At 35.9% G+C, this 144179-nt stretch overlaps 2 protein-coding genes across 2 annotated transcripts; both read right to left on the reverse strand.

Annotated features, from left to right (window-relative positions):
* Nucleotides 1-25938: 25938 nt before the first annotated feature.
* On the reverse strand, nucleotides 25939-89933 carry LOC140142888 (uncharacterized). The gene is made up of 17 exons (XM_072164908.1): nucleotides 89874-89933; nucleotides 78633-78720; nucleotides 75523-75650; nucleotides 70142-70240; nucleotides 68247-68339; nucleotides 67191-67283; nucleotides 60079-60174; nucleotides 56802-56897; nucleotides 53772-53867; nucleotides 53363-53458; nucleotides 52480-52575; nucleotides 51338-51433; nucleotides 47623-47718; nucleotides 45872-45967; nucleotides 32771-33154; nucleotides 31361-31456; nucleotides 25939-27197 (listed from the first exon to the last, which is right to left on the reverse strand). The coding sequence occupies exons 2-17, from the start codon at nucleotides 78712-78714 to the stop codon at nucleotides 27057-27059; spliced, it is 1884 nt and encodes a 627-aa protein (XP_072021009.1). The 5' UTR covers nucleotides 78715-78720; nucleotides 89874-89933; the 3' UTR covers nucleotides 25939-27056.
* A 303-nt stretch (nucleotides 89934-90236) lies between these two features.
* On the reverse strand, nucleotides 90237-91856 carry LOC140142216 (uncharacterized; the record flags this gene model as incomplete). The annotated part of the gene is made up of 1 exon (XM_072164183.1): nucleotides 90237-91856. A coding segment is annotated over one exon (1491 nt), but the record flags the coding sequence as incomplete, so codon positions are not given.
* Between the last annotated feature and the right edge of the window lie 52323 nt (nucleotides 91857-144179).

Consider the following 144179-nt stretch of genomic DNA (forward strand, 5'->3'; position numbering starts at 1 on the left):
GATGGCCGGCCTGTACTAATGTCACAAATACGCTCATGATGTGATGCATACTTGTATTTCTCAGAGGTCCGGCGGCTCATTTTTCAACCATCCATAATCGTCTGGCCAAACTTAATTGCTGTTCTTGACTTCTGTGGAACATTGCTAGCCTGGTTAAAGAACTACTTCACCGACCGATCATTTAAGGTTGTCATGAATGCCATAGAATCAAGTCTATTGAAGCAGAACAATACATGGGTACTCCAAGGCTCTATATTAGGCACCATACTGTTCATCATATTCATCGATGACATCTCAGAATCCCTTGTCAACTAGTCTATCATCTATAGGCCCTATGCGCTAATAATGCTAGAATTAGAAGTGAACTGATTTGTCTTCGTGGGTTAAGTAAAGACGTGATTGTAAGAGTTTGAAAGAACAAATGAGTTGGTCCCGGGGAGTTGGTGGAATCATAGATTAATATGAGTGAAGGTTCTTAGTCATCCAGTAGTTTCAAACAGAGTTTTGGAATTGAATCTAATACTGGAACTTACTTTTTTGAAACTTTTGCTACGTTGCGTCTGGAACCGCCAGTCTTCACAGGCAACTGACCCGCTGGGCTGGTCACGTGATAGACGGCTAGAAGCCATTTGGGAACGCATTGAGCAACCATCACTGAACAAGAAAGGGGGACTCCGCTTTAACTTATCTCATACATGGGACAGGGCCATCGGGACAATACCTAGCCGTCTATCACGTGACCAGCCCAGCGGGTCAATTGCCTGATGAAGTCTTGTGGTTCCAGACGCAACGTAGCAAAAGTTGCAAAAAAGTAAGTTCCAACATTAGATTCAATAATCCAAAACTCAATCATATATTATTATAATCTATGGTGGCATTTAGAGATGGTTGCACCCGGAACCTCGATTGCATTTGTATGTATTTGTATTGGCGGTCTATTGTAGAAATGGTGCATGGGGAAAAGGATAGATTACTTCATGAAATGAAATATGTGATATTTGTACACTAAAGCAATAATGTGTGATTTTCATAAAGAATAGATTCCTATTTAAATGTTTGTTTTCACTGATCACACTATCCCCTTTTAATTTCGAGCCAAACAAATGAGGTATAACGAAGAAAATTGCGAATTCATTCCAGCGCCTACAATGCATATACTACGCTCGCCGATCGTAACATGTAATACTGCACGGAGCATCGCGCTCGACGTATGTACACACAAGCTGACATCCACGGGAGATGTTAGCAAGCAGTTGATCGACGAACTCTGAATAAAACCGGGTCGACCCGGTTTTAATATAAAAAGTTATATTTTACTGTTATTAAAGCACTTCAGGCTTAGTATTTTACGTGGTATTTTAGTACACCACTGGGCATTATAATTATGCAAAAATTAGAAATCCGAGTAAAATTGAGGGCGTCGCTGTGAAGCAAATCACACATTATGGCTTTAATTAGCATTGGGTTAGATCTTACATGCTTCCCTTATTGTTTTCACGATGTGGTTATTGATTATCATTCGTGGCAAAAATATTTTGATCGACAGGGCTGGGCACGATTTAGTGGTGTGATATCTGAATGATGTTTAAGGCCTCGTATCCATAGCCTGTTCCCTTGTGGTGTGTGCCCTTGTTCCGTGTTTACTTTTTTCCCATGTGACCTGCCACACAGACAACGAACCTTTGTTTTGCTTAGTGGCCGCTACGGTTCGTTGTCTGTGTGGCAGGTCACATGGCACGGAACAAGGGCACACGCCACAAGGGAACAGCCTATGGATACGAGGCCTAAATCTTCTCTTGTGCCGCTGATATAGTTTGAGACGAGTCTCAATTGAGGGCGGTCTCCCTAGTCTGTGTTTCAAAGATCACTACCACCCATTATCAACTGGTTTATCAACGGCATGTTATTTCTGTGTAATGTTTGCGCCAAGAGTGCTTCTTCTTCAGCCTGTTCTTAGCGTAGCCATGGCATGTCATTTGTCAATCGCATATTATTAGGTTTCCAACTAAACTTTTCCAAACTAAGATGACTTAAAAAGTGCTCATACGAAAGTGTATAAAACTAGCTATAATCAATGTTGCTTTTTTCTTATCTTTAATTATTAAACTAGAAGTGCATTTAACACAAGTTTGGCTACCGCTACTGTGCGCAAATGTCATCAAACTTCGAGCTCAGGGCACGTGCCAAATTTAAAAGATAAGTTGTAGAGCAATGTCAATATTTTATTAGATAAGAACGAGATCGGGTGATTTTTGATCTTTGTGTCCTCAACTATTTAAAGCAGGATGTAGGATGATTAGATTCCAAATGCACATGCAAACCTGCGATGTAAAACCAAAATGGGATGAACCCATTTTAAAATTGTTTTAAGTAATTTTAATCAATTTCATAGGGTTTTCAGTGTCATATGAAAAGGGATACCACATGAAAAGCGATATTAAGGTGCGTATGCAGGAATTTTTGCGAGGGTGCGAAATTTACCAAAGGACCTATGCCTAAATAAATTTGCTTACATAAAATGTGTACTTTTACCCCCTAATTTTTGACTTTTTCTGGTTAAGTAAATTTGAAGGGTTTAACATGCAAAAGTATATTTTGTTAATTTTCTTTAAAATTAACCTTCGTGGGTACATTATTTACATAGTTTCTATGAAAAATGCACATTATTGTTATTTTCTAATTATCGGGGGTCGCATCCCACTCACTTGGCCATGCACCTTCAGATATCGATAAAGAAGAACTGTCTTTAAAAAGACAATGCCGCGGATGAAGATCGTGTTTCATAATTGTGCATTGATTATTGCCTGGAATGCTGATAATTTTGTGTGTGGGTGTGTGTGTGGGGGGGTTGGAATAATAAACCGAATGGCTAATCCTAAGATAAAATTACCTAAACCTTTTTCAAATGAGTGAATGTTCTTAGTCATCCAGTAGGCACATTCTCCGATAAAGTGTTCAAAAAGCCAAATCTGCGTCGCCAATAGTTTCAAGTCGTATTCAGACTTGTTTCGTCAGAAAGAAATGACTTTTATTAATATAACTAATCCGGGTAACTAATACATAGGAGTTGCTTTCTAAAGTGTGTGGGGCTAGAGGTTGTAACATGCCAAGAAAGTATAATACAATACAGCTGATTATGCATATCCATTGTTTTCCTCCATGTCGCCAGCCAAGGTGCGTTCCGTATAATGTGTCCCTGTTCGCTATACATGCGCGCATAATAATGGATTATAGGTACTTTTCATTAGCTGGTATCATGCCCTAATTATAAAGTATAAAACATCACAACGCAGGTTATTAAATTTTTCCAACAGGTCTTTGAGACTATGTCGCCAATATTGTTCACAGATACGTTACCATATTTCTAATGGATAGCAATCTGTCAAAATAACTAGCTATATGAATGTTCTCATATGTGATGGATCAAGCAGGCTCCATAATCATATTATATATGTGGAGGCCTACATAACATAACAATATCAGGGCTATTAATGGCAAAAAATCCTGACGTTACGTTCATGTCGTCACAGATACGTTATCTAAATTCTACTCCCCTCGGAAAAAACGCTGTGATAAATGAAGCCAAAACCATATCAGACTTTAGTAGGCCTACATTGGGTGATGACTGATCAAGTATGAGTATTAAGTCGGTAAGTTTTTACACTTGCACGATTAAGACAAAAGTGTGAAAGGGCTTCACAGATACGTTACCACTGATACGTTACCACCAATGCGTACAAATAATATTGCTCAAAAATAAAGTATTGTTGAAAAATCACCCATGCATTGTTTTGTGCTCTGAAAATATTAAAGTTTACGATTCTGAATGATTTTCATGAATTCTTCGTGGTTGGAATTTTGGACGCTTTATCGGAAAATGAGCCAGTAGTTTCAAACAGAGGTTTGGAATTAAACAAATACTGGAACTTACTTTTGCAACTATTGCGACATTGTGTCTGGAACCCCCGGCCCCCCAACTCAACACAAAAGTTGGCAACCATGAGAGTTACCAAAAAGCGCGGAAAAGGGTTAATAGTTTTACCAGAAGCAAGGACCGCGAAATAGGCAAAATAGGGGTATTTAGTTGGACTGTCCGCGAGATTTGACTGTGAAATCAGCAAAATAGGGGGTATTTAATTTGCACTGTCCGCGAAATTTGGATAAAAGGGGTACTTGAGAAAATCTAGTAATTTATTGGCAATATTTAGTGCCATTGAAAAAGGGGTGTTTGAAATTCCAATCATTTAAAATGGGTGTTGGAAATTCTAGTCATTGAAAACCACAAAAAAGACTCGTTTTTGGCCCAGTTTTGTCCTCGATTTTGTATGAAAAAGGGGGTAAATTTGATGAAAAATCATTGCAAAAGGGGGTGTTTGAAAGATTTGGTAACTCTCATGGTTGCCAACTTTTGTGTTGAGTTGGGGGGGGGGGGGCGGGCTGGAACCACCGGACTTCAACAGGCAACTGACCCGGTGGACTGGTCTGGTGGTTCCAGACACAACGTCGCAATAGTTGCGAAAAGTAAGTTTCATTATTTGATTTAATTCCAAAACTCTGTTAAGTCTTTTTGGACGAATGCTATAATGGGTTGTTACTTTTGCACTCTTACCTTGTCTGGACAAGAGGCGAACAATACTTTGTAAAGTATAGTCCAGTTTGAAACTCCTATGCATGATATACAGCCTGTCTCAAAAAAAATTGTGCAAGTGAAAAGCGCCCTCTTTGGCAATTAGAAAATACGGTTATGACATGATGCTTACATCAACATCAAGGGCACATTCTTACCTCTCAAATACCGTTTGTTCTGTTCATTTTGCTTTTTTTAATCTCGAGATATGTTTATTTAACAACGAAAGGATAAAATCACAATTGTGCCACTTTTACTAGGGAATAGGGCTGTACATGTAAATCAATGATAGCTGATGTTGATGCGTCTATGCACTCCCACTTCGGGGCTCGTGCATTAGACGCTTCAACATCAGCGCGCGTGCATTATTTTGTCTAATTTCATTAATTTTTCAAATTTCATGAACTTGTCTAAGTTGATTAACCTATAAGTGTGCAATATTTGTTTGTCTTTTAACATGTCGTGAGTGACAAAGAAAACAGTATTTACCATGATAAAATCATGCACATGTATTTAATTTTACAGCAGAATGTGAAATATTTATTTATCTTTTAACTTGTCGTAAGTGGAAAAGAGAATTATTATATCTGTATCATGATAAAACAGTAAAAACAGTAAAAACAATTTTATATTGTTGTGTAATTGATGCATTCTTTTGATTTCACGAAGGAACCCTTGATAAACTTGATGCTATCATTGATTTACATGTACAACCCCCTTTCCTGGTAAAAGTGGCACAATTGTGATTTTACCCTTTCGTTGTTAAGTAAGCATATCTCGAGATTAAAACAAGCAAATTGAACAGAACAAACGGCATTGGAGACCTAAGACTACTCCCTTGACGTGGATGTACGCATTATGTCACAACGGTATTTTCTAGTTGCCAAAGAGGGCGCCATTCACTTGCACAACTTTTTTTGAGACAGGCTGTAAATACACAAGGAATATCATACACACAATATCAGGAAGGAGGGGAGCAAATTTTGGCATGTTAAGAGGTTAAAAGTTATTCGGGCATGTCGACAGGAGAGTGCAATTTTTTTCAGGCCGGGGGACATATCATTATTGTACAGCCTGTAATTTATATTTTTGCATTTTTTTTTAGAAAATGTTTTTATAATTTTTTTTTTTTAGAATTTTTTTTTTTTTTGGCGTCGATGGGACACCGTAGTATAGTTTCCTACAACTTCAACCCTCCTAGCTCCTTTCCAACCAATCGCTGTTGTTAGATGTGATCATTTATTAATTTTTCAAGCAAAACATGGCATACAGTATAGACCACTTGACATCACTGTTTATCAACAAAGCCGAGGGACTCGTCTGTCGATATGCTTGAACGAGCCGCTACACTATATGATATGTGGCGGGCGATTTAAAATGCACGTGCCCTTAGCAAACTACGATAGGTACGCACACTGCAGGGCAAAGAACAATGGAAATTGCCATAATTCGCGCTCATACTGCCGGGCAATGACGTCACATGCCAACTTAGTCTTAGGACACGCGACACGTGACGTAGGCTCCGAGGCTAACGAAACTACAAGGCTGGCAGCCCGTTCAAAATATACGGTTAGCAGTTACAAGTTTGTCATGGTGCACCTCAACGGTTTTAGAATAACGTAATTTTGCTTTGACACCACATTGTTTGTGAAGAATTCATGGCGACGTCAAAAATAACCCTGAAAATAACAATATCGCATCCGCCGCCACCTGTGTACTAGCTCTAAGTTTGTAAACGCCTCCATTGATAGGATAGTCTTCTTGTACAGAATTATAGAGGGCGCAAGCTACTCCTAAATCTTACACGGGGAGGGGGATGCGATATCGCTATATTTGAGGTTGTCATTTAATTAGAACGCGTAATCATGAAGGCTTCACAAAAGCAATTCTAAATTTGTTAATATGTGATGTCAAGCAAAATTATGTTATTCTTAAGGGGGTACTACACCCCTGTGGTGAATTTGTGACTATTTTTGCATTTTTCTCAAAAAATAATAACACACTGGTAACAAAAGTTATGTATATTATTGGGGCAAGGAATCTTACTATACTGAAATTTTAGTGACTCAAGGCAAGCGGTTCAGTATATATATGATTGGAAATGAGGTACATCCTAGCGGTACCTCTTTTCTTATCATAAATAACGAACCGCTTGTCACGGGTCACGGAAATTCCAGTGTAGTAATTGGATTCCTTGCCCCTATAATATAGATAACTTTTGTTACCACTGTGTTATTAGTTTTTGAGAAAAATGCAAAAATAGACAAAAATTTATGGAGGGGTGTAGTACCCCCTTAATATGTGATGTCAAGCAAAATTATGTTATTATTAAAGTGCCCTTCTGTAATTATGTTGTTTTCCAATTTGTAACTGCTAACATTTTATTTTGAACGGGCATTTCAGTAGTCATTTTATTGACCTTTCCAATGTTTGCGGTCCCCCATTTCATCCCTGAGTGGGGGTATTAAGGGTAACAGTATTTAAAAAACTTTAAAAGGGTGTAATAATTGTTCTTATGGAACAGGTAATCTTTAAGATTGACTTCGGATTTCGGGAGAGGTAGGTACGAGACTACGAGGCAAAGGCAGCGGAACCGGGGGGGGGGGGGCAGGGGGGCAGTGGCCCCTCCACCTTTTTTGACCGGGGGCCTGCCCATCCCCACTTTTAACCCATAATGTGCTCAGTGTGCTGTGTGTAACATGTCTGGGTGAACATAAATAATCAAATCTCTATTCTAGACCCATATGCGAAAGTGTAAAAATGATGCACGAAATGGCTTCAATTGGACCTTTATTTTGCAACATTTTCCAACTCCCCTGTGTACACAGTGTGTAGACCTATAAACAAATTCTCCTTTTCGCTTCTGCTTTGGACACCCAACACTAAAAGCAATAATATATACAATAATAGTGAAAACTTATCCACGAAGGGCTTCAATTTGGGCCCTCATTTGACCCATTTTCGGATTTTTCAAACTAAAATTGTACACAATAATAGTGCCAGAATTGTCCACCAAATGGCTTCAAATTGGGCTTTCAGTTTGCAAAAATTTCTCACTTCTGAGGGGGCACATCCCCCTCAGACACCCCCTGCGTCGCTTAAGCGCGACGCCATGGCGCTTCTCGGCCATCATTTCGATTTTTAAAATCACCCTGACTGCCCCCCCCCTTTCAAAATCGTTCCGCCGCCCTGGTACGAGAGTTATTCAAAAAGTTCTACCCCCTCCGCCCTCCTATCTCAGCTTTTGCAAATATATATATCCGTTTCATATTTTCCATGATTATAACCCACCATTTTACGGTATTTCGCTTGAAGAAATTTAGTTTCAATATCTTTTTTTATCTGCTGTATATAGGCGAAGCAAAAATGAAATCAGGGTTAGGTGCTGTATGGTGAAAATCTGTACATTATTGGCCTACATCTACCAGGAAGACATTAAAATGTGAAGTGATCATAAAATAATACCATTTGGTCACTTCATATGGTTCCACGCCACCAAATAGAGTTCCTATTCATTTATGTGTTAAAAGGTATGGCGGAATTGGTCTTTTTCTCATTGTTAAACCTCCCTGGTTCATTCAAAACACCATTTTACCTAATGTTTATGATATCTTCTATATACCATCCCAGCAAACACAAAACGTTTTCGACATCATTCGCAAAAGGTTATAAAGGTGGTCAGAAAACGTTTAAATGTCGGGTTATATATTAAGGGTATATTAAGAGTATAAAACGTTTGTATAACCATAAAAAAACATTTTTGATAATCTACTGCTCAGCAAACAAAAATGTTTTACAGAAAACGTTTAAATGTCGGGTTATATAAAGGGTATAAAAACGTTTTAATAACATTCCAAAAACATTCTTGAAAACTTGATACAAAACATTCTAAACAGAATGTTATTTTGGAGTTAAAAAATATTTTGCCAAAAATGTTCGCACAAAATATTTTCAATAACGTTTTAAAAACGTTTTCATGACCTTTATATAACCCGACATTTAAATGTTATTAAAAGGTTTTGAAAAAAACATTTTAAGAACATTTCTGTGTTTGCTGGGTTCAAATATTTTAACATAATGTTATTTAGTATTGACACAATATTTGTCATAAATGTTTGCAAAAATAGTTTACAATAACATTTTTTGAAAACATTTAAAAATATTGTTTTAGTGTGTTTTCATTGAGTTTGCATTGTGATCATTTTGATCCTGGTTCGGCACACAATTAGCGTAAACCATTGACAAAGTGACCTGCTAAAAAAAGCCCATTTTATAGTACTTCATGGGATACATCTAGGTTTACAGATGCCTGTGATTCATTATTATGCTGAAATCACAAATAATGCTCCATATTTCATATTATTGCTTAATGAATATTAACTTGAACACACAGACACAATTATTGAAACTAGAAACACTTCCTATTTCAGTTTTACATATTTTATTGATTCTAAAATACATCAGGACTGCCATGAATTATATACAAAACAAAAAATGTGAGTCAAAATGTACAGGGTGTGTCAAAATAAGAAAACATGGCTAGCCTGCTGCTGATGGGACATAAAAACTGATGATAAAATCATAATAAAAAAATGACCTGAAATTAAATATGTTTGATTTTGCTCAAACATAAAACGTAGTAAGTACATAATGTTAGCATCTATACATTGCGGTTGAATAATTTAATACCAAGCAGGATATGCAAGCTATCTATAGGGATGCTAGCAGTTTGGTCTTGGCAAGAACAGAGGTTATCCCTTTACACAAAGTAAAAAAAAGCCAACAACAGCAACAACAACTCTACCTAACTTGAAAAATCAAATGACAAAATATCTTATAATCATGCCAAAACCTAAAAGTTTCTTTTCTCCTCTTTTCTTGCAAAAATATGACTCTTTCAAATAACATTTCTGGTAAAAGATTGACTTTAAAATAAAATTCCCTTAAAAGGGAAGGCCATGTATCAATAGCACAAAGCGACTTTTATGCAAGCAAGAAATTGAAACTTGAACCTACCCACCTCAAGCCTCGACATATTATCGACATCAATTTGATGCCGATGATTGAGGTCATATTTTTGTTGACCTCAATCATCCGCATCAATAATATGCTAATATGCTAAGGCTGGAGGTGCATAAAATAGAGTTCAAGCTTCAAATTGACACTTGCATTAAAAAACATCTCCTCTTTTAGGTCTTAAGTCTTAAAGTTTATCTTTCCTTAAACTCTCCTCCCCTGCTTAAGACCAAATTAATTGCTAAAACCAAACTGAGGCATCTGGGATTGATCAGCATAATGCATTTACTGTTATTTGAATTCAAATAAAACATTGCACCGCATTATTTATTATTCTGCTACTTTTCTCTTTTGAAACTTTGTGCCTGCTCTGATGACAAAAAAGTAACTTTTATTTAAAGCAATATCATATATTATGAATACATTGCATGTTATTTTGATACATAATGTCAAAGTGCCCTTAATGAGATGAAAATTTGATAATGCATTGCCTTTGTAAGTAGATTAAAATTTTTATTTATTTTTAACATCATGTTGTTCCTTAAGGGCTGGGGTATGAACGTTTGGACAGTATTTATTTTAGGACATTAGAGCACATCAGACATATCGAATTGCGTTCTGAACACGGAGAATGTCTTTCTGATATCAAATAATTTAGATTTTTGAAATTCGCAATTTAATACACATTTTATGGCAAATCATTAAAAATTGATATTTTTGATATTTAACAGTACTCGAAGTAAACTTTATAAATCTGATGATTTATACTTAAAAAGTATGTAGGTGGGATGAAAAGCCGACGATCAATTGAAAATTTTGACCTTTCGTATTGAAGATATGGATTTTTTTCCAAAACACCAAAAAAAATTAGGTCTTTTGGGAAAAAAATCCATATCTTCAATATGAAATGTCAAAATTTTCAATTGACCGTCGGCTTTTCCTCCCAGCTACATACACTTTAAACGCTCATTCTAGATCCCTTAATGTTGCCATAAAATTAATGCGACCTAATTTGATATTAAAAGATGTACAATTGAAGGCTATTTACAATTTTTATTTAAAAGCGCCTATGATAACTCTTTTACTAGGCCTATATGGTCCCATTTCTCGAAGCTTGGCTAGTGGTCATGCTTCATAAGCGATCAGGCCTAAACCCAATTAGTCCCATACCAGTGCTTACAATTTCACATCATACATCACCAGAAACCAATAAAATGGATCCACATTGACAGGGTTAGCCTACTGGCTTAGGAAGCTTGCCCACTATAGCCAAGCTTCGAGAAATCGGACCTTTGAAAATACTGAATACGCAACAAAGGACACAAATTAGTGCTTTGTCATGCGTCAGAAGCATCCCACAATGCACCACACTGACCAATCCCATGTTGCATTGCAATATAGCAGTCAAAAATAGGTTTTAAAAATAGATATTGTGCAATATATCAATAAAGAGGAAAGTTCAAAGAAAGAATAATTTGTTCTCCTCTTATGCTAGGAACATAGAGCTGCAACTTTGGGGTTGTTTTTGGAGAACACAAAAGGAAACAAGTTTGTTGATGCATAACAATTCTATAAGCATATACATGTTCCAAAATGGTGAATTTGTATCCAGAAAAAACCAAACTTTGTTCATTAAAATTAGTCATATAGCTGTTTCTCTTATTTTCACATACTGATTTATACCAGTGTATGGTTCCTCTTTCATGTAAGTCTACATGAAATTAAACTATTATCAAGACTTGATTGACGGATTAAATAATGATAAATAAATAAATGCTGGCATTTATACAGCGCCTACCACATGTATCAAAGTGCTTTATATTTATTCTGCTGTTGCAAGAATATGTCAGCTACCTGCCATACAATGCCAAAGGCATCCTCAATTGCTCATACCTTTGGGTGGTACTCAATGGACAATAGCTTCCAATTTTACCCCTGGGTAGAGAGAGGCATGCGAGGTAAAGTGCCTTGCCCAAGTGCAAAACATGATGGTGCTGCCAGGCTTAAACCCACAATCTTCCAACTGTGAGGCAGAGCATGTACTGCTGTGCCACCGTGGTCTTAACAGCTTTATTCCATCAATATACAGCTTTATTACATCATCAGACAGCTTTATTCCATCAACAGACAGCTTTATTCCATCATCAGACAGCTTTATTCCATCATCAGACAGCTTTATTCCATCATCAGACAGCTTTATTTCATCATCAGACAGCTTTATTCCATCATCAGACAGCTTTATTCCATCATCAGACAGCTTTATTCCATCATCAGACAGCTTTATTCCATCATCAGACAGCTTTATTCCATCATCCCTGTCTTGATACTAGGTTAACTCTGAGTATGCTTACATGAAGATATTACCCAGATTATTTATAAACTCTCCCTATATAAACCTGTGGACTGTCTCACATGATAAACTGAGCATGGGCATAGCAACTATGGTAAAAACAGCTTCACACTGTCGCCCTCTACAGTTAGCATTTATAATAAGGACAGCTTATAGATATATGAGATTCATCAGTATGAGAAAATCCACAATGATACAATATTATCTAGGCTTAAAATGATAAAGTGATTCATCTCTGATAAATTTGTGCTATGCACAAATTCTCTTGAATAATTAAGAGGACGGGATCAGCCAGAAGAGAACCAGAGGGTGTTATTCAATGTAATAAGTGAGCTATAGAGGGCGGCATACAGGCACCGTCTAATACCCTGTCCTCAAGAGAATTTTTGATAGCACACATTTAACAAAGAGGCAAATCACCATTTGGCATTCTACCAAACTCAGAATGATATATTTTGGTACCAACATAAAGTCATTATACATGTCAATTTAGCAACAAATATATTGACATTAAAAGGGAAAAAATGTTATAAGAGATATTTTTGATTAATATTCAAATAAATATAAACGTTGGTATTACCTATTGCACTTGAAATTTCTTAGCATATACCAAATTATGCGTATATTAATAATAATCACTAACAGTGAACATGATAACCAAGACTATATAGTAGTATATCGCAAGTCTTTTGTACAAGGGTATCTAAAATAGTTTGATATAAGTATGTATGCCATTAAGCATGATTTTTTTGTCTTTATATATTGCAATAATTTTTTTATATTTTGTTTTTTTATGCAAATTTAGGAGGTAGGCCTATTAGAGGTGATTTTGTGACCCTGTTTTAAAAGTGAAGCAATATCATGCAAAATGAGTCTTTGAGAGTTAATATGTGCTCAGCAAAAAGAAAATTGCAAAACCTATCTGCTACAGTTTGGGTTATTCCATTTAAATATTCACATTACCCCTTGTAGAAGATTTTTGAAATATTGTCAACAGCGAAGTACAAATTTCAAATGGAATTAACAAATTTGCCAACTCCATTTGAAACTCACCCTCCCTCTCAGTGTGTGTATGAAATTCAAATGGAGCTCCCTAATGAAATTTGAAATTCATGCTCCCCCTGTGGAAGATATTTCCAAATTATTCCACAGTGGGATTAATTTTAAATGGAAAAGTCCATTTACAAATACTTTATTTTAAGAAAACAAATACTTGTATCTCAAAAGGCTGCCTTTTGTGATTTTTATTTTATTATTGTTTTCTAATTGTGATAAGATACACTGTAAAATAAACTTTATAATGAGGTATTATCACAATATTACAATCTCATGTCCATTCAAAAAGAAACAAGCGTGCTGAAATATAAAACAATATGTAATGCAACAATGATAACAAAAATCACACAAGGCAGCCTTTTGAGATGTGACAGTATGTGATGCAAGCGACAAAATACTTCATTTTGACTTGAGAGGACATTCTGTATAGCGAGATATTTTTATGAAGTTTTTATTTTCACAGTTTGCCATCAATTTCTGAATAAAAAAACACACACAATATTTTTACCTATATAGGCTTTGTGTACCAGTTTGAAACTGCAAAATTTGATACAAAAAAATGTTCAGCTGTTAAAGTGCGAAAAATTAAAACTTCTAAAATATCCTACTATACAGTAATCAAAGACTCATTTTGCTAAATGCGGCAGTGATTGCTTACAAATTGAAAGCAAATTGCGCATATAATTCTTTAGATATGGCAATTGATATTTTCAAACCAAAATTCAATTTCACAAGATATTTATTTAGAGTTTAGATTTCAGTTTTACACATTATCAACAGAATAAAGTTTAAAATATTATTTAAGTATCATAAAATATGTTTAGCTGTTATTAAATTCCGAATTTTGATTTTGATAAAAATTATTTTTAAACATCTTAATTCTGGGCTGGTTCTATAATATGTCATTGCACTTGAAATACATACACCCACTGTGGAAGACATGACTTGAATCAACCTCACAGGGAGTGTGAATTTTAAATGGGGTTACCTGAATGGGTGACTCCATTTGAAATCTACACCCCCTGTGTGGGAGATTTAGGTTGTGTCTTCCATATTAAGGGGCATATGGAATTCAACTGGCATAGCCAAATTTTCCGAATATAATATGGAACAATTGACACACATGGTACGAGTAGTATTAAGTACTTCAAATATTAAGTAGTTTAAGCATATTGGTCAAAGTGTCTCGATTTCTGATTCTACAATGTGTTTGGGAAAAGATATGATAATAATATTTTGGAAGTCCATATAATCCAACTTTGTATATATTAAGAGACATTGATATAATATTCATTCAAGTTGAAATTGTTGATCATTTTACAAGAAATAAATCAACAACAAAATTGTCTGATGCTTGGTAGTCGGGTTGTAAATATCATTTAACGATTGCTAGGCCTATTAACTAAAGGGGATTTATTTCTTGCATAACTTTTTAAAGCTAAAATACATAAAAGAGCAAAATGGCGCAGCTCAATGCAAAAAAAAGTAATATTGCTAGGTAAGAAAACCAGTTTTGTGCAACTCCAAAACTTCTTATGTAGTAAATTTCAAAATAGCAGTAAAATATATGCTATTTAGATTTGCCTTCTGCTGAATGTGTCAACAACTTAATGCTACTACTCATTTAATGTTTTGCAAATGCACATAAAATGTTTCTTGTCCCAGTTTCCTCAAGTTATATGAGTCATGCCTTCTTTATAAGACTTGACTAGGTCCAACCTAAAAGAAAACACAATAATGATAGTTGAAAATATAAACTAGACTTATTACAAGTCTTAAGACTGAGCAATAATAGCTTCAGCATTAACTCCTATTGTTTCTATTAATGTTTTTAATGGTTTTGAGTAACATATTTCATTATGCCACTATGTTGATAATTTTAAGCATTATCATTATAAATACTATAATATTTTCATTATTCTAATCAGATAGAAGTGAAAAGAATACTTCAAATGTTGACAAAAGATTAAAACAATGGAAAACAGAGAAGAAAGTAATTATTTGATAGGTTAGCAAACATTACATTAAATTATTAAAAGAGATGTCTTGGTGCAACTTTGTGAAAATTGACTTAAATATTATGTTGTGGCTGTTCACACTTTGCATTTAATTCTACATTAATCCAAACCAAATCTAGATCAGTCCAGCCCTCAAAGTGAATTATGTGTTTATCACATATTTTTTGGACATTACCAATCTGAATTTGATCAGGTCTGCAATTAAATTGCCCATAACTTGCTATAATATGGCTAATGGCATTATTTGTAACTGCTCCAGATTTAATATGGAATAAATTAATCCACATTGATCATAATTCAAGTGCATCAAGTATGAAGCTCATATCATTATATCAGTACAAGAAAGTCATACCAAGTAGGCATATCTGCAATATGGTCTATACAAAATTAATATCTTCCTGTAGCAACTTTTCACCTTCACATGGAGCACTAGTCTAATAGTCTTGGAGGTTCACACAAGGAGCATTGTGGGTGTTTTTTTGCTGTCTGACCCATATTTCCTCATTGAAAAGTGATTATTCAATGAACCATGATTGTATTTAATTCATAAAGTCAATGTGTGCCTGCATTTCATCGTTTTAACAAGATATTATTCAAATGTCGACATGATGACGACGTTCAACTGTGTGACCACTGTGTCGTTCACTTAATACAATTGTGTCATAATCGTGAAATAAGGACACACTGACGAAAAAGACCCTGTTCTTCCTCACTCCATGGCCACATGCAATGGGCTATTTCCGTAGAGATCCACACACCCTACAGAACACATAACCTTAATCTACCACACAGGTGGATGTAGACTTCAAATGGAGTCCCCCATTCAGGTAAACCCATTTGAAATTCACCATATTCCCTGCATGGAAGATTAAGGTCATGTCTTCCATAGAGGACGTATGCATTTCATCTGGATTGGCCCAATAGCTCAAGTTAATACGGTTATATTTAGCTTGTCTAAATAGAACCAATTTACCTCAGCAGAGAATGATTTGAGCCCATTGTTATGGTATTGATTTCATTGCCAATCTGCCTCTTCGTTCATCCAATGGGCGCTCTCCTTTTTGTTTGTGCACTGTGGCGTTGCTTGCCGGGTTTAATTGAATCCTCACTTTTTTTGTCTGCAATTGCTCAGAGCGGATCGAGATGATTTTCGTGGATGATTTTAAGATGAATTTTTACCGTTTTGCATTGTATTAGCGGTAGTTATCGCCAGTAAATCAATCGCTCGTGAATGATTGCAACGACAGGATCAGTTTCATGTTTTCCAACAAGGAATTTATCCGCGGTGAGTCGTTTTAAAATAATACATAATAATTACGTTCATTTACGTAGGTCTATACATGGTCTACATTATACTGGGCCTATATTATAGTAGTGAGAAACATCCTACCGTCGCATCCTTTATCATAATATATGGGTGTCTATCGCGCTAAGAGTAGTATTCCGTTAAAAAGATGTCAGTGTGGTAACAGTCATCAGTGTCTGTGCTGACGAAACTAAGTTGGACGATATATAGGCCTAACTAATATTATAATAGCATATGATATAGGCCTACATGTATGTATAAACATGCTTATAAAGGAATCGTTGCAAGTGCCAAGCCGTGGAAATCGATCAAGTGGGGACCATAAGCATGATAAGTGGGGTTTGTGATGTTTTGATGATAGGGCATTGTTCGGTAATCAATAAATAGAACATGCTCAACTGTTAAATTGCAAGTCCACAGAAATGAGCGTTGTTATTGGTTTCAATGTCCACGGAGTAATTTAATTGAATTGGCACGTTGCGTATATTAAAACAAAAAAGAAATGAAGAAAACCTGAAGTAAATGTATAAATAGAAGGAAGGTGAAATTAAAGCCAATTTCTCACGTACAATTCAAATTATTATTGCTTAATCGGACACTTTATGAAAGAATAGTATGTATTTAAAATATTTAACGATATTTACTGAGCTTAAGAAAGTGAAATGAATGAAAATTAATTTTAAAAAATAAATAAATAAATTAATTAATTTAAAAAAAAAAAAAATAAATAAAAAAAAAAAAAAAAAAATAAATAAAAAAAAAATAAATAAAAAATAAAAAAAAATAAAATAAAATAATACTAATAAACAAGTAATCAATAGTGACAAATAAAGTAGGTCCATATTAAACAAAGTAAATAAATAGGGCACCATTCAATCGAAAATATAACAGGCTGCGATCCCAAGCGTTAAATTTCACCAAGGGATTCAGTAAATTAAGAACTTTAAGGGTAGACAAGGTATTGTTGGTCGAAGCAACCTAAAAATCGATTTTCTAGATCATTATATTAATGAAAGATAACACCTTGATGTTTTGCAAAAGTTCATTCTACAAATCGTATACTCTGCAAACTTGCTTAAATTATTGTTGTTAAATGAGTTATGTACGTTTTACAAAAGTGTTGTTGTTTCAGCCCTTTTTACAACGTAACTCAAGAACTGCATCACCTATAAAAGTATATCTGTGATATTTTAATTCTTCTACACTACACGCTCGCTATAAATTGAGCAATGCAGTTTTTGCCAAAGCTCACTACCATTCTTAAGATGCTGTGAACTACCAAATCACAACAGTTTAAAATATTAAGCTAATATTAAGCTGATACCAGAACATCAGTTTTGATGATGAAAAATGGAAGGAAGCTGTCGATCAGGCCGACAAACAGAATTTAGGAGAATAAATGGAAGAAATAGTAAATAAGGGTTAATTAACATATAATTAACAGGAATAGCACCGCACAAGTAGTATCTACACGATTGTATAGCTGTAATTTAAATTATGGATTGGAATCTGCATACAGCGAGCATAGCGGGGTGAAATATATATGTGCAATCTTGTTCCCTTTTTCTGTTTTTTGTTTCTGGTTTATTGCAGGTATCACGGAATGATGGGAAATGAATTAATATGATCTTCAGGGCAGTGTATTACAAAATGACACGATCAATGCCTGTATCAACTGAAGTTTGTCGCATATCACAGTGATTAGTACTTTCTTCACCTACGACCAAATAGACACATTTATATTAAATGCTGACAGCAATCCGTTACTGAGGAGTACATTTATAGAAGTAATAAATAATGCTCGAGATACAGGATGTAGAATTTATGAATCTACAACTCATCAGTTTTGGTATTACAATTGGATAATTTGACACGGTCCAACTTTAATTTGCGACAAATATCCAGAGATGGAAATCGTTGAAATCGAGGTGTAATTGGACGTCCACAAACAATATCTGGAAGAGGCATGAATTTGGGAGCGGACCAGGTGTTCATGGGCAATTTGCTCAGCAACAGCGAATCTTGAAAACCAGCAGCATTAAAATTCAAGCGCGGCGGCGAGTAAATGATTCCACGGTTCCCTCCCAACAGCCACAACAACAACACCCTGACCCAAACTTACCGTTTCACAACAGGGTCGGCAACAAGAAATACAGCCAATTCAACCTGAAAATGTGCAAAACCAAACACCAAGGCAACTACATGCATCAGGTTTTCAACAACAACCATCATCACAGCGGTGGACCCCCAACAATTAGGGATGGACTTTCAGCGGATAAGGGAAGGACAGGTACAAAATCCAGTAAATACGAAAGTGAACAACCAAGTAGAAACACATTTGTAAATAGTGTTAATAACACTAACAGTAATGATAAAGATAATCATGATAATGGTGCAATTCAAAATATTCCTGAAAAAGATGCCGAAGTGGCGGCACCGATCCTAAAACTTGACAATTTTATGTAATTGATGTGCTCATCTCGCCTACATAATAACTTCAGTAGGTAGGATTGGTAGTAAGCCAATGAAGAAAAGCGAGCTGAAGGGTTTATCAACTTAAATTCGACACAAATCACAGCTAATTGTCAACAGATGGACAATGATAATTATACACGTTGTGCACATCTCTGGCCTAAATAACAAGTAATCTGTTACCATGGTTACTAAGCGATGAAGGAAAAGCGAGCTAAAAGCTGTTAAAGGTGTATGCGTTATGGTTATCATCTTACAATTTGTCGCATCACAGCTGATAACTGCGAACAAAATGATAATGTTATTATATACTTACAAAGGTCTGTATTTGGACGTGCTCATCTCGCCTAAATAGGCCTATGTAGACTGAAGAAGAAATGAACTCAACTGCGCATGAGGAATGTGAGCTAATCAGGGAGCTAATAATATTCGAACATTTTCTTGTAAGGACAATTACTGTGTATTTCTGGATTTTATATTGAGAACAGTGAACTACCAAATTTGAGTTAATGCATTTTTGAATATCAGGTGAATCAATAATAGCGCAGCAGTCACCTCAAATATTGATAACTCAACAATTACGGTATTTGATACTTACTATTAAGTATTATTAAGCTTAATATGTTCAATTTAATGTGTCTTATGTATGAAAATAACAAGATCGGAAGATTTCATGAATTCAAATATATAAGTGTAGTTTAAAACCTGTAAAATAGTAACAATACATTGAGTGTTCAAAGTATACTAATTTTGAAATACCTACTCTTATGCTACCAATGGTTATAACTTCTGTTATATACAAAGTGCGTCTTCAGAACTGCGTGCAAAATAGAGAATGTTTAATGGGTCAACAAAAACAAAAAATAAGTTATCTCTGTTTTCATTGTTAGCATAAGTCTGAGTCTCTAAATCTTGAAATATGTTTGTTTGTCTGTAAAATAATGGTGGAATACTTAATTTAGTATAAGCATGCCAAAATGCGCTGCACTAGTGTTGAGATGCATGCTCTTGTAACATATAACGTAGTGAATTGGTAATATTTTATTATAAATGGCGTATATTCATGTTATTATAGCTATATCTATTACACAGTGTGTTTCTAGAATTTCGTGAAGTATAGTGAATGTGAATAGTCATTTCAACAAACATATCAAAAATAACGAGGCATGATCTTCATGGTGAAGATTATTGAAAAGTGTTTTAATACTTTTATATTGTGAGGCTTTTTAAAAATAACTGTTGTATGCTTTATTTCATTAAGCATACCAAATGTGCTGCACTTGTTGAGATGCGTGCTCTTTTCCCATCAACATGATTACAATGTTTTTGTTTGGTAAGATTTATTGTTTATTATGTATATTCCTGTTATGACTACAAAACTGTATCCATTTATACAACAATGTGTTTCCAGGATTTCTTGAAGTATAGCGTATAATTCTACAAGCAAATAATGAGGCATGATATTCATGGTTAAGACTATTGTATAGTTTTTAAATACTTTTATCCTTTGAGGCTCATCAATTGTACATGTAAAAGCCTTTATTTCATTAAGCGTGCTAAAGTGAGCATTCATGATAACAATGTAGTTTAATTGTTAATATTTTAATTCTGAGTTGCTTGTATTAAATGCATATATGGCTTTGTCAAGTTTATTATAGTTGATATTTCCACAATAGGGCAACATTAATGTGGCATAGTCTTCATTAGTAACATTATTTAGATTCGAATACCGACATTTAAGCTTTTAATGGTTATTTAAATAATGGTACCAAAATGTGCTGCATCTGTTGAGATGCAGGCACCTTTACCATCAGCAGGATTAAAATGAAGTGAATCCCGAGGTTTATAAATATTATTAATAGTTCGTTGTAACAACTACTTGTAGGAAAGAATACGGGTTAGTCCGTCGAGAAACTTTATTACAGAGATGTCAATTATCTGATCATGCTGAATACACTCAAAACACATATGTTGATATGTTACTGAAGTTAGTTCGTTAATACTTTATTATCTTTTAAAAATCAAAAATCAGTTGTTAGGCCTAACACCAAACTGGTGAGGCTACTAACATTAACATGCTATATACCGCCTCCCCCCTCTAGCTCTCACGGGTGGGAATAGCAAGTTTCTTTTGCAAAGAAACTTGTTTGGCGGTTTATTTCTTTATACTATTTCTTAATCATGTTAATTATATCAATTCTGATCATATGACCACATATTTATTATTAGATTAACTTGATAAATGTTATGTTATGTTATGTTCTTATTTAATGTTATTTTATTATGTACAGTTAATTAGCTTTCAGTGGTAGGTTTACCAGGAAGTAGTGGCTATGGGTATGGTTTGCTCTCCGATTTTACTCAGGTCATAATAATTATATACAATTAATTAGCTTTCAGTGGTATGTTTACCAGGAAGTAGTGATTAAGGGTACGTTTATTCTGGTCCTAATATTAGCCTTCATCCGGGCCTTCATCGGTAGGTTGGCCTTTTTACCGGAAGGATGTGTCTATGGGTACGGTTACTCAGGTCTCAATATATTATCTTATAATCTTGGGTTAAATTAGCCTCCATTGGTAGGTTGGCCTTTTTACCAGGAGGTTGTGTCTATGGGTACGGTTACTCAGGTTTCAATATATATTTGGTGTGTTTCGTGGCTATGTCCTTATATATGTATCAAGTTATATGATGTAAATGATCGATCAGTACTTCAATTAGTGCATTTATGTGGAATTATTATTGGTGAATAAATGATCCTCTTTGAGGGCAGACAAATATCGCACATTTTAGTCCAAGTTTGGTGATTCTCTGTCTAGGGGTAATACGGTTATATTTAGCTTGTCTAAATAGAACCAATTTACCTCAGCAGAGAATGATTTGAGCCCATTGTTATGGTATTGATTTCATTGCCAATCTGCCTCTTCGTTCATCCAATGGGCGCTCTCCTTTTTGTTTGTGCACTGTGACGTTGCTTGCGGGTTCATTTGAATCCTCACTTTTTGTCTGCAATTGCTCAGAGCGGATCGAGATGATTTTCCCCACCCACCCAGCCCATAGCTTGAAAAATTCTTCATTTAAAGGCGGTTTATTTCTTTATACTATTTCTTAATCATGTTAATTATATCAATTCTGATCATATGACCACATATTTATTATTAGATTAACTTGATAAATGTTATGTTATGTTATGTTCTTATTTAATGTTATTTTATTATGTACAGTTAATTAGCTTTCAGTGGTAGGTTTACCAGGAAGTAGTGGCTATGGGTATGGTTTGCTCTCCGATTTTACTCAGGTCATAATAATTATATACAATTAATTAGCTTTCAGTGGTATGTTTACCAGGAAGTAGTGATTAAGGTACGTTTATTCTGGTCCTAATATTAGCCTTCATCCGGGCCTTCATCGGTAGGTTGGCCTTTTACGGAAGGATGTGTCTATGGATACGGTTACTCAGGTCTCAATATATTATCTTATAATCTTGGGTTACATTAGCCTCCATTGGTAGGTTGGCCTTTTTACCAGGAGGTTGTGTCTATGGGTACGGTTACTCAGGTTTCAATATATATTTGGTGTGTTTCGTGGCTATGTCCTTATATATGTATCAAGTTATATGATGTAAATGATCGATCAGTACTTCAATTAGTGCATTTATGTGGAATTATTATTGGTGAATAAATGATCCTCTTTGAGGGCAGACAAATATCGCACATTTTAGTCCAAGTTTGGTGATTCTCTGTCTAGGGGTAACTACAAGTTGCGGAGTATGAGATATGTAATTTCAAAGTCAATAAGCTTTCTTATACTAAGATAATGATACATATAATTTTCTTGTGTAATGAATTTGCATGCTATCTACAAATATAATGATATGAATGCATGTTGAATATATGGTTAACATGCATGTACATGTACATCAAGTTTTCGGTCAAAGTACATCAATTACATAAATCTACTTCCAATTTGTTATATAGAAAGAGAGTACTGCTTTTTATTATTTTCAATAGATTTTTTTTCATTTCTTATACCGGTTAAGGGTTAAGAATGGGGAATCAAATAGGCCATTTCCAAAGTGTATAACTATCACACAGATGTGCATATTGTTACAACACACACACAAAAACAAAACCTAAACTTTTCACATTAAAGATTCTTTTTGGAAGTTCATAATGGCACCTTTTGTGCTAATACCAAACCCAAGGTGATCATGCAGAGCCCACAAATTGTTCTATTCTAGATATATAGAGAGAGAGTCTGGACTTAAAATATTAATTCCTGTGCACATATATACTATGGTAACCACCCATATTGAATTGTCACAGTGTGGACCAAAAAGAGTGTACTTCAGGCAAACGCCAGAAAATGAACAATAGTGGAGCCTTCAAGGTTGAGGGTTTGTGCATGTATCACTACAACGCATTAATTACATAGCACACACTTGCCATTAAAGTCTGCCTGATTTTGCAGGTACGTATATACGATCCTCCCTAATTAAAGTACAACCATGGCCGAGTCCGGACTCTCTGACCTCTGCATATGCTGCAACTGTACTATATCTAGCCACATACTTAGCATATTAAGCATACACATATATCTTTTATCATTTTTTTTTCCAAAATAGAAGACACAATGTGGACACTGACTTGATACTGCAGCATGCATGAACATCAACATTCAAATATCATTCACCATAACTCTACGGGCTATTCCATTTGAGATCTACATTACCTCTGTGGAAGATGCTTGAAAAGATGCTTGAAATATCTTCCACAGGTGGAGTATGAATTTCAATGGAATGAACACACTAGGCGGCTCCATTTGAACTTCATACACCCATCTGATATAGATTTAATCTGAATCTTCCACAGAGGGAGGGTAGGTTTCAAATAGAGTTGGTTAATGTTAAATTCCATTTGAAATTCATCCTCCCCCTGTGGCGGATATTTCAAACAGGGGGAGTATGGTCTATAAATGGATAAGCTCGATGTGACTTGATCAAATCTACCCATTTGCATAAACTTCAACAAAAATCGCCCTTTAAAAAGTTACCCAAATTTTTTCGTTAAAAAAACATAAAAGTACACACTCTGGATGATTAAATTGAACTTTTAAAGCACTATTTATCAAGTCCACAATGTTTATTTCATATTTAAGCAAAAATTAATTTGAATCTAGGACCTTTGGCTTACGGGTCCGTTGCTCTACCAACCACTCTTCTATTGATTTAGCCACACCTTGAATCTGACTGAGTAGATCAATCATATCGTTATTTAAACTACTAAATTATATTCAGGCTTTTAAAAAAATCATGCACATGATTTTACAGTTATACACAGTTCAGAAAAGCACCTATTAATAACCATACAATGTACAAGATAGGTCAAAAAGTTTTTAAAATACATATTTGGAATGAAATGATAGAGATAATAATTAGTTCAATTTGCATATTTAATGATTGTGATCTTTAGTAGCAAGCAGTCTTTTGTGTGCTACATAAACATGATCTAATGGCACTGGGACATACATATTCATGATATTAATTACCATAATTGTATAATATTATAATAATTAATGTAACCACACAAAGATAAAACAGCGAAATAACTATTATAATTTGATATAATAATGTCTACTATATCTATGGTTTTATCACTGAATAGATTCAACAAGTTTGTACTAGAAATGTAACTGGAAGTGTCTCCTTTAAAATATACCGTAAAGTCCGGTGTATAAGCTGCAAAGCGTCTAGGGCCTAAGCGGCAACTCTGAAACAACAGAGAAGTAAGTTTCAGAGGTCAACATGTTAGCCACACCACGGTAAACTTATTAACTTCATATTGACAGCAACCACTATAGTTCCACTTTTGCAGAGGAAAAAAAGCGCATCTTCAAGTTCACATAAATGAAACGGTTCTTCACTGACACGTAGGAACCACTCAATTGCTTAATATTTCTTCCTTTTCCATGTTAGATGCATGTGTGGTGCAGATTACAGCATACTCACTACATCACCTGATGGCATAACACATTAATGTTATAGGTGAGCAGGAAAATAATGACTGAACAGAGATGAGGGGCACTACATTTTAGTTTTCTTCCAATCTAAAGCATGCCCTCTATTGTGACCTTTCCTAGAACCATAAAAAGATCATCCAATTGAAGATACCAAATGGTGGGAAAAGGAAAAAAGTCAACTGTACTATGCCAAACTTTGGATTTTGCTTTTTGAGTTTGCAGGAAACTACCTTCCAATTACATCTCTAAAAAACATGGCAAAACTTCACGCTTAAATAACCATGTTACGTTTCACAATTCATTGATGCAACTTGCTGCAATTACCTTGCTAGTTCTCTTCTTAAGGCAAATGTTAAGTGATGTTCACTCACTGGGCTAATCCATTTATAGCCCACACTCCCCCTGTCCAACATTTTGGAAATATGTTTCACTAGAGGGAGCATAACTTTCAAATGGAATTATCACATTATTAACTAACTCTATTTAAAACTCCTTCACACTCCTTCTGTGGAAAATTTAAGTTGAATCTTTCGCAGAGGGCGTATGAAATTCAAATGGAACTGTTTAATGTGTTAAATCCATTTGATATCTATACTCCCCCCTGTGGAAGATATTGCTAACATCTTCCACAGGGGTAGGGTATTTTAAATGGAATAGCCCACGTTAGGCATTAGACACTAACATCTTTTTTTCTGCTCCACATTTGATTCTGTATCCCTGTGTCTGCAGATAATGCTACAGTGTGTCCCAAACAAAAAATGCTCTTCTGTAATCAAAAAATCCTGGTGGGTTCAGTTTGTATTTAAAGGTAGGACGTATGACCGTTCCAGGATTTGAAAATGACCCCTATTTCACTGGGAATCGAGGACATTTGCAGCAATTTTACCCCCCTATTTTATGCGATAATCAAGGAAAATTTGCCCCAAATACCTCCCCTATTTTTATCATTTTGAGGACGCATTTTCATTTCACCCCCTTATCACAAGGAATCAAGGACATTTTTTGAAATAAATACCCTATTTTTACCATTTAAGGCGCTTTTGAATTTTTACCCCTATTTCACGGGAAATGAGGACAATAACGAAAACTGTGGCGGTAAAACACGGACAAAAGTCCTAGAAATATACCCTATTTTTCATTTCAAGGACAATTTTGCTCCAAAACCCCCCTAATTTGGACAATCGCGAACAATTTTGTCCTCGAAAATTCCGCGGACATTTCTTGAAAGTACCCCTAATTGGAACCATCATGCGTACACATTGTCAGTGAAGACTGAACCCACCGGGCAAAAAATACTTTTCCAACCATATATTCATTTATAAACTGATTTATTGTATCCCCAATCAACTTTAGCTGACAATCTGAACTGTTGTATACAAAAATGATCTTGGTGAATACATTATTTCCGATAACAAATTTTGGCAATTTTTGTTTGAGACACTTTTTAGCTTATAGTCTTTGTTATTAGCATACACAGCTAGATTCCTTAGATACACATTGAGCTACTTGTAGTACCTCAGGTACCCTGTAAATTTTGTTTACTTCTGAGTCTTGACAGACCCTTTTCCAAACATATCCTTCTAAAGGAGAAGACTTGGTTTGATGCACCATGGGTACTTCAGCAGCCCATGACCTGGTCACTAGGAATCCTGCTGTGTAATTTTACTTTCAAAACATCACTTTCATCACAATTCATTATTAATCATTCTGGCTATTCTTCATTTCAATTATTCAGATTTATACAAAACAACATCCACACAAAAAATTAGGAACAAGTTGTTTAAATATTCATATACAACATCTAGTTAAGAAGAACCATAATTCGACAGCTGCTGAGCGTCAGAAAGTCACAAACACCATAGCTGCCTTCAAGTAATTTCTTTTTATCCTTTATCAAGTTGGCAATCTTTTAGGTCAGTGACTCTTGAGTTAGTTGATATGGGTTACCCAATCACCAACATACCTATCTCAAGAACCACTCGCCTATTAAATTAACATAAAATATGTTTTTAACGACTTTGTCATAAATTATCAAAAATAAAGTAACGTAGAGCAGCTACTGATGTTTTGACTTTTTCACACTTGCAAGACGAGTTGTTCTCTTTTGTTATTATAATGTAATGTACATTGGAGTGATACCAACAATAGGAGACTTGGCTAGTCTGCAAGATTATTGGAACTCTCCTGGCGTAGCCTCAAGATGGTGTCTCCCCTGCTTCGATGCTCTCTTCTTCTTGGGTTCCTTCTTCTTCTGCTTCTTCTTCTGGAGTTTGCAGTTGACCCGCATCTGTTCGTGGTGACGCTTCCTCGCGGAATGTTAGTTTATCATCTTGAATCTTTGACAAAAAAGTGATAAGAGAGATTGTTTTAGAAGGTAGTACTATAAGCAGGTGTATTACCTATAGGGTAAAGTTACTTAAGCTAGGCTAGATTAGACTAATTCAGACTGGAACAGGGCATTAGTTCAAAGGGTCATTAGTCCATAGTTAGGATTTAGTGCATCTGAGGTTAGGATTAGGGTTAGGGACAAGGTTCAGTTAGGTTCAGTTCAGTATTATTTCTTTACAGTCCAACTATACAAATAATTACAATCTAAAAACCTTTAAAGGGGGATCCAGTTGACCAGGCAAACTTTCAAGGACAACCCAATTATACCACCAAACTTTGTACAGTTCCCAACTTAATGTGTTTTCCAGATATTTATAGCGGCCTTTAAACACCGGATAATATGGTGAAAACGATGAGGATGCCACTGAAACGCAGGGCTTGTTGTGGCACACTTTATAAATGTCAGGGTAGGGTTTGGGTTAGGCTAGGGTTATAGGATCAGAGTTTAGATTAGAGTCATTGGTAGTATGTTTAGGGTCATGGTTAGGATTAGAGCTTAGGTTAGGGTGAAGTTTAGTGTTAGGATTTCGGACTAATGACACTTCAGACTATATCTGCCTGCAGGCCCGTACGCAGGGGGGTGCGGAGGGTGCGGGGTACCCCCCCCCCCAAATCTGGAAAAGTGTTCAAAAGGTCCCAAAATTTGAGAATTTGCGAGCGTAGCAAGCAAAAAAATGGGGGGTTTTACGCTTTTTTGGACAAAAAAGGTCCAAATTTGGTCCACTTTTCACAAAATTGCCTCCCCCCCTTGGAAAAAGGTCCACTTTTTCAAAATCAGCACCCCAAATGAAATCCTGCGTACGGGCCTGTCTGCCTGTAGCATATTTGAAAACACACATGCAAAGATAAGTGTGCCATTCTTTTTCAGATGTGCAAAGTAAATAATGCAAATGCAAAATTAAATTTTTTTGCGTTAATCATCATTAAGCTAAAAGGTCCCAATTTTTTTAAAAGTTTACCTCATCAGATACCCTGTAAATATCTAATGCCAAATCTTCAATGTCTGGATTCATTCTATGATCATTGGAAGTGAAGTTCTTTTTGTTCTGGGGAAGGGCAAAGCCAGGGGTTTTACTTTGATTGTTTTTTGACAGGGATATGAGGCTTGAGCGGCCAAGCCCTCCATTTCCAAGGGTAGTTTTAACAAAAATAGGGACCCACTCTAAGGATTTTCTGAAAATAGGGACCCATATCCAAGGATTTTCAAAAAATAGGGACTCATATCTGAGGATTTAAGTTGAAAAAAGTAAAGTAACATGCTTTTTGCACATCAACATGGACAATTTTCAATAAAAATGACACCCATGTCTAAGGATTTTGTATTCAGAACTTATGACTCATGTCAAGGGATATTTTGTGAAAACCTACCTGTTGATGCGGCACATCCCTGTATGCCTTTACTTTGTGAGTACCCCCCCCTCTTTGAATGGGTTATTCCAGCTGACATCCATACATGCCATATCCCTCACAAAGGGGGTGTACATTTCAAAATGAGTCAGCCATTCAGTTTGAAATTTACACCCCTTGTGTGGGAGATTAAGGTCATGTCTTCCATGGGGGTGTATGGATATCAACCAGAATAGCCCATGTGAAAGGGATGTGCAGCCAGTGATTTAAAACTGGGGGTCTTTTGTTGAAGGATTGACTTAAAAAATCTCTTTAAAAAGGATGTGCTGACACAAGGATGAATTAATCCTTAAATAAGAGGGTCATTCATGTGAGACTTGAAAAGTTTTGGGGTCATAGCAAAAACGAATTTCTGTTCAACTTAGAGAGGAATTAGGTCTATCAATGAGATATATGATCAAAATTATTTTTTAAATGTGGTCTTTATGTAAAAGTAAAACAAAAACAAAATCTGGGCGGTTTAAAAATGAAGTTCAAATGTGACTGCACATCCCAGTCTTCCATTTTCAATGTACACGATGTAGTAAAAACAAAATGTTAGTTATATACACACTATGATTAAACCTATGTATTGCAGCTTTAATCTACATGTATCACAGCAAACACTTTATAAAATTATGTGGTTACAGTGGTTAGGTGCATAATACCGTAGTACTCCCCATTCCAGAAAAATACAGCACTAATTTTTTTGGATTAAAAAAATATTATCCTGTTTTGCCAAATGTAACATAGCTTAATCCTAATCCTTTAGTTAGTCCTAACTGGCAATGAAAGTAAAGTTTTAACATTTGGTCAATTTTTTGGAAATAAGGGCCAAAAACATGCATTTTTAGGGTGTTTTCGACCTTGTTCGTATTCTGTGACAATCAAGCCCAAAGACTTGAACAAAGACTAATTTCAAGTTATGGATTCTAATTTTTGGAAAACACATTTTCCAATCTTTTTCATAACCAATTAGCAAAAATAACATGTTATATTAAATTTATGAGCTAACTCTTATCCAAGTCTTACAATTTTGTGACTACAATTGTAAGAAAACATGCAAAATCGCATGTTTTTGGACCATTTTCCCTCAAATTGCAAAAATATAAAAATTTATTGCCAGTGAGGACTAACTAAAGGGATAGGATTTAGCTATGTTTTATTTGGCAAAACAGGATAATATCTGTTTAATAAAAAAAAATTAGTGCTGTATTTCTCTGGAATGGGGAGTAACTGCATATATGGTTTAAATGTTAACCACATTTGCGGTTAAAACAGTTGTTTTTTTTGCCAACCACCTTGTTGGGTGGTGTGAATATTAACAAAGTTATTTTTAAAACAATGTGTAGCTGAAAAACAAATGTTTTGTGGAGAAAATTTTAATCAGGTCTGCAGTAGTCAACTACATTGTATGCACCTAACCACATATGTTTAAGACTTTGTTTTCTTATATATAGAATAATTATGATATGTAATCAACTACTACAGCTTAACAAATAACATTCAAATGCTATTCTAATTTGGCCATTCATAGCTTAATTAAATAAATTAATAGCTAATGTAATTTTAGTTCTAAACACAAATCAGACAAATTCAACAGCAACAAAGCAGTGGTGTAGCCAGCACTTTTTCAGAGGGTGGGCAAAGAGGGGACAAGGCAACATTCAAGGGAGGTAAACTTTGATGAAAATGGTTTAAAATATGCTAAAAAGTACAAAAAAGGCCAAATGCATCAAATGGAAGGGGGTGTTAGAGGGGCACCAGACACTTACAGGGGGAAGCTGCCCCCTTTGCCACCTCTTGGCTATGCCACTGCAACAAAGACACACTCAAAACTCACTCAAACACTGTAAAACACCAAAAACACAGCACTGCACTGCACCTTTAGAACACTATATAGGCCTACTCATAATTTTTGAGAAACATGAAGATGTTCTGTGTAGGTCTGGTATTGTAATCAGACAACAGAATTTCATCAAAAACCTAATGATATGATTTAAGCAGAACAACTTACAATTGCACAAGAAAAAAAATATAATTGTGCAGACAAAATAGCTATAAAAGTTTGTATAAAATTGCACAGAAAAATATAGCAAGTTGCAAAAATTATGTTGAAAAAAGGGTAACAAATTTGTTCAGCGATTGTGCAAAATTGTATATTAAAAACCAATAAAATCAGAAGGCATATTGAAATTCTTACAGATACCAACAGAACAGCAGTATAAAAAATCGAATTGTGCAGCAAAAAAAGAGACTGCCATGAGAGAATAAAATTTTACAGAGGACACTTTTTGGGTGGTAGAAGAGGATATTGTGGAATTTTGTATCATGCATATCCTCCTTTGGCCATGCTTATTTATGAATTCAGTTTTGTCATTATCTTAAACTTAAAACTTTTATGTGAAATCAGTATTTGATATACCCGAAATCCAAGACTTGTTTAAGAAAATTATCATGAAAAAAAGTTATTTTCTTCACTCCTTTTTATATTCAGTCCTTAAAAATAGTAAATGTGTAATTAGTGTTAAAATTTATACATTTGAGATTTAAAATTATGGTTAAAATGATAAGTTCTCATCTAACAAAGATGATTTACCACAAACTACAAATAATGGTTATATAAATTTTAGTTAGAGGTGCGGGGTCACTGAATGTAATGAAGCGTGTCTGACCAATCAATCAGATAATCAACTGACTAATCAATCAATCAATCATGACCTACCTGTACATTACCACCACCGGGTTTATGGTCGATATTATCTAGAGTCCCGCACTTGCTTGCAGCGGTCTCACGGAAGTGAGGCTTCTCGTCCAATATCTACGCGTTTGTAAGAGGGCGTGCATGTTTATATAGAACGGGTCATTAGGTAACAGGGTGGCAAAAAGGAACAATAAAAATACAAAAATAAAACTTTATTTAGTTGATTTACTTTAATTGGAAAATATGAATTTGAATTATTATGAAATAGCTTTTATTTATTCAAAAGATAATACATCTTTCATATAGTTATGATACACCATACTGACGAATAGCATTTGCATCCATCCCTTAGTATTATTCCAACTACAGAGGGTGTTGTTACATTTTTTACAGTGCCGTGGTGGTGCTAGGCTAAACTCTTCATGCTGGCCATAGGCGTCAACATAAAAAGTACAAGTTTTTGGATATTTTCTCAAAATTTCCAAGTGTTATCCCAAGAACCACTGAACCAATACTAGGCTTGTTTGTACTCATTTTAATGCATTTTTCATGCTGATTCCAAATATGGTCATGAAAATATACAATTTTGAAATTTTTTGAATTTTAAAAAAAAATTTGGAACTTGTCGTCTGCAACTTTGACACCAGTGTGGAGAGGGCACTTTAGTGGGGGAAAGTTGGGGGAAATATTTTTTTTTTAATTACCGTAATTTACCAAAAAACATGGACATTTTGGGCAAATTTACAACAACAACAAAACATGGAATTTCCGTATAAATACGGAAAAATGGCATCTCTGCTTTATGGATTAGATAGGGATGATTTGTAATAACCTATTATTTGGCACTATGCAGAAAGAAAAAAACAATATAATAACCATATAAGATTACTATTCACTTATAGAAGAGAGCTGTGTTTAACTATTTGACATAGGATAGCACAAATTCAGATTAGAAAATATAAAGAGACTTTGAAGAAACTTTTCATTCATAGATTAGTCCTAAATTCATTTATAGAAGTATTTTCCATGTATGTTTAATTTCACATTCATTTGTTACTATACTAAAAAGAAATTCAGTAACAGTTGTTATACACATAAGAGTGGAGGGTGAAGAAGAAACATACAAACAAACAAATAACTGCTTTAACATACGTTTTCCTCTCCATTCTTGTTCGATACTGTTACGGTACTGCTTTTGGAATTATACACATTTCCCACATTGTATAAAAAATAGTTAATCTTTGCATTATCCTTGGGCATTTTCTCCAAAGATTTAACTTCCGCCCCAAAAGAGGGCTAAAGGGATTAAGCTAAAACTGTCAACAGATCTGAAAGCTCTATTGTGATTGGTTACTCAGATAATTATATGCATGTAATTAACCAATCAGGGCACTGTAAGACAGGCAAAGCAACTCAGGAAATACCACCCACCTCAACATCACCTCCACCGGCTTTGTGATCAATATTATCCTTAGAACCGACTTTAGGTTGAGCCTTCTCCTTAAAATCCAGCTTCTCATCTAGTATTTCCACCTGCCCTCCTCCTGCCTTGTGCTTGATGTTATCCCGGGACCCAACTTTAGAGGATGCTTTAGCCTTAAAATCCACCTTGGCCTCTGTGATCTTCACATTCCCACCGCCTGGTTTATGGTTAATTTTATCCTTTGAACCGACTTTGGAGGCCGCCTTGTCCTTGAAGTCGATTTTCTCGCTGCGGATTTTGACGTTACCGCCTCCTGGTTTGTAGTCCATCTTATCTTTTGATCCGATTTTCGGAGCAGCTTTGTCTTTGAAGTCTAATTTACGATTTTCAATCTGTATAAATGAAATTTGTGGCATACAAACATTTATTTGGTTTGCTTTATTTACTCAAAAATGTAAATTCATGTGTAGTCATGAAATCATGTTCAAGTTTCATCACATGTAATACCATTTTTGTGAATCTAAATCCAAAAAAGAACATGTTTATAACTTTTCCAAACTTTGGGTATCATTTTGATAAACAAAATTGCATTAATAACATATTATTTGGTTAAAAATGGGTGATTCAGCTCCACATGATTCTGAAAATGTCAAAGATATGATAAATTGCTATAGATTATGAATACTTTAAGCTGATCTCCTCATATTAGCAGTTACCATGGTTACTGATTATGTTCCTTCTCTGAAGTCTGAGTGCTCTAAAGCCCAAAGTAAGAGCACCCTCACACTATGGAAGAAAGACACAAAATCATGTATGCTTCAATTGCGGAGGGCATACATCCGTATCCCCGGCATACATCAGACAGGAGTGCAAAATTAATACATGAAAATATATTAGTGTTTCTGATATGGTGGAAAAACACAGTAGAATTTTTCTCTGTTCTTCTCCTGTCTAAGTAAATTCTCTGTTTTCAATTCAAAATTTCAATTTCAATGACGTTTTGGTTTATATGATTTGTTCTTCTTCTGTTAATAAAAGTTCTCTGTTTTCACTGCTCAAATAAAACTTTAAAACAAAATGTTGTTCAGTGATTGAAACAGGCCTGTTTGAATGAATTTGAAAGTGGTGTGGTTGAAAGTGGAGGTGGCGTGAAACCCCTAGCGGGCTTTGAATGGGCAGAGCCCCTCATGGGTGTTTAAGGGGTGAAGCCCCCTTAAAGCCCGAGCACTTTTGAAAATGAATGTACAATTTTAACAGTAAGTTAAATTAATAGAAGTAAACAAAGATTTTTGTTCAGTGATTGAAATGAAGCTTCCAAAAAGCTACACTAAAAAAAATAATCAAAATATCTCTAAAATTCCCACTTAGAAGAGAATAAATCTATGGTTCAGACCAGGCTATAATATGTTTGGTTCCTGAGAAAAGTAATACAAAAACATAAGTGACCATCAAGTTTTGTCATCTTCTGCAAAAAAAGTTTCAACTGGAAAATTTGTTTACCTATATAGTAGTTTACTTATAGTTTCAAAGTGGCCAAATTTTCAAAACAATCTTTTAGCATGGAACCAATCATATTTTTGTCCTGGTCTGACATATTATAGTCTGTTCACTGTTTGAACATTTTTGATTAATGACCTTATATTGACCTATAACCTTATGACTCAGTGTCCAAAAGGATACAGAATGTGCTAAAGAAAACCTAAGAGTCTTCTTCACTTTTGCTTTCTTATTCCCTTGTTTGAAGGGATTAAATATACTTCTGCATAATTTAAGCTCAATACAAAAGTGTTTGTATTCTTGTGTATAGTAAAAATATTTTACCTGATTATGAAGATAAGGGTCATTTGGGTGTGAAAAAACAAACTCTTTGCTTGCTTTTTTTTGGTTTTTTTTTGGTTTTTTTGGAGGGGCTGTGTGCTTTAAGAAATAATATAGAAAAATAACTCTTGACATCCTTGTTTCTGAATATCTTGGTCATCTTCCATCTCACAGTAAACAAACTATAAAAATCATCAATATTTACCAACAAGGTCATGCTGAACCTGTTGGTAAACATACTCTAGATTTGCCACTGATACCTTAACTCTGCCACCACCAGGAGTGTGTTTAGCATTTTCCAATGAACCTATCTTACTCGACACCTTGGCATTGAAGTCCACTTTGTCGTTCAGAATCTTCACAATAATGGGGTAAATTACAGAAAAGTGGAGGCCGGTGAAAAGAAAAGAAGAAAAAAGAAAAGAAAAGGACAAGCACAATAATTAGTGAATATGTACAGAAGAAAGGTGTAGCAACATAACAATCAACTTTGGGTGACATGCTTTGCACTTGAAGGTGACAGGTTCTAAATAGCAGCCTCAGTTCCATTTTATTCTGAACTTGAAAGCGAGGCTAGTTATCCAGCGTTTTTGAATACATGATACATACTACCCTTGAACTCCTTAATATTGCAGCAGTAATTAAAAAAATAATAAACTACCATCATGAACAAAAATTAAAAAAAAAGCTTTCCCCTGTATCTCAAATTGTTCAAACTTTAGTCTATCTCAAATTATCTCAAATTCTGGAGATACATGTATTTCAACTTGTATGTCATCTGAGCTGCGTACACCAGTTTTCAAAAGGAACCAAAGCAAGTATTTTTCTTTTGTGTACAATCACATCCTCAACAAGTAATAAATGCTTGTTTTTATACTCTAAACAATTGCAATTTAAGCAATTGCAATATCCTATTAAAAGACATACCTCATACTTTTGCAAATATAGACCACATTTTTGCTTTTTTTGAGATACACGAATATCTTCCTGACCATGCAAAATTGCCCCCCACTTGTTTTTTTTGTTGTTGTTTTTTTGTACGATGAGGATATATATATAGTCGGGCTAAAGGCATGACTCCAGAAAGTAAAATCGGCTGTCATAACCCACACTCTTGTATATGTGACCAGATCTGGTCCAATCAGGATAATGTCAGCAATAATGAAACTGAGATATAGGCAAAAAGTGAGTAGAAAAAACATTAAAAAACATAAGAAACCGGACACATAAAAGGTTCCACTAAGTATTCAAGAGACCTGGGAATTCAGCATCAGTAATTGTATGTACTGAGCAAGTTAGTACTGAAAGTAACTCAATTTTCAAAATGTCCGACTTTGGCCTGAGTGGATCAGATTGGGTCACATAATGGTAACCAAAGAGAGGAATTAGGATGTGTAGAATATGTAGGTTGAGTCCATTCAAAATAAAAATCAGGAAGGAAATAAGCTATAACACAAGATCAACTAGTGGCAAATGGTGGTCATAGACCACAAACCTAGCTGGGGCGTGTTGGTGTTGTGGAGGTATCTGACCCCTGCAAAATGTTCCAAAAATGTTCCCCTGGTCATGAGGTTTGTTGTCACCGAGTTTGAGTCCCGTATTCCTTACAGATATCCAGAAAATACATTTATAATATTTGACCTCTGCATGACCTTTGACCTGACCCCTGCAAAATGTTCCCTGATCATGAGATATGTTGTCACAAAGTTTGGACCCTTACAGATATCCAGAAAATGAAATTATAAAATTTGACCCCAGATAACCTTTGACCTGACTCCTGCAAAGTGTTCCAAAATGTCCCCCTGATCATTAAGTTGTCACCAAGTCTGAGCCCGTACCCCTTACAGATGTCCAGGAAATTCATTTCTAAAATTTGACCTCTGCATGACCTTTGACCTGACCTGCAAATTGTTCCCCTGGTCATGAGATTTGTTGTCACCGAGTTTGAGCCCCATACCCCTTACAGATGTCCAGATAATGCAATTGTAAGATTTTGCCCCTTTAATGACCTTTGACCCCAATTCTGTATGCAAGTTCTAGGCGTGGGGTATAGCCGATGCATATATGCAAATGACATCATTGTACTATATAATATGTGGCAGAAGAAGCATTTTGGAGGTATTTGGTTAAATACAGGAAATTCCCCCTTAATGACCCCAATTCTGTTTAGACCCTATGGGCGCTGGATATAGCCAATACATATGTGCAAGTTACGTAATTGTAGGGTGTAACATGTAGGAGGAGAAGCATTTTGAAATTTATTGCCAGAAAGAAGAAGAAGGAAAGAAGAAAGATCGGATAGCAAAACAGTACCTAGCTCGGGGTTGAAAACCCCCCAGCTAAGAAAAAAGAAAAAAAGAAGAAACGACAGATGGATTAATACAAGTGAGCTGCATGATTAATAGATGCTGCTTCATTAAACTTGGCAATTTGTGCAAATCATGTTATACAGTCCCAGTGCAATATATGGCAGGCCTGCAGCCATTAGAGATGTCCAAAGCTGATTTTATGATCCATCTCACCCACATCACACTGACCACTTACAGTATTTTGTCCTTATTTATTACACAATTAATCTACTTAAAGGTAGGTAACTCAATTGACAGCCTCATCCCCCACTTTACCCGATCAAAATGAAGATTTTGATATCAAATGAAAACAATTCTCGCTATTCGCAATAAGGGCGCCGCCAGCGGTTTGCGATGTAATCGTGATGTATCATGGAAAAAGGTCGACATCAAGTCCGCTAATCTGAATATTACCATGCTATTACATAGGAACATGTGACAATATTTTTTAGTTTGTCAAAATAAAGGTGTTACACGCGAATCGATACTCAATAATACTTAATAATGTGATTTGAAATGTGCACAATTAATTTTTTCTCTATCGATTTGCGTGTAATACCGTTATATTGACAAACTAAAAAATATTGTCACGTGTTCCTATGTAATAGCATGGTAATATTCAGTATTGCGGACTTGATGTCGACCTTTTCCCATGATACATCACGATTACATCGCAAACCTGGCTGGCGCGCTCTTTATTGCTAATAGCGAGAATTCCAATTAAATCGGTGTATTTCAAAGATATCATAAAAACTACTGAATTAGTCTCAAGTGTTGTATACGACAGTTGAGACTAATTCAACAGTTTTTTGATGATATTTTCGGCAATATACCAATTTGGAATGCCTAATTTCAATATGACAAAAATATCATCTGACATCATACATTACATGATTATCACTAATAAGAACACTGCAGACTATCAGTATTTTGCTGTATATATTGTCAGTAATTCTATAAGGAATTAGTAACATTTACATGTTTTGCATGAATGCTTGAAATTGAATGAGACAAAATTTTATGGTATACATAACTTTTAAAGAATTCCATTTTCCATATAATTATATCAGGCCACCTTCCTTTAAAAACAGTATATGTTCTGGAGTGATATTTCAAGCTGCAACCACAGATATTGGACCTGTGGTCACACACAATACAAACAAAACAAAACAATAATAACAACAACAAATCTATTAAAAAATAAACTCCGCAAATTAACAATTTACTGTCTGTCTTTTTTTTATGAATATTTTTACATATAAATATTTTAACATATAAATTTACATATTTATAAACCAAGAAAACAGTAATATTATTTCAGATAATAGCACATATTTAATAGGTAATTAAGAAACAGATAAGTATTTTTTTCCACTTGAGGGAAATACAAGATCTTGTATCTGAAATAGAATAGAATAATATGGTTAGCATAATAAACAAATATTATTGAAAACAACTTGTGAAATTTTTTTTTTTAAAGAAGAAAAAAAACCCGATAGAATTTCAAACATATTAAAGAAATCACATAATACTTATTTGAAACACAAGACAAGAATACAATACTTCTAAAAGCTTTTATCCGTAATTGGTTCAACACTGCAATTTATCAGCAACTTGCGATTTCGTTCCGATCAATTTCAATCTCCATAATGATAATCTGTAAAGCTCTGTAGAGAGAAACTATCCTATTTACACATAAAACCAAATATCAGCTGAAAATAATAAGCAATTAGTACAGCATCACTCCCTGGGTAGCGTTTAGGACTATTACAAAAAAAAAAAAAAAAAAAATTTTGATAGATGTATGACCATAAATGGAAAGAGGCAATAAGAAAAGTAAATAGGAACTGTAAGTCTTAATTAAAGTTGTATTTCTCTTAGCAATTATTCTCACAAATGCATGCAGTGCTGTATTACCTTCAATTGTAGTAATTACTGTCCTCCCATGTAAGTAGGCTGTATCTACTTTAAATAGCGCTTTGTATGCTGACCATAGGAGCACATAGACTTCAAAATAAAAAGTTTTGAACTATTTTTATCAAAATATCAATATCTCAAGAACCACTGAACCAATACTAGGCTACTCATGTGAATGCATTTTTCACGCTGATTCCAAATATGGTCATGAAAATGTAAAATTTTTGGTAAGCTGCTTAATAATGCTTTTGTTTGCTGATCATACTATGGTCTCAAATGCTTCATCATAAAAAAATTTGAAATATTTTCTTCAAATATCAATATTTCAAGAACCACTGAATCAACACTAGGCTTGTTTGTACTCATTTGAATGTATTTTGCATGCTGGTTCCATCCAAATATGCTCATGAAAATGTTCAATTCTGAAATTTTTTCACTTTTTAGAAAAAATTTGCAACTTAGTTTTTTTGCAGACGACATCGTGTGGAAAGGGTTAATTGCTAGCATATACGGTACTTTGTTTTACTTTGGATACAGACTGTTTAAACAAATTCACAAAAATAGCTGGCTCCCACGTAAAAAAGCAGTATTTGATATATAGTTTCCTTGCACTTACTTTGCTTTTCCTGTTTTTCAGACTTAGGCGAATAAACACTGCCTCCCAAGAAAGGACACAGCTTGTGTTTTTGCTTGTGATGGTGGATTATTACAGTGTGTTTAATTATCATGATTACAGAGTAAGTCTACCTTACTGCTTATCTGTATAATTTTTTTTTCATTTTCATGTTTTAATGTGTGCTGTTCTTGTACAGTTTATACTTAAGTGCTTAATAAATATGTACTATTATTATTATAATTACATATGATCAATGATACTCTAGCAAAAATAGTGCCTGCAAGTTTGTTTTAATTTAATTTTCTGTTTTACACAAGCAAGACTGTTTATTGAGTGCAACACATTTCGTTGAGTACACCATCAGTGAAGAAGAGAAAATGGCATTGAAAGATTCACAAAAGATTTGACAGATTTTGTCTGCTAAATTACTGCTTGGTAGGTTCTCTGAGCATTCAATCTATCAAAATAAAGCAAAATTTTCTGATTTGATTTTCCAAAGAAATCTCTCAGAACCCCTTTAATAACCTACAGAAAGCCATTGACAACAGAGCAAAAAATTCAGAACCGATACCACCATTTAGGAAGTGTGGACTCTGTATAGAGAGCCTCAGTACCCTGACCAACCTACATTTAGAATAATCTTCACAACCATGCAGGATCGGCTTGGTATTTGGTACATGATAATGCAGCTGTGAATTCATTGTCCAGAGAAATCTGATGAGTTCAACTGCAAAACGCTGTGATACATCATGTGCTGCCTCATGTTAATTTTAAATAATAGATTACAGAGGTATCTCTTTACATAAAAATATTAATACGAAAATAGCATAAGGCAGCCATTAGATATTCATCGTGTTTTGCATCTTAACTCTCCATTTCAAAATTGTTCAACCATTGCTCGGAGAGCAAACTTTACAAATCCTTTGAGGCTTTAAACTTATAGCAATCATAATGCACACAAACACACCAGTAGAATTGGGTTAACTTAACTAATAACGTGTCTACATCATTTCTGTTTCGTTACAAATGATCTGGATCTTCAGACTTCAAACCTATAGAGGAAATTTTCGCGGAACATTAATTTTTTGCACATTTTGTGCTCAACACAGTTACCGCGAAAATAAAATTGCACAAACATGTCCTTTTACGTATAGGTCTACGTAAGAAACCTTAAAATTGCAAATTTAAAAACAAGCAAAGTATAATCCAAAATCGGCAAAGCACAAAAAAATTACACTCGCGAAAATTACCACTTTTACGGTAAATACAAATGCTTTTAAAACCAATCCAATGATTTCTTGTCTAACATTGATCCATTGAATGTTAAGATACAACATTGAGTGTGGCTTACATTTAAGCATTGATCTCTGATATCATTTCTATACCAAGGCCAAAAACGTATGCATCCTTTAAGGGATGGGGTATGAAGCGTTTGGACAGTATTTATTTTGGGACATCAGAGCACATCAGACATATCGAATTGCATTCTGAATCGAAGAATGTCATTCTGATATCAATAATTTTCAATTTTGAAATTGCAATTTAATACATTTTATGGCAAATCATTAAAATTGATATTTTGATATTTAACAGTACTTGAAGTAAACTTTATAAATCTGATGATTTATACTTAAAGTGTATGTAGGTGGGATGAAAGCCGACGATCAATTGAAAATTTTGACCTTTTGTATTGAAGATATGGATTTTTTTTCCCAAAACACCAAAAAAATAGGTCTTTTGGGAAAAAATCCATATCTTCAATATGAAAGGTCAAAATTTTCAATTGACCGTCGACTTTTCCTCCTGCTACATACACTTTAAGAATATATCATTAGATTTATATAATTTACCGAGGACTGTTATATATCAAAATTTGAAAAATATCAATTTTTTATAATTTGTCATCAAATTTGTATTATATTGCGATTTTCAAAAAATGAAAATTATTTGATATCAGAAAGACATGCTTCGTATTCAGAATGCAATTCGATAGGTCGAGGTGCTCTCATGTCCTACAAAAAATACTGTCGAAACGCAATAAACGCTCATTTTAGATCCCTTAACATAAGGGATATTAGTCTCAGAGTGGGTTTCAACAACTTTATTTTATCCTATCCTAACAATTTTAACAATTTTGGCTTTTAAATGATAGCTTTCCTGTTTGCAGTTCCCACATTTGATTAACTATATCTTATTCCGAAACTATCAAAATTAATAATCTGAATTAGGATCGATTGATCCTCCTACTTGCTTCTTTCATCAAGGAAACCTCCATATCTCCGGATAGCCTTAAACCCATTAATTGACTATGTCTGGCTGAGACAGACAACATGACAGTGAATGCTTTACTTTTAAGCTATATTTATATCATTCTTCTTTATACCAATATGAAATAACATCAACCTTTCATCCGAAGTAGTTTATATATAAACCGACAAATTGACTACCACTTTCCAATTAGTCCAATGACACAATCTCGGCCACTCAGACCAAAGATGACAATAGGCTATTACATCTAAAATCTGCACAACCCCTGTGGAAGATTTAGCTAAAATCTTCCACAGAGGGGGCATAAGTTTTGAATAGAATAGACAATTGGGTAACTTCCATTTGAAATACTCACTCCAGTACTGTTGTGGAAGATATAGGCAAAACCATAATACAGGGTAGTAGGGGTTTCACAATGATTTACTCTGACCATACATTTGAAAAACTTACTCCCCTGTGGAAGGTATTTCCAAAATTTTCCACAGGGGTAGTGTGGATTTCAATTGGAATAGCCCAATAATGAAAATCAGATAGGCAAAAATAAGGAGCAAAAACATAAAAGCTACCTAAGCTCTGATATAAAAGGTTGTGAGACGTAAGTTAAACTTTCTTATACTATAAAAGCATAAGAAAATGGACATTTTTGAAAAAGTTCATAACCAGTGGCGGCGCCAGGAAATTTTTATTTTTTTGGTGTGCATAAGGGGGGAAAAGTGAATTTCAGGGGGGGCAAAATCAACAAAGTTTGCTTAAAATTACCGTAAAAAGTGGAAATTTTCGTAATTTTGGGCTTTTTCTGGGGGGGGGGGGGGCAGGGGGGCCAAGAGTTCTGACTGGGGGGGATTTGCCCCCCATGCCCCCCCCCCCCCGTGGCGCCGCCACTGTTCATAACTTATGCGCAACCCAATGCTGCCTGGTGCAAGTCATGGGGGGGTCTGTGGTATTTGCCTATAGCCACCAAAATTATTGCCCCCCCTTTCTCCCCAAGCCCCCAGTTCCGGAGCCACTGAGTAGGCCTATACCAGAGACTTGGGGTGGGTTCGACATCAGTAAGATTAGGTACTGAACAAGTTAGTGGGGAAATATTCAATTTTGACATTCTGACTTTGGTCCAGAATGGATCAGATTAAATCACACTATTTTCAGCACCATTACAATCTTTCAGGCAGGAGGTATTACTATACCCTTAATGGATGTATTTTCTTTGAAGAATCCTTATGTTGACAAAATAACCAATAAAACCCAATGATCAGACCCACACCACTCCTCAACATAAAAGCCCACATGGCCATAATTACAATAAAAAGAAATTAATAATATACCCTTATTAAGAAATTTTTATTCATGGAAGTTGGTCTCATGATATGACGTCTTGTTGAAAACATATATATTTCAGAATGGGGAATCACTGGCAGCTGCCATTTACATTAGGCCTACTCACTTTAATTTAATACTGAATTTGGGATTTATATTTTCTTAATCTTCAGCACTTTTCCCTACATTGAATCTTTCAAAAATATCTAAAGGCTCAGATATAAATGCTAGAAAATATCTTAAATTTCCGGCAATTTTGAAGACTGATTAGGAGATTATATGAGCATGAGTGCCTAAGAATCAAGCAATGAATTCAGAGCATCAGGAATTTGGGTTTTAATTAAAAGTTTTGCAAATTAGCCATTTGAATCATCAGAACCCAAGTTAAACAATATGCAAACAAAAAAAAACCAAGCAAAAATGGCTTATCTTCAAGGAGAAATCCTATGAAACATTCTTAGAAATACATCAAGATTATAAAGGGTGTGTCCAGACCTCAAACTGTTGCATCTTTCCATCTTATTCTCTCACTTTCACAACAAATGTCTCTGCTTTTATATATAAATAAATTTCATTTTCATAAAATAATGTACATACGCCCTGCAAGGGTGAAGCATATAGGCCGCCTCCTTCTTCATTATTTAACCAAAATATTCACAAGCAGTTCATTATACCCTAAAACAGTCCTCAACCAAGTAGTATTAAGTTGCATTAACTTCTTACATCTATACCTATATATTATTAAGCTTACTTCATCTGACAGACCAACTCTCTCAAATTCATAAAAATTTTCTCACAGAAAATTAAAGCTTATTCAAGAATCATTTGATATTCACTAGAAAGGTTTGTATCCATTCGCGAGCATTTCTCATGCTGATTTCAATTTTACAAATAATTATGACCAAAGAAGTTGACAAAATTTTTCAAAAAAATTTAAGGGATCTGGAATGAGCGTTTTAAGCATTTCGACTGTATTTTTTGTGGGACATGAGAGCACATCAGACATATCGAATTGCATTCTGAATACAAAGAATGTCTTTCTGATATCAAATAATTTTCATTTTTGAAATTCACGATATAATACAAATTTTATGACAAATTATTAAAATTTGATATTTTTCACATTTTGATATTATAACAAGTCCTCAAGTAAATTTTAGAAATCTAATGATATATTCTTAAAGTGTATGTAGCTAGGAGAAAAAGCCGACGATCTATTGAAAAATTTTACCTTTCATATTGAAGATATGGATTTTTTCCCAAAAGACATCATTTTTTGGTGTTTTGGAAAAAAATCCATATCTTCAATACGAAAAGGTCAACATTTTCAATTGATCATCTGCTTGTTATCCCACCTACATACACTTTAAGTATAAATTATCAGATTTATAAAGTTTACTCGAGTAGTCGGTACTGTTAAATATCAAAAATATCAATTTTTCAATAATTTGCCATAAAATGTGTATTACATTGCGAATTTCAAAAAATCAAAATTATTTGATATCAGAAGGACATTCTTCGTATTCAGAATGCAATTTGATATGTCTGATGCCCGGGTCTGATGTGCTCTAATGTCCCACAATAAATACTGTCCAATCGTTCATACCCCATCCCTTATTATAAAATTTTGTTTTCGGATGTAGACGACATCGAACGCAGATGCATGGTTTGGGAAAGGTGAATGGACATGATTTGAAATGGGTGAGAGTGAGTCAACAAAATCTAATGCAAAAAATACAGACAGGTTGTTAGTAAGAAAATAGCTAGTGGAAGTTAAAACGGATGCTGGTGAGGGCAAATGATTTATAATGGATCATTCAATGAGGCTGCAATGCTTAGAGGGTACTCATTCAAGTTCATTTTAAGGTGCATTTCATGTCTTTAAAAGCCTTGTTGATTTCTGAGCTCAGTTCATTAAATGTTGAATAAAATTCATAATCATTTGAAGTCTATCATGAATTGAAGATGGTTCTATATTAAAATAATATAACAGTTGGTACTGAATGGTATTGAATTGACATCTACAAACCACAGAAGTAAGAATTACAAAAGGTTTTATTCTAATTGAATGAAGTCCAGCAGTTAAGAACATGTGAAATGTTCCACTTTTACAGGAAAAAAGAAAGAACAATAATTCAAATAGTAGTCCTATAATGCCATAAAGACCATTAGAAGGTGAAAACATTTAAAATTTCTTCTCATATAATTTTGAATTCTTTCAAGTATGTGCTAATGAATTCTTTGAAATGCTACAAAATTCTTTGATATTCCCCCATAATTCCTTGAAATTATCTAGAATTCTTTGAAATTCCCAAGATTTTTTTTTAATTTCCCCAGAATTCTTTGAATGTCCCCAGAATTCTTTGAATTTCCCCAGAATTCTTTGAATTTCCCCAGAATTCTTTGAATTTCCCCAGAATTCTTTGAAATTCCTTAGAATTCTTTGAAATTCCCTAGAATTCTTTGAAATTCCCTAGAATTCTTTGAAATTCCCTAGAATTCTTTGAAATTCCCTAGAATTCTTTGAAATTCCCTAGAATTTTTTGAAATTCACCAGAATTCTTTAAAATTCACCAGAATTCTTTGAATGCAATACATAGCTTTGTCAGGTGGTAATGGTTAGCAAGCATGATAGTGGTATGAATCTGAAATGGTTTCAATGCAGAATAGTTATCATTACGATTCATTCCAAGATTCAAGTAAACCTTTCCAATCCTCATCAATGTTATTTTTTATGCAAATGATTGGTTCAAGGCTGACATTACTTATGCTCATCCACAAAGTGCACATGACCAAAAATCGAGCTGTTGCAAGAATTATATAAATACCTTGACATCGCCACCCTTAGGGATGTGGTGAATATTATCTAAGGAGCGAACATGGCTTTTTGCTTTTGAATTGAAGTCAATTTTCTTGCTATGTATCTGAAACAATTAGACCAAAGTTAATATTTTAGTAAATAACGTCTGCAGCCTTGTGCATCAATACGAAAAATGCTGAACATACAGGTTGTTCTACAAATCGGTTTCATCATATCACAATTTTTCTGACATTTTCAAATTTCTGTTCACTTGGTGATCAGATCAGTAGCATGAAGATCCATGAAGTTAGCACATGCAAATTAGTAAAGATGCAATGTAATGTTAAAATCCTTTGTTCAAATGAAATATAACTAGCATTAACAAATTATTATCAAAGAATCATGTATTCAGTGATGGACCACACTTGAGCTTTAAGGGTGTTGTCATCTTTGCTCAGAGTCATTCAACCTATAACAGTGGCGGTGCTTTAGTACACTCTCAGAACATTGGTTAAACATTTTAACCAACTTGGTTAAAATTTTAACCAACCATGTATTTACAGGTGAACAGCCCAACAGTTGGTTATATTGTTAACCAACCTGGGTTGGTTAACAATATAACCACAGGTTGGTTAAAAACATTGACCAACTACTGGTTAACATTACGGTAACCAACCAGTTGGGCAAAGCATGTTGGGCAAAATATAACCAATAGTTGGTTAAACACTATGAATGGGAAGTTCATTTCATTGTTCATTTCATTAAGCTTAAGCTTACCGGTTGTGGTGGTAGTTGTCGTCGATAAAGCATCGTAAGTCTTGCTCACAGTCTCGGCCTCGCACACACTTAAACTAAGTGTTATACCCGATGAAATGTTTATAATATAATTTCCTACCTTCAAATGTCTCCAACAGATCTTGAAGACCCCGATCCACAGCTTTGCAGCAAGCCACTCATATCGGCCATCTTGTTTTCTGAAATGCATTTTTGCCCAACACAATGACCAATCACAGTTCGCAAAGGAACACCATGTGACCATGGTTGGGCAAAACCATACTTTGCCCAACTTTATTGGCGGGAAAAGGATGTTTTTTACCAAGGTTGGGTAACTTTTAACCAACATTGTGTAAATACCATATTGACAGGTTTGACCAACCATGTATTAAACTGTATTTTGCCCAACTTCAAGAATCTTAACCATTGTTGGGCATTTTTTAACCAACTGTTTTCTGCCCATTCATTTTGTATCCAATGTTCTGAGAGTGTAGCAGGGATAGGCAAAAAGGGGCAGCTAGCCATGGGACATCTTACCCTTCCCTCCCTCCCTCTCCCCTGAGATACCGGACTCTTTGACATTTTTAGAATCGTAAACCTTTTTGCTAATTTTTGTCCAATTTTACCCCCCCCCCCTCCCCCGAAAGTCACCTTAGCCCCCTGTGTGGAAAAAGCCTGTTTACACTAGCTAAAACAAAGGCTGTAGCACAAGGGAGCACAGAGTCCGATTCAGCGGGGATCAGTCATTTTAAATAGAAATTTTCAAATCTTTACTTCCATTGGGAGAACCAGAATATACTTTGTGTCTCAAAAGGCTAGACCTCCAAAAGTTTTGGGACATTTTTGTGCAATTCCTGTGTAGTTAGAAAAAAGTTGACTTTGTTTCATGCATGATAGAGGCTATTTGTAGCATGCAGGCTTCAAAGATTGCAAGTTATAATACTGAGAGCAGGCAACATAATCTTTTTTTGCAGCAAGCTAAAGGTAGCAGTGCTATCTATATACCTTCACATCTCCCCCTTTTGGGACATGACTAACGTTGTCCAAAGAACGGACACGGCTTTTGGCAAATGACTGGTAGTTGACTTTTTGGCTATAGATCTGTGTGTTCATAAGCGTATGATGGATAATCAACAAGGTGTAGTCTTGAAATGTTCTCATATCAGTCAATATTTCTTCTAAAAAAAATAAGTGATCTCATCATTGTGCTTTAGTCTATAATCTCATACAGCGTACAAAAATAATGTGTCTTTACACTTAAAACCAAGGTGATTTCTTGATGACACTAAAATTAAATTACCAAATAAAGTAGCTGACTGAAGGAGAATTTTGTGCTGCATTCAATATCTAATGCAGGATGATGCAACTTTATGAGTATTTCAAAAGGAGAAAATGGGCATAGACATCTCCTATGATAGATGCAGATTATGAACAGAGCAAAGTGATTGTTGGTCTGTCACACTGTAATGAGCCTGTTACAAAAGGTGGCAGGAATCACCTTGAAGGAGGAAATAATCAAATTTGTCACTTTTGAAATTTAACCTTTTCTCATGCCAATGGGTCAATTTGGGGGATTAAAGTCACATCACGTAGAATGAAGTATCAAACAATTTCTATACTATACCAACCATTTTATTTTGTAATTTAGTATTAGTGTCTTAGAGAATCCACTTTAGTTTTAAGTATAAAGATCCTTTTTGTGCGTTGTATACATAAATTTTGGACATCTTGTTAGCTAAGACTAATAATCAATAAATATTATTGATCAGTTAATGAATCATGCATCCTGATTGCAAAAATATAAGTTGCATTTTGTTTTGCAAGGACCCTACTTTCAAATTCTTTACAATATTCATAAAACAAACTTTTTACCTGTTTTGATTTCTGAAATTTACAATTTCAAACTATCTGTCATTTTTCTTGCAAAGTTTGTTTTTCTGCCAAATATTTATCTTGTGTTTTTGTTAAGTTACAAAAATATTTTCATTTTCAAGATGGCTACCTGTACATTCCCTCTACTGGGCTTATGAGTGGCATTATCCAAGGACCCGATTCTACTTCTAGCCTTAGAATTGAAGTTGACTTTCTTGCTATATATCTGCAAAAGTTCATGTCACACAGGCCACATAAACAAAGGCAAACTTGAGATATAAAAGGTAGATGAATTCATCAGCCTTTTCTTAAAACAGTAAAGGTAGATGAATTCATCACCTTTTGTCTCTTAAAAAAAAAAAAAGATAGATGAATTCCACACCCTTGTCCTATAAAAGTACAAAGTAGATGAATTCATCACCTTTCTCCTATATAATGTTAAAAGACTTAGCCTATATTCTCTAAATGATGGTAACAATTTATACAAATCTCTTAAATTTAAAGATGGTCTTTCAGTGAAACTTAAATCTAGTCATAAGCAGCATGGTTGCCATTTTGTCTTTTAAGCTTTCCAAGGCCTCATATTCGACGAGAATCACTGAATCGATTGCCGTAATGATTCTCGTAATATTTATTGCGAGAATCAATTTCTTTCATTGAATCATGCAGTAAGTGAAGCGTCTCAGATGGTTTTTGATTCTCGCAAACTGGCACGAAATCTAGGCCCTGCTTTCTTCCTGAAATATATAGAACATTATAGCCCCAGAACTATTCCTTTAATAATTAATTCTGTAATGACCTACCACAATTTCCTAAAAGAATTTCAGAAAAGAGGGTCAGTTCTAATTTTTTGTTTGCTGAAGGTAACCCAGCAGACAGAATAGCACTCTAACTCAGATAAAAATGACCATAAATGCAAATAAATCTAATAAAATTGTAAATAATATCTATCAAATAGGGTACAATTCCTGTGTTTTGTCTGCGACAGACTGCTAGTAAAAGGAGTTCATCATATGAGTTCATAATGGGTTATTCCAGTTAAAATACATACACCCCCTATGGAAAACATAACCTTAATCACTCGCACAAAGGGGGAGTACATTTCAAGTGGACTCATCCATTCAGGTAGCCCCATTTGAAATCTACACTCCCTGTGTGGGAGATTAAGGTCATGTCTTCCATAAGGGGTGTATGGATTTCAACTGAAATAGCCCACTGCTCCATAAATGCAACTAAATCTGTGTGAGACAAGGGGGGTACTCCACACAGGAGTCAGGGAATCCAAATTAATTCACATCAATGTGTACTTCCATGGCCTGCATTGTGTACTAAACAAACGTAATGCAATATACTGAACTATGTTGTGAATGCATACACTATAAAAACAATGGATAACACTTAATAAACACTAAAAGCGCATACAATTAACACTACTGAAGATGTCATTTATTCCTATAGCAAACATTTGCTATCTACTGAAGATAGCATTTATTCAAATTAGTCGCATTGCTATCAACTGAAGATAGCATTTATTCATTCTAGTCACATTGCTATATCTACTGAAGATAGCATTTATACATTTTAGTCACATTGCTATCTACTGAAGATAGCATTTATACATTTTAGTCACATTGCTATCTACTGAAGATAGCATTTATTCATTTTTAAAGAAGGATTTATTGATGGATTTGTCACACTCTAACATGTTTATATCGGTGATATAAACGTGTTGGAGTGTCTATATGTTTATCACAACTACCTCTATGAACGTGCTATGGTGTTAATTGTATGCAACGCCTCCTATACTTTTATGTGTAAAATATATAAATAAATGTGTTTTAGTGTTATCAGTTGTTTTTTACAGTGTAAACGCTACGTCCTTTCACCACAACTTTGACTGTACCTTGCAATGTGTAAGGCATGTTTCCATTATGGATTCCCAGCAAACACAAAAACGTTTTTAAAAGGTTTTAAATTAGTTATATTTTGGGTTTTGGTTTAGATAAAACGTTTTAATAACATTAAAATGTCGGGTTATATAAAGGTCATGAAATCGTTTTAAAAGCGTTTTGTATGAAAACACACTACAACAATATTTTTAAAATGTTTTGAAATGTCATTGTAAACTATTTTTGCAAACATTTTTGCCAAATATTTTGTCAACACTTAAATAACATTATGTTAAAATATTTGCACCCAGCAAACACAGAAATGTTCTTAAAATGTTTTTTACAAAAGCGTTTTAATAACATTTAAATGTCGGGTTATATAAAGGTCATGAAAACGTTTTTAAAAGCGTTATTGTAAATATTTTGGACAAACATTTTTTTGCAAAATATTTTTCAACCCCAAAATAACATTCTGTTTAGAATGATTTGTTCCAAGTTTTCAAGAATGTTTTTGGAATGTTATTAAAACGTTTTTATACCCTTTATATAACCCGACATTTAAATGTTTTCTGTAAAACATTTGTGTTTGCTGTGCAGTAAATTACCAACAAATGTTTTTTAATGTCATGAAAACGTTTTATACCATTAATGTACCTTTTATATAACCCGACATTTAAACGTTTTCTGACAACCTTTTATAACCTTTTGCGAATGATGTCGAAAACGTTTTGTGTTTGCTGGGTTGCATGACATACATTGATGTGATACAGTTGCTTCAAATATCACCACACTCTACTGCACTTTGCAATTCCACATTGATTTGGATTTTGGAAGTCCACATCGATGCGGATCAGTACCCTGTATGGAGTGCCCTGTAAAGTTATCATATGATGACAACGACAAGATAAAAAAATGCTGGCGCATTTAAATCGAGCCTTTCTTTCTTTCTTTTTTTGTACCTCAACATCCCCTCCCTGAGGTACATGGTCTGCATTCTCTAAAGAATTCACTCGTCCTTTATCAACCCATTGGAAATCAACTGGCTCGTTAAAGATCTGAAATGTTACAAGAGATTAGGTAGTAACTTAAAGAGGACAATTTCTGTACATAATATTCTGCCTTAAACTGCTCCACTGCATGAAATATCAAAATAACATATTTAATAGATGAATTTGATCATTGAAAATAAAAACATTGCAAATAGCCAATTCATTCATGGCACAATTCAAAGCAGTAGTTGATCATTGAAGTGAAAAATACACACATCTACTGAAGATGTCAGTTATTCCTATAGGAAACAATTGCTATCTACTGAAGATAGCATTTATTCAATTTTGTTGCGTTGCTATCTACTGAAGATAGCATTTATTCAATTTAGTCACATTGCTATCTACTGAAGATAGCATTTATTCAATTTAGTCACATTGCTATCTACAGAAGATAGCACTTATTCATTCTAGTCACATTGCTATCTACTGAAGATAGCATTACATTAATAATTAGTCATGTTGCTATCTACTGAAGATAGCATTTAATCATTCATGTCACATTGCTATCTAATGAAGATAACATTTAATTCTAGTTCCATTTGTTGCATTGTTATCTACTGAAGATAGCATTTATTCAGCCCACTGACATTGCTATCTACTGTAGATGGCATTTATTCTCAATACATTGCTTTCTACTGAAAAAAACATTTACCAATTCTCATTACATTGCTATCTACTGAAGATAACATTTAATTATACTAGTCCCATTGTTGCATTGTTATCTACTGAAGATAGCATTTATTCAGTCCAGTCACGTTGCAATCTACTGAAGAGAGCATTTATCCATTCCAGTAGCAAACACTTCATGCATCTAACATATCATTGCTTCTTACAGTTAGACACCACTGCATTCTACTGAAGATAGCACTGCTTAAAATAGAAGACACTGAAGGTAGTGCTGTTTTCCAAACAAATGCATTGAAACTATTAAAGATAGTAGTCCCTCAGCAAAGTAAAGAGGGAATTGTATAAGGAGTTGAACATTTTTTGAGATATACTTTTCTTAATAATAATTTGCCTAATATTGATCCCTTTTTATGATGATATAGTACCTTGACATCGCCGCCACTAGGGGTATGGTCGGCATATTCCAGTGATTCTATTCGTCCTTTCTCAACCCATTTAAAATCAACAGGTTCGTCAAATATCTGAAATTCAAAGTGATCATGATGGCAATTTGGAATAGTTATTAGTTAATAATTAGATGACATAAGTACTAATCAAATGAATTATTACACTTCCCAATGATGTAATTGACTGGAACAAATAATTACACTATGTTTTAACATACTGTAATTTATTAAAATAACCCCAACTAAAGCAAGTTTCAACCCTGACAAAAAAGTTAATTATGATCAATGTTTTCTTCAAACTTAGTTTTCAAATTTATTTCCATTCACTGAAAACAACTGAGCAAAATTGACCGGAGTATATAATTATCGAAGTTCAGGGCTCAAATCTGTCACCAACCCAAATATAGTTAACTGGGAGATGCTAGATGTGAATGATTTTATTAGACACATATATGTTTACATCAAGGTAATACCTAAATTTGCACTTTGTATAATGTAAAAGCTTGCATAAGACACTCTGCTAGCCATAGGCTTCAATAAAAAAAGTCTTGTTTGAGATATTTTCTCAAAATAACAAGAGCTATTTCAAGTGCCTCTTAACCAATACTAGGCTTGTTTGTACTCATTTTAATGCATTTTTCATGCTGATTCCAAATATGTTTTTAAAAATATACAATTCTGAAATTTTTGAATTTTCAAAAAATTTGTCATCTGCAGTCGACACATGTGGCATGGGGGAGGGTTAAACGGACCTTATGTGAGCTTGCACTTCAGATTTTTAAAAATAACTAAAACTTTGGTAGACAATTTGTAGACCACCAGAGCAAAAGGCAAGTTGATGTAGATATCCAGTAGGCTATACCTTGACATCACCACCGCCAGGAACATGATCAGCATACTCCAAAGAATCTACTCTTCCTTTCTCTACCCACTTAAAATCTACTGGCTCATCAAAGATCTGCAAGGCAAATTTCATATCATAGCATAGTTGGATGACTCTAAAATCTGCTCAATTTGTTTTCTGTCATTCACTATTCATGCAATTAAGTTATGTATTCATTTTATCAATGTATGTTAACTTTTTGCACATGATCTCTTTTAGAAAAGAACCAAATTTGCTTTGCTTCTTTGTCATTTTGTGACAAACTAGCAATTTCCTAGGAAGCTTTGTTATAAAATGGCTCTAAGCAATACATTTAATCTAATTAAATGAATTAATATTTAAAATATTTGTTAACTTTCGATAGACAAGCTGAATTCAAAATGGCTACCTCTATATCGCCGCCACCAGCTACATGTTCGGCATTTTCAAGGGAACCAATACGACTTCTCGCTTTCTTCTTGAAGTCTAACTTTTTGCTCTCAATCTGTAACATTTACAGCAATCAGTGTTACTTTAAGGGGGTACTACACCCATGTGGTAAATTTGTGACTATTTTTGCATTTTTCTCAAAAAATAATTACAAACTGGTAACAAAAGTTATGTATATTATTGGGGCAAGGAATCAAATTACTACACTGAAATTTCAGTGACTCAAGACAAGCGGTTCAGTATATATGAGAGGAAACGAGGTACATCCTAGCGGTACCTTATTTCTGATCATAATTAACAAACCGCTTGTCTTGGGTCACTGAAATTGCAGTGTAGTAATTGGATTCCTTGCCCCTATAACATACATAACTTTTATTACCACTGTGTTATTAGTTTTTGAGAAAAATGCAAAAATAGACACACAATTATCTAGGGGTGTAGTATCGCCTTAATATCATGCTACATGTTTTAAAATTTAATTAGAGATATCATGTGATGATCTTCATTTGTAGCTTGAGCGGCAGTAAATATTATGTTTGCAATGCTCAATGGAAATTTTAGAATCCATTTTCATGCTTCTAATTACTTATATAAAATGCAATCATCAAGAGCATCATCATGAGTGTTTCGCGAATCACGTTTCTTTAGCACAATTTGCACCATATCTCATGAAAATTTCTGATGAGTATGCCTACCCGGCAAATACATGAAGTGCAGGGACCAAGCTGAAAGCTCTGTAGTTTCTCAATTGAATGACATCAAAATCAATTTTCATGTATTATATGACTAGGTGTGGACATTCAGGTGCGTGCCCAGGAGTGCCCGTGCGCAGGATTTATTTTTGAGGTGCTGGACCTTTTTCGAATGATGAGTGCGCTCGTGCAGATTTTTTTATAATCAGTGGACCTAAACCTTTTTTTGAACTTTTTGAATGCCTTATTACCAAAAAGTTTTTCTCCCACTTTTGGACCTTTTTATTGAAAAATCAATGGGGGATGCTTCTACATACATGCCTGCCTTGGTGTATGCCAAAATCATGAAAAATGTGCCTATTAAGACACATTGCAACCACTCAGCCCACATACAATCACTAGGCTACTTGAGTATTACAAGCTGTCCTTGACATTGCTTGCCTCACCTTTTGGGCTGGGAAAAAATGTGGCAACACTGAACATCTTGAATGAATGGTACTTGAATACCACCAGCTGTCCTTGACATTGCTTGCCTCGCCTGTTGGGCTGAGAAAAATGTGGCAACACTGAACATCTTGAATGAATGGTACTTGAGTACCACCAGCTGTCCTTGATATTGCTTGTCTCACCTTTTGGGCTGGGGAAAATTGTGGCAACACTGAACATCTTGAATGAATGGTACTTGAGTACCACCAGCTGTCCTTGACATTGCTTGTCTCGCCTTTTGGGCTGGGGAAAATTGTGGCAACACTGAACATCTTGAATGAATGGTACTTGAGTACCACCAGCTGTCCTTGACATTGCTTGGCTCGCCTTTTGGGCTGGGAAAAAATGTGGCAACACTGAACATCTTGAATGAATGGTACTTGAGTACCACCAGCTGTCCTTGACATTGCTTGTCTCGCCTTTTGGGCTGGGAAAAAATGTGGCAACACTGAACATCTTGAATGAATGGTACTTGAGTATTACAAGCTGTCCTTGACATTGCTTGGCTCGCCTTTTGGGCTGGGAAAAAATGTGGCAACACTGAACATCTTGAATGAATGGTACTTGAGTACCACCAGCTGTCCTTGACATTGCTTGCCTCGCCTTTTGGGCTGGGAAAAAATGTGGCAACACTGAACATCTTGAATGAATGGTACTTGAATACCACCAGTTGTCCTTGACATTGCTTGCCTCGCCTTTTGGGCTGAGAAAAATGTGGCAACACTGAACATCTTGAATGAATGGTACTTGAGTACCACCGGCTGTCCTTGACATTGCTTGTCTCGCCTTTTGGGCTGGGGAAAATTGTGGCAACACTGAACATCTTGAATGAATGGTACTTGAGTACCACCAGCTGTCCTTGACATTGCTTGTCTCGATTTTTGGGCTGGGGAAAATTGTGGCAACACTGAACATCTTGAATGAATGGTACTTGAGTACCACCAGCTGTCCTTGACATTGCTTGTCTCGCCTTTTGGGCTGGGAAAAATTGTGGCAACACTGAACATCTTGAATGAATGGTACTTGAATACCACCAGCTGTCCTTGACATTGCTTTGGGCTGGGGAAAATTGTGGCAACACTGAACATCTTGAACAACCTCCAGAAGAAAGTCTCATTACACCTGAAGATGATGTTTTCCTTAACACTATGTAGTACTTAATGGCAGAATCTCAACAGGTTTTTAAAAGGGTAAGTAAATACCGCTATGGCTAGCTAAGAGTGGTGAAGGTCGGGCATTCTGAAGCACACAGGTTATTGTGTCCCAGGGTTCCATAATACCCTAAACACAGTCATTGTTTGGTCATATTTATACCCTAAAGCACCAGAAAGTGGTCATTATTTTGCAACTTTATGATCGTTTGTGTTCTAGGTCCTTTCAAATTCCTATACCAAACATTTGCTATCTTCTGAAGATAGCACTTATTCATTTTAGTTACATTGCTATCTACTGAAGATAGCATTTATTCATTTTTATCACATTGCTTTCTACTGAAGATAGTATTTATTCATTTTGTTCTAGGTCCTTTCAAACCCTGTTTCTGACATCTTAAATGATATGCTTTTTGATATATCATGTTCAAGGTTCAAGATCTTTTCAAAAGTACCTTTGTTCTGATTATTGATGTTTTGACACCCTAAACTATATTCATGCGTACATCTCTTGCCTGTTAAAAAAATATCCTTAAACATTTTTTTGCACAAGCATTATATCCACCTCAAAAGTCCCCCAAATATGCATGCATTTTTACATTAGTACAGGCCTATTCTCATTATCAGAGACAAAAGAAAAAGAGCTGTAAATAAGACTACCTTGACTTTGCCCCCTGCAGGGACATGCTCAACGTTCTCAAAGGAACCAATCTTGCTGCGTGCCTTCTTTCTGAAACTCACATTGGTATCTTGAATCTGAAAAGTCAAATTTTTTAGTTATGTATGCTTCTGAAAATAAAAATGTTACCATGGTTACTGATAATCTGCATAATGGAGATGGAATGGAATGGATGAAAGACGATGATATGATTTAGTAAATCAGAGAAACATAAGAGTGTAGGCCTAGTGAACTATTGAAATTATTACATTACAAGATTCTAATTGCAGCTGCCTGAACAGGTGCACCGTCACCAAAGTACCCACATAGTACCAATGCTGCTACTGCACAGGTACTGGTACTACACCAGTACTCCCTGGGTACTGCACAGTACCAGCCAAGAAGCTTGGCGATGGTGTACCTGTGCAGGCGGCCAAACTTGAAGTGTATCGGCCTATATGGTAGCGATCAACTATAGCAGAAAACATGAAAAGTTTTTCTTCGGTTACCATGGTTACAGAAAAAAATACTTGTACAATGAAAATGATAAACATGATGTGGAAAAAAATAAGATGAAATTTGATTATGCTGAATATGAAAAATCAAAACATAGAAAATGAGTGTGACAATAAATATCATATGAAGAAATTAAATATTTTATCACAATACTTCAGCAATATGCAATCAGTTATTGTAGTGCATACATGCATGGTTAGTAAATAAACAGCATAACTAAATAAAATGTTTGGTCAAAATGGTGCTGGGTTTTTGTATTTGAACACACAGCTTTTTATGCAATAATCACTGATAATAATTACAGAACTTTATCACATTACCAAATAAAACCAAAACAGCAGAACTATATAGATGATTTGGTCATAATTATATGAAGCTATTCCAACAACAAAGTTTGAACTATTAATAATCAGAAAAATGGTGGAAAATTTAGCAAAACTAATTAAAAGCCTTATTGATTAAACTACATAACATCAAATCAAGGAAATGGAATCAATTTCATTACAAAAAAAAAAAAGGAAGGTTTTATTTCAAACTCTAATGGTCAAATTGCTAGAATTGTACATTAAACACACCTAAACAGACACAATGCAATTTTGCAGGCAGCAGCTTAATCAGCGCCAATATTGCAACATTGAAACAAACAACTATACAAACATCCAATCCAACCCAACCCCATCTCCCAGTAGGCAATGAGGATAAAGTGCCTTGCCCAAGGACACAACACGTTGGCACGAGCGGGGCTCGAACTCGCAACCTATGGATTATGAGTCGGGCGCCTTATCCACTCGGCCACATGTGCTCCCATTACATTTGTTTGCGATCATGTAGAAACAAAAAATTTAAGATGGGCGTAGCTTAAAGCTAGTGTAAAGTAAAAAACAACACTCATCAAAACAAAAACAAAAAGAGCTATGAAATAGCTAAATAAGAAGAACATTATAAGTATAGCATAAGTTTAGAAAGCTGAACTCAATTTGTTGTGATATCTGCACAAGTTCTGTGAGATTGCAAAAATAAACTTTTTTGAAAACAAACGCAGCCGAACCCATTATTTAAACGTTTTTACTGCCGAGGACACATTATTTGCGTGTAAAGGATAATGCTGCACCCTTTATTTCTATTCTATTACCACAAAATAGTGCGATTTAAAGAGAAAATATCACATTTTTTGCCCAAATATTTCAAGTTTTACCTCAAGATGGAGCGCCTACGCGTAGCCAAAGCGTAAGTGATAGCAGAACGCGTAACCAAGCGTAATGCTTTGCGTAGAATGCGTAACGACGCTAATATACTGCATCGCGCTTTGCTGTGCGCTGTGATGTGAGAAGAACATAAAGTTCGTTGCCCTGGCCACTTTATTGCTAATTAATGGTCTTTCACGTGACGCGTTTCAACAAATCACAGTGCGCGATTTTGAATAATGGGTCGTGGGGGTAATAGAATACATTTTAGGGTGTTTTGGTAATCCCTTAAAGTTGAAGAAAGATCAGGAAGTTTAAGAGATAGAAGTCACGTTGCACTTCAAGCACACAATGGGCTATTTCAGTTGAAATCCATATCACCCCATGGAAGACATGACCTTAATCTACCAAACAGGGAGTGTGACTTCCAAATGGAATTACCTGAATGGGTAATGACTCCATATGAAACATACACCCCCTGTGCAGTAGATTAAAGTCATATATCTTCCATAGGGTGCATGGATTTTAACCGGAATAGCCCATTAACAAATCACTCAATTTACCTCAACGCTAGATTTTCTAGGGGAGTAGTGTGCATTTTCCAAGGAACCAACTCGTGGTTCTGTCTGACCAAAATCAAGCTTTTGGCTCACTATCTGCAAATATGTAAACGACCATATAACATGCAAATGTATGCTGATTAGCTCATGCATTATTCATGCTAATTACATTAACTTTTACTATATCTAAAACAGTAGAAGAGAATTGATTAAAATGGTAAAGAAGTGAGTAAAGTTAAGATGAAAACACACATGCATGTTTATGATTAATAGGCCTAATGATTTCACTGTTACTAATGAATAAGAGACTGCTATAAGCTGTCCCTATAAGTGGCCCTCTACAGGCAGTAAAATAAAAAAAAGTAAAAAAGGGATGGTTTATAATTATCTGTGATTTATCAGTATGAGAAAATACAAGTGATATTAATTGTTATAACCATGAATGAGTAGGGCATGGAGAATCATACGAATCACAGTCCAACCTCTTTTATCCAGCCATGATGGGACCAAGCATCGGCGGGATAAGTAAAAAATCCAGAAAAGGGGGGGTAATACTATAATGCTGTCCTTCAGATGTTATAGAGCATAAAATGAGGTGTTATACCATTGAAAAACATGTTTTCCTTTGACCTGCATTCAGCTGATAACTAGAGAGATCCGGATAAATAAAAGGTCTGGATGAAGGAGGTTAGACTGTGATATCACTCTATTAGTTGGCATTCGTGGGCTATTCCAGTTGAAATTCATATACCCCCTATGGAAGACATGACCTTGATCTTCCACAGAGGGAGTGTGAATTTCAAATGGAGTACCTGAATGGGTGAATCCATTTGAAGTCAACACCCCTGTGTGAGAGATTAAGGTCATATCTTCCACAGGGGGTGTATGGATTTCAACTGCAATAGCCATAATTCATGTTAAAGTTCTACAATGTCAGTATGCAAGATTCAATGCCAATCAATGCTGTATAATCACAGTCAATGTCAGCCATGTTTGTTTGTTTGTTGGTACATTACTACCTTTATTTCTCCACCGCGAGGTTTATGCTTTGTATTGTCAAGAGATCCCACTCTGCTTAGGGTATTCTTGCCAAATTCTACTTTTTGTGAGTGAATCTAAAAGTTATGAAGATAGAATAGAAGAAAATCACAGTAGATAGAAGGCGAAAAATAGCATCATTGTAGCTCAAATTATTTTTAAAACTATGACTATTAAATGCTCATTATTTTTCGGAGTCTAAATATTTATGCAATGCCCAAAAATCTTTTCTACAGTGCAGCAGACGAAAAGCTTGGTTATAAGCTTTAAATGATACCTAAATTGTCAGGGTTGCTCCCACACTTGGTCGTCAAAGTTTAATTATTTCAATTAAGAATTCTTTTGTTTTCTATTGTTTTCTGACAGCTAGAATGAACCTTTTCTCATCCATTTCTTCCCAGGTGACTTTCCCCTCACTTTAGGCTATATACCAAAAGTGTGCACTTTTTCATCAAGAAATGACCCCTCATGCAATGTTCTACTTCCAACAATTCAAGCATGCACCAGTCATTTCAGCCCAACCTGGACACATCAATTTATCAAAACATACAACATCTGTTCATAAGCATTCCACTACCATCATCCGGTCAACATCTTTACACCAACGACTAAAACTTTTCTTCTCTCTTTGTATTTTTAACAAACCACCAAGCTCATCAGTCAATGCACAACCTGCAAGAACGATTCATTATGCATGCATTCCTCTAAGGCATACATTAATAAGTTAAGATGCGGTAGATAATTAATTAGTTAAGTTATCGTGTGTATAGGAACCCAATCGGTGTCAGTCGTCGGAAGAAGTATTGCCGCAAGGCAAGGGGTAACAGTGGGTTGTTACTTTATGTTTTTCTTGTCTATCTGCCGTTTGCCCTGGTTACATTTACAAGTATGTGATGCTGGTATGGGGTGAATTATATATAGTGTCTTTTTCTATGCAAGTTATTTGTTACGTGTAAGCTTATAAACTGGTGCAAAGTGGTATACAGTCAGTCTACACTGAAGTACAAAGTACAGACTCGGGCGCACACATTGTGCCAACTTTGAAGGCACGCATGCCTGCAGCAGAGACGCAGCACTACGCACTGTTCACGCGCTGTATACGTGCACGTTGTCACTTTGTACTTCAGAGTGGACAAACTGTAGGAGTGCAACCAGCCTAAGCATTCTTGGGTTCCCGGGTTAAGAGCATCTGCTAAAACGGACTGATTGAACAGAAAAAAAATACATTTTTTTCCTACCTGATTTTTCTGAGGGACAGTCTGCTCCAACCTGACCCCCCCCCCTTTATTATAAAGCTCCTGGAGTGGTGCACTTTTATCTCAAATTTCAAGCGTGAATCACAAGAGGGCCACAAAATGGCACCACAAAGCGCAAAGTTACAAACTTGTTTGACCAAACAGTACAAAAACTATTATGATGAGCATGTATCAAATTCTATAGTCACTGCAAACTGAAGCAAAAGATTGTCTTAACAACAAATCAATCTATGAATAAACAGCTGAAAAGTAAGTAATGATTCAAATCTCTATGTTAAGTGAGACAAATGCTATGCACAGAAATAAAATATGAAATGTTATGAAGTCACAATGATATTGAAAGCAGTCTTTAATTCCTAAATTAAAAGTTCTGAAAACAACAAGTTTCACTAATTGTAAGCTACAAACTCTGGTGAACCAAACAGTAAACTCTAAGTGATGTCTCACTGCAAGTCTGATCAAAAGTAGAATGTATATGTTAAGTGTGTTGTGATTGGTCAATTATGAGGTACTCATTTTGTTATGTGTTATGTGATTGGACTAATGAAACACTTATTTATTAGATGTTGTATGATTGGTCAAAAATATAGTACTCAATTACAAGGTGCTTTGTGATTGGTCAAAAGTGTGTTTGTTTGTTGGTGTTAATTTTACCTTCACATCTCCACCACCAGGTGTATAGTGGGCATTATCTAAGGAACCTATTTTACTTTGTGCATTGGAAAAGTTGAGCCTTTCGGTATGGATCTAAGGCATGCATTAAAATAAAAGAAAACAAACAAAAATAAGTTTGGGTACAAATTAAAACTTAACCGTACAAAGGTTAAATAAAGGGTATTAACACAGCAAACAATTTGGAGAAGATGAGAATGAAAGAAACTTAATAACTTTATGCAAAATGTGGCAGTGTATGGGCACATCACAATAAAAGCCTGTACAATAGTTTAAAACATCAGAGAATGCAGAGGGCATCGGTTAATTTGGTGGGTACGGCCTATTAGTCAGAGGATCATTAGTACAAAAATTGCTTGGGTATTTTAGATTAGCATTAGGGTTAAGGTTAGGGTTAACATTAGGGATAGGGTTAGGCTTTTTATTAATAAAATGCCAGAGTGAACAATGGTTATATTAGGTTCAAAGTTAGGATTAGAGTCATAGTTAAAGGTCCGTAACCCGATCGACAGCATCATCCCCGATTTTTTTCATTGTTGATGAGGTTTTGGTATCACATAATAGATACTATTTTTCTCATTACTATCCTGAAATTTGACGCTCCAAGTCGATGTATTTCGGAGAAATCATGAATCACAGCGGTTTTTACAGGTTACCAGTTTGTAAACAATAAAAATTTCTTCGGATCATGGGAAGAGAAAAAGCGAACTACGCTAAGTGTAGTCTCGCTGCCAGACTGTATGTGGCTATCACGAGGATCGACGAGTGTCAGACCGACGCAAACTGGCTGTGTAGGAGACTACGCTAAGTGCTGAGGAGACGGTCCGCCGTATATAATTAAAACAATTCCTTGATTATTTCGGTTGGTGAAATAGCTCAATTGGCTAGCGCGCCGTTCTTTTACCCGTGAGGTACCCGGTTCAAAACCCGGTATCGGAAGGTTTTTTTCCTCTCCATTTTTAACCCAAACTTTTTTATATTCATTTGAAATGTACATATTGCAAGGGAAATATATTTTGTTTCCTTTTTTCTGAAACGTGCGAAAAAAACAAAAAAACAAAAAAAACAAATATTTTCCGCTCAATACGGGCCGGGCATTGCAGCATGTCAGCATTCGTCAAACGAACGGGAATTGTTGTTGTTGCATGCCTACCCAGAATGCAATTCACGTATACAAGGTATTGGATTGCAAATTTGGCTATTTATTCACATTTACGCTGAAAATGCTCTCGTTTTTCATTTTTCAGCATAAAGGGGGAGATATTTGATATTATTATGTAATTTTAAAGACAATCCATATCCAAAACCAATAGGGTTACCCCCTTTAAGGCCAAAAAAAAAATTGTAATGTTGGCGTAACGGGCTGATCAAAAGTAGGGTGGATAGGTAAGTAGGTAGGTATTTTTTTAGGAACTGTTGAACCGGGATATTGAATGAGTTAAAACAAAAAAGCTCTTGTATTTGCAGTTGCGTTCTCCATGACCATGACAAATGCATCCTTCACAACTTCACCATCTTCCTCTCTTTGTACTTCTTCAAAACTGCATACCAGATGTCCTTATGAAAGGTCCTGTAAGGTTTGCATTGGCTTGATCAATTGCATGTTTAGATAGGGACCGCAAGTCGAATCATCCCTCGCTGCCTGGACTCTTTGAACGAAATATCCGTGTTGGAATTCATCACACAGTTTCTGCGCAAAGTCTCTGACCAAAACGTGTAATACCACCCTTCTAATCGATTGGAATATTGTTTTTGAACCAGATTTATCAACCACTGAAACAGAGTAGCTGTCAGCGTAGCCGGAGGCTGCCAGTACTTCCGGGTTGAGTAAAATTCTGTTTTTAACAAGGAGCATCATCGTATTTTTGACGGAAAAAAAAAGTTTTAAGGTTTTGCTTGTTTTAGGGTTGGCTGATCGCTTTTTTTATTATTTTTTGGTTCAAAAATAAAGAAAAAAGTGTAGGGTCAGGCCTAATAATAGGGTCGGTTGGGTTGCGCCGACATAACAATTTTTTGGCCCAAGTTTCAAGTTAGGTCAAAGTTATGGTTACAATACCAGATTCCTATTGCTGATGTCCCAAGGTGTATAATTGTTGCCCAGCTACTTCATCGGTACTCACAATATATATCACTGCAAAAACAGCAGAGCAACACTTTATAAACACTTTAACACTTCATAAACACTTGTTTGTACAGTGAAGGTATAGGGGTGTTAATTTATAAACACCAAAACACGTTTAGAAATATGAAGATGTTTATATTTTTTAACACAAGATAGTATTTAAATACATATTTTAAACACTATCTTGTGTTAAAAAATATATACATCTTCATATTTCTAAACATGTTTTGGTGTTTATAAATTAACACCCCTATACCTTCACTGTACAAACAAGTGTTTATGAAGTGTTAAAGTGTTTATTAAGTGTTGATCTGCTGTTACTGCAGTGTTGATACTCTAGAGTTGCTACAAAGTAGCTGGGCAGCAGTCTTATCTCTGGGGTCAGCAGCGATTGGAATCGGGAAGTGTGGGTTTAGGGTTAGGATTAAGGCTTAGGTTATGGTGACGTTTAGGGTTAAGATTAGAGTAAGGATTAGGGTTTAAAATACTTTGATTGGGTTTTTGGATTAGCTGTGGTTTGGTTGAGGGTTAAGTTAGTGGTTATTTTACTTACAACTATGTTAGGGTTAACTTTCGACATTGGTGTGAAAGGTATTTTACAATTATTTCACTCCAAAATTTACCTTTACATCACTACCTCTTGGCGAATAATCTGCATTTTCTATAAATAAGTTGCCTAATCTACTGGGAGTTCGGGAAAAGTCAAGCCTCTCTGTATGGATCTTTAATTTATGCATGCATTAACAAAAATGTAGAAAACAAAGTAAGATGTGGTAACAAAGAATATATGTGATGCAATCAAGCTAAATGAGTATTTTTAATTTCATTACATGAGCCATTCTCAGAGCTTTATTTTATTGAAAACCCCATCATAATTAGACTTACAGTTTCAGAGATATGGCCATTTACATACCTGCCAACATTAAAAACCTAGAAAAGAGAGTACATGATAACGAGGGCACTAAGCGCCGTAGTATCGCCTCTGACGCGGGGGGTTAACATTATTATACATGCATTGGTTTTCTATGCATTTATAATATGTGCTAGATGAAGAGGTAAACATTAGTTAGTGGTTTGCATATTAAGGATAATAAACTGTAATTTTTTTGTAATTTTTTCCAATTGTTTTCAAATTAACTGTGAATGATCCTAGAATTTCAGAATAGGTCCAGTGGTTCTCCAAAGTCGCCGAAAACTTTGGAAAAGAAATTAAAATTAAAATTAAAAAAAACTCGGGAAATCGGAGTAGTTGGCAGGTATGCATTTAGCGTTGCTCAGAACAATAAAATACAACAGAAATTGAAAACTATTATTGGCTATGCCTTAAAATCAAGATTCCAGATATCAAACTCATTTTGCCTGATTACATCACATTATGGGTCAAATGAAATAAAAACTTGAAACACAAAATAAAATTAAAACCTACTATTTTATAACAGAATCTATCCAAGTTTATGCTATCTAAAATACAAAGGTCCTTTGCAAACTAAGAAACTTTAGTTTACTTATCTATACTGATCTGTTAACTGAGTTATTAAAGCATAGGATTAAGTTGAATCTTTATAGAATTCCAATTACATTGTTTCCTTGTATTGCGTTATCCAAGAATATGAAGAACACATCAGTAAACCAACCAGAATTATTTAAAATGATGTATGAATGGTCAGAAGAATGAAGTTTGTTTCTTACAGTCTCTGTGATTGGTCAAAATCTTTCTTTTGTAATGACTCTGTGATAGGATTGGTTAGTAGTTATACAGTTAAAACTTTACTTTGTTGGTGTTCAATTACCTTCACTTCTCCACCCCTAGGTGTATAATGTGCATTTTGTAAGGAGCCTATTTTGCTATGGGAATCGGTAAAGTCAAGTCTCTCTGTGTGAATCTTTAGGCATGCATTAAAATAAAACAGAACATAAAATATAATGAGGTAGGGAAAATCATATAAAACATGCACAAATTTGGTGAAAATAAAATTAAAAATAAAATGGTAAAATTGACACTATAAGGTCCCACAAAGTCGATTCCTAGTTTCCAGCCGCATATTTAAAACAAAATTATAACTTTTTTATTATTTTTTATTTTACCAAGTTTCATTATCAGTCAAAATGTGGAAATAAATGTGGTCTTCAGCCCGGTGGGGTCACTCCCTGGCAGGGGGGACGCATAGGACCGTTACCACAAGTACAAATTACCCCCTTTTGCAGTCGATTTCAAGGACAAATCATGAAGTTTTACCCCCTTTTTTACTCCAAAACAAGGACAAAATGGTACTCTGAAACACCCCTATTTTTTAGATTCCGAGGACACATTTGCCATTTTGACCCTATTTCAACATTTCAAGGAAGGGATTTTTAGGCCTATGAATGGTTTTTTTCAGTAATTAACAAGGGCTTCACAGAATTCAAGTAGTACCCCTTGCATATAAATCAGAACCGAGAACAACATTGATCACGGGATGAGTACAAAGTAGGAAACCAAATTTATTCCTGTGATTTTTTTATCTGGCCACGGGATCAGGAGAAAATAATAAGAACCCCTTTTTCAATTTCGCAGACATTTATGCAATAAAAACCCTATTTTTCCAATTTCACGGACAATTTTGTCCATGGACATGCCCTAAAATGACCCTTTTTCCTTGATTTTGGTAACGATCGTGCGGTCAGTATTGCAAGTTGAGTGACCCCACCGGGGTCTTCAGGCACAAGTTTACGTATTGAAGAATTGAAATGAGTTTAAACGCAGGCGTGAATTTCAACCGTTGGCGGTGATGGGAAACTCAGAGAATCAACTTTGTAAGGCCTAACAAAGCATAAAATAAAAGTAATCTATAAAATTTGTTACAATGAAAGAAGAAATGGATATAGTGAGTAAAACGGATACAAACATGCATGTTATGGGCAATATTCAAAGTGCACATGCAAAATGCAGACATTACAGCCCATTCATAGTGGACGGTCAAAAGTGTTTTCCCGATGCTTATACTTTTTCTATCGTGCACATTCCCTTTGCTCCATGCTACTATCCATCTATCTATCTATCTACCTTGACATCGCCACCCTTAGGCTTATATTTGGTATTGTCTAACGAGCCTACTCGGCTACGAGCTTTACTGAAGTCTAACTTTTCACTATGAATCTGTAAGACAATATATTACATGGAACTGAGAGGACTGCAAACTGTGGAGCTTAATAGAGCATGCTATTACGTATTCTAGAATACAGAATGACAGAATTATACTGAAATGCAAGTCTAGTCCAGCATGCAAGTGTATCAGTTCACATTTTAAGTTTGGACAGACACAGGTACATGCTGGGGTGGTTTTGGGGGCTCTAACTTATCAATCCTGGTTTATGGGTTTACACCAAAAACATGAAAACTCATACTATTTTGTTGTCCACTGTCCCTATCTGCTCAGTCCCATCCCCCGATTCTGGGCACCTCTAAAGAAAGGATTGTTGAGACCAAAGGTACAAACACTTAACAAAATGTTAAAGACACCATGCATATTAATTGTTTATTATTGTTTCAAAAGCCTCCATCCAATTATTTAAATATTGGATATAATGTTACAGCCATGTTAATTTTGCAATGTTAACATGCTTTACCGTTAATTGTTGGAATTTGACAAACAATGACACTGAATTATACTAATGATTCAGTAGCATAGCAACGGAGGGATGGGAGACAAAAATAATAGAGAAAAGTGCCTCCCTATAACAAACAAGAAAATTGGGAAGGCAAAGGAAAAGAACAGGGGCAAGGAGGCAGTTTCCCACCAAATACACACCGAGAATGGCCCAAAATAGTGTAATATACCAAATTCTTGCATGCTATGCATGCACATTTTCCGCAAGTAAAGCCCTTGTTGGAAGCTCGAAGGGCCCTTCTTCTTCCTTCTATTATAATAAAAGGCATCAAAGTGGAACTGATGAAACACTTGGAACCAGTATGTCTTTCAGTGTTATGCTCACTCGATGGTTCCCTTATGGTGTTCATAGGTTGTGTGATAGGCCTATTATTTGTAATTTGCATTCCTTCATTTTTAAATATATGCTAGTTAGTAGTGGGGTCAGTATGATGCAATGCATGCAGGGATACCTTTACATCCCCTCCTTTGCGTGAATATTTGTTATTGTCAAGAGAACCGACACGACTACGAGCTCTACTGAAGTCAATCTTTTCACTATGAATCTAAAGCAATTAGAAATATGAAGCAAAAACATTTCATTCAAAATCTGTTCAGAAATATACAAGTTTCTTAAAGACATACATACAACAATACAAAACACACTTAGTTGCTAATCTACAATTCTATCTGATTTCATAGTTTTCATTGATATACACAAATCTTTATCAAATAATCCCATGTTCCTTCAATAAATTACATGAATGATGATAACAATTTTTAAACAGTGTCGGAAACAGTTTCAAACTGGCAACCCAAATACTAAAAAAAAAGATGAAACATGATTTAGTACAAATACCTTCACAAGAGGGCATCAAAATGGGCTACTCCAGCTAAAATCCATGGATTCTCTATGGAAGACATGGCCTTAATCTTACACACAGGGAGTGTGAATTTCAAATGGCCTACCTGAATGGGTGATTCCATTTTCCATCTACAATCCTGTATGGGAGACTAATGCTGGTTTCATACTACCCTGCCGCTTGCTGCTGAGCGGCGTGGCGCATGCGCATTACAGACGAAGAGACACAATTAAGGCTTGCCATTGGTTGAAACACCCTGCCGCTTGCCGCAGCGGCAGGAAAGTCTGACGGGGGCATTAGCTCATGTCTTCCATAAGGGGTGTATGAATTTCAAGTGGAAGTCACAGTCCAATCTTCCACACAGCGGGTGTAAATTTCAAACAGGGTTTCCTGAATAGGTGACCCCATTTGAAATCAACACCCCCTGTGTGAAAGATTAAGTAAAGTCATCCATAAGGGGTGTATAGATTTCAAATGTAATAGCCCTATGACATGACATAAAATGTGCATGCTCTCAGAATCTGTGAAAATAGTAATAAGTAATAATCTTGTTTAAGATCCACAATTAGGAACTAAGCTTTATTATCTTTAACTAGATCTATATTATGTTCTACTTGTAAAAAAGTTTGCAGGGCTCTGAAGACGACTAAATAGTAGTGATATAGTGGTAACAACATATAAATCACTTACACAATGAAAATGTAACAGAAAGATATTTGATGTTGAGGCAAAGATCATATCAATTAAATACAACTTATTACAACACAAAACATACACATATCTGAATAAGAATTTCCAAGTTAATACATAATATCGTCTGTGCCGAGATAAGTACAATGCTGACTCTAAAGAAATTGTTAAAATAGGAAGTAAAGAAGAAAGCACATTGTGAAGCTATACAGAGAGTCAATATATAACAGAAATATATAATATGAAATTTTGAAAAGATAAATGGATTTCAAATCTATTTACAAAATCTTGAGTAACATGAAAGTAAACGCAAAGCACCTGCAACAAAAGAACGATTAAACAATTGTTGTATAATTTGTTTATTTCAATTGAAGCATTCAATGTATAATTTTTACAAAGATCAAAGTAACATACAATGGCTGACTATATCTAATCCTGCCCTATGACTCGGGTAATTGGGGTATACCACTTGAAAGCAATACTACCCAGTGGAAGATTTTGGAAGTATCTTCCACAGGGGGAGTATGAATGGAATGAACACACTAGGCAGCTCCATTTGAATGTCATACACCCTCTGAGCAGAGGGAAGATGAGTTTCAAATAAAGTTGGTTGATGTGCTCCCCCCCCCCCACTCCAGTGCTGGCACTGATGCTCCATCCTGTTCCAATCCACCCCCTCCAGATTCACAGCAGCCATGATGCAGTAGCCATTACACCAAGTATATAATCAGCCTTATACACATACCTTTCCATCTGAGTACTATAAAGAGAACTACAAAATGACACAGGGTGTTGTATTATAACTTGGTATTTACCTTGACCGCTCCACCTCCTGCCTTGTGCTTGGCATTTTCCATAGAGCCGCATCTGGAAGTCACTTTGCTGTAGTCTTTCTTCTCACTACGAATCTTCACCTGGGAAAATAAAATAAAAGCACAAACTGATGTTATACTCCCAGTGGTCACTACTGCCTTTCTTACAGATCACCTGATTGGTTATTTACATGATTATAATCATCTGAGTAACCAATCACAATAGATCTTTTAAATCTCATAGCAATTTGAGCAAAACTTGTGTTGTGTTGTCAAATGAGAATAAACTATACTCGAAAAGTTATAGCATTTATTTAAAAGTGATATAATTAGGGATTCAATCATGTTTCACCCTTGTTCATCACTGTTTAACAACGATGCGTCCGTGTTGTCTGCGTGGTTTACGCATACGGTGATGAACAACTCTGAAACATGATTTTTAAAATCCCTTTTAAACAACAAAAACAAGCCTTTGGTTTAGCTCAAAATTTTTGAAGTTGAAAACTAACATTTTGTGCAACAGAAAATTACTTATGGAAATGTAACAACATGGCTTTAATATTAAACATGTGCTATCTTCAGCAGATAGCAGTGCGTAAAAAATCTCCAGTATCGATTCTGTTGATTTTTCACATGTTTTCTAAACAAATGAAGTACCAGAAGATTCAGGGATGGGGTTCGCAAGATGCAAATGCAAATATAAAGGTGAGTAAAACAAATCTGTCATTATATTTGAATTCTGTCTTGTCTCCCCAACTTCTACTCCATCTTTCAGTATCTCATAGACATGCTGACAATGTGCCTGTGTCCAACACATAGGTGCGGGGATCGGTGTGATCAAATATTTATTTCGAGGATTGTAGTTATATTTGTCAACACTATACCCTATCCAGTGGCGTAGCCAGGGGAAAGGGAGGCTGTGATAATTCTAGCTGCCCTGGTATTTAAGATTTGTATGTCTTTTTTGTTATTTGTAGCCTAATTTTGTCAAATTTTGCACCCCTTAAAAGTTACCTTACCCCTTTCCACCCCTCTGAAAAGTCCTAGCTACAGCACTGGCCTATCTGCAAGCGATCCAAGGCATTTACAGTTTACATCTCACAGGGCTGCATTGTGCTTGTAATTTGAGGGTATCTTTGCAATCTGAGCAGACTGAGCCAATCGTACTCAGCGTCTGGTTAATGTGATATCTTTGCAAATCCTGTGTACATCACCGAAAGGTGTAACAGTGGTCATTGTCCGCAAATTCACATCAATAATGTTGCGATTCATTATGTGTGTAATTAAAATTACACCTGTAAGTTCAATATACCAGGGCATTAAAAATGTGCTATTCCAGTTGTCACTCATACACCCCCTATGGAAGACACAAACTTAATCGTCCACACAGGGAGAGTGTGAATTTCAAATAGGATTACCTGAATGGGTGACTCCATTTGAAATCTACACCTCCTGTGTGACAATTAAGGTAATGTCTTCCACAGGGGGTGTTTGTATTTCAACTGGAACAGCCCTATGCATCAGTCCAGGCTTCAGCTGATTAATCAACAAGACCAATGTCCAACAACGTGTTGATCCTACATGAAGCCCCAGCTCATTAAAAAGAAATAAATTTTAAGCTTTAAGCATTTGCTACCATACTAATGTGTCATGGACTCTCTGGGCATTGGTTCAAAAATAAATGAATACATGGGAGACACAAGCAATTAGTTTTCTAATTGAAAATTACATAATAATGTGATTTTAAGACCGCAATCACTCTTTCATGTTGATGGTATAGCATGTCCTGCTTTTAATACAGATATTAATGTTTGATTATTGTTGGTGTGTATGTGTGAACTACTATTATGTGGGAATGGCATCATATGTCTGATGCTGGTCCAATACTGTAAAATTGTCTGGCTTGACTTGACAGGATGCAAGGATGGGATATACTTCCAGTTTCCTGAGATACAGCCAAAATACTTTTCCAAGGGGATGAAGGAATGAGCTTTTCTCCTGGCCTTTTTGGAGCAAACTTTTTCAGTCCAACAGTACCACAATAATTGCCCTTATTTTGCCAATGTAATGAAAGTCTCTTTCAAATGAAATCGGGCTATTCCAGTTGAAATCCATGCCCCTTATGGAAGATACACAAAGGGGTTGTAGATTTCAAATTGAGTCACCCATCCAGGTGAATGAAGCCCTTTGAACAAAGCTATAGGCCTATAGGTTCATTAGATTTAGGGTAGGAGAGGGTTTAAAATGTCTACCCACCTTTCTTCTGTACTTGTGGTTTCATTTCAGAGCTTTTCAAATTGGGTGAACGGATTCAGCTTTGCATTGAAACTTACTACATTTACATGGCTTCATCAGTTTCATTTTAGACAGGGAGGACCATAGGGCCACATCGGTCTTTTTGTTTCGTTCCCTATAGTTTGGTTTTGATAGACCATTAGAACTCAAAAACTATGCAATTAAAGCCAAAATTATTGGTACCCAGCAAACACAAAACGTTTTCGACATCATTCGCAAAAGGTTATAAAAGGTTGTCAGAAAACGTTTAAATGTCGGGTTATATAAAGGGTATATTAAGAGTGTAAAACGTTTTCATAATCTTAAAAAACATTTTTTGATCATCTACTGCTCAGCAAACAAAAATGTTTTACAGAAAACGTTTAAATGTGGGGTTATATAAAAGGTATAAAAACGTTTTAATGACATTCCAAAAACATTCTTGAAAACTTGATACAAAACATTCTAAACAGAATGTTATTTTGGGGTTGAAAAAATATTTTGCGAAAAACGTTTGCCAAACATATTTTCAATAACGTTTTAAAAACGTTTCATGACCTTTATATAACCCGACATTTAAATGTTATTAAAATGTTTTGAAAAAACATTTTAAGAAACTGTGTTTGCTGGGTTCAAATATTTTAACATAATGTCATTTACGTATTGACACAATATTTGGCAAAAATGTTTGCAAAAATAGTTTTGCAAAAACATTTTTGAAAACATTTAAAAATATTGTTGTAGTGTGTTTTTCATACAAAAGCGTTTTAAAACGTTATCATGACCTTTATATAACCCGACATTTTAATGTTATTAAAACGTTTTTACCTAAACCAAAAGCCAAAATATAACTTATTTAAAATGTTTTTAAAACGTTTTTGTGTTTGCTGGGTACCCATCAGTTTTTGGCAAGCCTGCTTCTTCAATTTGCAACATTGGATCCTCTTGAAATGTCCAGAACAAGTTCCTCAGAACAAGAACAATGTACACATTGTTACTATGCGCTCTTGACCAGGTGACTGTGCACTCTGTGATGATGTGAACATCAACTTTGATGTAGTCTTTGTTTCGATTAAATGCAAAGAGTACTGACTCTGCCATGTTTGTGTGTTGCTTAGGCTGCGATCACATAGAAGTATACGGTATACGGTCACAGTGGTATACGGTATTCGCTATACGAAATACGCTCATTCGATCAGGCTGAGTTCATATAGGAGTATACTATGTGAACTCAGCCTGATCGAGTCAGCGTATTCATATGGAAATAAGCTTAGTATAAATCAGTTTACCAATTTTCTTCGTCTAATCAAATGCTTGTAACTTTACTTCTTGAGGTCATTAAATTGCATTAAATGAGGTGTCATAATGTGCAGAATTAGATAGTGCATCTATTCAAAAAAATGAATTTACTCACATAGGGTTTAGTTTTAAAATTAGGACGGTGTACGCTGCACTAAAGTCGAACACGCACGATTCCCACTATACTATACTATACTATACTATATTACTATACCTCATAAATATTTATTAGGTAATCCAGACATCTTATTGGTTAATAACGCCAGCGTCCGAGTACGGTATTTTGACTACTTCCCGGCGCCTGTGCAATTACGCGAACGCGGGAAGTAGTAAAACTTCCGCACCCCTACTATCACACGGTGTCTCGACCCCGCGCGTCACCATTCATTCAGACGTAGCGTTATGCTACACAACGGCGATTCTGCAGATGCGATTATCGTGAAAATGGCGTCTGCTACAGTTACTTTGCCGAGATTACCGAGGATAATAACACTACTAATTAGGCGTTCTATGAAACAAAATGTTATTTATGGAAAGTTAAAAATAAAATTAGAATAATGTAGGTCAAAATGTAAATACTAATTGAACAGAAATCCTGTAATAAAATCAGGTAAGCAAAATATTAAGCTTATTTAACATGCCGGCCGGCACGTTTACTGGTGTGTGTTTTGACTTTTATTTACGATTTTAGGCCGTGATAGTGAAAATATTTATGAGGTATAGTAAAACAAATACAACATGTTTCATTCAGGGAAGTAGTCAAAACTACTGGTCCCTCGGTGTTGGATGATTTGACTACTTCCCTCCGCTGTCACGTCGGGAAGTAGTCAAATCATCCAACACCTCGGGACCAGTAGTTTTGACTACTTCCCTCAAAACATGTTGTATTTGTATACTATACTATACGCAGGTATCGGCCTTTTAGAATAGTGCCTCTTATGTGACCTGGTACTATGAAATTACCTTGCTTTCGATTTAAGCTATACTGCGTGCACCTGCAAAGCGTGCACCGTATACCCCATATAGTATACTTAGATGTGATCGTAGCCTTATGTGACCCGGTACTATGAAATTGCCTTGTTCGATTTAAGCTATCGTGTGCACCTGCAAAGCGTGCACCGTATACCGAATAGTATACTTCTATGTGATCGCAGCCTTATGGCTTGTAAGTGTATCTCCTGGACTGCCATACCCCTGATTAAATAAATAAATAAATAAATGTAGACATTTATATAGCGCTTTATGCCGTAAACAGCCTCTAAGCGCTTTACATTTATTCGCCGTCATTAGAATATGTCGGAACCACGTTTGCAGCCTACAAGTGGCGCAGGGTCCATCAGTACAACGACTGTGACTACCCCTAACAGCTTCCCATTGCACCTGGGTGGGGTGAGGCAAGCGAGGCAAAGCGCCTTGCCCAAGGGCGCAACACGGTGGCGGGACAGGGAATCGAATCCACGCACGTCGAGCAAGCTCTCAGATTATGAGTCCAAGGCCGTAACCACTGAGCCACCGTGCCCTCCATTTGATATCTGCTATACCATGTATACACCTGAGGAATATCAAAGAAAAGTCTTCCACAGGAGTATGTGTTTGAAATGGAATTGGCTAGGGTCAACTATTTTGAAACCCGTGATACTCCATCTGTATTTTGGCTTTACCTATATCTTCCACAGCCAGATTATTTCAAATGGAAGTTACCCAATATTGCTTATTCTATTTGAAACCCATACTCCCTCTGTGTCACAACTTTAGCTAAATCTTCCACAGGGGGAATGTGTATTTCAAATAGAATAGTCCAATGTACTTACATTGCCACCGCCTGGTGTATGTGTCATATTAGCCTTAGATCCTATCTTGGATTGAACGCCTTTTGTGCTTGGTTTAGGGCTATTTACTCCTCTTGAGCTTGGTCTCGATGATGATGATTGCGATGAATCTGAAAAAAAGGATATTAAAAGTTTTTTGTAAACAAGTGACAAAATTGACAATTTAACAAATTGATATTAATCAAACTGACTTTTCATATCAAGGGCTCAGTGCAAATAGGCTATTCCATTTGAAACCCATACACCCGCTGTGGTAGACATAACCTTAATCTCCCACACAGGGGGTGTAGATTTCAAATGGAGTCACCCATCTAGGTAACCCTGTTTGAAATTCACACACCCTTCGTGGATAATTAAGGTCATGTCTTCCATAGGGGGTGGATGGATCCCAAAACTGCCTTATCTCCATGTTGACCATTTTGAGGAAATTGTATGAAAATATATTGTCTGCCTTCATAGGCCTTTTATGTAATTCATGGTTGGGCAGGAAAAACCTCCTGTGTCATTGGCCCCTGAACATGTTTTTAAAGCAAAACGTCCAATGTAACCTGTTGACAGTTTTGTTTTCAACATGGTCAGGTGCCAAAAGTACATAGGAGATTTGTCCTGATCACCGACGAATATGGTTCACTTGATCTGTGGCTTTATTTACTTCATGGACATACCGTATTGTTTATAATGAATGCCCTGGCCTGGGGATGGGGGCGTGCAATTTTTTGAAAGGGCATTTATTGGAAGTAAATTTTCAGTAAAAAAAAGCTTAATAATTGGGCCAACAATCAAAAGTATGATCTACTTCTGGTTCATTTCCGGGTTGTTTGATTGGCGTAACATAAAAAAAAAATTAGGGTAGGTAGGTCAGGATTTTTTTGAAACTTTTAAAGCTATAAATTGCGTTTGATAAACCACGCGGACGATGTGGCCGCATCGTTGTTAAACAGTGATGAACAATGGTGAAACATGATTGAATCCCTAAATATCCCAGTTACACTGGAACAAAATTTGCTTGTCCCCTAAATTTTAACGCTTCCGCCGCCACTGCTGATGTCTCCTCTTGTATCAAACTAAATGTCGCATAAAGTGAACCAATTTGACAAAGGACACATTTAGAAAATATTGAATTTGATACGTTTTATATAAACCAACCTTCTAAACATTTATTATTGGAAAACTAAAAACAATCACAATTTGCCCATTGTGGATGATGTCTTTTTTCAGCAATATTAAAATTATACAGATGAATTTTTGACAAGCAATATCATCCGCATTTTGCCGACGGGCATTCAATTAGCACTGTCTGGCATTTGAAATTTTGCATAAAACAGAAAAGCAGTATGGAAAAACAAAACAGGATCGTTTAAGCAATCAACCAATTTCAATTATGTTCTGAAATTGAATCTTTAAGACAATGGATGATACAATCAGTCTTCATTGCATCATATTTGTGTGTCTCTATTCAATTGGCAATGGGCTATTCTGGTTAAAATCCATACACCCCCTGTATGACATGACCTTAATCCTCAACACAAGGGGGTGTGGATTTCAATTTGAACTCTATTTAAAATTCTCACTCTCTGTGTGGAAGATTAAGGTCCTGTCTTCTATAGGGGGTATGGATTTCAACTAGAATAAATTCGTAAATTTATCAAGAAAAGGATTATGCACAGCGGTATTTATTTGATGCTATGGTTGTCTCACCTGAATGCAAAGCAGAGAAAGTCTTCAAACCCAGCATCAAATCAGTTTATTGTACAAAAGTGTTGTATCCCCACTCATTACCATGATTACCATCCTGTAAATCTCTTCATATGGTATATACCGTAACCACCCTGGTATAAGCCCACCTTCGGATATAAGTCCACCCCCTATTTTTTCAAAACATTCTGGGCCAAGTTCTTAAATCAAATCAATGCTTTGCTCTCATATTTAAGAACAAATATAAAAAATATCAGTTGATAATTAACAATCCACACTTAGGGGCTTGCATTTTCTTCGGAAGGGGGGGTCCCAAATATGTCGGTGACCGGAGTCAATTTTTTATGACCCCCCTATCGCGGGCAAACCCCCCAGTATTTTTGGGACCCCCCCCCCCTTCCGAAGAAAATGCCAGCCCCCTTATAATTTTAAGAGATTGACATAGAAGATAGAAATTACTGGTACATTTGGCATATACAAATGGGGGGTGATTGTTCATATTTTTCAATTCAAGCACTAGCCCTTCCCGGTTATAAGCCCACCCCCATTTTTGAAGTGAAATCTGCCATCTAGGGGGGGGGGGGGGCTTATACCCGAGTGGTTACTGTAACATAATGTTGTGCTCACAAAATATTGCCAAGAAGCATCCAAAAATAATTACTCTTTTTTTTTTAACAGTAAAATAAACAATTTGCCTTGCTCGCTACCAGGGTCTTAGCTAGGATTTGACAAGTGCCTGCCATTTTCTGCCTGCCCAAAATTTGACACGGAAAACAGAAACCAGACATATGCATCTTCTAGGGGTACAGTCAGTTCAAATTTATTAGTCTGGTCTTGTTTTGAGTTCACAAAACTTATTCAAGCATTATTTTTAGAATTTAACATATATCACAGACATTAAGTTTGCCTGTCCCAGGAGCAAACTGCCCGTCCAAATTGACAGGTGGACGGGTGGCTAGATAAGACATTGGTCGCTACTCTCACTGGACAATGGGGTGGGAAGTAAGTTTTAGGGGGAGCAAAAAACCTGAAAATTTGGGCAAATAGAGGGAGATTTTACTGCTTTATCTTTTTAATGAGAAAGTGAGGGGGTAAAGCTCAATATTGGATGGGAAAATGCTCATGCCCCCTGACACAACCTAGTCCGACGAGTAGGAGATGTTTTTTTCTTAGTTACCAACTATAACTCTGATCTCTCAAGAAAAATTAACCACACAAAAATCCACTAACCGCCCCTCCCGAAAAAGGCGGCGCGGTCACTGGACTTTCGCGATTCGTCTTTCTTGCGCCATGTGAGATAGTGTGAAATGTGTATAGACTGTTAACTTAGAAAAAAAGGTCTTATACTCGTCGGACTAAAACAACCACTAATGAAAAACATTTAGTGCATATTATACCTGAAGCTTTCCTAGGAGTCCTGGCCCCTCCAGGCTTGTGATTCGCAACTGCATTTGGTGTGCGTGTTTTTACATCTGCCATCTCTGTCTGTAAAATTAAAAAATAATCAAGAGAATATCATTTATTGCAAATTTCACAGCAGATCAAAAACATGATTAAATAAATTCTGAAACCAGCTTCACATTATTTGTGTCCATGGGTGTCCATGGGTGTCCATGTCCCCTTCCATATCGGCCTTCAATAGCTCCTTGCAAAATCTGTTTTTCTACTTCTCCGTGTTTCCCAACAACAGTCGTCTTAGGGCATTTAAGGGGATTCGATCTTTTGTGCGTAATTATAGAGGGCCAGGGGATTCACTCTATCATTAAATAAAAATTCCTTTAAAAAAGGAATGGGGCGCCCAAATTATGTGAGCTTGGACGTGATATGGTGAATTCCATGGCATGGTGTTTAGATTTGGTCCCGGGATTTGGTATCATAATGATTTTTTTTTGGTAAGAGTAGAAGATGATCAAATGCAAGACAAATGTGTTTGATTGGGGAAGGTGTATCACAGGACCGTTTTGGATGAAATAAATTGAATTGGAATGAAGCTGTCGTGTCAATTTGCGATTATGTGGGGTGGGGGGGTTCAATTTTGGGGCATATTGTAGTGATGATATTGCTTTGGATATTGAATATTGTTGAATTTCGTTATGCAGGGGGGGTATATGATGGATAGTATAGAAGAGGATCTACCCTATGTTGACCAAAAGAAAAGTTTTTATGAATGTATAACGTCTGTGATACATATACATCATAACGTCTGTGATACATATACATCATCTACTTGCTAATACACTGAAAATCTAATAGAGATGAAGGATAAAAGACAATTACAGAACATTCATTCTTCAAAAGTAGCTATATGGGTATACAATGTTTACAAGATAAGAACGTTAATGTTTTGTACATGAACGTAACATCTTTGATACATAGTTGTTAACACACTGAAAATCTGACTAGAGATTTACAATTTGATGATATCCAAAAGAATACTTACTAACTTAGCATTGAAGAATTAAAATAATTACAGAACTTTCATTTGTTAACATACACGTAGCAATGATTAACAATGTTGAAAATACAAACGTAACGTTTTGTTCATAAACATAACATCCTCGACACATCTAGGATCCGCATAATTTGTTGATTAATGTCATAAACAGTCACAAAGGATTTATGGTCTGATCATTTTATCATTTTAAGGGGGACCCGATATTGCATTTGGAAGAACCAGGCTTTTCAATTACTATCAAAACTGCTGGGTACCAAACTTTTTGATACAGCTTGTATAGTAATTTGTTCTAATTTCCATGCAAAAGGAGCCAGTTGTTTCATCCTTAAAACAAATAGGCTACACCATAATTTCCAATTACCCCATGCAGATAGATAAGACCTTGGTAAGATAAGCGTGTTAATTGTTATGTCACTATCACTATCTTGATCTTGATAAGATGCCTGACTTTGAAACTTTGGGTACAAAACTCATACTCTGCAAGTTAGGTCAAATTTTGCACTATGATTGTTTATTTGAGCTTATTGGACTATGCCATTCAGATTAGGCTATTGTAATCCAAAGTGTTGGTCACCGTCTCATCGGGTTCTAAGAGGCGGTAAACTGGTTACAAAGGTCAAAGTGGTTACAAAGGTCAAAGGTCTCGATTTATTTGGTGTTTTTACAAATCCATTAATTTTGTCTTTTAAACAAAGAATCTACGCACACCATTTTATCCTGTGCATAACAGAAAACAATAATAAAATAAAATCCAAGCATATTGTGGATTTATTTCTGAGCAAGGGCATAATTTTAGCAAAATAGCACAACAATTGCTTGGAGTAAATCTAGTAAGACTGAAATTAGAAGCTACTCACAAGTACATGCCAATATTGTGGGACGCCTCCGTAGAGGGCGCCCCAAAAAGTCAAAGAGCCCTAAGAATAAAAACTGTAGTGTAATCCACGCCAGACACAATTTCTTTATATGACAAAAATAAATTTTTGTAATCGATCAAAAAACAAACGTTTTATATCAATTTTAAATTTAGCCTGAATCCGTAAATATGGTACCTCTCGCCCTTTTTTAGGTCAAGGCTGTTTTTACCATTATGCAGCGAACCATTGTTGAAGCTATTTTACATACATGTATAAAACATTCTAGAGAAAGAATGATGCCATATACTGTTGAAATATCTTTTGTTGATTTCGAATGATAATGTCATGAAGTCGTAAATTTTAAGGTCAAATTCCTAAAACCAGAACAAAACATTGCGACGCAGATATTTCCCGACTTACGCAATTTCATCATCACATCAGTGTCTTTATTATTTGTTTGAAACCTTTCCCAAACGTTTGTGTTCTTTATGCATACAACGGCTAATCTATCTTTACAAAACGCGTCTTTTTTTGGTAAACAAAAGGCTAAGGATGGCATTATGAGATTTATCATTTATCATTACACTCCTCCACTCAACTGCCACCGTGGCCGAACGGTAAAGCGCTAGACACGTAATCGAAGGAAGATTCGAATCGCTGGTTCGAATCCCAACGAAGCCTGTGGAAACTTTTTTTTCTTCAAAATTCATGATCGCATTCAGAAATGAGTCACTTGTCGGTAAATCATGTATCGTATCCTTAAAGCACTTAATTTAATGCCCATGTGACAAGATGGGCACTGACATTACCATGATTACAGCGACTAGACAGGATGTTTTGAAAAGTGACCTTTGGCACAGTGGGTGGTCTTCCTGTGTATTTCAATTGGAAACGCGGGATGCATGTCCAAATTTTCTAGCAAATTTGTAAATTTTTTTGCAACTTTGTAATATTATTGTAAGAGTTTCCGTTGATAACTTTTTTTCCGTTGATCAAAACTTTCAAAATTTAGTTCTTGAAAACATGCTAAAAACAGAATCCCCCAATGTATAATTAAGTTGCCTTTTAAATTGTCATTAATTTTGATGATATTTGTCTGAAAATTTCCTATCTCTTTACATTGTAGCACATCTACTGATCACTTGGTGGTCTTGGTATGGCGGCACCCATGGGTCACGTGGGCATTAAATTTAGTGCCTTTTATTTAATACCCTATGGTAACTGGACAATGTCAATATGGACAAAAGTACTTCAGCTTTCCTTCCAATATGTCATTTGAGGATCCAGGAATTAGCGCATTATAAATCGCATCGCAGTTCACAATATAACATTCCTTTGGTGTAGTCACTGTTTTCACTTGTATTTCATGGTTTTATAAAAACTACATCAATCTGAAATAGAATAATTTTCTGGGTAAATAGGCCTACGGTGTGAGCAGTTCGGGCACCAATAAATAATTTTCATACTTCATATGCAACCATAGACTCGTCTCTAGCGCAACTCTCAAATCTGAAACCAATAGTGCAAGACTGTGCGTAAAGTAGTTCCGTAGGTATTCATGCTCGTCGGAAGTTAGGTTATTTTTTAGATTTTTCATACAACTTCAAAACAAATTGAAAAAAAAAGGGTGTTCTTCATTTATGAATCACATGCAGGGGTCACATTCTTGTGCGTCTGTGCATCCAGGACCCCTTAATTTTTGTTTTGGACCCCTTAAATTACAAGTTAAAACTGATCAACGGGGCCGATCAAAACTTCATGGACCCCTTAAATTTTAAGATGCAGGGAAGCTTTTATCATGTATGTAATTCATTGCCGAGTTGCTCATAAAACATTTTGTCATTGTCGATACAAAAAAGAAACCAAAACCAAAAAATCTTTCGAATAGAGCGTTCAAAAATCATGAAAATAATCGGTCAATATAATGACAATGCATGAAACAATAACATCAACCTTGACAGGTTACCACATATTCCTGGTTGCGCATGCGGACCCCTTAGATTCTCACTAGACCCTTAACATTTTTGAGCTTGTGCTACCCTGATCAAATGTATAAATGATCTGTTTCATTTTTCCACTTGGGTACCGTGCATTACCCCACGTGTTTCCTAAAGGGGTATTATTAGAAATATCGTTTGCATTCTAGTGAAAAAGGGGCATTGTTGAATGGCCACAAATTTGTGAAATCGCTAGAAATAAGATTGTTTTTATCCTGAAAACATGAAAAAATGAGCTGCAAAAGGGGGGGCATTTTAAAAGTTAACCATGAGCATGAGAACCTGCAGATACATAGATTTCCGGAAACTGGGTAAAATGTAAGAAAAAGAAAGTCTCGCTTGAGCAAAACAAAGTCTGGTTCCATTCATGTATTCCTAGAAATCATGAAAGACTTCAGCAGGTAGTCCTATTTACCTCTAACTCCTTATGTTATTGCACAGGGCCATTCCAGTTGAAATCCATACACCCTCAATGGAAGACAAGACCTTAATCTCACACAAAGGGAGTGTGAATTTCAAATGGGACTACCTAAACGGGCGACTCCATTTGAAATTCACACTCCCTGAGATTAAAGTCATGTTTTCCATAGGGGTGATGGATTTTAACTGGAATAGCCCATTTTGGAGCAGACGACACTGAATGGGTGACTCCATTTGAAATTTACACCCCCTGTAAGGGAGATTAAGGTCATGTCTTCCATAGGGGTGATGGATTTCAACTGGAATACCACATTGAAAGCCATTGGCCTCCTGTCTGATTGCGCTGCGATATCACTCCAAGCTCTTAGCAAGCTTGTACAAATCTAAGTGTTACCTTATAATCTCAGACTCTTTATTATTCATGCGGGTATTAATGACATAGGTGTATCCATGTATTCCAGTGAGAATGTGCTATCAGTGCAAATGGATGTATCTGTGTACGGTATTTATAGCTGCGCAAAGTATTATGTAGCATCCTATGTGTATGCAGAAGGATTTCTTTTCAGGGGTGAAAGTGTATATAAGAAGCCTAATTGTAAAACTTTAACCTTTAAACATATCTGAAATATTCATTATTTTACCACCTTTTTCCATTTTTCACAAAAAGAAATCCCAAAGTGTAAGAAAATGTTGCCAAATTTTAGGCCTACACCTATGATCGATCACAAAGACCTTTTAGTCATTTGACCATTTGTGTCATCTTCAGGAGTATTTACGCCCGATTAAGAGAATGCATGAAGTTGGGTAAACATAATGTATTTGAAAGGGGGACAAATGTAAACTGAAAAAAAGAGTGAACAAAAAGTTTCTCAAGATCCCTTTTCCAATACCATGAATACCAATCAAAATTAATGATGGTGTATAATACAAAAATGTATAATCGAAGACCGAATTAAAAAGACTAGTTTGCGTCTGACGTTAGGGCAACGGCGCAGGGTGATTCGTTGCTGACCTGTGCAGTACAGCATTTTTGGTCTGACAGGACATCAGACGCAAACTAGTCTTTTTAATTCGGTCTTCAATTATAGTAGTACTGTATGCTGGTGCACCTGGAAAAATAGGAATTTTCTTGTGTTGTTATTGTTATTTGTCTGGTTTTTATTTTCTCTTGTTTTTGTTTGTTTTTTTGTGGCTTTGTATTATTTTGTGTTTGGTTTCTTTTTTTAATTGATTGAATTCTTAAAGAAATGTTACGTAAACGAGTCATATTTATCTTTATTGTTGTGTGCTGTTTGGCTGCCTTTTCCTGTGCTATCATTTAGAGCTTGACTCTTCTTACATCTTTTTAATCTTGTTCGGTGTTCAAAACTTTGTAACAAAAAGACATTTTAAAAAAGAGCTACAAAGATGATGGAAAAAATTCCATGTGAGAGATGTTCTATATTTTGTAAAACTAAATGACTCATTACCTTTTTATACTTTATTATACTATGAATACTAAATTATGCACACGATAAGCATATTAAAACCTCATTAAAGGCCCTTTCAGTGATTTCACAGGAACATTAAAAAAAATGGAAATTTGTCAGAGTTGCTTAGAAATAAAGAATAAGTCTACAGAATTTCATTAAACCACTTTTCCCTGAATACATCGACAAATTAGTCAAAAAACAGAAGTTTTAGAAAGGTTTTCTACTTCAACTCAGATCGACTCGAGAAAATCGAGATTTTCAGTACAGTGCGCCACCAATCGACTGGAAAAACTTCCTAGTCCAGTGTTTCTAACACGGGGAAGTAGAGTCTAAATTAAAATAAAACAGACGTATAATTTTTATAGAAGAAAACAAAATAAGCAATTAAAGGTCACCGAGGCAAACTAACGGTCAATTCAAATATGAAAAACAGTTAAAATTGTGTATTTTGTTTAAAATAGTAGCTACTGATGTAATAAGTAGTAGAAACAATACATAGCGCGTGTTGGTACATGGAGAGTGAGCTTCTTTCGATCTCGAGTCGGACTTTTGTACTGTCAGTATCAAAAGTCCAGAATCATCTAAATGCTTTATTTTGTCTAAAATACACGGCTTTCGACCGAACCACTAGCAGGCTATCAGCGTGTTTATACTGAGCGTCACGGCTTTTTGACCCGCTATTTTCCGGGCACAAAATACCGATCACAATCCGGCCACCGTTACCCAGCTTGTTTCTACTGAGACCAGAAAGCCGTGTCTCGCACGATGCACGGCATTTTTTTCCTGTTAACAGGAAGTACGGAAAACAGATTTCAACGAGCGCAAGGCATGACGGTTGTATCCTAAATTTAAATGTCTACGTATGGCAGCTCATGGCATAGAACCTAATCACAATTTAGTGTTTTCGTTAATCCAAATTGCATTAATTTACCAGTGGATCTAGTAGGCCTAATTGGCCATTATGATAATTAATTTACAGCCAAAATATAACCAACTCATTAACAATAAAGAAGTAGGCATAGACTAAAGTCATATCCACTTTACTTCATCAAGTTCATGCGAGTCACACATGTGGCCAGTGTATATAATATCAGAAAGAATGAACCTACTACATTATAGGCCTATGCCCTACTATAATACAAAGAGAATATAAATAGCTATAAATCGCGTTATTTTTCAACACACATGACCTTGACCCGGCAACCGATCACACGGCTCGTTTCTACTGAGCGGGTTACAAGCTTTGACCCGGCATGATCCACCTCAAGAGGTGGATCACGAAAGGCGAGCACATGACCCGGCATGACACGGCAACCGATTACCCAGATCGTTTCTACTGGGCTTGTTACCCGCCATGACCCGGCACGGCATGGCACGGAATTTGACCCTCAGTAGAAACACGCAGATTGTTAGCACATCTATGCCAATTACAAAGGTACCAAAATCTGAAATTTGATGATTTTTACGATCGTCCGGATGAGCAAATCACTGAATGGGCCTTTAACCTTTTTGCTCTGCCTGTCTGGCTTGCGCTGTGCAACAGTTTTTAGGCCTTAACTCTTAACACTGTAAACTTACTGTACTAGCTTCTCTACTAGTGTTTGAATTTAAAAGCTTTCAACAAAATTAAAAATAAGTTGAAAGATGTGTCTTATCTTTTGGTGAACTGTGATTTGATATGCACGCATGTAAACTTTGGAACAATTACCGTAATCTTCCCAATCACATTAAGAAAATAGTACTTTAAAGCCATAATCTATGATTTTCATCAAATTTTAATACCCTTTATTCAAAATGCTTAAAGGTCTGACATTGTTGGCCAGGCCAACTGGCCATTTTAATACCATCAATTACTAAAGGATTAAGGCAGGTAACCTTGTCCTTACATATTTACAATGTTATTTAAGACTGGTCATGACATTGGCGAGTTGGACACTTCAATTATTATGGATTATGTTTCGGAATAAAATGTTTTGAGCTTGTGTAACATTTTATTTATAAATCCAGATGTGCTGTTAACTAATATTACTACTAATAACTATCAGGAAAGGTTTCTGTCTACTTAAATAAAGAGGAAGGCCCCACCAGAGCACTTCTTCTGGGGTGAACCAAACCTGCCCGGTTATCAAATTAATAGGTGATAAGGTTCTCTGAATTTCACGGGTGCTAATTGATGAAATAACATTGAAACATCAATTACCACCTGTCAAATTCAGAGATAACCTTGTCACTGATTAATTTGATAACCAGGCAGTTTGGTTCACCCCAGAAGAACTGCTCTAGCGGGGCTTCCTCTTAAAGCCAAAATAACAAGGTCAAGTGAAAAAATATACCCCATTGGTAGTTTGGCCATTTAAGGTGGAGTTCTATGAGGATTATTAAATAATTATGCCGAAAAAACTCAGGTTAAAGAAAATAAACAATTTTATATAAGATCGTACATTACGGCTTTCAAAACTTTTGAGTCTACTCTTAAGACATGTTCACCCCTGCATTTCTAGTAAATCTTTTGTTGACTAAGTGACTTATTATTATGGTTTTGTATTCTTTCACGTTCCATATGTTGTTCTTCTGTCTGCAGCGTATGTGAGCGGCTTTTTGATGGATGCTTGCACTAAATATTTTTCCATTCTTTCTTTCTTTCTTCATTTCTTTCTTTCTTTCTTTCCTTCCTTCCTTCCTTCCTTCATTCATTTATTTATTCATTTATTTATTTATACTAAATCTGAAAGTAAAAAGTATGTTTGTTTGTTTCTGAAAGAATTGCTACATAACTTTGAAAGGAATATACCACACAGCAAACTTTGGCAAATGTTTCGGTGGTTGACGGCACCCAATCTCTTCAAATCAAAAAGACATACAGCAGCTATACCATTCCTATGTAGACACACTCTTTTACCTCCACAAGATGATACAGACAATCACCTGCTCAGGAACCTACCTAGCGCTGTATGTTAAATACACTATTTATTAACTCAAGAATTAACTCTATCTTTAATCCAGGTGATGACGCCCGATGTGTGGGACGTTAATTTACAGAGAAGTATTGTGTTTCGGCTCGTTCAATAACGTGTGATTTTTATGCAGTTTAGAGGACATACACCAATAGCGAGCTTATCTCTTAAGTTTTTTTTTAACTTTTTGATTTTAAACTCTAAAGTATAATATCAGTGATATGACAAAAAACATCCAGGGTGTAGGCCCTACAAATCTGGTCTGGTGTTTTATTGTGCTTTTCCATGCAGTTGAAATCCATATTGACCAGTGGCGTAGCGTGGGTCTTCATATGGGAGGGCACCGACCATGATTGGGGCCACTGGGTCTGATGGGGGCACACACACGCTGTTCTTCGCAATTTTACTTTGGGTTTTCTAAATTTTCAGATCGATTGGGTGGCACGTGCCCACTACCCCCACCCCTACGATGCTACGGCACTGGTAACAACACAGTGGTCTATGGGGCACTGTAATTGAGTGCAATTATGCGTAACTTGTTAATTATGCGTAACTGAAATTTTAGAAATACCTTCTTTTGTGGATATATCTATGCAACTAAACCCAAATAATAAGGACTCACAAAATACCCCTTTAACATGAAATAATTTTTTTAAAGCATGTGTATGATGTTATCTATCTTATGCAATATTTGATGGATATAAAGTTTGCCTTGCCCTATATTGCAAATAATGCCTTGTGTGCCGCCCGTAACGGCCATAGACTTCAAAATAAAAATTTCCAAGTTTGGAAAATTTTTCCAAAATATCATGAGCTATCTCGAAAACATCTGTACCAACACTAGGCTTGTTTGTACTCATTTTAATACATTTTTTATGCTGATTCCAAATATGGTCATGAAAATGCACAATTCTGACATTTTTGAATTTAAAAGAAAATGGAACTTGTCGTCTGCGGTCAATACCCGTGAGGTGAGGGTTAACTTTATGTAAAAACAAAATGAATAAGAAAATATAGAGTGGTTTGTTTGTTTCTTTTGCTTTCGCTAACAGGTTGCAAGTGTTTGTGCAAGTTCATTTTGACATTATTTGGTTGTTTTTACCTTTTTTTTCCTCCACAACCAATGATTGGGAAACGATTTTCGATATCATACTATTTCTACACTTCTTGAAGATGATACTTGAATAAGAATAAGGAAGATACTTATCCAACAAAAACATCAGTATCCTGCTCCGACAAAACCAAACACAAATAAGAATAAATTGCAATGATGAAAGTGCAGATTTTAATGAAGGGAAAAGTCTATTGACAAATTAAGAAAAAATATACATAGGCTTTGGAACTGGGGGAGGATGATTTCAGTGCTGGGCTCAAATATCCTTCAGCTTACCCCCCCATTTCCAGGTTAAAAGGGCATTTCGTGATCCACAGCATCATCCCCCCACTTTTCTCAAAAAAGTTGAGATTTCTATACCACTGGAAACCTCTGGCTATAATGTTTACGTACCAAAAATTACTTGCAGATTAATTTATTTAGCAAAAATATTGTCAAATTTGATTTTCTTTCTGGTATACATACCAGAACGAATTTACAACAGTGGCCTATGGAGCAGTGTAATACACATAATCATGCATAACTCACAACAGCAAATTCGGAATCAACTGGAATTTTGGGAATAAGCTTTTTTTGTGGATATCTACTGAAAAATGTCCTAAAAAGAGGATGCTAGGATCACAAAATCCTCCTTTAACCCTTTGAACCCTGGCCTACCACATAGTCCCGTACATCCAACCCTGAGCTTCCTAATGACCTTGAAAATTGCCTCAGCATTGTGCCCGTCACGCCAAAACAAAAGGTCTCCGACCCTGAACCACGGTCTCCCAGATAGCCAAAGGATTCGATGTAAACAAAACATATCGCAATTGATGTTACGTGAGCGCTTTAGCGACTCTTGAGTTTTGACACACCATGGTAGAAGCCTCTATAGTGGCTCGTCGGGACTACGGTACAGGTTACCGTGAGCCACTATGGCGGCTCGTCGGGTTCAAAGGGTTAAGTAAAACATTGATCAGGTACCAGAAAAAGTTTTTGACATATTTTTTGTAATCAGCAACATTTGGTTTTAGCAGCCCCCTTTCCTCATGTTGAAGATCTTCAGAAGCCACTGTTATAAACATACAGTAGCCAGTGACAAGTGATATTGGGCCATTCCATTTAAAATACACACTACCCCTGTGGGATATTTTGGAATTATCTTCCACGGGGGAGTATGAATTTCAAATGGAATTAGCACATTAACTTAATTAACTTAATTCAAATGGAGCTGCCTAATGTGTTCATTCCATTTGAAATTCATACTCCCCCTGTGGAAGATATTTCCAAAATCTTCCACAGGAGTAATATCAGATTTTAAATGGAATAGCCTAAATGTCCATCTTACATGTTTTTAGGAGCTCCAGACAAATGAAATAAAGTCACTTACTTTTTTGCACTTTCGGCTTAGCCTCTGCACTTCTTGTCGTTGAAGGTTTGGTTTGCTCTCAGTCTTGGTGAGGCGCTTTTGGAGTTGAAGACTTTTTAGCAGCTGGTCTCTTAGGAGAAGAAACACTCCTGGGCGACTTGACTTCTTTCTTCTCGCTAACACCTTTCGATTTAGGGGTTTCTTTCTTTGCACTTGGTGCTTTAGATTTCGGTGATTCTTTCTTTGCACTTGGTGCTTTAGATTTCGGTGATTCTTTCTTTGCACTTGCAGGTTTAGGTTTGGGAGTTTCTTTTTTCTCAACTTTTGCTTTTGGTCGACTCTCTTTAGTAGGCGTTAATGCTGGTATCCGCGATCTTGGTGATCTTGGCGATTTCCTCTGCGTGGGGGATTCACCGTCTTTAGGGGATGATGGGGGTTCTTCTTGTGGGACAGGGGGTAAAGGTTCAGGTTTTGATGGAGCTGCACTTTCCTCAGGTTGAGCTTGGACTACTTCTACTTCCGGCTCTTCAGAGACAGGTGCAGGGACTCTTCCTCCACAGGTGGGGCACTTTCTTCCACTTGTGTCTCACTTGCAACAATTTCTTCAGGTTCGTGAGATGCCTCTTCAGGTTCAGGTGCTTCCTCAACTTTCTCTGGTGCTTCTTCTTCAGATTTCTCTGTTAATTCCTCTTCAGGTGAAGGCTCTGGCTCTGGTATTTCCTCAGGAGTTGCTTCTGGTTTCGGTATTTCCTCTGATGATGCTTCTGGTTCTGGTATTTCCTCCTGTGTTGCTTCTGTTTCTGGTATTTCCTCCGAAACTGCTTCTGGTTCTTCCTCTGGAACTGCTTCTGGTTCTTCCTCAGGAGTTGCTTCTGGTTCTGGTACTTCTTCAGGAGTTGCTACTGGTTCAGGTATGCTCTCTGTTGGCTGTGTAGTTTCTACTTCTAGTGTTTCTTCTTGTGCTATCTCCTGGGGAATATCTTCTTGTTGTGTCTCTGCCACTTCTGCAGATTCCTCGACCTCTGGTTCTGGTTCAGGTTCAACCTTAGGTTCAGGCTCAGCTTCTACCTCAGCTTCTTGTTCAGGTTCCACCTCTGGTTCAGGTTCAGCTGCTACTTCTGGTTCAGGTTCAACCTCAGGTTTGATTTCTATCTCAGGTTCAGCTTCAACCACAGGTTCTTGTTCAGGTTCTACCTCTGGTTCAGGTTTAGCTGCTACTTCTGGTTCAGGTTCAACCTCAGGTACAACTTCTACCTCAGGTTCAGTATTAACCTCAGGTTTATGTTCAACTGCTACCTCTGGTTCAGGTTCAGATGCTACTTCTGGCTCAGGTTCAAGTTCAGGTTCAACTTCTACCTCAGGTTCAGCTTTAACCTCAGGTTTATGTTCAGGTTCTACCTCTGGTTCAGGTTTAGCTGCTACTTCTGGTTCAGGTTCAACCTCAGGTTCAACTTCTACCTCAGGTTCAGCTTCAACCTCAGGTTTGGATTCAGCTACTACCTCAGCTTCAAGTGCATCTATTTCAGGTTCAGGTTGAGCTTCTGGTTCAGGCTCAACTGGAGGTTCAGATTCAACCTGGGGTGCAACTTCAGTTATAACCTCGGGTTCTGCAGTAATTTCCTCTGATGGTGCACTTTCAACAACAAAGTCCTGTTCTTGGCTTTCAGAATCTAATTTATCACCACTAGTATCCTGTTCAACAATGTCTTTTTCACTTACAACCTGTGAGGAAGATGTATCTTCAGTAGGCTCCTCCACAGGACTAGTAACTTCTTCTAGATCTTTAGATTCTTCCACTTGATCTTGATCTTCAACTTGATCCTGTGTCTCCTCGACTTGATCCTGTCGTAGATCCTCAGATTCTACAACTTGATCTAGTTCTAAATTGTCCGATTCACCTACTATATCCTTAGATTCCTCTACTTTATCTTCAGCAGCAGGTTCCTCACCCTGCTGCAAAACTTCAGGTGAATCTCCACCCTGTTGCAAATCTTCGGTGAATCTTTAACCTGTTCAGTTTGGTCTATTTCAGGGCTAGCACTTGCTTCATGATCAGGTGCTACTACACTTTCCTGTACAAGTTCTGTTTCCAATTTATTGACTTCTTCTGTGGGAGTTAGTTCTTCTGCTTCTACTTCAGGAACCTTTTCTTCTTTTTCACTCCCATTTACAGCAGGTTCTGCTGCTGGTTCTTCAACTGTTGGTTCTACTAATCCGCTGTCGTGTTCGGTTTCTTTTAGTGTACCTTGTGTCTGGTTGTTGTCGTTTTCGGTAGTTTCTGCTTGGTCACTGGTCTCAGGGGTTTCCTCACCAGAGTTACCTGCACATAGAAGGAAGAACAACAAATATGAGTCACTAAAATCACACCAATAAACAGGTAATTTGTACATAATTAAATATTCATGGCTACATCGGTTACCGATTTACCAATCACTTCACTTCAATTTCTTAAATTGTACTTATTGAAAGTTTACTATTCAACCTATGGTTAGACAAAATATTTAAGCAGTTTTAAATTTTGTGCTTGTGTGAATATGCATCAAAACTGTGAAAATTATTGCATGTGGAAAATTTTAGTTTCTACAGAAGCTAGGTCAGGGAAATGACAGTATCATGCCACAAACACTGCTACATGTTTTTGGCAAAAGGTTGTATGTTATATTTGCATTGCTAATATGATACTTCCTTTTTTGTCCTACCTATACTCAGATTTGATTGGAAAGTATTCAAGTTTGGTTTGGGTAGGGATGTGTTGCTGAGAATTTGAAACTGGACCTATTTATATACAAATTTTGGACCCATTGCTATACCAAAAATCAAGATTTTTGGCCAAATTTAATGCAAATTGCTAACGTTTTTACTTTTCCCAAATTTTTGGCAAATTTTTAATATTTTAGCCACATTCAAAATTGGGGGCTATTTTGGGGGGAACATTGTGAAAATTGTGAAAAAATGACCCATCCATATACCAAAAATGGCTAAGTTTAAGGGTTAGTGCTATACCAAATGGCTAAAAATTTGACCCATGTTTGCAGCACATCATCCCTCATTATTACTGAGTACCCCTTTAATTAACTCAATTTGACAAAAAGATGTAACCATTACACAAATTGCTATCAGATACTGCCTTTCATATAAATTGTAAGTATACAAATTAATATTATTAAGTTAAATGAAGTTTTTTTGTTAAGGTAGTAAAAGGTTACATGATGAAACTTTCTGTAAAAGTGGTTAATATAACAATTTCAAACATTTCAAACACTATATCGACCCATGTTGCACTGTTGCACATATAGCAAGCCGGTACAAGGCAGAAATGCATTGTGGGAAGTGTAGCATATCTTCTCTGGGTTTCGATCATAGAAGGAAGACAGGTGTAATTCATATAGCTTCCTATTTTGCATAATCAGTTCCAAGTTGTATTAACCCCATGAGAACTACCTGCCGATTGGCCAAAAAGAGGTTTTTCATTATCAATTGGACCAATCAGCAACATTGTTAGAAATACATTGTTACAAATACATTTTTGGTGAATTATTTGCAAAGCTCCATTCTGATTGGTGATTAAAGTGAAGATATCATGTAATTGACCAATCAGAGGCAATGTTAGATCGGCAGGTAGTGCTCAGGGGGTTAACGGTATAATTATGATATACTAATTGAGGAATTTGATATTTCCTTGATGTGAAGCTTGGTTTTCCTGTTGCAAAAGTTAATTGAGTTAATTTAAATTTTGACTTCTATTAAGTATTATCTAATTCCAAAAGTATGCTATAATTGTTGTCAAATTCAACAGCTAGATTGTGAGCTAAGTCCAGTCACTAGTAATTGGATTTACCATCCCAGCAAACACAAACCGTTTTAGAGAAAATGTTTAGACGTCGGGTTATATAAAGGTATTAATAACATTCAGAAAACAATTATTTTGTGAAAACTTTGCAAAACATTCTAATATAATGTGATTAATATTAACAAGATATATGTTTTGACAAAATGTTGGCAATTTTTTTTACATTTTGACAACATTTTTCAATGTTGTTGTAGTGTTTTTTTTAAAAACGTTTTAAAAATGTTTCATGACCTTTACAAAACCCGACATTTAACTCATTTATAACATTTACGAACATAAGTATCCAATTTTATATGTTACCAACAGTTTTGTGTTTACTAGACATGGGTCACTCTCATACACAATTGCTACCCACCCATGTCCGGCCATTTTTTCTGCAGGCTAAAATGACCACAAAATATCAGAAAAAGCTTGAAAATTCTGACCAAATTTTATTGATTTTTAGCAAACATATTTTTCACAAATTTACAGCCAAATTTAAACAATTTTGCCACAAAAACAGCTACATGATTTTAGCAAATTTTAAAAATCTCCCAAAACGCATTGATTCCTGTTTCATTGGTCAGGGATAGAAAAAAAAGCTTTTATTTGTTTTTTTACCCTTGATAAATTTGTGACTATTTTTGCATTTTTCTCAAAAATTAATAATACACTGGTAACAAAAGTTATGTATATTAATTATAGTATATTAATTATACTACACTAGAATTTCAGTGACTCAAGACAAGCGGTACTGCTAGAATGTACCTATTTCTTAACATATATAATGAACCACTTGTCTCGAATCACTGAAATTTCAGTGAAGTAATTGAATTCCTTGCCCCTATAACTTTTGTTACCAGTGTGTACTATTTTTGAGAAAAATGCAAAATTAGTTGCAAAATTTATCAGGGGGTGTAGTACCACCTTGTTTTGTTTCAATGAAACATATTCAACCCTGCTTCAACCCCACACCAGCACTTGAAACAAAGCTCCCTATGCCCCAGTATGTTTTTGCATTTGAAATAGCCAGGACCTCAAAGACAGGATTAAAAATCAATTGTTAATGATTACAAATTAACAATACATCTGTATCTCAAGTGCTAATTATTAGATAATTTGACATCCTTTTTAAATATTCATATAGTTATGTCCACTGTTGGTTAATGTGATTATAAGGAAGTTATTATTTATTCATAACATGTCACTCTTGGCATTGGTTACTGGCTTTTATATAGTGTGTCCAGTCCTAGAATGTGCTTCACATATGTGACATAGCACTGACGAAATGCTGCCTGATACCCTCTGGGATTGCCCAATAGCAGATAAGATTCCTCACCCTTCCCAGAATCCTTTGCAACATGATGCCACCTCATTTCATCAAATGATACTCCCATGATCACTTTGTACAGGACTGGTTCGCTTTGTTTTCATTTTCAGAATAGACTGGCTAAACATGGGTCGATAGTTATTTTGCTCTGTTCATTGTGGTACATTTCGTCACTATCAATGCATGTTGCACTAGATAAAGCAAATCAGTACAGAAAGTTGAAATGAGAGAAATGCATTATGGGAAGTATAAGATTATCTTATCTGGTGTTCCCCATCGGTCAGCACCAAAAACATATAATCTGCTATACTATATATGGCTCTTTGGGGTTGATAATGTAAAAAATGCTCCAATTTTAACAAAAAAGATTGATATATACATAGGGCCTAACCTTTCAAATCAAGATAGGATTGCACAATCTGTGATGTTTTATTATCTGTGGAAAAGAATATAAATCTACTTTTTATGAAAAAGTTATGTTTCAATATAAAATTTCAATTTCAATTTTAAAAGAGAATCCTGTACCGGTACCTTTTTAACAATATAGTGGAATTTCTCTTTTGGGTATTAAATTAAAATTCACTCTAACACCAAGTACATAACACAGTATAGTAACAGGCAATATGTAATCAATCTAAATGTTAAATTATATATTAGGCAAAGTCTGCGAAAAATATCACATAATAAAGCAAGGTAAAATAATCTGGAATATTGTGTTGAAATGGCTTTATATATAGGGTATATATAGGGTATGATTTAAAATTCTATGCATATTTATTAAAGAATTATTAAACTGGACAGGTTGGCTGCTAACTATCAAAAATATCAATTTGTATTATATTGCAAATTTCAAAAAATCAAAGTTATTTGATATCAGAAGAACATTCCTCGAATTCAGAATGCAACATTTCTTACATAGAACTGTAAATACACATTATAGAACATATTCACACATTTATATTTTTGCAGTAGCTCCAATAAGCATGAAAAATGTGAAAATTAATGTTCCATGAAATTTGTTACTTTACAGTATTCCTTTCACACAAACTGGATGCCTCGGCAAACTGGTCCAAAATATGGTGACAAAAGGAGTGTAAAGTATGATATTTTTGCGGTATTCATTTTTCGTGATTTGAAATGTTATATTCCTCATTACAAACAGTTGCATATTACAACCTATGGGTTAAAATATTTTTGCTGGATTTTATATTCATGGTTAATTTCAGAATTTCAAATTTAAAAACCAGCAAAAATAAAAAAAAATTCTTCTTCAGGGCCGGATTTACCATAGGGCCAGATGGGCCCGGGCCCAGGGCCCCCAAATTACTCTTGGTTCAAAATAGGCTAAAATTGCACAATTTTGTGAGGTCTTCAGAAAGCAAAATTCATCTTCATTTTGAGCTAAAAGTCAAAAATTTAAATTATTTGTGAAACTGTCCTAATAAAATCCGAACAAATATGCCTGTTCACCTCTATGTTTCAATCCTTCCCCCAACATGCTCTGTGGATCTTATACCTAAACCAGGCCTTCTCAACTGGCGGTGCGCGTGCCACTTGTGGCGCTTGGAGTCAGTCGAAGTGGCGTATGAAGTGGCGCACGGTAATTTTAATAATTTTTTTACATAAATCTTGAACAAACAATGGGTGAACATACCCAATCTGGGCCTTTAAAAACCTTAAAATCCATGAGCTTCAGGGAGCGCTGCCTGGACCCCCGATAAAGCGCCACTGTGCCTTAACCACTATGTATATGCGCTACATCGCAGAGTCCTCCCTTGACATGTTGGCACTTCATGATCACTAAAGTTTTCCAGTTGGCACTTCAAATAAACTAGTTGAGAAGGCCTGACCTAAACCAAAACTTGGCCACTTGAGTGCAAATGCCTTCCTCATGGTGAAAAGGCTCTGTACACTTCTGTATGAAATCACTGATCAAAAAGTCCTAAGTCATATAGTTATTTGTCAATTCACTTATTCGTCATCATGTTTACTATTTATCATGTTTATCAACCTTTTACACTTTATATTCAGTAGTATTAGACAACTTTATTTGAACCCATTTTAAGTGATAAACTCCAGCACAGACAAGCCCATTTTAAACATTACCCAGCCTGTAACGTAGGCTAGATATTAAGCAGATGTATATTTAAACAAGATATTGTTTCATTACATTAAATTTTCATAGTTACTACGAACAGGCTCAAATTTCACAAAATTACCACTAGTTTTAAAATCATGTGACATTTTCTGACACCGACCTAAATGCTGAAAAAATATCGCTTCACATACTTCGATTTCCGGCTTGCTTTTTGGTGCGAATAAGACAGATAAAATTAAATGTAGCATGAATATTGTAACTCCTTGAAGAATAGTAATTGATATGTTACCATGGCAACCGCATGATGATTCAGAAGCTCCCCAGGTTACAGGATTTCCTGGGTATTTCGTTTTGGGAGGGAAAATGTGTGGAGGTGTATGACTTTCTTGGAAGATTTTCATGTTTACTTTATTGAAGCCAATAGCAATGTCTTAAGGGTTAGCATGTATGTGCATGGTTATAGGCAAGTATGTTTCAAAATAAAAGTTCACTTTTTAGGTATGTAAGTTACTTGTATAATAACAAGTACCGTCGGATCCGTAGCGGTCGCTGCGGGACAAGGAATTCAATTTTGCAGTGTTGGTGTCTTTGAAGCAGGTTAAAGTTTGACCCCTATTTTGACCTGTAACCCCTCTGTGAGCTTAGCCTTTGAGGGCGCTCATCTTAAAATAATGCCAGAAAGGCAGAAGGGTATTTCCATCCACACCAAAAAAAAAATCAACATTTGAAAAATTGTGTTCGGAAACCAATTTTGGACACTTTTGATGTTCAAAGCGATTTTTCGGGGAAAAAAGCGTCCTGACATCAAAAGTGTTGAAACAATTTCGGACACTTTTGATGTCCAAGCGATTTTCGGGAAAAAGCGTCTTGACATCAAAAGTGTTCGAAACTCGATTCGGACACTTTTGATGTCCAAAGGATTTTCAGGGAAAAAGCGTCTTGACATCAAAAGTGTTCGAAAGCTCAATTCGGACACTTTTGATGTCCAAGCGATTTTCGGAAAAAAGCATCTTGACATCGAAAGTGTTAGGAAACCGATTCGGACACTTTTGATGTCCACACGATTTTCGGGAAAAGCGCCTTGACATCAAGTGTTAAATCCCTAATTTCCCTTAATTCTTGTCAATTTCCTTAATTCACCAGAATTTCCCTTAATTCTCTTCAATTTCCCTTAACTTCCCTCACTGTTCCCAATTTTCCCTTAATTTCCCCTCATTTTCCAAAATTTCCCTTAACTGCCCTCTATTTTCCCAAATTTCCCTTAATTCTTGTCAATTTCCCTTAATTCACCTGAATTTCCCTCAATTCCCCTTAATTCTCTTCAATTTTCCTTAACTTCCCTCAATGTTCCCAATTCTCCCTCAATTTCCCCTCATTTCCCCAAATTTCCCTTAAATTCCCTCTATTTTCCCAGATTTCCCTTAATTCACCTGAATTTCCCTCAATTTCCCTTAATTCTCCTCAATTTCCCCAAATTTCCCTTAATTCCCCTCAATTTTCCCCCCAATTCCCCTCAATTTCCCTTAATTGCCCTCAAAATCAATTAATTCACCTGAATTTCCTTAATTCCCCAAAATTGCCCTTAATTTCCCTATTCCCCCAATTTCCCTCATGTTCCCCACTTTTCCCAAATTTCCTTAATTGCCCTATAGGCCTCTCTCCTCACCAAGTAGTACCATAGCCATGCGACAAGCGATGTTGACGTAACAGCATTTTTAGAAATTGTTGAAAATCGTGTAATGCCCCTTTAATGACCTAATTAGCATATTTCGGAATGAAACTCTTTTCCAGTATGGGGCGGTACCTGCCTTCCCCTCACCAAGTACCATAGCCATGCGACAAACGATGTTGACATAACAGCATGTTTTAGAAATTGTTGAAAATCGTGTAATGCCCCTTTAATGACCTAATTAGCATATTTAGGGACGAAACTCTTTTCCAGTATGGGGCGGTATAGGCCCTCCCCTCACCAAGTACCATAGCCATGCGACAAGCGATGTTGACGTAACAGCATCTTTTAGCGTTTGTTACTAACGGACTAACAGACTAACGGACTAACAGACTAACGGACTAACGGAGAGACATGGTGACTTATAGAGCTGCTACCCGCAGCTAAAAGAGATTAATATCTTGAATCATAGGTCCTGTCAGGTATTTACAATATTTTGTTGTGTTCCACATTTGTCTTTATGCATTAGTCTCCAAGTGCACAGTAGGATTAAAAAAAGTAATACACATCAATAGGCCTGAGCCTATATGCTAAATTAGTCACATTGTCCATTTTGATGTAGCATGTCAATATCAGCAAAATCTTTTATTTTTAAACCATTTTAACTGGTTAATCTTAGCCAAAAATTGCATCATTATGCATTATTGTCCTTATTTTTTTTTTATCATAACGAGGTCAGGTGATTTTATTTTAAATCACTGGACTTGAGTGGAATAATAATTATTTTTATCTCTCAGAGTTCTGACCCTCTGTATGCCCCTGTTTGAAATAAATGTAGGCATATAGCAGGGGAATATGACTCCGCCGAGGAAGCATTATCCAAGCCATTCTAAGTGAATACACCAGACTCATGTAAACACTTGAAGATCGTACATTAGGGGAAGATCCTGTGTGGTAGAGGCCACAAGTGCACAGACACATTATCATGATTATACATTACATATTACAAATAAATTGAAAAGAGGCACGCATATAAATATTTCCTTTGAGGTAAAGATCCTGCCTGGTAGCATTAATAAAACCAGGCTTAACTTGCAATAAGGTCACAGAATTTAATGGATGCCTAAAATGCATTTTTTGCCACTATTGTTAAATATTTTTCTCCAGGTATGTTCTGTTGCATATCCTTCAAATTATTTGAATTTGAATTTCATTTTTACGAAACAGATATATGTCTTCTAGGAAAAGATTCATGTAGGCCTATTCTTCTTTCACGGAAGATTTTTTTTTTTTTTGCAAATTGTATACTAAATAACATGTAAATTTAAATAATTATGAAAAAATAGGGTCAGTCGAAAAGGGCAATACATTTTTTAGGCCAAAATAAATAAGAATATAGGTGTAATTGACTGGCTTAACCTGGAATAGGACATGTACCAATCCAGAAAAGCCAAGAATCAAAAACTTCATAAAAAATTTAATACTATAGCCCCTTCTAAAATATCCCATTTAACATCATAGTAGTTTTTGAATCAAATATGTGTGTCAATGGAACCAGGAATCAGGACCACTTCGAAGCACATGCTTTCCCTTTTAAGGGATATTTTGCTTTTCATTTTTAAATGGAGCCCCACTGATTGTAAATACTAGTAGTGACATTGACAGTTCAATCAAAGGTCAGTCCACCCCCTAGAGACTGTCATCCTGCAAGCACATCCATTGATCTATAGTGCTGATGGTCCTCAGGGAGTGACAACTAACAACTGAAGAGCACTCATATCTGGTAAACTCTTATCTGCCACAAGTTGTGCAATTTTCCCTATGAAATTCAAGTACCTTTCATGCATAATAAATGTATAACACTACAGTTTGTGCTGAGAGTATTCCAAAATAAATAAATAAATCAGAAATTATTTGAATTAAAATTGATTCAGCCTATTTTCAAACATATCATAAGAGAGCTGCAAATGATATATACCATCAAATTTTTTGGGTACCCGAGTACATAATTACCCGCTATAGGTAAGAGCCTTTTCTCAAAAAAAAGTTGAGATTTTTATACCACTGGAAACCTCTGGCTACATAATGTTTATGTACCATATATTTCTTGCAAATTAATTCGTTTCGCAAAAATATCATGAAATTTGCATAACTCGCAAACGCAAAAGCGGAATCAACTGAAATTTTGGGAATAAGGTTTTTTCATTGATATCTACTGAAAAATGTTATAAGAAGAGGCTACTAGGATCACAAAATACTCCTTTAAATAAATATATTAATAATACAAAAAATATGCAAGGCATGGCCACTTGGTACATTTTATAGCGTACATACAGCATTTAGCATTTGAACTCTCCAATTTACTGTTCTCAACCTATGAGAACAAATTGACCTTTGATATTTGTCAATCAATTTAAACATTATCATTAGGCCGTGTAAAATTAATATTTTGGTTCTCGTCCCTCCCTCCTCAATTTCTGGGATTTGTCAGATTTTTTTTTTTTTTTTTAGATTTTTCAATTTTTTAGACTTTGGAATGATTTATGAAATCTTCATACATATAAATAAGTTTATTAGAGAACAAGCATCACTTCCAAGTCTTTTGTGGTACTCTAGTGGGTTTATCCTCAGAATCTCACATTTGAAAAAAAAAAAAAAGGGCCTCATCGTTTCCTCGAGCACTGTTGGAGAAGACCGAAAACTACTGACAATGCTAATTTTACATTGAAAAAAAAAAAAAAAAAAAAAACACCTCCTCCCTCATCAATTCATGAAAATCCTCTGACGAGAACCAAAACATTAATTTTATACTGGCCTTATGGTAATTTTGATTTCTCTGAAAAACATTAAAATGTCACTCAGAGTTTCCTCGCAAACTATGATTGGTACATTTTCTTTTATAATAATTATACACTGAGTATTATGGCAGCCTTAAAACATGGATGATAATGAAAAATATCAGAAATCACATAATAGCGAGGGTCGGTCGTCCACTAATAACGCTATTGATTAGAGTAATTTAGCCACTATAGTATCCCGCTATCAATTAGTGATCTGTGCTCATCTTCATAGCAGAGCCTACATGTATGTCTGGCTATCTTATTTGATTAGTTTCAAATTATTTAATGAGAGTTGCCATGACGGTGCTTTTAACACACATTTGGGCTCAGAGAGAATTATCCTTACTGGGTGCAGAGTGCAGACCCCAGGGGGGTACTTAGTACAAATGGCCATACGGGGACATGCCGCTAATATGGGTAGCATTTTCGGCCTTTTGGTATATCAATGACCTCTTTTTCGAAGCCAATTTCGGGTATATGAATGGGTCCTTTTTTCAAAATTTTTTAAATATTTTTCGAAAAATATCCCAATTTTGCCTCAATCTAGCCCTAATTTCGAAATTTTTCAAAAAAATTGGGAAAATTTGTAAAAACTTGAGTACCCCCCTCCCCCGTGCAGACTACTGAGGCATGGGGGGGGCATGGGTGGAAAATGCCCTTACCTCCCACTTTTGTCAGATTTTATAGAGTTAGGGTTAAAAAGTTGTAAACTCTTTATATTACCCAACATTTTCCGTAAAAGGTATTGTGTTTGCCGATGTAATTCACCACTAGTGCGTTTGCTCCTCATTGGCCAGGATTAATAGCCATCTCTTCTGTTTAAAAAAGTGGCAACTTGGTTATGTGGACAAGCACATCTGCCCAGCTAAAGCTAGCATACAGATGTATAGTCTATCAGCAAGATCTACCAGGACTTGAGAGCTTCAATTAATGCAGTCAATACATTCATCAACGCTAGTCTTTTATACTATACAACTTGCAAATCTCTGAAAGATGAGCGGTCACCGGGGCAACACATCCACCTAAATCCACCAAAGGTCTTGTACTATTTTTTAGCCTACTGGGCCTCAAAGGTCAAAATTCAAATAAGATCCACCATCTTGAGTGAAAAGGCTTGAAACAAGAAATGTCTTTAAAAAAGACAATGCCTCCAAGATACCAGTGGGCAGCTTTTGTTATAGAGACACTGGATATTGGATATAGATTTTTGTCTGATTGAAATATGTGAGCCCATTCTCTCCTGATTACAAAACTTACAAAATTTTTTTATTTTAATCGGATATTCGGTTACCAAAATATGGCCTGTCAAAATGGCACGTAACCAAGAAGTTGGCAACAACTTTCTTTTATTTTTGTTATGCAATGTTGTCAGGTAGGCCTTATTTTCTATTTATATATGCAAGAATTATACAAAGTAAAATGTTCAGATCGGCTACAAAATACAAGGCGGTTCTCGAACCACGAGTCTCGCCTGCTTTTGCAACCGCATGCCCATACGACAGTTATTACTAATTTGACCTCAGATGACCCCTGGTGACCCGAAATGATCTTCCAAAATTTGGCTTTAATTGTTGACTGTACACACCAAGTTTCATGCCCATACAACAGTTATTACTAATTTGACCTCTGGTGACTTCGAAATGACCTTCCAAAAATTTGACTTTAAATGTTGACTGTACCCACCAAGTTTCATGCCCATACGACAGTTTTTACTAATTCGACCTCAGATGACCTCTGGTGACCTCGAAATGACCTTCCAAAAATTTGGCTTTAAATGTTGACTGTATCCACCAGGTTTCATACCCATACGACAGTTTTTACTAATTTGACCTCAGATGACCTCTGATGACCTCGAAATGACCTTCCAAAAATTTGGCTTTAAATGTTGACTGTACCCACCAAGTTTCATGCCCATACGACAGTTTTACTAATTTGACCTCAGATGACCTCTGGTGACCTCGAAATGACCTTCCAAAAATTTGGCTTTAAATGTTGACTGTATCCACCAGGTTTCATACCCATACGACAGACTTTACTAATTTGACCTAAGATGACCCCTGGATGACCTCAGTGACCTTGAACCACTAACCAATACAAACTGGTTCTGTCTCGGGTCAAGGTGCACCCACCCACCAAGTTTGAGGAATGTGCGACTCCTAGTCTCCGAGAAAATAGGCGGAAGGCAAACTTTAACCAAAACTTTAACCAAATTTGTCACATACACACCCCCACACACACGCACGCACACCCCTACATACACACATACGGAAAAGTGATCATATAGTCTCCTGCCTTATCAGGCGAGACAAAAATGGATGCCTTTGGCAAATTTCCATTTGCATAATTAATTAGGGCCCTAATCAACTTTTCTAATAAGTGGCCCTAATTAATTATGCAAATTGAAATTTGCCAAAACGCATAACCGTAATTTTGTAGTATAGTGTGTGTTCTACCCATGTACCATGCCTAAGTACCATAGCTCTTTTAATTGTATCTGATTATCTGAAATCTTTACTTTGCATAATTCATGCATGAATTAGAAAATCATCTGGCAACTGGACTTGTCAAAAATATAGAAAATAAAAAGAAAGTTGTTGCCATTTTTTTGTTTTGGTTTAGCGCCATTTTGATAGATCATATCGTATGTCAAGAACCGAATGTAATCTACAGGGCATAAGTTTTAACATACTATAGTATTATTTAAATAGAAAGAAAATCTAAATTTGTGCATTAGCCAATAGGGCCACGGTCACCTAAAGCCATCTTGCAATCTTGCAGATAATTCTGATGTATGAAATAAGACCTTCAAACTTTCAGATATGAAGAGTTCCAGATGCAGGCAGCCGTTTCTGTTTTTTAAATATAGGCCTAAGTTGTATCAAGAGTCATTTCTTGTGGATTTTTTGACTGAAAATTACGATTGTAACGTTTCAGAGTAACACATTTTTGTATCAGATTCTTTTATGCTTGTTTATTATATTTTGTATTCAGGACTAAAATAATATTATTATATTTAGGGGGAGTCTTCATAGGCCATTACTTTTTTTGTATATGTGTAATTGAATAAAAAAATAAAAAACATTATAATTGTTTTGTTTTCTTTCCTTCATTTGTGCTTTGTTTTGCATCGAAAGGGCCAATATCAACACCTTGTTTGTAAGAAGTATTGTGTGGGGAAAGATGATTCTTGCATTTTATTTTATAAACAAAAAGCAAATTTCTCAGTCATAGTCTTGAAACGGTCATGGGTATATGCATGCAACAGTACTCAGTAGAATGTAAAAAACTGACATAGGCCTACATACCACCAACATGACCAACCACGCATGGGAATTGGGGAAGCAAATACTTTAAAACGAATTAGGCCTATTCCGAATTATATCAACGCAATAAAATTGCAATACTTTAGTACAGCAATGAAGCCGGCCATAGGCGCGGCTAGGCGTATCATACCATACATTGCAAACATCATCATGATCATGACATGTACGTTGAACACGGCACTACAGCATTCTGGTTCTGGTTCAGGTACTGCTAACCACCCCCTTGCGGGAGCCAAACTAGCAGGACGGTGCACCGCTTGGTTACTTGGTGTTGACGTAATACTGAGTTACAGCTGCCTTGAACTTGTCTTTGTCCTCAATTGAGGTGATGTGTTTGGGTATGGAATTCCAGTCTACCAGTGTTTTTGGGATGTAGGAGTACTTATAACAGTTTTTATTGGCTTGAATCTGAGTGTATTTGACGTGTCTTGATGAGCGTTGGGTTGGGCGCAAGACCTTTTGCATTGGGATGGCGAGGCTACCCTGTAGAGCTTGGTGGAATATTGTCACTCTTGAAATCTTCCTACGCACCTCTAGAGGCTCCCACTCCAATTTGGTCTTCATGTTCGTTACACTACTTTTTCGTTCATAATCCTGACAAACAAATCGAGCCGCCCTATTTTGAACAGCCTCTAGTTTCTGTTTGAGTTCTTGTGTGTAGGGATCCCATACTGATCCACTAAACTCCATACACGGCCTCACAAGTGACTTGTAAGCCAAGTTTTTTATATTTTGGGAGCATGAATACAAGTTTCGCCTAACAAACCCCAGAGTTCTGTTTGCTTTGGACACTATACCATTCACGTGTGGGTTCCATGATAATTTTGAGTTTAGTGTAACACCCAAGTATGGGTGTTCATTTGTTTCAGATAATATTGTATGATTCGAGAGTATATGTATGAGTTTGTGTTGTTCTTGCATGTGTTATCCTTAACACAAAACATTTTTTTGCGTTGAAACTCATTTGCCACCGTGATTGCCATTCAGTGAGTGTATCCATATCTTTTTGCAGTTCGCTAGCATCCTCCGGTCCAGCTACCTTCCTATACACAATACAATCATCTGCAAATAGCTTCACGTGTGAGTTTATATTTAGTGGCAAATCGTTTATGTATAGCAAAAGTCCATAGGCCCAGTTACTGTGCCTTGGGGACACTTGATTCCACCTTTATCCATTCTGAACTTTTTCCCTCAATGACGACCCGTTGCTTTCTCTGTGTAAGAAATGCTTCTGTCCATTTAAGTGTTTTACCACGGATTCCATAGCGGGACATTTTGAGCAGCAATCTTTGATGGGGCACTTTATCAAACGCTTTCATGAAGTCCATTATAATCATGTCAACCTGTTGTTTTTGGTCTAACTGCAAAGCTATATCTTGATGGTGTTGATAAGCTGCGTTTCACATGAATGGTTTCACTGAAAGCCGTGTTGATTTTCACACAATATATTATAGGTATCAAGATGTTGCATTACATTGGATTTAAGTATATGTTCAAAGATTTTGCTGCACACAGATGTTAAATTCACCGATCTATAATTCCCTGTTTGAGTTCTATCCCCCTTTTTGAAGATTGGTGTGATATTTGATAGCAGCCAATCTGTTGGTACCACTCCAGTGTCGCATTTACGACAACTGAAAGATGATCCTTAGTGCCGAACCAATTTCGTTGGCCACTAACTTCAAGTATTTTGGTGATATCTGGTCTGGTCCCATCGCCTTGTTGGGGTTCAATTCCAGCAACAGTTTGATAACACCTTCTTCATGTATCACCATGTCTGCCATTGATGGTATACCGCTATCTGGTTCTACAGGAAAATCCTCCAGGTTCTCCTTGGTAAATTGCGATTGGAATTGTCTACCTAGGAGTTCTGCTTGCTTAGCGCTATCTGTTACGAGAAATCCTGTGGATGGGTCTTTCAATGCTGCAATCCCAGAGTTATCGTTATGTAACGATTTTATAAAACTGTATAATTGCTTTGTAGAACCCAGACAATGATCATGAATATATCTCCTGTATGCTTTCCTTGTTCTCCTTTTCACTTCTTTCCTTATTTTTTGAAAGTTTTCCCAATCAAGTTCTGAGTTTGTTTTCATAGCTCTATTGTATGCCCTTCTTTTACGCCTCTGATAGCGCTTTTTATATCTTGGTTAATCCATGGTGATATATTTCTTTTCTTTATCATTTTACTTGGTACATTTTTTTTCTACTGATGACTCTACCCTATCCTTGAACTCATTCCAGAGATCATTGACCTCTGCCCTGTCAAGATCTTTACTCTCAAAGTCCTCGCTGATCTTCCGGGCATCAGTCATAAGATCCTCAGAATTTGCCCTGTGATAGAGGTACACCTTTCTTGGGCATTTTTTGGATTTTTTTGCAACCATGTCAATTGTTATAGATGGAATACCATCATGGTCGCTCATGCCTGGCAAATTCACCGCCTTAACTACTAAGGTTGGATTTGTGGTTAGAAATAAGTCCAAAATACGACCCTTTCTTGTGGGTTTGTTTACCATTTGCTCCAGACCGAAATCATTTGCCAAATCTATCAACTCCTTACTTAAGGCAACCTTTGGACAACCTGGTTTGATTGTTTGCGTGGGCCAGTCAATATCCCCCAAGTTTAAGTCCCCGGCAAGCCATATATTACTATGCTGAGACTTTTTTATCTTGTTTAGGGATTCTCTAAGTTGCCTGAAGTACGCCATATCTGATTTTGGCGGTCTGTAGTAACGCAAGCTCCAACAATGATCGACTTGGCTCCAATGATTTCTATCTGTGCCCAAACTATCTCGCACTCAGTGTCTAAATCCACTCTGTGCAATGCAATGATATCATTTTGATGGCAATCAAGACTCCTCCATACACTTTACCATCGCTGTAAACCGTTCTGTCCTTCCTTATTACTTGATAATTGGAAGGAAATAACTCACTACTTTCGACATTGCTGTCAATCCACGTCTCCGTTCCAATTACTAAATCTGGGTCGTTTACTTCCAAGCATACCGCTAGCTCTGCTGTTTTACCACGTATACTTTGAAAGTTCACTACCAGAGTTTTCAAAGGTCGGGAGAGATTCTTAGACTTTGTTGTTTTCTTTTGCGTTTTACCCTTCACTTGCTTAGTTTTTTCCTCCTGTGTGTGTCCTTTAATTTTGTTTCTGTTATGTGGAGACGAGGTAGCAATAGGTGATGTAATAGATTGCATCTCGTCCTCATCCATTGTAATTGTTTCCAGGCTACTATAACTGTTTGTAAGGTCAATGGTGCCTGTATTGAATAGGCTACTGGCAAAATTGGGCATATTACAGTGCCAGCAAATCCATGTGACTTTACTGTTCTCGGCAAATACATTGAAGCTCCCTGTACTCATCCCCATACAATCCACGTGATACCATTCATCACAATAGTCACAACAAATTGATCTTTCTCCCCACAAACAGGCTTTGTGACACAATGGGCATGGGAACTGAGAGTTCGATGTACTTGACTGCGAGCTACTTGATGTTTCCACATTAATAGATGGGCCTGGGTTTGGTTGACAATCATGAGCTTGGGTAATAATCAGTACACATAAGTATAACAATGCACACTTGTTTGATAGTTTTGTTTGAACTTTGAATGATACTATTTTGTAAGTTTTAAGTTGGTTTGCTGGGTATAGTTTAAACATGAACTCTGGGGACATTAATACTCCCTTGTATGTGTTCTTAACACCACTAGAGCTGCTCTCCTCCGTCATCAATTCACCGATGTATTTCACAGTTCCGTTTTCACAAGATGGCGTCGTGAACACAACCCAACTGATGATTACAAAGAAGGAAAACATACTCACAGTCGCCGAAGCCATGATCAAAAATACACAGGTCTACAAAAGTGATGCAGGAAGCATGGGTCGCCCCGCACCTCCCGCCGCTACTCAGCCCTACGCCCAACCACTGTTGAAATTTACTCCATCATTATCTTCCAATGTCCACCATACAAAAACACTGCACATACATCTCGTATGCAGAGAAATCAAATAGCTAGCCGGTCTTTTCAATCCCATCATTTCAACCTATTATTATGATGTAGACACGCATGCACGATGATTGCGGCCTAGTCGAGCCTAGCATGCATGCCAGTCGGCCTGCTGACTCACCGCGTATTAAATGGCACAAAAATACCTCAAATTTTGCACAAAACAATCCATGATGTCAAATAATCACATCCAAAGTGTCGCCATGAACGTCAGCTTCAACTTCTCCAGCCAAAGTTTTTCCATTGATAATCAGATTTCATGTATAATCATGAAATTAAACCTTGTTTGATGTGTATTCCCATTGTCACAGCATAACTGTTTTCCATCTTGCCTTCAACGATAAAGCTGCTGATGAGCGCTGAGGCTACAACCTATAATTAAAGACCGAATTAAAAAAGACTAGTTTGCGTCTGACGTCATGACAAAGGCGCCCGTGATTGGTTGCTGGTTGACGGGATGGTATACGCAAGCTAGTCTTTTTAATTCGGTCTTCAATTATACAACATATGAGTTTGAAAAAATTCTAATGCATAATTCATGAACTTGATAGACCCGCACCATTGGCGCCACATGCTAGGTGTTTCTAGAATCCCTATAGAATAAGATTAATGTTAATGCTAATTTATTGCACATGCCGAGGAAGCATGATTACCTTTTTGAACATTCGGAAATGGCGATAGGCGAATTTATGTATGGCGCAGAGAGGTGGGGGATATATATTGGGCTCTCGATATTGGGCGGAAATTAGAGTACTTGTCAGAATATAAATTTGTACAATCGGCCTACATGCCGCGCAATGTGCGGCATTTTAGGTGTCAATTTCAAAACAAACTACCTCCTGGCGGAGGCAGAAAAACTTCTGCAGACATGTGTTAAACTAAAGTTAACATTATTTCATAGCATTCAATTTGAAACAATAGGCTTATTTCCACATTAGTGGTAAAAATTGTTCTCTGATTACTTTGCAATTTTTTACCACCCCTTTCACATTTCCCCTTTTTTTCTTTCTCCACCAAGTGCTGGTGGAACATCTTAAAGGCCCATTCAATGATTTGATCATCCATAGGATCGTCCGTGATTTGCTCATCCAGAGGATTGTAAAAATCATTAAAATTTCCCGCTATAGAGTAGCGTAATTACATAGATTATTTCCCTTCACAGGGTATGCATGCAAAATATCTGTACAGGTGCAGTGTGCACATTCTAAGATTGTAAACACTACGCTAAATGAAGACGCTGTGATAGTGTTGCAATTTACGTCCCTGCTAACCAAGACTCTAAAAGAAGGTTACTTTTAAAGCAAATGTCAAACATGACAGAATCCAATACGAGTTTACAGGCTGCTAAAATGTAATAAATTTAGTTGGACACAGTATGCCTGACTTATGCTGAAGACCTCCTCATCTTTAAAATAATTGCATGAGTTCATCAATAGGATGGTATGACCTTGTCCTCACTCAAGTTCAATACCATGCTTACATAATACTGGAAATTTTCGTGGTACATTAATTTTTGTGCTTTTCTTGCGCGAACGCAGCTAACGTGAAAATAAAAATATGTGAACATGTTCTTTTAAGGGGGTACTACAACCCTGCCGAATTGTGTGCCTATTTTTGCATTTTTCTCAAAATTATAGCGCATTGAGGGGCAAGTAAGATATATATATTATTGGGGCAAGGACTACAACTACTGCACTGGAAATTTTATTTCAGCACAGCCAATAGTTATGGAGTTACAGTCAAAAATGAGGGAAAACTAATATTTGATCAATAAATCAATAACTACTTGCTTTGAGTTGCTGAATTTTCAGTACAGTAGTTGTAGTCCTTGCCCCTATGATATACACATCTTACTTGTCACCAATGTGCTATAATTTTTGAGAAAACTGTAAAAATAGGCACAAAATTGGCCAGGGGTGTAGTACCCCCTTAATGTATAGGTCTATGTAAGAATACTAAAAATTGTGAAATTAAAAACAATGTAGTTCAAAATCAGCAAAGCATGAAAAATTACATGCGCAAAAATTACCACTTAGTGGACCAAACAAGAAATGTGATAGAGAAAATACAGTAAGTCTCAAGTCCTCCTCATCTCTAAAAAATGTAAAAATAATTGCATATTTACATAAATAGAACTGTGTGACCTTGTATTCGACCAAGTTCAATAACCATCCATACATAAGGCTAATGAAATGAAATGACTAGTTTCCCTGTCACATTTTTTCAGTGAAATATGAGGTCATGATTTCATTATTCATTATTTTGGAAATTTTCATTATTGTCAAAACCGGGTTCAAAACTTTCATTTACATGGCTATTATCTAGATATTGTTGATGAAAGACCATCTCAAAACAGGTTATAATGCTTAGATCACCATTACAGACATTTTGCAAGAGATTTAGAAAAGATTTGAATTTGTTTTTATTTAAAATGAAAAAAAGAAGCAATTTTTGTAATCACTAGAAAAATGAGGTAATCCTTAAATTTCCATTATTTACCACATCTTCAACCCCTACAACTAAGAAAATTTTGAGAGTTTCAATTTTGATTATTTCCATCTCAATTTTCAGCCTTGACTATTTTATGAAAAAGTTTTGGTCAAAGTGATGCGGGCGGGTGACGGGAAACTAATAATTTTATTACATAAGCCTAATGGACTGTAAATAGTATGCACTTACATATTAAATCAAAACATTTTTTAAAAGGTCCTATTTTGTAAAGATGATTTTCTGCAGTGTTTATTATCTCTAGAAAATTGGTGCTGCAAATGAATAAATTCATGTAACTGGCATGAAAACCATGCTTAGGCAACAAAAACACCACCCTATTCTATGGGCCCGACCGACCCAGATTTTCTGCTTGGGATTTTTTTAAATCTGCTGCATATAAAATCAGCCGTTTTTTTGGCTTAAAGTGGATCGAGAGTTTGCCGGAAATTGCTAATATACATGTAAAATCAGCTATTTCAGGCAACGAGTTGATTTATTTTGACTAAAGAAAATGTGAGCATGAGCATGGGAAAAATATATGTTACCCACTCTACTTGATAGGTTCATCCGCCTGTAGATCAGGGCTTTCTTTTTTGTTGCTTTACAAGTTTACTTACATTGGGTCGTTCCATTTAAAATCCACACTACCCCTGTGGAAGATTTTGGAAATATCTTCCACAGGGGGAGTATGTTTTTGAAATGTAATTAGACAGGGCTAATCATTTTGAAACCCATACTCCCTCTGTACTATGACTTTACCTATATCTTCCACAACTGGAGTGAGTATTTCAAATGGGAGTTATTCAACTGTCTATTCTATTTGAAACTCATACTCCCTCTGTGGAAGGTATTTCCAAAATCTTCCACAGGGGTAGTGTGGATTTTAAATGGAACAGCCCATTGTTTCTACATCAACTGATGGTTAATCTCTTAACTGAATTTGGTGGTGTTTTAAATTTTTTCTCTTTAACAAAAGTTTTTGAATATCTGATTTGGTCATGAAAATAAAGAGATCAATCAATTATACATTGTTTTTTATAGTAGGCCTAAAGTGTCAATCAAAAGCTATCATAGGGTAGATGTTGGCGGCCTTAACGCAAAAAGTTTGAAAATGGCATTTATCAGTTTTTGCATGAACTTTTCATATGCTTGTACATTTTAAGAATTACCTTAAAATTTGTTGAATACAAAAACTCATACTCCACCTTTCAAAGGTCAACTTTATATGACATGCTTTTTAAACAGAGGTATTGCAGTGTATTGCATCGATAATGCCAGGGATATGAAACAACAAGGTATTGCATTGTATTGCATTGATAATACCATTGGAAACCATTTTTAGCTTTTAGTGTTCCAGCTCATTAAGTATCATCATCACTACATGTTAAATTTCAGGAAATCCCTAACAGCCAATCCATTATATTGATGAATATTGCAGGATATTTTATCGAAATTAATTTTTCGAGATTTTAATTATTGTTCTGAACAGTTTGTGTGTGTCTTTTGTTCGTAGTTTAATATCAAACAAGCTGCACAGTAACACCTATTGGTCAAAATGTATTTCCATGGGTTATAAATGTGAGGTTCTGAAATTAATCACAAAGAGCACAAAAATACAACCCTCGCAAAATTATCATCCTTTACACTACAGTACATGGCTCTTCAGGCAATACACATTTCAGTGCAATTAATTAAGATTAATTTCATAAACGACACCATTAAATAGATGCAATAATCACTTGCTCATCAAATTATCTCATTTTAATTTCCCTGCTTGGAAATTTCATCTAGATTACAGAAATACTCAACTGCTCTTTTATGTATTGTCTTTTGCATACAGATATTCAGTGGCATAGGGGACACTTGCCCCCCTGTGAAAAGTATGTCCCACCTCTTCCCCTCCCCCACATTGATTTCCAACATTTTCTTACAGAAAAAAACTGGACTTTCAATTTGGTATATTTTGGGGTGTGCTGCACCCTGGCTATACGGCTTTCATCCCAAAATATGCAAAATGCTAATAATTTTTCTTGTCTTCTTGGTAATTAGATATTGCTGCGCTTGATGGTTTTACATAATTTCTAACCATCAGGAATAACCTTCAGCATACTCCACCAAGCTCACAAATCAATTGCTACTTTGCATGCAACAATTCTACATCTCAAAGCCCATCCCAAAATATGCAAAAAATCTATAGTTTTTTTTGTCTTCGTGCATATTACTTCATGGTTTTACATAATTTCTGACCATATCAGGAATAACCTTCGGCATACTCCACCGAGCTCACAAATCAATTGCTACTATGCCTGCTGCAAATCTACATCCCAAAGCTCATTCCAAAATATGCAAAACATCTAGCGCGCCGAAATTTTTGCCATTTGAAGCTAAATAGTTAAAATTTGGTACACAATTGGAATAAATTTGCGCGAAGCGCCAAAAAAATTGCACTTTGGGGACTAAAATGGCCAAATATGAGGTTAATTTGGTCAGAAACCCACATACAGCCATCAACATTGGGGGATGATTGTATGTACCACCCCCTGGCAAAATATAGGGGGGATAAATCCCCCATCCCCCCGGGATCTACGCCTATGAATTTTTCTTGTCTTTGTGCATATTGCTTGATGGTTTTACATAATTTCTGACCATCAGGAATAACCTACAGCATACTCCACCGAGCTCACAAATCAATTGCTACTTTGCATGCAACAATTCTACATCTCAAAGCCCATCCCAAAATATGCAAAACATCTATAATTTTCTTGTCTTTCTTACATATTGGTTGATGGTTTTACACAATTTCTGACCATATCAGGAATAACCTTCGGCATACTCCACCGAGCTCACAAATCAATTGCTACTATGCCTGCTGCAAAACTACATCTCAAAGCTCATCCCAAAATATAGCAATTATGAAAACATATCTGCGATTCGTAATCCATACTGAAATAAGGGCTACACAAGTCATCTATATACTTCAATCATCTACGATCCGGTTACATCAGACACTGCTAGGAAGTATTTAGCAATACGCAAATTTTCCAATTTTTACCCATTTTAATCCTGCCAAAAATGTAGTACAAAATAAAAAAATATTCATATTCTTTTTTCAGTTTTCAAAATTTGTTCTTTCATCAAGGACTATTATGCACTTCTAACAATTTTCAATTTGACGATGTGAAGTAGAAAATATGACACCAAAAAGGATGTGAAAATATACAACTTGTATTATGTATATACACAGAGAAGATATTTTACCCTTCCCAGAATCCTTTGCAACCTCACCTCATTACATCCTATGACACTCCTTTACTTTGTACAGGTATAAGTTGAGAATAGACTGGCTACACATGGGTTGATAGTCAAAAAATACCTTGCAAGATCTGGATGCGCTCTGTTCATTGAGGAACATTTCGTCATTATCGACCCATGTTGCACTAGATAGCAAATCAGTGCAGAAAATTGAAATGGGAGAAATGCATTGTGGGAAGTGTAAGAAATCTTCTCTGGTGTATACCATCTATAATATCACGGGATACATGAGGCCCACATCGGTTTGCTTGTTATACCATGAAGGCTTTTCATCGTTAAACTGATTCGAATTGAAATCTGCACGTGGCGCCATGTTGGAGAGGCAATCACACCAACTGTTTTAATTGACCTAACATTATTGCTCTGCTGGTATAGAGGGAGGGAGCCAATTGAGGTGGAATGAGTAGTAGTCTTGGGCCATCCTGTTATTATAGTCATGGATCATTTTAATGTGACGAGGGTTTTGCAGTGTGATGCTATGTAGTTGTCTTAAACATGTTAAAGCACTACTTTCATCATTATCATCACCATCACCATCATCATCAGCAGCAGCAGCAGCATCAGTAGTCCTAAAATGATATTCATGCCCAATTGTTGCATTTATTGTCATCATCATCATCGTCCTCATCCTCAATGGGGGCCACCGCAATTTTTTTTGGGGGGATTGAGGGGGCAAAGTGACTTTCAGGGGGGAGCAAAAGCAACAAATTTTGCACAAAAGTGACGCAAAAAGTGGATTTTTTTTTGTAATTTTGGGGTTTTACTGGTGGCAACAGGGGGGACAAGAATTCTGACTGGGGAAACTTGCCCCCCATGCCTTCCCTGGCACCACCACTGATCATCCTCACTGTTACATATCACCACCATCATTACTATCATTATCATCATCTTAAAGGATTACGTTTCCCATGTGGCGTCATCCCAGCTCGATCATGCTCCACTCCCGACCCACATTAAACAGACTTGTTGGAAACATTAAAGTGATTAGTAAGATTGGTGTTTGGAAGAAAATAAACATCAATGTCAAACTTATGATTGGCAGTTTGACCTAGATTAATATGAAGTCCAATATGATCCCAGTCATTTACTTATTTATTTAATTGCCTGCCAGTTATAATTAATTGAGTTGTCAAATTCATTACTCCATTAAGCAGAAGTGACAAATTTCTGTCAATTTCAAAATTAAACTATCATCATCATTGTCATCCTCCTCCATCTCAACCATCTCATTACCATAGTCATTATCAGTATCAGAATCATCATCATCATTAGTAGTAGCATCATCATTGTCGTCCTCTTTCTCCTCCTCCAGCACCTCACCAGTCACTACCAGTCATTATTCCATATTAACAGTATCAGTAAATTCTTTCTAGGGCAGCAAGAAGAATTAGAAGGAGCCTACAATACACTGAGTAAGACATAAAACCTGCTTGGAATCAGCAATTTTCTCTGGTTATTTTCTCAGAACCATGACAACGAAGAGATGTAAGAAAAAAGGAAGGAGAAAAAACACCATCCCAGATGCCTCAAACCGAGGCTATTGCTGGTCTTGGTATGTTGTACCCATAGGTCACACGCATATTTATAAATATGTTTTTATAAATATAGTCTAAGGTAGCTGTTCACTTGCAGGGGCGAATCAAGGAATTTTCACACAGCAACCGACGCAGCGCCTCGGTGCCCACACAAAGTCAGACGCCGCTCTGCAAAAAATACATTTTGGGGGGGGTGCATGCCAGATTGCCGGGTGCGTCCCCTCCCTCCTAAATCAGCCTCTAACTTGTAATAAAATAAGTTTTACCATGAAATATAAAACCAGATTCATGAATCTTTTATCAGCTCTACTTCTTTATTAATGCTCTCCTACAAACCAATGATTAATTTTTCATCCTAAATATAATAGTAGCTTTGTAAGTTAATGCCAGTCAGGTGATTTTCACAAAACAGGGCCAGTCCAATAGGTCTATATCAGGCCTTCTCAACTAGTTTATTTGAAGTGCCAACATGTCAAGGGAAGACTCTGCGAGGTAGCGCGTATGTGATGGCGGGTAAGGCGCTATCCATGGACAGAGTGAAAAATGGGTACTTGTCTTTAAAAGGGCATATCTTTAAAAGTTGTGAGCCGATTGAAATAATTGTTTGGTTTATTAGTTTCTATTACGGATGCGCATCCCAGGCAGTGGCGGCACCAGGAATTTTTTTTCGGGAGGGGAGGGGGGGCATTGGGAGGGCAAAGTGAATTTGGGGGTTTTGCCTCAAAACTGGGAACTAGGGGAAAGAAAAATATTGGGGGGGGGGGGCAAATGTCCCCCTTGCGCCGCCACTTATCCCAGGAATCGCATTGGTGTGGATCATGCTCTCATGTGGGGTAATCCAATATAATTATTTTCATTATTATTTTTAGATGCCATACAAAAAACACCCAATTGGGTGTTAAATGCAATATTGTAGCAACCTCCTCCAAACAGGTGAGCTGGATCTCATACTAGACAAATAGTTATTTTATAGGAGCTTGGATATGTTACTGATTTAGTGCCTCACTATAGACCCTGGATGGTCTAGAGCTTTAGACTTTAGGGTCTATTTCTTAGTAATTGATCCATCCATATTATAGAAGCTTATGGAAGAGTTTAAATATCAACTTGTCATGTAACATAAATAGGTCTGTACAGCCATCAACCTTCTCCTCATTGTCTGCAGTATTAAAGGTTTATTCCCCAGCAAAGATGAGCTTTTAACCAAAAAAAACACAACATGTTTTAAAAAAATTTTTTGTCAAAATGATTTTAACATTCACAAAATATTTTTTTCTACTTTTTGCTGCAAGAAATGTTTTTGCGGAAAAGGTCCCCATTTTGGAAATTTTACCCAATCTCCACAAAAAACATTCAAGAATTATATGTGCACCTTTTTTTATTGGTTCTCAGTTACAATTTCTATCAAAACACCATTGCAATCACCTCTCTCTCTCTCTCCTTTCTACTAAAGGGCAGCCATATTCTCCATTCAACATAACCAAAGGATCTATACACACACCTTTATAATCGAATCTCGACTGACAGAGAATTCCTATTTAAGAGCCACTGTCTGTAAGATTCAGACTCTTGTGATTCAAGTGCATCACAAATTTTCTTTAAAAAAAAAAAAAGGATGATGCAACATTGGTCCAAGAAAGCAATCCCAAAGTTTTAGCTTCCTCACTCATTTCGTTTGTCCGTAAAAAAATAATGAAATTTTGGCCCCCAAAACATCGTTAAATGGTTTATCATTAGCAATGACTACAAAATTGTGCGCCAACATTGGCCCAGTAAATAGAAAACAGTTTTTGAATCCTTCTATGGGTGTCATTACAATTACACCAAAAAATGGTTGGGTTAACATTGGCGCATCGTAATAAACAAGTTTATAATATTAGTGAAAAGCGCCCTCGTGTTGTTTTCTGTGGCTTGAAACTTGTTGCGCCATTAAGCACCCATATAAAAAGCAAGCTGAAATGGATAAACTAATTATTTAGAATCAAATGCAAATGCAAAATTGATGGGTGCTCGTTGGCGCTAGGAGAAAATTGGGGTCAAAGGTCAAATTTTCTTGTTTTGCGTCATTTTCACGCCTCATTAATTTTGTGTGCCAAGGTCAAAGAACATTAAAAGTGGTGTTCAGTGGTGAAGAAACTATAACTCTAATAAACTAAACAGAAAAAAGCTTGGGTCCTGTTGGTTCACTATTTTTAATGATTTTCTAAATATCATCCTAAAGCCTAGTAAATAGCAAATAATAGGCCAAATAGGGGTTCCATCAATCTTCAAGCATCCACAACAGGACGCGCCAACAGGTACCCATGGTGTTTTTACTTCATTCACCATATTTAAGTGTTGTTATTTGCATTTATGTAGAAATTAGTTTGGGCTCATGTTGGCGCAAGGATATATTAGGGGTCAAAGGTTAATCCAAAACCATAAAGTGCTACTTTATATAGTTCATGCAACCAATATGCAATCTTCAAGCATCCACTACTAGATGTGCCAAAAAGTACCCATAATGTTTTTACTTCAATCAGTTTATCTAAGTGCTGTTACTTGCATTTATGTAGAAATTAATATGGGTTCATGTTGGCCCAAGGATATTTTTAAGGTCAAAGGTTAATCCAAAACCACAAAATGCTACTTTTTGATAGTTCCTGCAACTAATACGCAATCATCAAGCGTCCACTACTAGATGCGCCAAAAAGTACCCATAATGTTTTTACTTCAATCAGTTTATCTAAGTGCTGTTACTTGCATTTATGTAGAAATTTGTTTGGGTTCATGTTGGCGCAAGGATATTTTAAGGGTCAAAGGTCAATCCTAAAGCACAAAGTGCAACTCTTTTGCGAGTTTGTGCAACTGTGAAAATGTGCACAAACATTGTCCCAATATCTACCTCAAATGGAGTGTATATTTGCTTGTTAAGTCTTATGGATGCTCATTGCTCATGGCACAGTGATATTTAAGAATAACACTTACTGTTGAATGCAGAATGTGTATAAATCAAAACTTACCCTGCATTTTCAGATCATTTGACCATCCACAACAAACCAAGTGAAAGGTACACATTTTAAGTTTTCATGGTTTACAAAAATATTCTCCAAAATATTATAAGCCTGCACATGTTATAAGTATATAAGCATGTTGATTCATTGCAGTGAAAATGCAATATTGTTCTTCGCTTATTATATAATAAGCTTGCACAACTTCTGCATTTTAAATAAAAATGCAGAAGTTGGTCTCATACTTGTAAATATTGGGCTCTTTAAATATTCATATAATGCCAATATTATCCCAACTTCAAGGCTTTTTATGAAGAAATTGCATAAATCGAGTTGGCATAGGTAGTGAAAAAATTATGGGATCTTGTTGGCATTGAAATTACCAACACTCAAAGAATGCACTTTGTCATATTTTGAGTTTTTTGTATTGACCTTTGACCCTCAAAATATCATTGCGCCAACATGAGCCCAAACATATTCCTACAGATACATAAGTAACAGCACTTGGATAAACTAAATGAAGTTATAACACCATGGGTACTTGTTGGCACATCGAGAAATGGACACTCGAAGATTGCATATTGGTCGCACAAACTAACATAAAAGTAGCATTTTGTGATTTTAAATTGACCTTTGACCCTTAAAATATCCTTGCGCCAACATGAGCCCACACTTATTTCCACTGAAATGCAAGCAACAGCACTTGAATAAACTAACTGAAGTTAAAACACCATGGGTACTTGTTGGCATATCTAATGGAGGATACTTAAAGTTCGCACATAGTACGGCATGGCATATTATTTACTGTTTACTTGCTTTAAGATGATATTTATAAAATCATAAAAAATACTAAACCAACAGGACCCAAGCTTTTTACTGCTTCTTTTAGTAGAGTTACAGTTTGTTTACCACTGAACACAATTTTTTCTGTTCTTCGACCTTGGCGCATGAAATTAATGAGGCGTTAAAATGGCTCCAAATTAGAAAATTTGACCTTTGACCTCCATTTTCTTCTTGCGCCAACGAGCACCCATCAATTTTGCATTTGCATTTGATTCTAAATAATTAGTTTATCTATTTCAACTTGCTTTTTTCGTGGGTGCTTAATGGCATAATGAGTTTAAAGCCACAGAAAACAGCACGAGGGCGCTTTTCACTAATATTTTAAACTTGATTATTACGATGCGCCAATGGTAACCCAACAATTTTTTGCATCATTGTAATGATACCCATAGAAGGATTCAAAAACTGTTTTCTTTTCACTGGGCCAACGTTGGCGCACAATTTTCTAGTGGCTGCTAATTGGTAAACCATTTAACGATGTTTATGAGGCCAAATTTCAATAATTTTTTTCGGACAAACGAAATGAGCGAGGAAGCTAAAATTTTGGGGGTAGTTTCTTGGACTGATAATGCATCATCTTATTTTTTTTAAAGAAAATCCATGACGCACTTGAATCACAAAGTCCCATTTCAGTCCCATTCTTACTGACAATGGCTGTTAATGCATTTAAGACATGTAGGGCCTATCTCAAAATCACACTCTTCTTTTTTCAAAGGGCAGCTTTTTAATACTTATTCAACATAACCAAACAATCTAAAAGCACACCATCGAATATATAGCAACATATTCCTACTATACTAAATGCATATCTACTGTTAAAAAATTTCAAAATCATCCTCTCTGTTCTTCAGAAGGCAGCCTTACTCCCAATTCAATGTTACCAAACAATCTATAATTTATATGCATACAAACACGCCTTTTTGGAATCTACAAAAGCAAGAATTCCTAAGAAAATCCGGGAAGAAAATAATTAAACCTGTTTTCAATCCACCCTCTCCCCTTTAACAAAAGGCAGCCATTGAACCTGCCCAACGATTCTATAATTACTCACACCTTTTATTATTGAATCTTGACCAGCGGGGAATTTCTGCTATGTTTACCGGCCTTCCTCTATGTTTCGCGAGAAAAAAAGAAAGCGACCAAAATAGTTCCTGTGCAATTGTATACACTCCGAAGCCTACAGGCAAATGGGCCGTCTAGCGAATGTGATACATGTATTATTTTCGCTTTGGTGTGTAGAGTGGCTTTATCATAACAGAGTAAAGTGACGACTCATTACGACCGACCAGGGATCAGACGAAGAAATCAATCAATTCAAAAAAATTTCCATTTCCATAGAGTAGGTGGGGATATCATGCATTGCATATACATGGTCGTGGAAATGTCAGTATATATAAGCATCAAGCATCAAGTGTGTGTACCTTCAATTGGTTCAATATCATGATATGTATAGGTAACATTAAGGTAGCAAAATAAATCCATATTCCACACAGATCCACATTGCATCTGATTGTGATGGTTCACCAGTGGCAGTAAAATTACAGCGCTTTGAATCCTCTACTAAAATGCGCTATATAAATCTAAAATGTCTTTTTTTTATTTATTTTTATAAATCTTGAAAACATTAGTTACTTAGTAACTTAAAACCTCCATATATTAACATATATTTGAAATCTTTACTTCAAAGCTTTAAAATCATACCAATCAGGGTATACCAGGCATTTTTCGCAATAATACAGTGATTTTGCTGATTTTTGGCTGTAATCACTGGTAATAAGCAAATAAGTATGAAGTATTATCATGTCAAAATATATTGGAAATGTCACCATTTCAATGATGTCAATAAATCAGTGTTTGAAAGATATTGATATTTTTCAATCCATTGCAACATCGCAACATCTTATAATCCTAATCTGTATACAGTTCTCAATCTTATCCATAACCTTAACCAGGAACCATATCTTAATTAAACATATCCCTATTACTAATATCTTATGAGGGGATGGTGCCAGTATATCGCTAATTCTACAAAATCGGGTGCCAATCCACTGTAAAAATTGAAAAAATAAAAGTTGTTCAAAAAGACATGCTTTTTGTGTTTTTTAAGAGTAAATGTATCACTACTTTCATATGTAAAAGATTGCCAATACCACTTGCATATTTTTCTTTCAGGAGGTCATGATGTTTTTTAACACTAAAACTCAATGTAATGTGAGCTACGCGTTACCGGCTACAAAATGGGCTGGTTTTACTCAATCCAAGGTCATAAAAAGCAAACTAAAGATCACTTGAGTGAAATGTAAACCCGAATTCACCATTTCATAGAAGTTTTAAAGATGCGTAAATGAGTGTGTAACGTAGCTCACAGTAATGTAGTTCACAGGTTTTAATGTTTTTGATGTGATTTGCGAACGTTAGAACGTTATGCGTCGGTTAATTCTAATATAAATGGGGTTCGACCACTGGTAGCTTTCACATATTATTAGGAAGTACATGCAATACAAGTGCATACTATAGAATCCTGGTAACGTAGCTCACCAATCTTTATGGTCGGTCGAAATTTCAATGTTGACAACATGTCTATGCCAAAAATGCAACAGCATCATGATTTTTACTGTGATTTTTAAAAACCTATGAGTGTTTCCTTTCAAAACCGCAAATTACATTGATACCTCTGTTTTACTTCTTTCCAATGAACGTGTGTTAAAAAGGGGTAACGTAGCTCACAGCGTTTTGGTGGAAAGTGCAATTTATTTTAGAATTACACAAAGACGTTTTAATCACTAAAAAATAATGTTGATAAACAATATGATGGTGCGTTATCTAATTAATAAACAACAAATATGTCAAGAAATCGCATTTATTCAAAGAAAATATTCAGGGTTAGATGTGACACTTGAGCAGTGGAAACGCATTTTTAGCGATTTTTGAGCCTTTGCAAGGGTTAATCAGGGTGAAGAAAGCATTTAAAGTATAGAAAACTATATATGTCCGTGTAGATCTCGTTGAGTTCTACCAGAAAAACAACATATTTGATGCCCTAAATGCTCGACAAAGTGTTTGTGGACCCAAGAATGGATAAAAGGCTATTGGCACCGGATTTTGTAGAATGAGCGATATGCTAAAAACTTGGTGCTATACCAATAAAAGTAAAATTTAGGAGCACTGTAGACTAAATATTTAATAAGATACCGGGGGCACTCACATGTAAAGGTGGTACGGGTATGTGGGGCGGTCAAGGGTCCCTTTTTCCGGATCTCCGGCAGCCTCAAACTCTGACAATTGTAGCTCTTTAGCTAAAATTTGGAAAAAATTGACTTTTTAGCCCCAAAGCCTACATTTTTTGTATAATTTGGCCAATTTTGGTTCACAGAGCCCCACAAATATGTTCAGTTTCAGTTCATCAAGCCTCTATTTTGACCCAAAATTAGTTCTTAGTTCCCAAAGTTCGGTGCTCCGCGCCGCACACCCCTACCAAAATTTTAGTTGATTGTGCCCCCCCCCCGGTAAGATACATGCTATATGCTCACTGATGATACAATGTAGCCTACTTACTTCCATTGCATTAAATATTAGAGTTTTGACCATGGTCAAACCATGGTCAACCATGCTTTTGAAAAATGGCACCACGGCCAGAGACCATGGTCAACCATGGTCTATCTAAAGTGACCATGGTCAACCATGGTTAAAACTTAGCATGTTTGACCATGGTTGAACCATTGTCAACCATAGTTCAACAACCAGGGTTTTGACCATGGTCAACCATGTTTTTGACCATGGTCAACCATGTTTTTGACTATGGTCAACCATGGTCAACCATGTTTTTGAAAAATGGCACCACGGCCAGAGACCATGGTCAACCATGGTCTATCTAAAGTGACCATGGTCAACCATGGTCAAAAATTTGCATGTTTGACCATGGTTAAGAAACAATAGCAATCAAGGAAGAAACAATAGAAAGAAACAATGGCAATCAAGCTTAAACTTTAAATTAGCACCCGATAGAGGGCAGGGCCTGAAGAATGAGGGAAATTATGGGGTAAATATTTAACGGAATAAACTGCATAATCATATTATTTAGATTTATTCTGTTAAAATCTTATTTTAACTTATCAAATTACTAGTTTTTATATTCTATGGTGTCAAATATTTATTCACAACGTTGTAAATACGCATTAAATACGATTAATAACAACAGAGGGCGCTTTTTCTCATTCACTACCCAGAGTCAAAAATGGTCAGGTGAGGTGATGAACATGGCTGACAATGCTCAGCCATGCTAAAGCATGGTCGACCATGGTATACTTAAAAGTGACCATGGTCAACCATGGTCAGGTGAGGTGATGACCATGGCTGACCATGCTCAGCCATGCTAAAGCATGCAGGTTGACCATGGTATACTTGAAGTAACCATGGTCAACCATGGTCAGGTGAGGTGATGACCATGGCTGACTATGCCCACACATGCTAAAGCATGGTTGACCATGGTATACTTGAAGTGACCATGGTCAGGTGAGGTGATGACCATGGCTGACCATGCTCACCCATGTTAAAGCATGATTGACCATGGTATACTTGAAGTGACCATGGTCAACCATGGTCAAGTGAGGTGATGAACATGGCTGACCATGCTCACCCATGATAAAGCATGGTTGACCATGGTATACTTAAAAGTGACCATGGTCAACCATGGTCAAGTGAGGTGAAGACCATGGCTGACCATGCTCGGCCATGCTAAAGCATGGTCGACCATGGTATACCATGGTGACCATGGCAACCATGGTTGACCATGGTCAAGCCACCACATATCGAAACCTTTGGGGAACTAAGATTTTCCGAGCTATTCCACGCTTGAACTCCTATAGAAACACGGGCTAAAATCGGGTCTTGTTTTACATCTCTTGCCACCGAAAAATAATTTGTAGTGATATAACCTGGATCTGCTAGTTACATGGAGCAAATACTGTGATCTTTTGATTTTTTCAAAAATAAACATGCACGAAACTTGTATGAACTCGCGTATATATGGGTAAACTTTTTATTTTTAGTCAAAAATCATGAAAATTTCAGTGTAAATTTCGCGCTTTCTTGAAAAAACCGGGAGCTTCTAATCAGCTTCTATTCACCAGAAAAATAAACAGCGCCATCTAATCACTTGGATCTCTTGAGTAAAATTTCTTCAAAGTGACCGCTTTCCATTGATGTAAAATTCATTTTGGTGGCTTCAGATTAAGACTCGCGTGTGTTCAAGAAAGAAAACATCGTGAATGCGAAGTCAGACTGAAATCTAGTCATCAGGCTGTCATATCCTAGTCTTTTGCACAGACCTAAACATTTCGACGCTCTGAATGCGCAAAGCCAATCGATCAGAAAGTAAACAAACAACCCGCTGAAGAGGTTAAGTGAGCTATTGTGCATAACGTGGACAAGCTTCTTCATAAAGTTCATGTAGATTCTATCGTATTTGTGGCCAAATTGTAATTACATTTTAAATTTTTTATTATTCTGTAACCACAGTATTGTAAAATAAGCAATACAGAATAAAGGTGTGTATTTGTTTGCAATAAAACACAATATAAAGTGGTTAAAATAGCGATAAACGAGTCGTATGTCAAAATAAAAAAGCTTAAAAAATTAGGACCGATAGTATCATAGGTTTCAGTGCTTCGTTGACAGTATCGATCTGTGTTCACTATGCGTGACCTGTGCGTTCAGGCCAATTTTGATAGGGCCCTTTTCACTAAAAAGGTTTCCATATGTGGCTGATCATCGCTGACCATAGTTAACCATGGTCAACCATGTTTTGACCATGGTTGACCATGCTAGCACGGTTGACATTTCGCCTAGGATATATCGTTTAATGAGCATCCAGTGCCAGACATCATTCACATTTGATTGATGATCACAATGATCACTTTGAAAACAAAAAGCTTACCATCAGTAGGTATCATAAAGTGGGATAAATTTGAGTGATACAATATGATCATGTCAGAACATACATGTTTTCAAACAACACACATCTGGAAATTGATATCGCTAAAGGTACATGCAGAGATCAATTTCTGCTGAAGCACTTTTCCCCCCATGGTTGCTAAAGTAGCTTTCAGGCCCATAGCCAGGTTTATGGGTTTATTGGGGGTACGACAGGCTCAAAAGTGGACCTTCATGAATTTTCCCTAAAATACAGTTTTCAACAATTTTACCAAGAAAAAATGACCATTTGTCAACTTTTTAAAAGCAGACCATTTTTATCAGGACTGTTAAAAAGTGTCAATAAAACATTTCCATCTCTTTGAAAAAATATGCCTGTATCAGAGAACCAAATAATCAGATATTTAACAAAAGAAAAATGTTTTAAGCAATTTCGGAAATTTTTGCCAAATTTTTAAAATTTGTCTTGGTTGGGCCCGTAGAACAGGACATCTTTTTTTTTTTTTTTTTGGTTGTCGCCTAAGGCTTCATTTGGATATTCCAGTTGACCTTAATCTTCCACACAGGGAGTGTGACTTTCAAATGGGGTTACCTGAATGGGTGAATCCATATAAAATCTGCACTTCCTGTGTGTGGGATTAAGGTCATGTCTTCAAGGGGGTGTATTGATTTCAACTCATTTATTTCTGTGTATCAATCACAACAACCTAGATGTACCAGTACACAACATAGAGATGAGCAATACTACACCAATTCAGGTATTATCACTCTCAATAAAGATATATTTTGATAGCAACATAATTGTAGAATGTTTCTGACATGAATTAACATAAAATACATTGTATCTGGTACATATATCATTTCATATCAACGAGCATTCTCCTTGCATTCAAGCACATACAGACAAATACATTAGGGACAAATGTGTGTAGATATCCTTTGGCGGGTTAGTCAGCCTATCATGCCGGAACATGTACCATTTTTGATTCAATTGCCAATATGTGACCCACATTTGAATGCACTGATTATGTGCAACTCCATTGCTGCTGCAAACTGGTATTAAACTGCATGAAATCTTCTTCATTGAAGGACAGCAGTGTGCACATGGTCCCACATTGTTGCTTGTATTTCCCTGCTATAAAAGCTATGTATGTTTTATGTTAAAACTAGTTTTGTTTGAGGCTTTGATTTTCTTATGTTTGGGAGATACATATGCCGCAGTGGCCGGATCTTTCATGTGCTTTTGTTCGCGGTTAAGTCATTTTGATAGTAGGTTAGAGGGGAAATTTTAAATATTTGCCCCCCCCCTTAAAATTGTGCACTGTTCACTACACTATATACCCTGCTATGTGTGTTGCACCTGTGCACAAAATGATGAATAATATTAAAGGCTGATCGTTTCTTTGTACAGGAATCAAGCTTTCCCCTGGAAATCTCCCCCGCCCCCACTCCTCGTATAGTGCTGGGCGTGGTGATTTTGAAAAAGTGGACTTTTTCCCCAAGGGGCAATTTTGTGAAAAGTGGACTTTCTTTCCAAAATTTGGACCTTTTTTTTATGAAAAACCCGATTTTTTGGCTCGTTACTCTCGCAAAATCGAAATTTTGGGACTTTTTTACACTTTGGCAAATTTGGGGGGGGGGGGGTGCGGCCACTGTGATATCTTAGATGTGTAGGCTTTTTTATCCATTTTTTGTAAAATATTGACCCCCTGAAAGTTGCCCTGCCACCACTCCCACACTTTGCCTCACCTCTAGAAAAATCCTGGCTAGTACGCCATTGACAGAATTTCCATTTTTTATCTTCTGAATTTGTGTAAAGTTTATAATAGACACTAACAGAGACAGAGACATATTTAAAAATGGAGAACAAAACTAACAAGGTGTGAAAATTTTGAAATTTGATTGAGTGCTTAATTTATATTTGTACCTACTTCCATTGGATTATAATTTCATATTTTAGCAGCACTTTCTCTCAAAATTGGCACTTACTAGTACATTTAATGGTGAAAAATGTTTGATGCATAGCACGTTCTAGAAATGAAGTCGTTGCCCCCATCATATTTCGACTGATCAGTGCCAGAAGTGGGTAAGTGCAATAGCTGCCATGTGTAGCTGTAATGCATGTGAAGATGAGTACAGTGTGTGTAAATTGCCAAATGTTCACAGGGCAGCTATTGCACTTACCCACTTCTGGCACTGAGCAGTCAATTTTATCTCCCCCTTCATCTACTGACATAGTTGATCTACAGAAACAGGACAGGCCATTTTAAGGTGTCCATAGGTAAATGCATTTTATTAGCACTGGTTTGATGAAAGCTTTTTACCATACTTTGAGAATTCCAATCAAAACAATGTTGTTGCAGTCTGCTTAAAAATATGTGAGGGAATCAATTAAAAAAGATGTTTTATATTATTGATGACAAAGACAATGGCTTTCAAATACTTTAACCCATAGGGACCTATCCTGTGAACCACAGTGTCTATATTGAATGCAATCTTTATGTTCATTTTTAAAAGCATACCATGGAATTCTGTCTAGTAAGCATGTATGCCTCCAAATGAGTGGTGGTTTTTTTTGACGAAAGCGACGAAAGGCAGACACCTTTTATTTATTTCATTTTTTGTAATTTTGAGAAAAAAGTGCAATGCATCAGTTACGTAAAAACTCTTAATTATTTCTGATTATTCCCTTTAATTTAATTATCATTTATTCTTGTGCAAAGATTGGTGAATAATTAAGTGCATGATTAAACCACATTTTGTACTTTGTTCTAATAATTACAAAAAATGACTTAGGCAATTAGCGTAGTAGGGTGACGATATGCTTGTGGATGGAATTCCTCAGTATACCACTTCTATAAAAAAATATATTTGTATTTCTTTTCCACAAAATGTTAGTATGTCAGATATAGCCTCATAATTTTGACCTGAACAAATGAGGTAAAACAAAGGAAGAAAAAAAAATCGAAATTTATTTCCATCACTGATGTAGCAAATGTGTGTCGATCTCCTTTGGTTGTGATCAAGGTCATTCATCATGATGTATTACGAACATTTCATATGCCATTTACATACAGTGTTATGAACACTGGGCTACCCCCCCCCTCCCTTGACTACATCACTGCAACCAATTTCTAAGTGCCCCTTTAAACAAATCATGATGTGACTGTAAAATTAGAATTTGAGTCCCATCACCACCATGTTGTCATACAGAGCAATGCACAGAGGAAGGAAACTGCAAGTACACTGTATTGATCTTTCATCTTTCACTTTCGGCCAGGTCATTGGCATCAGAAGTCAAATTAATATTAAAACATTCAGGAAGTTTTAGCCTCCAAAAGACAAAAGGCTGTATCTGTTTTCTTATTTACAAGCACAATACAGCCTTTACATTGAGAGTAGAGCGATTCAAAATACTAAGTACCTTTAGTGCTGCCGAAATAAAAATACAGTATCTAGGACAGTATATGCACCATTTGATTCTCAGGCATGGGATTGGAGTTTGGGTCTTGACTGTGGTATACCACATTTGAGACTAATTTGACAGTTTTTGGATGATAATCTTAGGGAATACACCGATTTGGATCTGTTAATTTTAAGATGTTAATGAGAAAAAAGATCTTTCATTTGATATCAAAGAATTACATGATACAATACTGTACGAGGGGGTATCAAAAAGTTTTAGAAATCGCCCAGAAGTGAAAGAGCTATATCAATGAAATTTTGTCAGTGCAATCGCTGGTCCTTATGTACACTATGGTGCAAAAATGGTCTCATAAGTATGTTTACTTTTTTTTACAGGAGCTAGATGTCACTACCTGCCTATGTAACCGCATAACCAGCAAAATGGAGAAAATTGAGGCATGCAGCATGATTAAGTTCCATTTTAAGGGTTACAGTGCCCAGAAAATCTGTGATAAAATAAAATTCCTTTTCCAAAACCAACAGTGACATATCACAATCACCACCGAAGATAACTTTCATTTCATCATCAATTTTCTAGGCACTGCAACCCTTCAAAAGCAGGATCTTAATAATGCTGCTTGCCTCAATTTTCTCAATCTTGCAGTTTATGCCAGTAACTGGGGCAGCAGGTTATTGGCATCTAGTGCCACCTGTAAAAAAGTAAACATACCTATGAGACCATTTTGGACCATAATGTACATAAGGACCAGTGATTGCACTGACAAAATTTCATTGATATAGCTCTTTCCTTCTGGGCGCATTTCTAAAACTTTTGATACCCCTCGTGAGACTACTAGTATAATGCTGTATATATGTCAGTAATTACGTAAGGAATTAGTCGCATTTACAATGAACACTTACATGTTCTTTTTACATGAATGCTTGAAAGGGACAACATTTTATGTTAGGGGGCCCTATATGTAAGTTTAAAAGAATTCCATTTTCCAAATAAATCGGGTCATTCCTTTAAAAGTAAGGAACTTAAAAACATATGAAACCTGCTATATGTATGTAGGGCTTTGCAGATACAAACCAGATTGCAGATAATCTCATTATGCACTACCTGTGTGAGATGAGATATAATATAAGATTTATGTAAAAAATGATAGGGTAAAAACTGAACTTGACTTTCATGAGTAAATGAAGCCTTAAAATAGGCTAATACCATGATCCCAAAATATATAACTCTACAAATAATTGCCAATGGACCTCTACCATACAGGGAATTTAATATAATTCAAGCCTTAAGCAGTAAGATGTATAGCAAGTAACACATCAGTCTTATCAGACACAACCTCTGATCCTATAGCGTAGCATACACACCAAGAAAACCCCATTGATACCTTTCGGTAAGCTTATTTCGCTTATTTGAAAACCTTGAGTAAACGATGTCAAAAGCTCAGATATTAATGATGATAGCACACAAATTACCCTGGGAGCAGATCTAATGATAAATAAAGATTCATATGCCTTTTATAGGAAGAAAAAAAAAAGCCTACAGAAATAGTCAATGACAGATAATGGGTATACTTGTTCCAGTTATGTACTTGCCTGTCTACTGTTAACCCACAGTAAACCAATCAAATGTAGTGGTATACCTCACAACAAAATTAATCATTTGAAAAAAAAATTAAAATTAAAATTTCAAAAATTTCAGAATTTTATACTTTCATTGCCATATTTGGAATCAGCATGAAAAATGCATTCTAATGAGTACAAACAAGCCTAGTATTGGTTCAGTGGTTCTTGAGATATCCCATGCATGCTATTTTAGGTGGAACAATAACCTTGGTTTGACTTCTGTAAAATAAAACCCTGGTATATGCTATTATAGTTGTCATGCAGCCCAGCATTAAGATTGCCAAGTGTCATTTCCAGGGATCAACTTCACTTCCTGTACCTTTTATGTGCTGACAGCATGACACTGTCTTATGACAATGGTAAAAGTGCAGACCAATTATAAGCACACACTGCAGTAGAAACTAAATATTGTGTTGCTGACAAAAAGAGATATAGATTTCAAGCTATACACTGTACATACCATGGATGGATACTAGGGAACGGGGCACTTATCGACCATATGTGTATGCTCCCCTGGAAAGACCCCTACTTTTGAACTGCATACATGTAGCTCCAAAAGACCCAATATTTTATGAAAACAGAGTTCTGGAAGACTTGTGATTTTGATTATTTCAACCCAAATTGTTTATTCCTTGCTCTTCTCTCAAAAACCACTTTATTTTGACATTTTTTAGATCCAAAGGAACCCCTTTTAGTACTGATACATTAGCTGCCCACTCTTACAGACCCACCATTTCAAGTTACATAGGGAGCATACCCACCAAAATATTAGGAACAATTTGTCATCAAAATGTGATTGTTTCAGTATTTTCAAACTAGCAAAATCTAAATCTTATACATTCTCAGAGTTTATGCGCTCTTTCAAGAACTGCTCAATGCTCACTCTGCTGTTTAGTCTCCTGAATTTGGGTTGATAATAATTGGTGGTGTGGTGAGTGATGCTAATAAACCCATTTTATGTTAATATCCATGAAGCCATGCATGGATGGTTCAATAACCTGGGTTAATTTGCTATGCTTAGGAAATTTGTAATTACATAACATATTGACTTCATATACTTAAAATTATATTTTGCATAATTAAGGCAAATACTACCAATTAGCAGAATGTTTTAATTACAATCTATGGCATTATTTCTTTGTGAAACACAATTTTCCAAGCTAATATGCTATTTCATAATGAGATACCTGAATTGTATGATCAATCTTAATCCTTATATTAAATGAAGGTGTTGATTCCCTCACCATACACTTCTAGTGCCCGTTTCTATTCATCGTTATGTATTCTTCTCCCGTGCATTATTTTCGCGAACTACCCTTCACAGCCCAAATTATATAAACCTGCACGCTAAACAATGCATTATCTAAAACCTGCACTCTAAACAATAGATTCTCGATAATACGTGCACGCTCAAATACTAGAAATACTACTTTCACATAACCATATAGTAGAGTTAGGTGGCGCTTTCGACACAGAGGTCACATAACTATATAATTGTCTGTTCGATATATATACCATCAAAAAGTACGAATATACATTCTGTGGTGTTAAAATGGTATAGTTACAAACGGTGTTCTATAATAGGGTACAATTATCGAATAGGGTGCAACTCGCTAGACTTGAGTCCAGTCCTCGTTTACGGAGTTTAGGGTTAGGGTTTAGGGTTGGGGTAGGGCAGTCTTGTAATAAGACTAGTAGAGTTGCACCCTATTCGGCAATCGCTCGTGCAAATATCATTGTCATAAAGTATGATTAATGACCTCAAATAAATCAAACATCAAATGAGAATAATCGAGCTTCTATTAATAAAAAAAAAAAAAAAACAGGTGGATCATAATTATACAAGATGACACCATTGCAAAATATTCAGCATTTTACAAATGAAATACATGTAGGCCTATATCTAAAATAACATAGCCGGGCCCGGGAAACACACACTAGCGCATAATATCATGATCATGCTTTATAATACCATAGGCCTTCAAACACATGTGTTTGAAGGCCTATGATAATACTGAACAAATTGTTAAATCCCATGTCGTGTGTTTTAATATAAGTAGATTTTAAAGTTCAAATTATAGAGCTATAAAGTCCAGTTGATATTCACCGTAGTACTAGTCGGACATCTAAATCGATCGTTTCGAACTGGTTCAGTGCTCTAAATGATCACAACATAAAGTCAATTGGTTACAAACCATGCGTGAATAAGTTACTAAAGTATGACGTATGGCTTAATCGATACCATTGATAGCTAACTTATAGGCCTACAGGGATTGATTTTCTTTACCAGTTAAATGCTACGTAGCTGGTCAATGTCCTGACGGTGTTTTTAAAATGTAAGATATTTTCCCTAAATATTAAAACTAATATAATGAATGCAGCAATTAATATTGCCTATTGTTTTAATAGGCCTACACTCAAAAGTGTATGACGGATAATGTATCGTGCAAATGCATTCGTCAAGATAATTGCACTTGCCATGGAGTTATTGCATTTAGCTCTTGAGCCTATCGGCTCTCGAGCTAAATGCAATAACTCCACAGCGCGTGCGATTATCTTGACGAATGCATTGCACTCAGTTCATTATCCTTATCCTAATACCCTAAAACCTAATACTTATACAAAACACTAAAACTGTAATACTGGATCACTGCAGCAAGAAAAAAAATTGCTAGGCTGCTCTATTTTTTTTATTATGTAACTTAAAAGGGCATTTTGTGATCCACAGCCTCATCCCCCACTTTTCTCAAAAAAAGTTGAGATTTTTATATCACTGGAAACCTCTGGCTACATAATGTTTATGTACAAAATATTTCTTGCAGATTAATTCGTTTAGCAAAGATATCATGAAATTTGAATTTTCGTTCTGGTGCACCAGAACGAAATTACAACGCATTGTCTATGAGCAGTGTAATACACACAATCATGCATAACTCGCGAACACAAAATCGGAATCAACTGAAATTTTGGGAATAGGTTTTTTTCGTGGATATCTAATGAAAAATGACATAAATAGAGGATGCTAGGATCTCGAAATACTCCTTTAAGTTAGAGTTGTTAGCTGTTGTGAATTGGTAGAATCATGATATCCTGTGAATAGTACTGACCTCTGGCGAAAATTGTTGTGGTTATTTTGAAGCGGCCTTGACTAAAAATTCAAATATCACAGTTAAACTTTTGTAGATCTTGTGGTTCTTGAGTTATGATGTAATGAGTGTCGAAACAACACATCTTCATAAAATGATACATATCTCAAGAACCACAATATATTAAGCAATTTTTGAAGTTGCATGTTTTGCATTCGGTACCCATTCAAATTTTCAAGTCGTAATTTTTTCATTATAATCCCATAATCTAGACAATGAAATTATTATTTATTTATTCATTTTTTTGGAGTTGAACGACCATGACTACTCTGATAAGCTTTACGAAATATGTTCTGCCACAATTTATGTTTTATACAGTATTATATTTTCATTCCACAATATTTGCGCTATTTCAATTTGAAATCTATCATAGCCCTATGGAAGATTTAAGAAAGATCTTCCACAGCGGGAGTATGTTTTTCAAAAGGAATAGCTAGGGGTTATTATTTTGAAACCCATACTCTCCCTGTATATGGCTTTACCGTCCACCAACTGAAGTGAGTATTTCAAATGGACGTTACCCAATATTATATTTGCAACCCACACTCCCTCTGTGGAAGACTTTAGCTAAATATTTCACAGGGGGAGTATAGATTTTAAATGGAATAACCCATTAGATTCAAAATGTGAGAAATTAACATTTTCTTCTCTCATAAATTTGTACTATTGCATTTACTGTCTAGCATAATAGCATGTGATTCATCTCAAGCAAAGACCATCCTATGTAAGCAACCATCTTATTTTTCTGTACAACATAGATTATACCTCCTCTTTTTTCTACAAACAATTATCATCTTTTTACATTCTATTATCACTATATATGGGTCTTTAGTATGTACAAACAAGATGGTGGCATTCTCATCTTCAGGTGAAGCCCCTTTATGCTCCGTAAACAAGCTATCTCCCGTAATATTAATTACACATGTACTCTATACATCTAGCTAGACTAGTCATGGGCGATACAGAAATGTCAAGTGTATAATGCATACAGGTTAGGGAAATCAGAGCCATAACATGCATGGGGAGATACTTGACATTGAAGAGTAAATTTTGTTCAAGGGTAGAAATATTCGCTGGATTTACTCATCTTGAAAATCGTAAAGGAACAATCATAGATTTTCTGAAATATTTTTCCTGACTGCTCCAGCAAATTATAAACAAGTAAAATGTCAATTTGATAAATAATAATCATGTTTAACCCTAAAGCAGTTTTAATTTAAACGATAACAAGGGGGGCACTCACATGAAAAGGTGGTATGGAGACATAGTGGTCAAGGGCCCCTTTTATAGGATCCCTGTCAGTTCTGATGCCCCCATCATAACAACCTCATTGCTCGAAAATAAAAGCATGGATATACCTTTATCATGTCTCCAAGATATATATTAGGCTAGATTCTGTCTTTATAAGATATTTGGTTTTCTTTCGCACATTAATATTTGTTCCAAAAATGTAAAACTCTGAATAGCTTCAATCAATAAAAATGACTAACTGTTGGGGAGGAAGAAATGCAGCTCACAAGAATAAAAAGCCTTTAACATTCAGAAACCTAAATAAGGTTTTTAAAAGTTAGTAATCATGTCAAGAACATTCAGCTCTTGGGCATGATTTATCAATAACATGTTTTTGAGCAAGAATCTTTTATTATCCTTGCTCTTGATGATCAAGGTTAAAACGAAAAAGGAAAATGGACCAGCTGCTATGCATGCATCATGTGTATAATCGAAAATATCAACAAAATTAAACATTTGAAAATATTTTAAAGGACTTTCAGAGATCGGTTGAAAACCAAAAAACAAATTGGATTTCAGAATATTAAAATTAACTTATAAACAAGCTTCAAATTCGAAGTAGGCCACAGAAGCTATCCTCTGGTTCATTTTCAAGTTCGGCCTCCAGACCATGGAAGTTAATCACATTCTCAAAGGTTTTATTAACACTTGATAGCCTTGAGGACCAATGGCCTTGAACATGAATACCACTGATAATTCAATTTCATGGTCAATCCCCAGCAAACACAAAATGTTTGATAAACAAAAAATCCTTTGAAAAAGGAATGGGTGCCCAATGGGAGCTTTAATGTGATGTGCTGGAATGCAACCATTTGGATAACATTTTCTTCTTTAAAACAATTGTAACATTAGCATAGTAAACAAAGATTTTTTTCTGACTGCGAAAATGGTTCCTACCCCTTGGACCCCCAAAGGATTTTTACGAAGGACCACCCTGATATATGTAAAATGGTATATAAGGTATAAAGACGTCTTTATTATTAAGTACTGAAAAAATATTGCTTATTACCCTGATCGGAACCAATTATGTAACAAGGTCTTTTTATCATGGGTCATCTTTTCCAGATGAGCCACAGGGAGAGTGGATTTCACTTTTTTTTTAGTCCTGTGGGGATTTGAACCCAGGACCTCTCGTACCAAAGGAAAGACCTTTACCAATGTGCCACACAGCTCCCTTATCATGCTTATTATTATAATAATATTCTATTCTATCATTTAATACATATTCAGTGAAAATATCTAGCATCAAAATTATTGAAAAATTTACCTATACAAAATGGCTACCAGGTAAAGACACATAAACCTATTTATATCACTGGCTCAGAATAAATTGAAAAATTTTAAATCTGTTATTTTTGAGCTAATGATTTTTCACACTTCAGTGATTTCTAACATCTAGCATGTTTTTTTTCAAATAATTAATTGCCCGATAATATCTTCTTCCATCTGCTTATGTAATTAATACAAGTATATGAATATATTCTTTTCAATATTTGCAATAACTTGAAAAGGACAAAAGCAAAAAAATATTTCAATGGTTACCTGTGAAATGTATCAAGTCAAGTTTAACCATACTCTGCACGTGCATTGCGTTGTCATGAACTGAATGCATTATTATGTGCTGTGTATTTGTTTCAGCACAGATTACTTAATTGTATTTTTCGATTGATTTTTTCTATTCCTGCTACAACTATTTTGAATGATGATAGGTCACTTAATCTCATCTAATATAAATGACTGGAGATAGCAGGCCTATATTATAGCATTTTGGGATGCTCAATAACATGCATGTCATTATGTTAACTCTCTCCACGCGGGTGTCGACTGCAGACAACAAGTTTCTAATTTTATTTAAATTTTTCAAAAATTTCAGAATTGTAAATTTTTATGACCATATTTGAAATCAGCATGAAAAATGCATTAAAATGAGTACAAACAAGCCTAGTATTGGTTCAGTAGTTCAGTAAGATAGCTCTTGATGTTTTGAGAAATTTTCTCAAAACATGGTCTTTTTATGTTGAAGCTTATGATTAGCAGGCAAGTGGAATGGCAGGCGCCAGATTTTTCCAGTTTTAGCCATTTATCTAAAAAACTGCAATTAATACATTGATCTTATACTTATAATAAAAATTCCCTTCCCTGATGGCCACCATGGCATGAGCAGTCATCTTGGATGAGCAGTAAAGGTGAATTTAAAAGCTGTTTATGAGAAATGAGAAATAATCATTTGAAAGGTTTATGATTTATGTTTTCCCTCACTCTCAAATCCAAGATGGCTGCCATGGGCTTGTGCTATCAGCAAATTTACGTGCTGAGAGCAAGGAGCGAGTTCTTTCTGTTGGCGCATTTTTGCAAATGCGCTGTTAGCGAAAGAAGCGTTAACTGTCACTATCAAGGTCACAGGGTCACACTCAGGTCACATACTACAATTCATGCACTAATAATCTCACAATCAATCACAAATCTGAACTTCACATCAAGTGTTTCTACATGTCCCAGCAACAGAGGAAATTTTACACTTCCCACAATGCATTTCTTAAATATTTGGTAGGTATGCTCCCCAGAATTTTGAGGTGGTAGGTCTTTGGGAGCACCATACAAGAGGGTCTTTTGGAGCTGTGAACAGGTAAAAACGGGGGTCTTTTGGATCTGTGAACAGTCAAAATTAAGGGTCTTTCTTGCTTTCTGGTTAGAAATCACCTGAAAAAAAATTAATGCTCTATTATGGTAAAATTCAGGGATCCTTGGGACATGCGCCATCCAAAACAGGAGCCTATCAATGGGATGGTCATTTGTGTCAAGTGCCCTGCCCCCCGGTATTATCAACCCATGTTGCATTGATAGCAAATTAGTACTGGGAAGAAATGCATTGTGGGAAGTGTAAGATATCATCTTTGTTCCAGCATCCAATATAATATCTCCACCTACTGACCAACACCCGTCCTCCTATGATAGGATATCAACCATACTCATCTAACAAGACAAAGTCCTTTAACCTCAATATACTCTTACACTAAAAAGTTGACCTTGTCTCTAGGTCGGGTACAAACTCATCCTCTACTACTTGAGGTCAAATTTTAAACTATGATTATCGAATGGAGGTCGGTTAACTCTGCCTTTGTCCATGAGATCATTTTGGCTTATAATGCTATACGAATTCATCCAGCCATCACATCTAGTGATGGGTAATACCATGCACACATGATTAGTTTTTCATATGCTTGGCATCGTTAACAAGAGTTTCTTAGTTGGCAGCTAATTAAACCGTATATTTATCTAGAGTTATCTGCTGATGATGTTGATCAAGTGGTAATTTCCTTTCATTCTATGAGCAAGTATTTGACATGCTTTGTAGATTTGAATCTGTTATTTATGACCTAGTTTTATTAGGGATTCAATCATGTTTCACTGTTGTTCACCGATTAACAATGAAGCATCCATGTCTTCTGCTTGGTTTGCAACGGTTGTGTAGGTTTTTTGTCATTGCCATGTTGTGTAAATTGCTGCCAAATCATCATTTTACACAACTGTTGCGTAAACTTCAAATCACATGACATCAAACAACCAATCGCGAAGCAGCTTTGTTTGGGAGAATTACGAAGACATTCGCACATTATAAAATTGACATTTTTTGTTACAAGGCTACAGGAATAATCGAACATGTGGACAGTTTTGAGGGTAAGCCTATGATATTTCAATCATTTCGTGTGAAAGATATGAACATGCATATGTGATTCTATTGACAGAGCTCAATGGCTTTAAAATAATAGAGCATGGAGGTTCACTATATGATGAGTCCATCTTGCAAGATGCCTTGCTGCTATTGCATTATGGAAAATAAGTACATAGTGTAAGTATGGCAGAATGCAATGCACTGCTTTGCACCAATAAAGCATATATCTTTCATTCAGAAGAATTATTTCCATACCGTAACGGGCGTATATACTCTCAAAAATGTCCACAATAAAATGAATAAAGAAAGAAAAAGAATAATAAAGAAATAATGAATTAAAGAACTGCTGTGTACACTGTTTATACAACTATTGTGTAAAATCTTATACATCGTTTTACACAACCCTTATCATTCCACAACTATTGTATAAAGTATTACGCATATGTTGTGTAACTGTTTACACAACCGGTGTGTCCCTTCTTTACACAACAGTTGGGTGGTTCATATGTTAAACAGCAGTTGTGTAAAATTTTACACAACCTCACTAACAGTGTATCATGCAGTTCTGTCAACCATTTTGGGTTACTAAATATACTTCCATATCGGCTGTGCCACTGCAATAAAATTCCAGAACAGAAATCAATTCCTAAAATTATCCTCATAATAAATTGCCATTAGTTACTTTCAGTAAGCATATAAGTGGCTATTCCAATTGAACTACTTCCACCTATGGAAGACATGACCTTAATCTTCCACACAGGGAGTGTGAATTTCAAATGGGGTTACCTGAATGGGTGACTCCATTTGAAATCTACACCCCTGTGTGGGAGATTTAAGGTTATGTCTTTCATCTGTTCATAGGGGATGTGGATTTCAACTGGAATAGCCCTTTATAAGGATTCAAGTTACCTATTTGCATTTTTCCATTTGCATTTATGAATTAATTTCTACAAATTTAATACATTTAGTAATGTAAACATAAGTTTTTCTGCAGAAAATTGATATTATTCATCCTTCAAAAGCAGTAAACAAGCTGCAAAGTTGACTTAGAAAACTTACAAAATGAGAATATTTACTTAGAAAATGAGAATAATTTAATATCAAATTAAATAATTTGAATCAGTCCACTTTCAAATCAACTTTTTCTAAAAATTATATCTGTTATTAAAAATCAAACACTAACAATTATTATTTCAGAATTATTCATAACTGAATAAAAATTCACAGCACTTTTTAATAATTCTTTTCTTCTTTTCATTAATCATTTTTCCAACATTAACAAAGCTCATCTTTCCAGGTAGCATGTCACTATATCTCTATTCTTTTCACTTAGTCTCAGATTAACATGTAGGAGGTGACGGCTTATGTTTTCAGCCTTCAGCACCACATGTTTTACATTACCTAGTACCTTTGTATATGCTCCACTGCGCCTTACCCCGCAAAATTGGGCTAATTTCAAAAGGTGCTCCATACCTAGTACCTAAGAAACAATGCCCCATTTTGTGGCTTTGGGTGCTGAAGCCCCCCAGCACTTTGTTAAAAATCATGTAAAGTCAGCCATTTTTTGGTGATTATAGCCATTAAGCCCCCGCATTACTCTGAAAGGCCCTCTGAGCCCCCTGCAGGAAAAGATGTAATCTAGTGATAAACGGCACAAAATTGGGTGCTTTCTTTGCTAAACTCAAAGCACCCAAATAAATAGACTTTTGATTGGATTTGGGCTACATGAACACCACTCCAATGCTGCCTTAGTGTGGTGCTCGCCTGCACATTTGAGGCAACCCTGTATACCTATGGGTGATACTAAAACTAATGGATTTTGGGTGCCTTTTCGTTTGACTAGAAATTGGGCTACTTGAGCACCTTCTGGCGCCGCTTTGGTGTGGTACTCACCCGCACATTTGGTGCTCAATTCATGGCAGCACCCCATACCTATGAGTTAGGAAGAGACACTAATGTATGCCAGCCATAGTCTCGGCATATTTCTATCTATAGGCCTAGCCTATCTTTAGCCACATACATGTTTGATGGATGTGTTCGCTTAGATATTTCAAACCTGTAAGACTAGTGTCTATGTGCAGGTGTCTGCATGTTTATCTCCTTAGATTTCTAGCAATATATGCTTGGAAAATAGTTTAAAGGTGCAGAACCTGAATTTGCCAAAATAGTTTAAAGGAGCAAACCCTGATTTTGATTCATTTTTTTTCTACAATATTGAAAAGCAGATTACTGGGCCATCCCAGAGAAATTCTCATTTTGTTTGGTACCATAAGTGCACTATATAGACATGAATGTATAATCAGCTTTTTTTCAATTTATTATTTTTAATTATTGAAAGAGCACATTCAAGTTTTGCTTTTTGTAAAAATATTTCACAATGAGAAATATCAAAATTCTAGGCCAGCTGAAAATTCAGACCTATTTTGTAAATTTAAATGTCAGCCCATTTTATAAACTTGGTTATATCCCGGGGTTATATATGATATAAACAATGAACAATATGTATGCTTGCCTGAATGTGTCAATAACATGATAACCAAACTGGAAAATGATTCACTGAGAAAAATAGGTATACACCAATCCGAGAAGCGTTTACTGTATTTGGCCCTCTATTGACGGCAACACAGATGTACCAGAGCGGGAGATTTAATTCGTAATTCAATACTCATGATTGTGTATTGAATATCACTATTGTGTACAATTCCCGGGTACAATTCTGTATAGCACACAATAAATAATGGATGGAACCCCGACCTCGGGACACCGTAGTTTTACATCGGGACACCGCAGTAATGGCGAAGTCGGATAGGTGTATAATTAATATCCCAAACCTGTTGGACCATAAATTGTAGGCATATGATGCTCAATATAAACACAATCAATCTCATTTGATATCAAATACTAGTACCCAGTCAGAAATTTGAGTAACTTTGTTAATTCTTTCATGTCATTTCAGAAAATAGGCCAATAAATTACTATTATAATTAATGTGTCATCCATACTGGACCAATTTGCCGATGTATATAAAGACGCCATACACTCCATTAATTTCATCATCCAACGCTTTTAGGAATCATTGTTTTGTGGCTATATTCCAAGCAGATTTTGTCTGAAATATAAACTAAGGATTTTACTTCTAAATTAGATTTTGTGATTCTGAAAAATGGAACTGTATGAAACCACAATGGAGTAACAAAGCTGTAGGAACAACTGCTATTTTGTATCAAAGCTGCCATAACCAAATGAAGATAACATACAATTTCCATCAAATTTTGATTTTGTTATTCTTTACTCAAAATGCTGAAATAAGGCTACTGATAATCGATTTTGAGTTTCCCGTCACATAATTTCTGAAAATAAGTGAGGTAACTTTTCCATTGTTCGTTCTTTTTGTGACTTTCATTATATGACCAAACGGTAAAGGTAAAATGCAAACCGCTCATTTGACCTGTCAAAGGCAACAAATTTGGCTGATTTTACTTTAGGTGTAAGTTGGGACATGTGTAAAATGCAAACCGCTCATTTGACCTGTCAAAGGCAACAAATTTGGCTGATTTTACTTTAGGTGTAAGTTGGGACATGTGTAAACATTACAAACATGCCAAAAAAATATAGGTTTGGGGAAAAAAAACAATTTCATAAAATTATAGGCATATTATAAGATCGTATTTCATGGCTTTAAACTGAATGACATACACTAAACATACTGTAAAGTAGAAATAAATACTTAATCCTAGAAATTCTACCAACCACTGCCTACCAAAGTGAATTTCACCCACTGTTCTATCATTGATAACTAGCTCTGACAGAGTGGATCTGTGGGTTTATAATAAAGCAACGGCTATATCTAGAACATTAGACATGGAGCAGACAGTACAGAATATAATTAGTCCGAAAGTCAATGCCAGAATATTGATTAGAAAACACATTATAGCATTTGCTACCCAGTAGTGACTGGTAGACTGGTATACAATTAATACATACATGTATATGATGGATTTTTGTAGTTAATTTATTTCAGGAATCATGCTTGGGTTCATTATGTGATCACAAACATACAACTCTTGAATATTGGCATTATTTTTATCAAAATGTTTTGATGGGAGGGGTCAGCAGTTTTGTTATGGTTGGGGCTCCGTTTTCAGGATGGGGTCAGATACAATGGACAACAGAAGTGATTCCGAAAATGTCCTGCATGAGTGGTGTAGCGACCCATCAGACCTGGTACACCACTGTCCTGCATGCTAAACTTGTTAGGCCAAAAAAGAAAAGAAAGTATGTCTCTGCAGACACATTTGGTAAAAAAGCTAAGTACTTGCTTTTGCGTTTTTTTATTTTTTTTATTTTTTAAAGAAAATGAGCTATGCGATTTTTTTTTTCTCTTCCAGTCAAGGCACGATATTTATGTACTTTTAAACATTCAAATACAGAAACATAGTAATATACATACACAATGGATAGTTTTGTTTATCTCTTTTACAATCATAACAAAATATGTACAAAAAACAATAACCAAACTGCAAAAAAAGACAAAATTGCATCGCTATACGATACTGAAAACCACCACTGTGAGTGAGCATGTTTAAAAAAAGACGATCACACAAAAAAATAGCTGCTTGCATGAAAATTATAACTACATGCCTATATAGGGCCTATATTGGAAAAATATTGAAACATAATTGTTCTATGTGGTATACATCCGATTTGAACAATGTTGAAATGGATGTGTATATGCCGCAAATACAGTGTGGGCAGATAATTAATTTTCTTAGTTTGGAACACGATTATTAATAGCAGTGCACAATGTATCTTCCAATTTTATATGTGGCTACCCTTATAAAGTCAAACATAATGATAATGGGGTACTAAAGACTTGAACCATAATCAGTCTATGTTGTATACATCCGACTTGGAATGGATGTGCTTATGTTGTGATTATAATCATGATAATAGACTGTGG

The sequence above is a fragment of the Amphiura filiformis genome, chromosome 20 (assembly GCF_039555335.1).
Source record: "Amphiura filiformis chromosome 20, Afil_fr2py, whole genome shotgun sequence".
NCBI lineage: Eukaryota > Metazoa > Echinodermata > Ophiuroidea > Amphilepidida > Amphiuridae > Amphiura > Amphiura filiformis.

Coding starts and splice junctions, on each gene's coding strand:
- LOC140142888 (XM_072164908.1), bottom strand. CDS start 78,714: ATGGCAGATGTAAAAACACGCACACCAAATGCAGTTGCGAATCACAAG. Junction 70,241..75,522: donor ATACACCAGGCGGTGGCAAT/GTAAGTACATTG, acceptor TTATTTTCCCAG/GTGAAGATTCGTAGTGAGAA. Junction 52,576..53,362: donor CTGGCGGTGGTGATGTCAAG/GTATAGCCTACT, acceptor TTTGAATTTCAG/ATATTTGACGAACCTGTTGA.